This window comes from Pseudopodoces humilis, chromosome 5 (genome assembly GCF_049639895.1).
Source record: "Pseudopodoces humilis isolate 2021_Gansu_Grassland_sample_001 chromosome 5, ASM4963989v1, whole genome shotgun sequence".
Lineage (NCBI taxonomy): Eukaryota > Metazoa > Chordata > Aves > Passeriformes > Paridae > Pseudopodoces > Pseudopodoces humilis.
Genome location: NC_142204.1, coordinates 31,188,998 through 31,333,176, shown reverse-complemented (window position 1 = coordinate 31,333,176; position 144,179 = coordinate 31,188,998). Strand labels below are relative to the sequence as shown.

At 38.2% G+C, this 144,179-nt stretch overlaps 3 protein-coding genes across 12 annotated transcripts in view; all 3 read right to left on the bottom strand.

Moving 5' to 3' along the window:
* POC1B (POC1 centriolar protein B) overlaps nucleotides 1-47,232 on the bottom strand; it is a 48,266-nt gene extending 1,034 nt beyond the window's left edge. The window contains exons 1-12 of the mRNA XM_005519548.3: nucleotides 47,111-47,232; nucleotides 46,785-46,869; nucleotides 38,824-38,995; nucleotides 37,876-38,055; nucleotides 36,500-36,607; nucleotides 35,521-35,636; nucleotides 35,016-35,149; nucleotides 34,212-34,280; nucleotides 29,987-30,139; nucleotides 22,848-22,934; nucleotides 1,218-1,400; nucleotides 1-3 (exon numbers count right to left, since the gene is read on the bottom strand). The exon at nucleotides 1-3 is cut by the window's left edge and continues 1,034 nt beyond it. Coding sequence (XP_005519605.2) covers nucleotides 1-3; nucleotides 1,218-1,400; nucleotides 22,848-22,934; nucleotides 29,987-30,139; nucleotides 34,212-34,280; nucleotides 35,016-35,149; nucleotides 35,521-35,636; nucleotides 36,500-36,607; nucleotides 37,876-38,055; nucleotides 38,824-38,995; nucleotides 46,785-46,869; nucleotides 47,111-47,224 — 1,404 coding nt within the window. The 5' untranslated portion in view covers nucleotides 47,225-47,232. The remainder of the gene's footprint in view (nucleotides 4-1,217; nucleotides 1,401-22,847; nucleotides 22,935-29,986; nucleotides 30,140-34,211; nucleotides 34,281-35,015; nucleotides 35,150-35,520; nucleotides 35,637-36,499; nucleotides 36,608-37,875; nucleotides 38,056-38,823; nucleotides 38,996-46,784; nucleotides 46,870-47,110) is intronic.
* GALNT4 (polypeptide N-acetylgalactosaminyltransferase 4) lies at nucleotides 41,746-46,630 on the bottom strand. The gene has a single exon (XM_014249014.2). The coding sequence runs from the start codon at nucleotides 46,289-46,291 to the stop codon at nucleotides 44,540-44,542; it is 1,752 nt and encodes a 583-aa protein (XP_014104489.1). The 5' UTR covers nucleotides 46,292-46,630; the 3' UTR covers nucleotides 41,746-44,539.
* Nucleotides 47,233-61,676: 14,444 nt separating the features above from the next.
* ATP2B1 (ATPase plasma membrane Ca2+ transporting 1) lies at nucleotides 61,677-122,043 on the bottom strand. Of its 10 annotated transcripts, XM_014248913.2 has the most exons (23): nucleotides 121,564-121,694; nucleotides 96,006-96,417; nucleotides 91,118-91,315; nucleotides 90,047-90,301; nucleotides 89,841-89,966; nucleotides 89,320-89,463; nucleotides 86,386-86,424; nucleotides 85,877-86,038; nucleotides 84,329-84,543; nucleotides 82,875-83,117; nucleotides 80,290-80,531; nucleotides 77,393-77,630; nucleotides 76,349-76,528; nucleotides 76,173-76,260; nucleotides 75,766-75,872; nucleotides 73,718-73,909; nucleotides 73,303-73,516; nucleotides 72,944-73,155; nucleotides 70,923-71,030; nucleotides 68,885-69,067; nucleotides 68,496-68,654; nucleotides 63,990-64,303; nucleotides 61,677-62,817 (listed from the first exon to the last, which is right to left on the bottom strand). In XM_014248913.2, the coding sequence occupies exons 2-22, from the start codon at nucleotides 96,208-96,210 to the stop codon at nucleotides 63,992-63,994; spliced, it is 3,822 nt and encodes a 1,273-aa protein (XP_014104388.1). In that variant the 5' UTR covers nucleotides 96,211-96,417; nucleotides 121,564-121,694; the 3' UTR covers nucleotides 61,677-62,817; nucleotides 63,990-63,991. The 10 variants fall into 10 exon arrangements, with proteins under 10 accessions (XP_014104388.1, XP_087912040.1, XP_014104386.1 ...); XM_088055914.1 differs by lacking the exons at nucleotides 61,677-62,817; nucleotides 121,564-121,694 and adding an exon at nucleotides 121,983-122,043 and having other exon boundaries at nucleotides 62,851-64,303; XM_014248911.2 differs by lacking the exons at nucleotides 61,677-62,817; nucleotides 121,564-121,694 and adding an exon at nucleotides 121,888-122,013 and having other exon boundaries at nucleotides 62,851-64,303.
* Nucleotides 122,044-144,179: the final 22,136 nt, after the last annotated feature.

The following is a 144,179-nucleotide window of genomic DNA, read 5'->3' as shown; positions in this document are numbered from 1 at the left end:
AGTCTGCATGAAGAAGAGAATAATTTCAATTTGGTTTATATTACTCACACAGTATTACAGAAGTGTGCAACACAGTAACAGGAAAAGTAATTTGAACTCAACAGGAAAAAAATACTATAAAATGACATCTCCTTAGCTATTCCACTATTTACAAATGAATTTAAAAATTATGCCTTCGTCTTCATGGAGACTGTCTAAAGGTTTTTGTTTTCACAAAACATTTTCACTGAGAAAGGGAAATACATACGTGCGTAATGTAAAGTACTCTGAAATACTACGTGAAAGTTGCATCCATATTTCAATAGAAAAACAGCCATTACTGTGACCTCAAATTATGTATTTCAAAAACCTAAAAGAAACTTTTAAGGAATCCCCAAGAAAAGGAAGTGAGGAAAAAAAGTTATACTATTAAAAGGTATTAATTCTCTAGGAGATTATCTTCATCAGAAAAAGTAGGTTTTTGGACCCAGGTTGGCACTTTCTTTTCCATCCAGCTTACTACACAAGTAATTTTCAACTCATGACTTGATTCCATACTTCCCAAAACCTATTTCTTCCTACTTAACATGCATATTGCAAAAGAACACAGAAAAAAAAACCCTCAGTTGCTCCATTTTGAAGTGATATAATGCCAATATATTACAGACTACAAAGAAGTATCTTAAAACATAAGCTAAATCTGGATTAAAAAGATGTACTGAGCATTTGCAAACCACTGACTCAGAATCACTGAGCAGTTTCATTGGCACTAGGGCTTACTACACTGCTTGGATTCCTACCTAAGCCAACACCTCACACACTAAGTTTGGAAAGGGATTTACTGGTTATTTAATTGATTTAACATTGGCAATTTACTTTTTTCATCCCCTGCTAGTGTGTGATTGCTCCAGCTGGAATGTCTGCTAAACAACTGGCTTCTGACAAAACTACCCTAGATCTCACTACTGAAATACAGTGATTCTCTTTACCCAGACTTAAAAATACAGCACCAATCTTTATGATTATGCACCAGGAAGCTTTCATTTTAGCAAACACAATAAATGCAATCAATATTTTCTGAAAGGAAAACAGCAAAACAGTCACTTGACTATAGAGCTATTCAAAATAACCCCATAGTCTTTAATGTTCTGATTTATGAACATGACTCCAGGGTATTGCTGCCCTTTGACAGCACTGTCATTTTGCATTGCAAGTGTCACCTGTTACTGCATACTTACTAGAGTTAACATATTCAGCTGCCCCACAATGTCGTCCAAAGCACTGTCCAAGGAGGAGGAGATGCTTCTGTGCAGTCCCACACTATGCACATCTGACCTGCTCTCATTCTCTGCCTTCCTTTTTGAACTTCTTGACAAGGTAGAAGGAGAGGGACTCAGCAGTTCTTCACTGTTGTCAGTATCCTTGAATACAGAAACATAATTTGAAGATCCAGCTGCCTTTGTCTTTATTTAAGTGGAACCATACCATAAGAAAGACAGGATTTTAATTAAATTTTTAATTAAAAATCAGGCTTTTAATTAAAAAAAAAAACAACTCCACATATATGCATACACACAAGGACCCTCAGATTTGCTTTTTGTACCAGGTCCAACTCATAACACTTCAATTTGTTCTGACCTAAGAGAGAATTCCAGTTGTGATGGATGAGGCAACAAGGAAAATCTTAGCAGTCTTTAGGTACGTGTTTCAGGTACATATGATTGAAGAGCTATGTGCTGTACCCACTAGGGTTTGAATTAAAGCTTGAATAAATACAATTAATGAGGGATGTTTTCTTCAAAAATATATTTCTGGTTGACAAAGAAATTCACTTAGTAAAGTAGTTTCTAGTTATTTGTTCAGTGATGGTACTCTTTGAAAAATTGATTCCTTCAGAAAATGGGAGAAGGACAGGAAAGATCCACACAATGCAACGTTGAGAGAAATAACTTTGATGCATAAACATTGCCACAGGTTAAGTGAGAGAGGATGATCTTCCCCACCAACTTGGTTTTGTCTGTGCCTCGTGCTTCTTCATGATATTTTTGAGTCATGAAAGGTTAAATCATCACTAATTCATTAGAAAGTCCTTCACAAAAACTTTGCCTGATTAATTAATGACTTACTGAGATTTCTTTGAAAGCTTCTTATATCTTCAAACAATTTTAGTTTATCTTTAGACTAAAATAAATTGTGGTAGTTAAGTTTTACTATTTCTGATTACATTTGATATATCTACATTTACAAAATAAACCTTTTAAATTATTACAATTAAACTATTTCTCTGGAATTTATTGACAGCCCATGAAAACATCCATTAGCTATGCAAAGGGGAAATTTTAGTCTCACCTGATGTATTTTATATACACAGAATTTACAATGTGCCCAAAACATATTTATGTTGTAAGGCTAAAGAGATTTTCAAAGGAGAGAGTATTAAAATCTCTGTCAAACATTAAAAAAAATTCCCTAAGTCTCTAAAATAATCTTGTAGATGTAAATTGCTAGGCAGAATTATTGGCAGACTTTTACAAGATTACCTAGGCATGTTGATGAGTTCCTGTCAAGAATGATTTACACATAGTTGACCCTGCCTTTGAATCACGTAGGATCGGAGACTGATGGACTAAATACTGCTACTGTGATAATGTAACTATTTGAAATGTAAGTAATACTAAATCATATCAACATTATTGTGAACTTATACTGCTGCATTATCCACAATAACATTCCTGTGTCTTGAGCGCCATCCTGCACAGTCCTATGTGGTAGGAAAAGGCAGAAAGCAGAGACTGTGGTGAGGTAAGAGAGCAAAGAAGAAAGTCTTACAGCCCTCTCTGGGTTAAAAGTTCCATTTGCAGTTACATTCTGCAAGGACAGGTCTCAAGTCCCCAGGCAAGAAGCCATGAAGTGCAGAGCACGGCAGAGCATGGCATTAGTAGAGACAGGGCAGATCCCCAGGCATGGAATTCAGACCTTAACTGACAATGCTATGAAACCAGAGGAAATCCATCTCAAGGTCTGATAGTACCATGGTATTCACTGACATCACTTTCATTGATTTATGAACAAAGAAACAGATAAATTCACAGAAAGGTACTTCCAGTTTCCTTTCCACCCTCCTTGCTGGCCTTGGTGACTGACTTAAGCAAATGAACCTAGCATGTCAAATAATAAATGGCTAATGCAACTAATACTGAAGTCTATCAGTGATGCATATTGATACCAGGGTGTGGCAAAAATAAAACTGTGCTAGACATCAAACTAGAGATTTCAAACACTAAACATACAAGGCTGTTCTACAGAAAGACACAATGGTTGTAACATTTGCAATGGACTAAGAGAACTGGCATTCTCAGGTCACGTCTACTTTAACTCGTGAATCATAGAGCAATGTTTTGCTGGCCAGGCTGTTGCCTTTTAAAATGCACAAAACTGTGGAAGAAAGGGCACCCTCTCCAGCCATGCTGCTCAAGTATATCACTGGTCAACAGAAAGCTTTAGTTCAGTGGTTAGAATGCTCAGCCAGGAGCAGGTAAATTCTGTTCCTGTAAGAGGCTTTATATTTTATATACAAAAGGGAATAAAATACCTAAAAATTCCAAAGGAGAAAGGACATGAACCCAGAACTTTCCCACTCCTAACTAGATGGTTTAATTGCATTCCTCTCTACAATACCATCAATTTAATTTTCTTATCAACATGAAAAAAATTGTTCCATCAACTTCAAATGACTCCAAAGAGCTGTATAGTATAAAAAGAGTAACTTGTTAGCACAAAATGAAATAGAATACAAATGGCTTGGTTTTTGGACAAGATAGGCAGAAAATTAATTTCTCAGTTAATTTTACTTTGCTTTTGCTCGTTGCTTTAAAGTTTTAGAAGTCTTCAAAAGAAAGCATTTCAAGTATCTTGGAATATTTTGGCTCTCAGTGTCTCCCATGTACTTTTAGATGAACATGATATATAGGATTGTTGCATCTTAAGACTGTCCATATCTTCCCCTTACAAAGATTTTATGACATGAGATACTGCTAATGCAGTCCTAGAAGAACTCATATTCACTGTGTTATTTCCAGATCATGAAGATATATCTTGAGGTTCTTGGGAAACAGTATTAATGGAAGGCTTTGGTGTGTTTACTGAATTACAAGACGAATATAGTCTCAAATACTAATTAACATGGGAAAGATTAAGTTCAATTTGGCATTCAAATGTTAAAGACAAAATATTGCCATGCATTAAAGAACTCCTATCTTACACTATGAAGAATGCTCCTGTATTTAACTACAGTGGGAGAGTTCTGTTAGAATAGACTTCTCAGTGATATTTCTAGAAAAACAGGAAGATAGGGAGCCTACAGAAACCTTGCTTTTGTCTGTAAATTTTGACTCTTTGCCCAGAAGATTCCAAACCTCAACCACGATTAGCTAAATTTGACAGAGAGACAAAGAACTCACTGATTAAGTTGCAATAAATTTTAGGAAAAATTGGAGGCCTGGTAGATGGAACACACTGCAGGAAAACCTGGCAGAAACCATGCATTATATATTCTGCATGGCAGCAGTATATCCTGACCAACTACCACATGCCTTAAGAAACACAGACCGTTGATAAAGGAAGTTAAAAGCATCAGTGAAAAACACTCAGTGCAGGGACAACTTGTAAATCTTATTAAATTGTATTTTGTAGACACCTGTATGTGTTCTCTGAAAATTATAGCATCTGTTGCTGATTTTAATCAAACCTAAGGAAGAGTAGGGTTCTCAGTAGTAATTCAGTTCCTGAAAGCTCCAGGAAACCATTTGCCAGAACTTCTCACCTCAGGTTAACACAGCTCTGTGACCTCACACTCCTTAACTCTGAAGGAAATAAGGTGTAAGTAAGACCCAGGTCTTCCCAGATACCAGTAACAATAAGCTCACTGTAAATAAACTTAGTATTGTTTGTCTAATGTTCATAAAGCTACTTGTACTAATGTTATGGGAAGTACATTCATTTTCTTGCCTTTGAATGGTAAAAGCAACTAATTGGCACAAGACAGAACAGGTGTAACTGTAAACTCTGATACTCTGACTTTGCTTACAGGCATTCTGCTTTGCAAGTTCAGTGTCTCAAGGATAATCTATTAATCCTTGAGTACTCAAAATTAATAAAAAATAGATTTAACATTCAATGACATTCAAAAATTGCTGTCTGTGATTTATGATGATTTTAAATTAATTTAAATGAATGGAGCAGGAGAAGAAAACAATCTGAGGTTATAAGACATTGCTAAACTCTAGGAACATCTAGACTACTCTGAGGTTGGTGTTTCTATTTCTTTTCAAAAAAGAAACACTGCACTTCACACTGAAGATTAATTAGAAATTTCACTACAAAGTGATGACAAATTTTGCTCTTAAACCCAGCCTAAAGAGATTCTTTCAACCCAAGGAGGAAAGGTGTCAATTCAGTAAAGAGAGCAAATGCTAAGCTACTAGAAGTCTCCTTTTTCCTACAGTAAAATTGATCCTAAGTTCAATATATCAGACAAATAGGCCATGAAAGAATATTTTATATCTCAGTAAACTGCCAGCATTGCAAGTCATAGTAGTGGAAAAGTCTTCTTGTAATTTAGTGGGTTAAGCAGCAAATTGAGATTTTTCTGTTACGTATTCAAAGACTTATGAGCACAGTACAACATGAAAGCATTTATAGAAGTAAGGCAAAGATCTTGATGTTTGTCAAAACTCAAACACAGATAAGCAAATAATTGAACTTTCAAAAATCCATAAGAGCAATGAAATAAGACTACTTCAAATTTTCAACTTACATAACTTATGTTCAAAGTGGTTATTTTTATAATATTCTGGAAATTTGTAGAGATTTTTTAAACACTGTCAGAGATCAAGTACATACTTGATAGCTATAACTGTAAGATTATATGCTTTATATTTTAACCTCTCCTAATATCTAACTTTAAAATCTCCTCCAGCTCAGCAAAGGGTCCAAAACTGCTGAAATCTAACACAACACTCAAATGCCAAAACCTTGCTGTAAAGGAGTGACACTGGTCTCTTTTTGGATACCAGTCAGCTCATGTGCAACACTTTCAGCATTACATTTTATTTTAAATAAAGTTCTTTTTTAAAGAAAGTCTTTCTTCTCAGTCTGTTTCACATGAAATGCTTCAAGAATTAAATGTTGTCTTTCGTTCAAATCAGCCCCTTTCTAAATACTTGAAATGCTACCAATTCATAAACAACAATTCTATATGTCACCAGAAGTGTCATAAAAATGTCTCATAATTAAAAAAACAAAAAACAAAACGAACTATTCTGAGAGTCATCAGAGCTATAGCTTATTTTGAGAGAATAAATTTTAATAAGGCAATCAATTTTAAATTATTACTTCTGAGCAAAGCAAAGAAGAAAATTAAAATGTGTACAGTCTTTCCACTCACAGCCCACTAGTAAAAACACAAACCCACATTTGGGCAACTTCATGCAAGTTACAAATAAGGAGGAGAAGGAACAGATTTAATTAATCAATAGGAATTTATTACCATGACATTACCAGCGGATGTTCAGCAGAAAATTAAATTTAGCTTATAAAATGATGTCAGAAACAGCAAACCATAATTGTTCATCTTTGTCTTCTGTAAAGCAAAATAGCCAAAACTCTGTGGGTGGTGCATGATCAATTTGTGAAAAATCCTTACACATAACCTTATCACCTCTGCCTGCTCCCAAATGTTTTCCCATGAAACATTCACACAGAACACAGACAAAAACACTGTATTCCCAGTCTCCCTTTGCTTCATGACTGTTAAGAACAGAATCTGAGTAAAATGTATCCATATATAAGGACGCCTGAGAAGTTTTACTTATAGAAATAAAAAAAAATCCCCTCAAGGAAAAATGAAAGAAAAAAAGGAAAAATAGAAGCCTATGTCACTCAATTTGCTATCAACAGGCTTCAATCTTCTACGAGCTTCAAAGCAGGAAACTACAGACCACAGTTTCTAAAAGCATATCTTAGAGATCTGATCATTAAGATGGGCTTATAAACAAAGTGACATTGGTAAGCTTCCATATGAATCACAAAAATTGGCATGATCTGCTTTTTAAAAATAAACCTTTAAATTTTGAACACATGGTACATTTGCTACTAATAGTAAAATATTTCTGACAGTGTGATTAAAACAACTACAAATAATTAGTCATAAGTAGGGCATTAAGCTCAAACAGACTAAGAGCAAAAGCATAACAGAGTAGTGTCCCACCTTACCAGATATTGAATTCCTGTGTCTTTTGGTTATTTGAAATCATGTGAAGTTCTCAGGAGTAACAGTACGATCATTATCACTGCTTTTTTCTTCCTCTTGTGAACCTACCCTCATATAAAAATGGTTCACCATGGAAATGCTAAATTTAACCATTCAAGAGTTGTTTTCTTACTGTGTGGTTTTTTTGGGGGGTTGGGTTTTTTTGTAGGACATAATTACTCACAGATCACTTCTACTGCTTTGAAATTATTTTTTTCATTCAATGAATGATCCACATAAAACAGCTCTCTGATCTATTAGTCTAACACTGAGTACATTAAATCACAATCTGTTTTATCAGCTCCTACTGAAGAAAACTTCCCTATAGTTTCAGCTGATGACAGCACTCCTCGTTTCCTCTCCTCTTACACACACATGAATCAGCACAGCAACAACTTGCCATGGATCAACTGTGGCTTTCTGCCCCATGTTATCTGATGAGGTAGCTCTGAAATTCTTTATTTGCAAACTTCAATGAAGGTTTGCATTCAAGCAGTAAAATACAGATAAACTATGTGGCGCATCCAGAGCAAAGTTCTACTAAGCATTTCTAGCTTGAGCAGTCCGCTCTCAGAACTTATAACAGGCTTTCACACTTCAATCAAAGTCTTTCATGTAGTCTCACACATTAGAGTCTTCTCCAGCTTTTAAAAAAATGCCCAAGCTGAAATAAAAAATTTAAAGCACTTAACAGAAGTGCATCATAACCAGTCTGACATGGAAACACCTTGAAAGACCACTGAAGGTAGCACATCCTTCAGCTTAGAGCCTGATCATGAGCAGGTTACAAACTCACAGCCAATAAAACAGGCCAAACTATCAGTCTGTATTCTTTAGCAAAACAGGCATTTTCACCTACAATGGAAGAACATAACACTTTAAGTCTTGAAAATAGGAAATTCAGCCTGAAGCTGAGTTCATAGAGGCCAGAAGGCCAGAACAAAACAATGAAAACTAGTAGCTTACTTTGGTGAGGGTTTTTTATTTTATTATCTGTACAAAATTAATTGAAATCCTGATGCACTTACAGCTATGGTCTGATTAATCAGATTTATTTATTTCTATCAGGATGACAGCTATACTGAAATTAGTATTCCTGTGATGGCATGAAATAATAAACTCTCCTGTCCATAGGCATATCCCAAGATATCCTGAAAGTTCTATGCAAAGAAATTATATCACATTTTACAAGCATCCTTTCACATACATAATGAGAAACTGACTACATGGTTTTCTTGTCATCTTTTTCACAGAGTGCTACTTCTGCTTTGCAGAAACACTGTAAAACAGACTACATCCAATGCACTCAGTATTTTATGATTCCTCATATACAGAATCTAGTACAGAACAAAACTATTTTCTCTGCATTCCATCCATGTCAAGAAAGCACTGAAGAAGATAGAATAAACCTTGTTTTCTCCAAGAAATATAGTTATTTCTATTTACCTAATGAAAACATTTTAGAAGTTCACAAATATTTGAGTGCATCCAGACAGAAATAAATAATATTCCTGAAATACTTCTTTCTAAACTCTCAGATCATCAGTAATAAATTTAACTTAAAACCAGGTGGCTTCTTTCTTTCTAATTTGCTCATTGATGTTGATTTCTAACATTAATAGTAGCCTGCACAGAGTCTGCATCACTTTAAACTTCTAGAACAAACAAAGAATTTCCCTCCAGAAAACAAGCAATACTGGTGAAAAGTTAGGAATGGATAATTAAAAACCAGACAAACAAAAACCTCCACAAAACAACAACCAAACAAACAAAAAGCCCCCAACAAAACAACCAAATAAAAAACTCAAAAGCATTTCATGAACATACAAAACAAACCAGGCAGAAATCATCGAAGGTTCAATTTCCGAAGGTGAGAATCCCCTGTCAGGAAGTCAATTCTAAAACAACAGTTCAGGAAAACTATATTCAAACACTGCCACAAGTTATAAAAAACCATGCACCACAGGCACTATAATATAAAAATGTACTCTGTAAAAGAAAGGGAAAAAAGGGTAATCAATTACCTCCAATATATCTTCAGCTTCAGCAAGAAGCTTTGCAAAGCTAAGGAGAAATAACATGACACTGTGGAAGCATTTCCTACTATTTACAATTACAAAATAAAGTACCCAAGTTTAATTTGGGCAAATTACTTTGGACTGTTTGCATGCATACACAAGGGGACATCTTATAGCTGAAATTAAAAAAAAAAAGTTTCCATAATGGCCTCTTTACACCTATGTAGAGTCCTAATAATTATATTACAGACTCTGCTTGAACTTCCTATCCATTCCAGGGCAGAGAAAAGCTAAAGGAGGGCAGGAGGAATACTTGTAACAGAAACTGGAAACATAATGAAACAATTACTAGAATTAAGTAATGACAAAAAATTAACACCCCTATGCGGACAAGGCCCTCCTTTCTACCTCCACAAATAGAACATTCTGCTATTTTTGATATTACAAACATTAATGAATAAAAACAGAAGTATAAAAGCTCTAGGACTTTCTTAGAACATGGGCAAATGCCCTGTACTTCAAATAACAGGTTGTGGGGGTTCACAGAGGGCATCAAGTACATGGGAGGAAGGGGCAGGGTTACCCACAGAGTGTGAAGAAGAGTACAGCATCATCACCATGAACATATCTAATCAGAGAAATGACAGCCATTCTTCTGGCTTGCCTGCTCATGACTCCTTTCTGCCCTCTTCCCACTACCTAAAAAAACGGAAAGCCTTTAAACCAATAGTTGGCTAAAAAAGTCTAACTGAACTTAATAAAGGAAAAGTACCTGGTAACAGTGAGTTTGTTGTAGAGTCTTAAATTATATATAAAGGACAGCACTTCCTCTGTCTCATTCAAAGTCACCTAGTATATCCATATTCAACATGAATTTACAATGAAAAGAGATTGATCAACAAACCTAGAGGAATTTCTTGTTCTTGAAAGCATGTTTACTCCTGAGGAAAAAAATAAAATGAAAGAATATACTTTACCACGTGCAATTGATTTCTCCTAGATAAGGCTTTCATACTTAACCTGTTGAGACAAAACTAATCTTGAACAACTTACTGTATGTAAATGAGAAGAACACTTCTGTCTTAAACCCCACCTCTCAATAAGAATGAACAAAAAATTACTGAAGAAAATCCTGAAGTGATAGGCTCTGCCAGAACAAGAACTGAAGGCTGTGCATAATGTTCTCCTCAGCCCTGCAGAGGTGAGAAGGGCTGCAGCCGCTGGGCTCCAGCCTGCCCAGACCAGGCACCTGGTGCTCCTGAGGAGGAGGGCAGAGCTGCCTGCGCTGCAAAGCTTCCCTCCATGCACTGGAACTGGAGCAGGGCCCCTGCTGCAGGAGCACACAGGAGCTGTTTGCCAGCCCCTACATGACTTATGTGCATATCTACACACAATTTACTTTCAAAGTTACATGAAAAGCTAAAAGAAACTCCTTTCTGCCAGCACAGCTGCATCTGTATCAATGGCTGTTATCAGAATAAGTGTCTGAACTATGGTACAAATTTTCTTATTTTGCTACCCCATATCGATACAACTTGTGTCATAACAAAACGTTGTTGCACAGACTAACCTAAATTGCCTCCTTTTAGATGCTATGGGGGCAGGGTGCCCATACAAAGATTTCACAGAGAAATCTCTTCTTAGCTGCGATCTGGCAGCTTTGATTTCCTTTTAGAGCAGCAGTAACCACAGGTGGTTATACCACTTGACCAGGTGGCTATCAACAATACCAATGAGTTTGTTTACTCCATAGAAGCCAGTATCAAATATCCTTTAATATAATTTACTTACAGGAAAATATCAAAGAGTTAAAAGCATTTGAAATTAAGTTAGCAATCCAGCATAGTAGAGTCCAAAGTTAAATCCAACAGGGCCAGCACAACTGCTTGGACGCTTTGCCAAAGACACATACTGCTAACTGCAAAAGGGGAAAAAAAAAAAAAAAAAAAAAAAGTAGTCCAATATTTCATAACTTGGAACTGAAATCTTGACTACAGCCATGAAAAATATTTTTTACTATGTAATAGAAGAAATGCAGTTCCTCAGCGCTTTACCAAGGCTTTTGTTAATGAAGTGTAACGCCTATAAATGGTTCATGAAGGTTTCAGAAGGACATCAAACAGTTCAACAATAGTGTCACAAAAAACTCCCACAGTATAAAATGAAGCTTCAAAATTTTGATTGAAAAGTCAAATTTATGTGCTTTTATTAGATTTCACAAAATACCTGGAGAAAGTAGCAAAGTGTATCCTGAGCTATTTCAGTGCTCAGTATTAGTAAATATACAGAAGGTTTAGATAAGCTGTCCCATTTGTCCAGGTAAAAATAATACTCAGTACTGCTTCGTTCAGAGGTGGGATTGTAAAAAAATTGCTTTGGTAGCACCAGAACAACTTTGTACTTAAGTCAGTTGAATTTTACAATTTACTGTGATAGGAATCAAATTCAGAAACAGCAGAAACTGAGAAATATGAGAATTACATACAAATAGCCAAGAAATGTTAACTTTGGAGTGGTTGAAAAAGAATTTTAATATCTCAACGATTATTTGTACTTTAAAAACATCAGAAACAAAAGAAGCCCAGCAACAGCATACTTATTAGCTAGAGATGTTAAAGCTTTATGCATATTTTTTGTGTGTTTAATGAGATATTTTTATCTTCCATTTCAGAAGATAATAAATGTTGTAATTGTATTTCTGGCAAAATACTTTCTATTCCAACCACAGTAAAAAAGACTATTGGTTTTGAAATAACTTCAGAAGTCACATAGTGATTCTGATTTTTAATATATCCTGCAAAAATGGAGAAAATACCAGGGGAGTGGGGAAGCTGAAATTACATCAGTAATCACAAAGGATAAACAAAATAATTGTGTGGTCACAGGTCAGAGTCAGCATATGAACTGTGTCAGGAAAATGCCAAAAAATCAACTAGAAAGTTGACTTAGGACATATAGAGCAAATATTTAAGGCCTAACGTCAGTACAGTTTGAGGGGACAAAAAAGAAATGGTCTTTCAAACTGAAGACCTCTCTAATAAAATATTTAGTCAAACTGTTATTCATAAAATCATTCTTCTTTTTATATCCATAATATACATGCTACAATTTTATTAATGCATTTTAGGTTGTAATGCATCATGAACTCAATTGTCTGGCTAGTATTTCTTCAAAAACAGTTAAATCAGAAAGACATTGCAGAATTATACTGCTTTTAGTGATTCCATTGAAATCCACTCTTGTTTTAATCCCATACAAAATATACTAGCGATCTGCAAAATCAAGTTTATAGGTGACAGAAAAGGCATCCTGTAAATTATTAAAGCAGTCAGGGTCACTTGGCATTCTGACTGTGTTCAAATGCCAAAATGAACTTCATGTACACACACGAGACACCAGAGAAGAATACACTACAGAGTAATACACTACAGAAAGCAGAGGTGTTGAAAAAATCCACAATGACACATAACTGGACAAAATTATAAACCTTTATGATAAGGTTACTGAAGAATTACAGTATCTTACATACAACTAACTGGAACAGCTAAGCAAACAGTATTGTACTATTTCATTACACTAGCAAAAATTGGAAGTATGGACACTGAATTCCTTTCCCAAGAGATGTAAGGAAGGAGAAAACATCTTGGAAGAGTAACCTTTTCAGGGAGGAACATTTGATACTGGTTAATCTAAGAATAGTTTAAGATTAAAGTAATTCTTTTCAATCTCTGTTGCAAGTAGGGAGTCTTCCTTTACAATAAAAATGCTGCAGTATTTAACTCAGAGTTGCACTGCGATGCCTTCACTTCAGGATCTAACACGCACAGTGGAACTCACACCTTGGTGTACAGGAAATATCCATGCAGTTAGAAGATGCCAGAGGACAGCGTCTCTCCCCTCTCCACTTCCCTCCTTTAACCAACCCAAACTGCTACAACCAGAGTACCATATCAGGGCATAGAGAGGAAAAAAGAACAAGCCCAAACCCAACCAAACAACTTTTCAGAGCAGTAATGCCACATACCTCCACTGACGGTGTCACCCACAGAGCTACTCATTTTTTCCCCCAAATACTTTTTATTGCAAAGTACAACAGAATCCTGTGTTCCTCTTCCAGAATCACTAACCATAGATTTGTTTCTCACTTGGTCTCCTCTGGTGTCATATATTCTCAGCTTTTACTTTCCAGTGTTTCAAATTCAAGCAAAAAGGATTGAGCTGCATCCATGCAGTCTCTGTTACCTGTTTACGTTACAGCCATGCAGACTGAAGAAATCTGAATCCTCTTAGGCTGAAAAAAACCCAAAACTGAATCCAACATACGTACTGCTTGAACAAAAGGAAACCATTGCTACCACCTCCTTTCCTCCTATTTTTTTCCACTGCAAGTTAAGAAAGATGTTCAGCTGTTGCACGCATGTGTTGCACCAGTGTGTATTACAGCACAATCACATTGGATACATGGCTCCACAGACATCAGTCCATTCACTTAGGTTACAGCCAGTTCTGATCTACTCCATCTCTAAATATTTTTTTCTCATTATTTCCTTTGTGCTCATATTAGTGTTTGGACAGCTGAACAGATCAGGGAATTTACTTGGATGGAATTAACCAGATAAAAACAGTCATTAAGTTAAAATGACTGTGAAATCATCCTTTAGCGTTGTTCTACCTAATTTCTAACCCCCACACTGTTTTGGTGGAAGATACAAGCCAAGATGTTTTCCTACATCAAACACCTATCTGCTGAAGAGAATTTTTCTTCCTTAGTTGCTGAAATTTATTTGGAAAGTCTCATTTATTCAGTGTTGTTTTAAGCAACCTATGTAATTTCTGGATGTGACTCAGTGTTTCCATTATCTCATATTAAGCAAGTAACTACATCTCTTACTGAAAACTCAACGGTAATGCAGCATGGCTTCAAGGAGAGATGTGCTTTATTGGAACAACTAATATATTTGGAAAACACTCAAACAAGCTTTTAGTCAGAAAGCATCCTCTGGGTTTAGATATCCCTCTAACTGATAAATAGAATTTGCTAGCACTTGTTTAAGCACTTTAATTTAGGAAAAATGTAAGAAAATATTGAAGCAGTATTCAAGTGTTTGCTTTTATAACAAACTTGCTTTAACAATTTTGAATAACATATGGGTTTTATATATAAATAAATTTAATTTTATAGTCAAGTTTCTACTATACAGTTGCAAGCATGCTGTGCTAAACTTATACTCCAGTTGCATCTAAGAACAAAGGGTAATTCAAGGGCAGTATTTTAACGTTACAATCTTGTTTTCTGACATACTTGATCTGTAGCTCGCTTTATTATGCAACTTCAGATAAACAAAAATAAAATCTTGCAGCCTTCTCTATGAGACACACATTATGAACTAAACTAAGCATTCCCTTGCTTCACAGTCCCACAAAATGCGCAGTCTCAGAATTATTAAAGACCTGTGAATACTAAGAAGTTGAAAAATTTATTTGTACTACTGCATAAAAAAAAAGTTAAACCAGGTGCTTACAGGGTAACAGAGCCACTGAATGATAACTTCGTTAACTTCCATTAAGCTAAATGACTCACAAATGGCATTTAGATCAGTAGTAAATCATCATCTAGGTCAGCAGGAAGCTCATTACAGACTGACAATCCAAGTGACAGAAACACTTTTCTACAAGTGCTATAGTAGTAATTTCCTGTGTGAAAGGCTTGCTGCTGTTCCTGCATTCCTCGGGGGACACTTCTTCTCAGAGGATGTTACTCTTCCCCAGGAAGAGGAAGGAATCAGTTGTTATTGGATGTGTGGGCTGATAGCTGTCGGGCATTTTCTGCGTGCCGCAGAATCAGCTGTGAGAACTGTGAATACAGCTTAGGTTTCCAGTCAAAGTGGAGGAAAACACTGCTTGAGCAGACAAGGTCAGAGCATACATGTACAGTATCTCAGGAAACAGAGAGAAATAATACCTGGAACTTCCATCCCTCTAGTTCCCAGAAATCTGCTGATGTGCTGAAGGAACAATATACAGACATGGATCAACTTGAAAAGCATTCCTGAAACACAGCTGCCCTGAGTAAGACCCTACACAAAGTAAAATTTTACCACTTTTAAAAGGCCTGTTATCTTCCAAAATATTTGTGTGTGTGTGCATGTGTGCATTTTTTTCCTGTTAGGTCCCTCTCCTAGGCTTCCTGTTCTATAGGAACCCAAGCTCCCTCCATATGTATTGAGACACTGTTACAGGGTGCGTCACCAGTAGTCACTCCATGCCTATTCCAATATCAGTTCACATCCACTGACTTTTTTTTAAGTGATAGCACTAATATGTTTCCTTATTCTAATCACTTATTTCCAAATATCATTAAAAAAACAATCCACCAATTATTTGATTATAAAATTATTAGGGAGACAGAACAGTGACAGACAAATAAACAGGACAATCTCATAAAGTACATTTCCTCAGGAAAGCTGGCTAAAAATAGTATAGGAAATATTATATTCTTGCACTCTCTAGTGCCCAAATTCAGAACTCAGTCTCCAATAAAACCTGACTTTCACTCCAGCTCCAGTTCACTCAGAGAATATAATCAAGACCATTAAGGAACATCAGGACATGTATTATTACTTAATTATGTAGAGGCACAACATACTTCCTGTTCTCTCTTTGTAAACCATCAGTTCCATGCTGTGTGAAATAGTATCACCGCAAAACACAAGGGCCATTTGGATCATATTCCTCTTTTATTACATGCATTGGGTTCACCTTCAAGCATTTGATCCTTAAGCTTTATTTGATGCTAGTGGTATCAAAGCATACTGCTTTTAAGATTACATACACAAATCTTTTTAAACGTGCCTGGACATCTACAGCAGCTCAAAATTCAAGTCTGGAGATTCACTGTTAAATATGCAAAACCCTTCATTTCTTCGGCACTTGTGATACGTCATTTTGTTCATACACATCCTATCTTCTTTAGAAGGCTCTTAGCTGGGCAGCAGAAAAAGCTGTTCTCTACTGCTTCATGGCTATTCCAGATGGATTAGGGGTAGCCTTTGGGGGGAATGAGAGACAGTCCTTCCCTGAACACAGCTGAACACGTTTAGCTACAGAGTTTTGGGGAGAAGGCAGCCTATCCTCTTGCACCAGCCCCTCACACTGTACCTGCCTAGCATGCAAAGAGTAGAAAGGTCTGTCTAAATTGTACTATAAGCCAAGATTATTGCCTGTCTAAAAGCAAGACTGGACAGAGAGGGGGATTTCTTTGCAATGACACAAAAGCACAATCCTTATTTTTACTCTGCTGCACTGAACAATTCAGACTTCTTCCATTTACAGCATTTATTATGTGTTTGTATAAGACCTAGCATGAGCCATTCAGAGCCTGTTTGAGAGTTTTTTGGTATGCTCATCTATGAAAAAGGTGCAGACAGCTTTACTTCAAAACTGTGGATACACTGGATCTCTTCACACTATTTCCTAATTTAATTCTATTTGTCATTGGGAGTTCAGGCACTCAGTCAGTTAGTTGACTATTCAAATAAGCATTTACTGGTAATCAGAGGAATGGCAGTAAATGAAAAAAGTTCACAGCTATTCAGGGAGTGGCCTTTTTTATTTCTCTGTCTGGGAACAAAGAAGGCAAGGTGATGGAAGAGGCAGGGAACTGTCAATTCTTACCAAAGCCTGTTGGGATTACTCTCCAGTGCAGAGCTCAGTCTAATTGGCAACTGAGTTTTGGACATGGAACACAAGTTGGGCAGTGACTTCAGTCTTGCTTTCAAAGGGAATACTGATGGAACCTTCCTTTGGTAGAGAAAAATGTATGTATATCATGTAATGATCAGAGTTTTTGTCTGAGGATATTTAGGAAAGTTGATATCCAAGAACTACAGAAAGCTGTTTGTTGTGCTTTCAAATGATCTATAAAAAACAGCAAAGGTAAGTACTTGGCACAATGAGGTGCTATATGAGTTTTGTTCTACCAGCTGTTCCCTTCTGAATTGGACTTAGGCCCTAGAGGAGATGATCTATGTATAAAATTGCCATTACTTCCTTTATTCCTTTTACCCTCCCCTTAACCTCACTGAAGACAGTTGGCATTTATTTTCACATAAGGCTGAAGCCAGGAAAGGATGCAATTCAGAAAAAAAATTGAAGTTGCATGGTAAGGAAAATATGAAGTGTTTTAAAAATTAGTTTTTAAAATATAATTTCTATTGTCATCCTCTCCTACTGAATTCTGTAGTTATGTTAAGCCATGCAAGGAAGAGACATTGCTCCAAGATCTTTTCAAAGCTAATTTCCATGAGGAAGAATAGTTGACAAAACCTTCAAATATGCAGAAATGGAAGAATAGGTGCTAATTTTTCATTAATTTTCATTCATAACTTCTGTCTTTCCAAATACATGGGGTGTTTTTTGCCTGGGGAGATTGGTTGGGTTTTTTGGGGCTTTTTTTTTAAATCCAAAACAAAGGCAGAGAAAAGCGTATAAAAAGATACCTAAACCCTGAAACAAAAACTGAGAAAGCAATGTGTACAGAACAAATTGAGAGTACAGATACTTCTACTTTTTGCCTCAAGACACCTACTACAAATGCAGTACAGATATACTTTCTATTTTAAAACTTAGTATGCTCTTTTTGCTCCAAACAGCAACAATCCTTATCTTTCCTCACTCAGTAATTAACCCAGTCTTAACTTTGTAGAAGTTGTACTGTGAATGAACAATAAGAATGTCTTGTTTTTAGCGTTAAATGGCACTGGCAGAGAAAGAACAGCAAACATTTCCCAGCCAGGGCAGACATTCTGACTTCCAGATTACAGTACATTGCTTTGCTTCCTCCAAATCCTGTTTACATGAGCAAGGTCAGGGGATGAAACATTAGAGAGCCTCTACAGTGATTTCCTGCTTCTGTCAGTAAAAACTACAGAGGCACCATCAACTTTCCCTTGTTTCCAACAGCTTATCAGGGACCAGAGGTTACCAGCATATTGCCCTACAGAATTAAAAAGACCCAACCTCCCTCATGACTAAAACTAAAATTGGAGGATGAAACAGAAAGAAGTACTCCCAAAGAGAAACATAACTTCCAGTTTTTCCTTTTCAATAGTTCAGAAAACAAAGGCAACGTTAAGCTGCTTGACACAGAGAGAAGGGGTGGGAGAGAGGCAGTAATGCTTTCAGAGTCTTCAATGAAATAGAAAGGAGAAAAAAACACCACTCCCAGCCCCCAGATTTGACCCAAATTCAGTAAGTATTTTCAGAGTGCAAAAGGCCAGAACACACCTAATTTCTAGTAACTGCAACACATGAAGGCTCTTAACCATTGAAAAACTCAGGACAAGTTTTACAACTCATTACCCAAGTACCAGTTTGTTAGGTATACACAGCTAATTTTTACAGTGCTTTCACTAATACACAGGAGAACTGAATAAATGAATCATCAAATCCAAAGCTATTTCCTAACCATAATAATACACAGGAATTCTTAATGGTTTTAAATTGTAGTCCAAAAGAAAGCAACTCCATACTGGAGATTACACTGAAATTTTTCCATAGACACAAGGGTCACACTCCACTGAGTTTACAAAAGTTGCATCAATGTGAACCTTAGATGAGAAAAGATTTTTCACCATGTTCAAAACAACTGGCCTTGGTACTAAGCTAGAGCAGAAGCTAAAAAGATAGGGTGTTTACAATTCATGCAGTTTAATAATATAAGTGTTTTTAGCAAAATCCCTGTAAGAACATTCATATCAGCATATCTTAGCTTAACCTCTGAAGCAAAAAAAATACAACTAAATTTAAAAAAAAAAAAAACAACAAAAATCACAGAAGCAGGCAATTTAAATGTGGAAGCTGTGATGGATTGTTGGTTTTGATGAAGCAAGAAATTAAAATTCCTTGAAAAGAGGAGGAGGAGTAGGAGGAAGAGATAATACTAGTATTTTCTCAGACAGCTAGAGCTCAAAATAAATGAACTGCTAAGAAAATACCTAAACATGTATTTTAAATTCACAATAAAGAAACAGGAGTGTTATATTTTTAATTACTTGTTTTAAAATCTTCTCTAAAATCTAGGCAGATTGTTGTCAAGAATAGATGATGGTGATACTTTGCTATACCCTAATTAACTGGAGTAGTGCGTCCTCTTTTGTGCTTCCTGGTCCCAGACAGACACTGTCATCCTGGAGCAAGTCGAGTTGAGAGCAAACAAGATAACAAAGGGGCTGGAATATGTGATACCAAGAAAAGGTAGAGAACCAGGTTTGTTCTCTGGAAGAAAAGATCTTGCTGCCATCTCAGATATCTAATGGGTAGATAGAAAGAAGACAGACACACACATATATTAGAAGACCACTGTGAATTGAAGGCAACAGACATGTTGGGACATAGGATATTCTAGATACATATTATGAGAAAAAATATTTTCATCAACCGAACACTAGAGCAAGCTGCCCAGAAAGGTGGTGGAATCTCTATTTTTACACATTATTAACAAATTAACTGGACAAGGCTTATAAGAACCCGACGCAAGCTGGCTTTGCTTTAAGGGGAAGGTCAGATGATATTACTCCAGACATCCCTCTTAACCTATACTGTATCCCTTTCACTAACAAATCTTCACAGAAGGAAAAGAAAAAAACCTTTTTGCCCTGTCACAAATCATCTTAGGGGCAGTTATAATGGATTTCCCTTAAAGGAGTAGGACAACAATTCCAGCTAAAGAAAAGATTCTCAATAAGAAGAGCACTTTCTCCTATTATCTTTTCTCCTGAACTAGACTGAGACCTACAGAAGTTTTTGACCACTTACTGTCAGGAATTTTGGTAGTTATTCAACAAAACATTACAAGGTTTTGCATAGACTTCCAATCTTCCTGAAGACATTTCAGGAAGCTTTAAGAATCTCATCAGAGATTCTACAAAAGTTTCAGTGTTGTTATTCACCCCAGAGAAAGGCTGTATTTAGAGCTGCATTTTCTCCAACTGCTGTCTCAAGTATCTCTCTCCTTCAGTAGAAACATTAAAGTAAATATGCTGATTAGCTACTTCCAGTGGTCTAGGGACCTGCTAATGTTTTGCTAATAACCCTTAAGATCCTGATGTGTTAGATGTGTGATAAATGCATTGAACAAGAATGCATAAAGATATCTAAATGCAGATTGCATTTTTCCCTCTGCTCATATCAGAAGGGCCGAACTCCTTAAGGCAGAGCTTTAAAAGAGTAAGTAGCTATAGATAGGATGCGTGTAAATTAACCTGAAAATCTGATCCAAAATTTTTGTTATTTGAACAACATTCTTTCAGTAGAAGTAGTACCAAAAAGCCATGAACAGATTTAAAATGGGTCTTGAAATGTTTGCAGGGAAACAAAAATGCACAGTGATAATGTCTTTGACAACCAATAGAAAAAAGAGCAACCCATTGGGGCTGGAATCAGGAACATGTATGAGGTAGGATGATGAATTAGACTAGGACTAGAGGATGGTAACCTCAAGTTGGAAAAGGATTAAGAAAAAAAAATACAAACAATGCACAAAAGCAGCATTAATTCAGTTGAGGACAAACTGTATCAAGAGGAAATCTGCCATTGAAGGTGTGACAGAAATAAAGGCTGCATCTGCCCTTTTCTCATTGTTTCTTATGAAGAACAAAGGAAGTCTCTATTAGACAGTCTTCATACTTTAGGGAAACTGAGAAAGCTTAAGATAAAAAGGTCCAAGTCACTGAGATCCAGAACCCTCTAGAAACAAGACACAAAGAGTCTAGGTGGCTGGCCTGATTAAGAAACAGGTGATAATTCCAGAAATGACAGAAGCTGGTAATGCAGCAGACAGACACGGGACAGGAAAATGATAGTAAAGGATGAGCTGACATTAGAAAGCAGGGAGAAACAGATTGGTTGGCAAAGTTGGAGAAAGTGTTATTCACTGTGAGAGAGGAAGGATTTTAGTGGCAAAGGAAACATGCAAATGATTCTTGAATTTGTGTGAACAGTGGCAGGGTTAGGGTTAACAAGTGTTGAACAGGACAGCTGCCCTTAAGGCTACAGTCCAAGTAACAAGGTTATAGAAATGTTTCTAGATGGAAAAAGACACAGATGGGGAATGCTGAAATGCAACTGTGGTGAAAATCAATGATAACTGGTAAATTGAGATGCAGGGGAAAAAAAAAAAAAAGTAGCGATTACCAACACAGTCAAAAAGCATCAGTTCTGAAGCAACATTTTTATAATGAAGATTTGTAAAGCCAGACAGATAGCAGTCAAAAAAATGCTGTACCTCTTGGGTCAATGTATTCCTCTGAGCTCTGGGCATAAAGTTTTATAAGCTGCTTTCATATCAAAAGAATTAATGGAGACTAAGTGATTTGTAGGTATGTAATAAAGAACTACAGTGCAATCATACATTTGAACCCTGTGATGAGCAGAATCAGTAATGAACACAGAGCACTTAAAAGTGATAGGTAGTCAATAAATTATATCTACCACAATCCACTGTCTATGAAGCCTACTAAACAGATGTAAGTCTATAAAGAACCGTATTTCCACTGTGAAAACACGACATAATTGACAAGCCTTAAAATATATAACATCATCACCCCTCAAATACAAGTCATTATATGATTATTTGTTTTAAGTAAAGGTTTCTCAACAACCTGTGCATCATGATCTTCAAAGATGATCTTAAAGAATTTTATATAGTACCTTCACAACATAGCTTTCATAAAGTATTCATGGCAAAATAGAACAGCAGAAACCACACCTTTTTGTAAGTATTAACCCTTTTCTAAGTATTAACCCTTCAACCACACAAACTTTTTATAGTAACTAAAATTGCTAAAGACACAATTTGTGCCTTCACAGGAACAGATTCAGAGCTAAAAGAAAAATTCTCAGTTTAACCTAATTCTAGAACAGCATGTCTTTTAGATTTCATACCAGGAGAACATATTTCTCCTCCCACGAAACTACCGCTAAAACATTGCCTTCCTCTCCTCCCACACGCCATACCAATGTCATATGTAAAGCCAACACTAGAAGACTCTAATCCTATTCCTCTGTCATAAAATGTATTGCTTTTTTTGGTTTTTTTCCTTCTAGGAAACTATTAAATTATTTAAAAGGAGAAATAATAAAACATCACTTTTAGAATTGTATCAGTGAGACAATGATTCTTTAGGGTTACCATTATTTGCAGATAAAGACAGACTACAAAAAGTGCTTGAGAATAAGCCACAAATTTTAACAGCAATATTTAGATGTACTTATCATGGGCTTATAAATAGAATTTGCACTTAGTATAGTGGTAAAATTACAGGTATAAAATGAAAGCTTTGCTATTACACCATCTTCTGGTTAGACTTGGGAACTGTGACAGAAAGTTTAAGTTGAGAATTTAGGATACTGAGCTCTGAGCACTCGACAATTGCTAAAAAATCTATTTCATTCATATGGACAGTAAAAGCACATTTCTGTAACATGTTAGCTATACCCTATCCTTTTCCTTTTTTTCTTTTTTTTTTTTTAAAGTTACTTACAGGAGTACTGATACGTGAAGATGGTCTAATTTCGATGATAACTGTGTCAGGTGTTTGTTTATCAGGCACATCACAGATAGAGTTGACCTGTTAAAAATGAATTATGTCATTATTTCAGCACCAACACAGAAAAGGAAATAAGACTGAAATAAAAAGTGAGGACACACTTAGCAGCCCAGATCAATTGGTTCCCAATCCCCATTCAAGTTCCTCAAGTTATCCCCTACTAACTGACTGTCAATATGCTTACTTCTTCTGTACCAGCTCTGATTGCCAAAATAACTTTGAAAGCACTTCTATGGAAAACAGGTAGGAAGCAACACTGAAATCTGTGGTAAGTTAACAGATCAAACAAGTGATGTTGCTCATGAAACCACAGGAAAAACTGCTTTATACTAGGACAATGTCAGAGGCTGATTGATCAGGTACATCATCACAGTATATGCAATTTTGCTCTTAATACCTCAGTTACAACTTGCTTATTTTTGGCTATAGGAGTTAATCTATAACTTTATCAATATTTTGCTAATGTCCTTTCCTGAAAGTGCAGCATTAAGAAAGTATCAGAGAATATGAAATTTGAGAAAGCTGCTGCTTTTATCTTATGGCTCCACATCAAGATCAGAATAACCTCCCTATAAAAATCTGTGTACATATTATTCCTACCATTATATTATCTAGGTGTATCACACCCTAAGATGTCTGCCCTCTCAGCATGATGCATAGAAGTACTATTTTTATTATTTCATGAGCTGGCAAAATTTACATAAACATTAGATGACTTTCAAATCACCAAGAAGTCTGATGTAATAAAAAGAAATGAACTTTTCTATTTCCAACTTTTTCTCAGTAATCCAGAGACAGTATTAATTGTAACCACCTCACTGAAATCAGAAAAAAAAAATCCCAGAACCCTCAAAACTCACACTTGCCTAGTGACAGGATGAAGTTTAGTCGCAGAAAGTTTCTTAGCTACAAGGGTCATTTTATTTTGACTTCTCAAGAAGGTCCTACTATTTCACCTGAAGACTGTCAAAGTTCTGGCTCAGCCAGAGCTGCTCACTCAGTAACTGCTTCAGTGCTCTTTCCACAAGGAAAAATCCATGATGCCAGGGTCCGTAAATTGGTATAAAGGTCTTTAGGTCAAAGACATGTTTGTAAAGTAGCTAGAATACAATCTTATATCTGGAATTAATAGTCAGGGAAGGAGGGCAACAGCATCTTGTACTGCCTGAAGACTTTTCATTCAGTTTATTTAGATTTCCATAACTTGCAGAAATTTAGGTTAAAATTAATAGAAGCAAGATCTCCCTCAGTAACTACAAGTGGAAGATGGACAAAGTTTACCAGCAAGCAAGAAGAAACATTTCAAAACAGAGCCTGATTATTCAAAGTGATTCTTACACTTTGCAGTGCTTACGAAGCAGGGATGACAAACCTTCCTTAAGAGGAAATTTTAGTACTGTTTTTAAACATGTTCACTTCTCTGAGTAGCAGTGCTTAGCTCTTTCTTTTATTCAGTTTCAACAAGCCATTCTTCACCTATGAACTTCTCTTCTGTCTTCCGATTACAGGTGCATCAGTCAAGAATGAACAGGGACTCGGGGACAATCAACCCCAAGTCCCTGAAGAGAGGACAATGCATCTGCAGGATTCTGCAGAAGGACAGTAGACACCTCCTACCTATCAGCACTCTAATGTGGAGGAACTACTGCAGTATTATCACTAATAGCTCTTGAAACATCTTCTTTGAGAACCTATATATAACCTTTTTGTTATATATATCAGATTTTGTTATATCAGATTTTGCAGAGTGAGTTAAATTCTTGATACAAATTGGTAAATAAATACATGGTATTATTAAATAAAAAAAAAATGCTCTTTTTGTAGAAGTGTCACATCCTGGAGCTAGAATGAAAGTTCCTTGGAGTATTCTTCTGCTTATTGCTTTATCAGTGATAAGGGGAGGATGAGGAGCAGTGTAAACACTGACTGGCAGGGGAGGAACGGTCATAAGCTATACTAAAATAATTGAATAAAAAGTTATTAAGCAACTAGTCAGAAATAGCATCTAAAAGTGTCTAAAAATGTGCAAAAATATAGAGGCTGTATCTAAGTCCTTTGTACAAATATTAGTGTTTAATACTGCACTAAAAATGAATGAGGTAATGGAATGCAGCTAAATGTAAAAGTCTCAAATTACTTGACATTTCCTGACAAGGTGATGTAGTTAGCTGTAAAATAACTAATAGCTGTAAAATAATAAATAAGACCAAGGGAAGTCTTAAAGGTAAGTCTTTAAAAGTCTTAACTTTAAGAAACAAGATAGAAAAACCAGAGCACCAAAATGCAAGGTAGGGAGTACTGTCATGTATTACAGGTTTCCAAAAACACTCTTTCAAAGCCTTGCTTTAATTACCTGGTAAACTGATACATAAATATTTTCAATATCATCTTTCAATATCAGCTTCTAATATGATAATACAATTATCACATTTTGATCCATAGTACAATAAAATATAGGGAAGGTTTCCACAGAATCTTTCATAAATGAGAAAAATAAAGTTAATAAAATTAAAAAAGGAAGTTTTAAATTACTCAAAGTATTTCTTAGGAAAGTGATTTAGCTATAGCTACTTCTGAAATAATCTCTCCAAACACAGCAAGGGAAAATTAGCTTTCCATTTGGTTAAACACTGCTCTTTGTTCTAGACTGGGGCACTCACACCAAGCAAGCCATATAATCTTTTTTCTACTGCCACCTAGTGTATATTTCAACTTCCTTCATCTAAGAAAATATTTACAACTGAAATTACACTGAAAATTTTAAGATTAAATTAAATCAACAGAAGCTATTTGTGCACAAGAGAAACTCTATGCACCTTAATATGTTCGAATCTCAAAGTTGTTTTGAAAGAAACTAGTTTCTAATCTTCCATTTATTTTAAAGAAGTCTTTAGCACATGAAAGGTCAATTACATACAAACATGACAAATTCAGAAACACAATTCTCACCAAGTCAAACGCAGTTTTTTAGTATATTTCACTAAAACTGCATAACTGATTAAACATACTGTTTTCAAATAACTCCACAAGGTCCTTATGTCAAACAGAGACAACAACTGGGGTTTATCTCAGCTAAATTTAGATACTGCTAGACACCTGTATTTGAGCTGGTAATCACCTAAGATTATCTCCACAGTCAACAGGAAAAAGTAGGCGCCTTTAGAGAGCAAATAATTTACTTATACTTCCAAGTTGTCTGAAAAATTGCAATGATTATAAGCATTAATTCTCCACTTACTCGAATATTCAAGAATCACATTGATCAGTGCAGTTGGAGAACAGTTGTAAAGCTTTACAAGTCAATAACATGAAATTCAACACTGCATTAAAATTCAGGCTACTGCTGGACTGAGAAGAAGACACAACTAATGATTTTCTTGTAAAAGTTAATTATGCCTCAAAAAATAGGTAGGGAGAGAGAAAAAAATAGGGAAGGTATCTGAAATATTATTGGTTTGCTGTATAGCTTTGAAGAGTGAATAAAAAAAAAAGTTATCAGAAAAGGCAAAATACACTTGAACTTAATCTTTCTGCCACTGTCCTGAAGGCAAAACACCAGATGATACCTGGAATTCTTAGCACTCTTGTGCCAGCTGCTTTATTCAAAAGAACATTTCCAACAGGTGATGTGTGAAAACATTGCAACTGTGCTTCTGATCTCAGCTGAATAAATTCTAAGCCAGATCCATTTTTGTGTATACTATTTCCCCAGAATTGATTTCTGGAATTGCTTTGCCACACTGAGACAAGGAGGGATAGAGAAGCAATAGCTAACCAAAAGCATTTAAAAAATAAAAAAAAAAAAAAGGAAAGGTGTGAAACATTAGGAATTTTAAAAAATAGGTAAAAAAGTAAAAAATTACTTTCCTCTGGAGTTCTGCCTGTACATCTGCTGAACTTTTTGTGTTCTAACACCTTTAATTTTATCCTAAGGCAATCCTTCTTCATTCCTGTTGTAGAGGTGACTAAACTTAACCAGTTGAGCATAACTCAAGGCAATGTATTACAACACATCTCAAGTATTCAGATGACATTGTAGTGGCTTGTAGGAAGCCTTAAGAATTCACTGATACTTTTAAAAGTCCCATCTCTGAACTGCCTCCTCTGTTGGCGTGTAATTCTTGCATATGTTACCAAGTCTCTTGGAATAGTGTTAACTTCTGTTTAGTTAAGATTGATTATCTTACCCTGTTCATATAGAAATATGAAGAGAAAGGAAGAAAACAAGAAAGGAAGTAGATCTGCATATTATCTGAGGTGTAGATGAGGTAAAAGGAAAAAACTGTCATTACAACTGCTGTGCAGTAGTGGAATAGATCACACAGAGACAGGGGAATCTCCAACCCTCTTCAAGGCCCCCTAACCAGACACAGCTGAACTGATGTACCATTGATAGGAAGAACAGATGATCTCCAGAAGCTCCCTCTGATGTGCCTGTGATTCCATTCCTCCTTTCCTTTATATATGAGAACCATGATGAGCCATTGAAATACGAGGGTGGGATTGCAGTGGAACAGCCTAACATTAGAATTCTCTATTGCTTCTGGCATAGAAAGAGGTTGGCATGTGAAAAAAATAAAAAATTTTAACTGGAAAAGGACAAAAATACTTTTTTCTTTTTTCCTTCTCTAGAGTACAGCATAGTTGGTCTAGACAATATGCTTTTTCTCAGTTACAAGAGGAAATAGTTAAGAAGATGGAACACTGAAAAATTTCATGCAGTGTGCCACCTAAGAATTAGTGCACACTAACTAAAGCATGTTACTGCTGGTAGTAACCTGATACCAGTTTTGTCTGGATAAATTATGTTTTTTAATTATATATAATAAATTATATATAATATATTTTATAATATATATAATATATAAATTATATATAATTTAATTATATATAATAAATTATGTCCAGTTGGTAAGGTCTGTTCTTCCTCATCACAATAAAAATCACACAATTTTTATTGAGACAGACAGGACAAGCAATAAAAAAAAGAAAAGACATGGAAATTTGATAATGTCACCTGAACACCATCTCAATTATAATATTATTATATTAATTCTAAAAACTAGCTGCAAAAGCAATTCTAATAACTATTACTATATTATTTAATTTAAATATATAAAAATGTATTAAAGTAATGAGTTTTGTTGAAACTGTCAGACACTGTTTTGTCTCAAAGTATAACATACTTGGTGTTTACTTGAGAGAAGGATATTCTAGTGACAATATGATGTTAATGGAAAACTAGATACAGCAACTCTTGTTAAAATCCTGAAATCAGGCCAGAAAATAGAACACAAAGAGTCCAAACTTTGCTATAACAAAGCCATAGAGCTCTTTCACTACTACAGAGCAGCCCAGGAGCCTATAAGCTGCAACAAATGCTGCAGAATAAATACAGACATAAGGCTAAGTTAAATCTGTCAAAGCTAACTAACAAATAATTTCTTGACATTCAACTACTGAATTTCCTTGACTAGCTCCTTCAGTACTCATAATGAGGCTTCCTAGCCTTAGTTTAGCTTTAGCCTGAACTCATTAATGCTTATACAGAGTTTCTCAATTATACAGGACCAGGAACAAGTAAAAAAAAAAATCTGAAAAATTGGTTTAGGGTATATTTACATCTTTTCCAGGCATGTAAGCAGCAGAGACATCTGGAAATATTGACCTGAAAACAGTGTACCCTTGCAGCTATAAGCTACTGTGTTTGTTTAGTACATGTTATAACTGGGTGCAATTTGAATGGTCTTGAAGCAAAATGTTGCTCCAGCAAGACTGGTTTGAATTTGCTGGCAAATGCTGTGATTGAGTTTGTTCTGGCACTTACCAACTATACTAAAGGCTGGTACCTGTAAACTTAACTTCATTCATTTACCTTACAACAAATATGAAAGTCCAGCACGGAAGTTTGTTTATGAAACTTGTCATACATACAGTCATCCTGTTCTGACCAAAATACTAAGCATTATAAAGCTTCACATCCGACTTGACAATAGAATCAGGCACAAAAGAAATCTTAGTCATGGATTTTATCAGACTTCCCTTCCTCCAGCAAATATTTTCAATCTTTATACTACTCATTTTCATATATTCATATTGCAAACACAGCCACCCACCCAAAAAAAAGCTCAATATTCCCAAATGTTAATGTTTTAAAACTCTGAGCAGGAAACAAATGCCGCGGCAGCAGTATCTACGTTTTCTATGTAGACAACCAGGAAATGATGAATTTCTATAGTACTCTGACAGCATATTACAGCAATCAGAAAACTCCTAGATTTATCTCAGATATAGTTCAACACTAAAGGAATCTGGAGACTATCAAAAAAGAAGAAAATACAGAAGCCAGCCAGCTCTGTCAGGGACTATCACAAATAACGCATAAACAATGGCCTCATTGAAAGCATAGCACTGTTTACCTGTTGAGCATATCTTTCAGACTACTTAAACACAGGATTTTTCCTAATACTGACACAGAACATTTGACACTACACTTAGGTTCCCTAATTTCCAACACTTTTGATGGATGCCAGTGGACTGCTTGACAGTAAAGTAGTTCAAGAATGAAATATCAGGAAATCAGACTACATAGCGATGTAAAACACACTGCTAGCCTAGAAAGTCTTTTAGATAGATATCAAGATCGTCTCACAATACCTAAAAAGGCCTTGGAAAAGGGAATAGCTTGTGATCTCTTTTACTGACTTTCAGTAATAGCACCACTTTGTCCAGCTCATAATGATTTATTAGTATTCTAAAGCTCATTGGAGATTCTGATGCCTTCTGCAACACTTGCAGTGTTATTTCAGAAACCAGGTTATCACATATGTTTTGCTTGAATCAGATGTAGAATACAGACATAGAAGAAACATGGAAGTAATTTCAGCGTAAACCTGCCAGCACCAGCTTGCCTAATAACCCTAATGCAGATTCGTAAGTTACGGTTGCTTCCAAAGTATTATATGTAACAATTAAAAGCTCACTGGTACACATAAAACATATTTAACTACAAATGTCAGACAGTGATCACATAAGCCTCTTGTTCCCTATATCAGACAATTTATTACACTCACCTCAACTGACTTGAGTTTTTTACCATGTAAATGAGATGACCTTGGGTAAATATCAAGAAGATGAGGAGGATCATCAATATGTGTTCTTCTAAAATTGTGTTTGAGAACTTCTTCATAATCCAAAGTATCAAAGTTGGTTTTCCATAGTAATACCTGTAAGAAATCTTTATATCAGTAACTATTTGAAGGCTACTCAGTACTCAAAACATAACTACTCAGTAAAGTCTTTTATTGCTAGTAGATCACTGCATCAAAATGATACTGCAGTGATGCCTTCTGCCGATCTCTACCACAACATAGGCACTTCCCCAGAGTATCTTTACTTCAAACCTAAAAGATGTGGTTCATTCTATTAAAAAATAACCTCTAAAATACGTCTATAATCACAAAAAAAACTCATGTCCCACTGAACTGTCCCAAGTTACTTTTCTGCCAGACAAGGGATCATATACTGTTAAATTTCTGCCCCATATAAAGGCTTGCAGGTCTAACAAGAAAGTTTGAAGGAATAAAAGAAATGAGAGAGTTCTACAGAACTCTAAAACACCTGGTTCCAGTGTTTTAGCAACAGGAATCTCTTTCCTGAACTTCATCTAATTATGTTCTAGGTAGAAACTATATGCAAGTCACACAATGACCAAATGCAAAAGGTCATAGGATATAGAGGCAGTCCAAAGGTCTTATGTATCCAGTCTTACAAAGATTCCGAAAAACAAAATCACAACACACCATGTTGCTCTCTCATGTCACAAAAATAATATTTAAGTAATTTAATTAACTTTACGTGACCTGTGAACTACTTCTTACTTTATATTCTAAGGGAGAAAAGAAAAAAACGGTATTTTGAGACACTTAGAAGTTACCAAAAGTCCAATGCTGGTATCTACAGCTGCCAGCTACACTAAACAAAACAAAGAGGGGACTATAATCTGACTTAAGATTACTTCCCTATACAGCCAATAATATTTTTGACAGACATTAAAAGCAGTTTTCAGGTCTTAATAATTATTAAGCAACACAAATCATAAATTTGTTCACAGAAATTTCAAGTGCACTATATCAGTTTTAATATATTCCTGAATAGCTGCATTACTACAAGTTCATTTCAAGTTCCACATCTTTCATGACACCCTTGAGTCAAAGACCCTGAATATGCACTGGGAGACAGTGCACCAATAAAGGTGAACCCAGACTAACTCAGACATTAGTAACAGTGAAAGAGGGATGCACAGATCCCCTACCGCAACCCTCCTCAGAACCTGCTACTTGCAGGACTGTTAGGTAAGAGTAGGTGATTTCAGACTAGCTCCTGCTTTCTCTCCTTCTTTAGTTGTGTAGGTTCTACAACCTTCCATCATTCAGTCCAGAATAAAGTTGCTTACATTTTTTCAGTAGTTTCCCCTTATTTTTTTCAGGCTAATTTTCTGCTAGTTTAGCAATGTGAAGTGTTTCACCACTTCAATATTTACTGAGTGTAAATAACAGTAAGGGCAGGAGGCAGCTCACCTTTTATCTATCACAGGTGAGATTTTGAGCTGCTCAAGCTCTAAATATGTTTCATTTTGTTCTAAAATTAAAGGCTATGTCCCTGCAGCTTCATCATTACAGATAAAAAAAATGGTAAGAGTAAAACCAGCATGGAAACATCCACATATGCCTTGAGTACCTCAACTGCAATGCAAAATCACAAAACCAAATATGCACAACCCTAGAAAGGTGGATATTTCATAAAGTATTTCCCTCCACACCAAGGCCTTCATCAGACACAGGTTGTCTCTTCTAGAAAGTAACTGAATTGACAGCATAGGCTACTACTTTCCAAACAAACAGGTATAACCTTACTCTTTCACACAAAAGGTCTTATGTTTTCCATGGCAACAGATTAATGAAATGCTATGTGCACATACAGCCAAAAATGTGAGGAACACAAACTTTACAACACTACACTTTGAGATCTTTTTGGCTTGAGGAAATAAGCAAAGAGAAAGAAACAAAAGTATCCAGTGTTTGTTTCAAATATTTAATGTGCTTCTGAACAACCAGAAACTTGATACAAGAAGCAGAGGTACTGGTTTTCCTTCTTTGATGGAAAGGTACAGAAGCATCTGTCAAGTTATATAATTTCAAGACTATTATGTTTTCAAATATGTATGAAGGGAGCAGTCTCCCATAAACTTAGAATGTATCAGCTGCCTCTATCACATGTTGTGAACAGATAATATTTTTTGGGTACTGCATGAGGGGTAGAAGATGATACTTTTATGGCCAGCCTCTGCTCATAAGCATGACATTGCTGGTGTGGCAGCAGATTTTCTCCAACAAATACACCCTACAATTACAGTAAATCAACAATCACAGTATGTTGACAAGAAGTCCCACAACCATCCCCCTGGCACACCTGGGAGAAGGCTGTGGATGGGTCAGCAAAACAGGATGTTTGGGAAGTACATGTGTGTATAAATCAAAAGAAAATGGACACTGAAGAATAAAGTTCTTATGTTTACTAGAGAAAAAGATACACACCTTGGTAGTTACCCAACAGTGGTTAGCTCATTTTAAAACTAAGAAAAGTGAAAGTTGCAGCAAAGTAAGTACTCCTCACCCACCAAAACCCATAAAACAAAGAAAAACTTCAACAAACATAGGAAGCCAAATTTTTAAGGCAATTTAAACAGTTATTACCAGATCTGCTATGACTACTTTTTAAATTCAACATTCAACTAAGGAAGTGCTTCCTGATGAAACTGGATTTTCCCTCTCATATATTCAGCATGAACCCACTATATCAACTGCTGAAAAATACGAGACAGATTTTTACCTACTTTCTCCATGCTGTCATGCCCCATGAGTTCTACAACAGAAAATCACAGCAGGAAAAAGGCAAACATGACTGCATTGAACACACATGTCATTCAGGGGGCCCCAAATTCAAAGGAACTTCGAAACAAGACAGGCGTTCCCAGGGTGTGTTGGCATTCAGTGGGGAAGCTGTACTAGGCTTAATATTGTAGGTCCTTCATCAGAACTTCTTAGATTAATCTTCTGTCACGTTACCTAGCGAATGCAGGCACTTTTGTTCCTCTCAAGTTCAGTATAATATACCAACAGTCATAAAACTCAAAATAAAATACTCATGGAAGGTAAGATCAACAATCCAGAATCACATAGGACCTAAGCTGCATTTTGGGATTTAAAATCTTATTTACAACTTAAGCACGGAAAATAAAAGATCATACTAGTAGGTCAAGAAATAATTATCTTTTCCCCATTCTTGGGAATGGTTGGCTTTTGTAGGTTTTTTCCCTGCTTGTAAAATTAATATTGGATGATTGATAACATTTTCACTTTTCCAATAACTTCAAGTCTTGGAAGTACTTCTTACCTAACACTGTAATAAAGCAAGTTTTTTTATATCCCAAGACCATCTCTGCCACCAGCTGAAATTTATTTCAAGCTCCACAAAACAGAACATAGCCATGAATTATGGTAAACTCAAAAGATTTTAATTCCAACAGCATATCTTTTTATATCTACATTGAGCTTTTAACTTCTTGTAACAGGAAACATTGAAAAAGACAACTAATATTAAGGAATATTTCAGACTGAAAGTTTAAACCTTGTCCTACAAAAATTCTTTATTTTTGGAAAATTTATAGACCTGATAGAGATGATTCCAAGCTTCATAGTATTTGTTCTTAATTATGAGATTTATTACAGCAGGTGGAGATATTAATTATAAGACTTACTGTTTAACTTTTTTTTAAAATGCTCAAATGACTCTTCTTCCCTGTATAAAATCCAGTACTTTACTGTTTCACCAAAGTAAATTAGTAGAAATAAAACAAGAGTTTTTCTCCCCAATTCTAGCCAAGGTTTTCCCAGTAATACAACTTCATACCTACAGTTAGAGGGTAAAAACTTTAAAAGCAGTGAAAACCTAACAAAGCAGGTAAACCTTAATATTAATTGCAATACAACTACTTCGTTGACACTGAATTGCAACATTTTAAATATTTTTAGTTAAAAATCATCCCTTTCTTTTAATATGCAAAATAGAAGTGGCTAGTCTTCTCCTTGTCATAGCATCCAATGGAAAGTCTATACAACACACTAGTAGACAGAATGCATGTGAGTAATTAGTACGTTACTGTGACAAACTATATTTAACTCCCACCCACTGGAACAAACATTAAGACATTTCATTTAAGGAGGCAGTACCACAAACCTGAGTATCCACTCCACCCGAGGCAAATTTTTCACCACCTTTTGAAAAAGCCACACAAAGTACAGCTCCCTGGAAAAAAATCCAGCATACAGTAAAATTAGGGTATTACTGTAAGCATGGTATTTTAGTACAAAGAGAAAAACACCGATGCCATTACCTAATATAATAGATTTTTCAATTTTAATAAAATAAGGAACAATTTTACTGTAGTGAAATTTCTGCAAAACTTGAATGAAAAGGTAATATTGCACATTTTCGTAAGATACTACATTACAATTACAACAATCTATACTAGGAAAATAGTGGCATTATCCTTAGATTTTATACTTCAGCTTTTCAATGATACATTACTTAAGGCAATACATTTGAATGATTTATTATCAAAAAAAAGGTTTGTTTGGCATTAACAGGAAAAGGAGGAAATGTTCACCATTCTTCACAGAAGTTATCTTCTGTAAGCTTCCCCCTCCTTCGAAAACACTGTTTTTCAACAGTCAAAATGACTGAAGTCCCAAATAACATGATTTTGAAAATCAAGTGAATTATTAAGGAATTCAGAACATAAGCTTTTACTTAACATCAAGTGTGTAATATTGACAGACAAAAAACATGGTTACAGGTAAAAACTGATGCATTTCCTTAACCGCTTGTGACAAGGTGCCTTAATACAACACCTTGCTGTCCACTAAATTTTGTCTGTAAGTTGTAAGACAAAAGACACAATGGCATAAATGTTACTTGCCCTTGGTAAAGATACTGAACAACCTATTAAGATCTCCATTTAAAGAGGATTACTGTGTATACCTTGTGTCCATGAAGAGTGTAAATAAGTCTTTCTCCTAAGAGGTCCAGAATCTTAAGGGTACCGTCAGTAGAAGCAGTGATGAGGTAGTTACCAGAAGGATGGAATGATATACAATTAACCCCTGCTCTGTGAACTGATTTACAGAAGACAATATTCAAAGCCTGTAGGTATCTGCTAAGAGGATATGTACACTTTATTTCTTTGCTCTTTTCTACTTCCCAAAGAGCTACTTCATTTAAGGGAAAAACAACCAAACTACTGGGGCATAAAAGAATCTCCAAAGTATTTGTTTAGCTTAGTTCTAAAAATTAAGAGAAGCAAAGAAATAAAAACAATTCAGATTGGATTCTTAAGGTCACTAGACTACTAAAGGATACTTGCAACATGTCAATATGACTTGTTTGTCCACTTTCCTCAGTAAGGAATGAAATAACAGACTCTTAATAAATCACATTTAATTGCAAAGAGTCCCATTGTAAAGAAAATAAACTACATTGTTTTTACCTTTGAAATGCTGCAGTAGCTTGTTCATTCGAATATCCCATAGTTTCACTGAGTTACCGGAACCTGCAGAAGCTATACACGTTCCACTCGGGTTGAAATCCACAAAAGTTGCAAATCTAAATATAAAGAAAACTGATTTATAATGTGTTTCCACAAAAATATTTAGGGTGGTGTGTATATATATAAAGCCTACAATATTAACACTGAGCTGCCACAAACTTGTGTGGAACCTACACGTATGGAAAACTCAAGGCATTTCAAGCAACTGAAATAAGCATAAGAAAACAAGATGTGTGTGATGAATCATAATCTCATTTTTGCTGAAAATATGGTATAATTGATCCAAGTCAAACCTTAGAGTTTGTGCTACAGTTCAAAGTTCCTACAAGATAGTTCTTGATAAGAGTTTGTAAGCAACAAGTAAAATAATTTTGTCTAAGAACCAAGTATCTAGCTATAACAACATTTTGGACACGAAAAAGGATGAAGGCAGCCATGAAATCAGCAAAGCACATATACATGATAAATATTCCACTGACTTCTTAACTAAAACTGGATAAAAGATGTTTAAGAAAACTGCATATAAGTAAAAGCAAGTATTTTTTAAACTTAAATAAGGCAGATCACTGAAGGTAACAAAATATTGTTTTCATCAACAAGCGGAAAAGTCTTTAAGCTTTCTTCTTGTTGAAACATCCAATATCAAATAGCATTATCAAAATTGAAGGAAAACATGGAAACACTTCAAAATCCAAGAATAATCTCTGTTTGGATTATCTCTTGGTTGCTGGATAACACCTGGGTAAGTGCAGCCAGTTAACCTCTTTAGAAAAACATTGTATGAATTATTTTACTTGACATGGGTGGTAGAATTCTGATCTGTTTTAAGATTTAACATATATATATGTCAGTACCACAGAACACTAATGTCATTAAAATTACACTATTACGTTTCTCCTTTTTTTCTAGTAAAACTTACTCCTCATAATCTGAGAAGCTACTAACACAAATTTTATTTCTTGTATCCCAGATGTTAATGGATTTGTCCTCACCACAAGATGCTATTATTCTTCCATCAGGTGAAAATCTGGAACACACAAGTGTATACATTACTTAACAACTGATTTTGCCTAGATTAGAATTAGATACATAAGTAGCAAAACACCAGAACCAGGGAAGCATGTTTGAAATAAGGATGCTGAGCATTTAAATTTCAACTTGCAGTATTTCTCATGGACTAATAAAACTGAAAACTTCTTCCCCTATTCCACTCTGTGCCATTTCACAATCAACTACAATTAAAAACAGAGCCATAGACAAGAGGAAGAGAGGGGGTTGGGGGGAAGGTATCAACAACCTAGGGATGGCACTTCAGATGACAAAGAAATTATTATAGAGAACCATACACAAAAAGACAAAGAGGACACAGTAGAATCTTTTGTTCAATGTTAACCTATATTTATGTTCTCTGAGCTCTTTCTAAACTTACAAATAATGGACAAAGCATTCACAATTATTCCTAGACTAGCAGACAAGGTTTTTAAACAGGAAACTTGACTTGTCTATAACTTCCTCAAGCATTATTATTTCACTTACTGAGCAACTACACAATGATATTAAAAAACTGCTCAAGAACTTTCACATGTAATTTCCCAGAGCTTTCATTTTTATTTTCAGCAATCAGATACTTTGAAACTTTGAAGGGGTCTGCACTTCACCAGTGTTAAATTCCTTTCTCAAGAGGCTTATATCAGGCCTCTCTTAGCTACAGATTTTCCATTAATATGGAGGAAATTTTTAAAAAAAAAAAAAATCAGCAATCGTTGGTTGTCTTTGAAGAGCTGTCCTGTCTTTAAAGAGTATTAATCCTAACTTGAAGTCCAAAGGCCATTTCTTTTACCTTTTCCAATTATATAAGCTTAACTCATCTGGATTCATGACATTCTTTAATGACACTACTATTCCAAGAATAGTTGAGAAAATCCCTACAATGCATGATAAATCTAGAAACAAATGCTGGGAAATAAGTTAATACAACAAAAAACAAAACAAAACTGAAGAAAGACAGGATACTGGCTGAAAAAGAATACAGAAGACCCCATTTGTCTTTTAATGTAATAGAGTGAATACACTGATTCAGAACGTACACATATAAACACAGAGCAAGCTTTCATACTTCAGCTACAAGATTGATACAAAACTTGTGTGCATAACATTCATTTATTAAAATTCAATTATTGGTGAGAGATCATTATTTGTCATTCGCAGACTTTTCTTCTCTTACTTCTACCCTGGGATATAAAATCACCTTTGTTATAAATTCGATTTTATTAACAGAATAAAAACAACACTTACCTGGCACAGCGAACCCAACCAGTGTGTTGGAATAGGGTAAACAAAGGACGCTGATAGCAAACACTCCATATTTTTACTAATTTATCATTGGATGCTGAAACTAGGGAGCAGCCATCATGGGAGAAGCTCACACTCCGAACAGATGCTGTATGACCTCTCAGTACTGATGATTCTCCATGACTAAGGGGAGAGCAAAGAAAATGAAAGAAAACCCCAAATACTAAGTCACAAATCACAATTATATTAGATTTTAAATCCCCGTAAAACTCAATGTCAGCATATTTAGAATCTTACCCAAATGAAAAAGCAGTATACAGAGGTCAAATCTTAATGTCACCGTTACTTTTTTACTTATTTAAATATTATTAGAATAACATTTCTTAAGTTGCATCTAACATGACCAATTTTACAGAACAATGCAATTAAGCAACATTGGCCTTTTGTCTCATTAGCATTAGTATTTGAAAGAGATTTTTTTTTATACAGTACTCTATAAAACTGCTTGAAAGTTCAAGTAATGTCAGTCTAAGATCATACTGAATAACTCATAATTACTACTAGTCAAGAACAGTCTGATAAAGCAAGTTCATTAAAAATGTTTTTTTCCAAAAAATTGTTTTCTTCATCACATCTCCCCAAAATGAAGTGCAGCCATGCAATCTTTATTAAAATATAATCTTTAAGCCAGAGAAATATTATGAAGCATAGTTCTAAACACACAAAATTGTGACCTCTGAGTTGTTATTTTTCTTTTGAAACTACAAATTATTAACAGAAAATAACAAAGTAATACAGTGAAGAACCGTGTTGCTTGTTGTCCCCAATCTCCATTTCTGTCAAAGCCCAGGCATGTGGGAAGAAAAAAAAAAAAAAAACTTGAGAGAAGCCTTCAATATTCACATTACACAATAATGAAACACATATCCAGCAGTGCTCAGTAATACTCACATGCAAGGAATCCATAGCCTGATAGTGTGATCATGAGAAGCTGAAGCCAGCACCTGCCCATCTGGTGAGAACTCTACACTTGTCACTGCTTCTGCATGGCCACCAAACTTGTAGGCTCTGCACTGCGTCTCCAGCTTCCACAATATAAGAAACCTATCCACAGAGCAGGTAACTGGCAAGAAATAAAACATATTAGGAGTCTGCTCACTGTTCTTATGAAAGTCAGAGCTAACAACTATGGATTTGGATTCACCAGAGAACTTAATGGGTATTACGGGGAGGGAGGAGTTACTAGGTTTTAATGGTTACTTAGCCTGAGCAGAAGCCTGGTAGCAAGTAATGCCAACACCAAGCTTTCACAAGGATGTCACAAGACTGGGAGAAGTAAAGGATAGTTTCTAACAGGTAGCTCTCCCACATATTACGCCAACTGGCTTACAAGTATTTTGAAGACATGGAGCAAAATATTCAAAGCTGAACATCATGCACATCAGTCAGCACAAATCCCAATCTGCCTTTACCAAATCCTAAAAACAATAGACAAACTCTTCAGTAATCTCATTTTGATCTCTGAGATGGAATTTGTTTCAAGCATCAAGTGTTTAACTCCAAAAAACACAGGAACTTAAACTCAAGTCACGACTTCTAACACTTCAGATATCTACACTTGAGTGAAGATATCAATATATGATAATTCTATAATCCTGTTTAAGTACCAATTTTATAATACTAATATTTGTCTAGTTCAAAAGACAATACGAAGTTGTCAGTCTGAAAATATGAAGAACATGTTTGAGGGTGAGTTTTTTGCAGTCACTTTACAGGTGAACTATACTATCTACAATCAAAAAGGCAAACCTAACTTTTATCAGAGCTTGATCATTTTCAGGAACCAATTAGAAGCAAAGACAATAAGCAGTTGAATTAAACAGGTGCATGTGATTTTCCTACATCCCTTACCATCTTCATCTCTGCTAAATTTCAGTATATAGACATAAATAAAAACAAGATAGTCACAATCCCATCCCTCAGTTTTCAAACTCCTAACCCTAGTAGAGAAAAGAAGGGAAAGGAAGGAAAAACAGGGGCCTCCTGGAAGTTGGAAGAGAACATGAAGAAGATGGCTTTTCTCTTCCCAGTTTCTTTCAAGCACTAACATAGCACAAAGAAATTGAGTTTCCTTATTACCACATCAAGGCAAGCCTCAAACAAAATATTAGCATATTAGAAAATTATATTTTAACTATTAAATTCCCTTTATGACTTTGATACAAAGATACTATTTTTATTCCTAAAAGACTAGCTTCTGCTAAAAGATGTGAGACTATCTCTACGCCCATATCAACAGGCCTATATATGACAAAGAAATACAGGATATTTTCTTCCCACTTCAACTTTTCAAAACCCTGCTTTACAGCAGGGTCTTTCTAATTGTACTTGAAGGAATTCCTTTCTCCCTTTGATTCTGAAAAGTGTGATCTACAGTGGAGTAAAACTAAAAGGAAAAAGTGAAACATAAGCTAAATAGAATTTGAAGGCATCAGGCTGGAAATGTGAAACAGACAAGACTAATGGCTTCTAAAACAAATAGTTGATGAACTACCAAATATCTGTTGTATCTTATGAAATGCATGAAGGCTGTGCAGTATCAGCTTTCAGTTCTAAAAACTGAAGGAAATATTCTAGAACGGTGACAGCACCTTTCATTCAGAGCCTGGTTTCTTGCAACTTGCTGTCTCATAGATGGGCTATCCCAAGGTAAATGAGACACAAGCAGTGACTTGAAGTTCTCCTTTCCGTGGGACATCTGTGACCATCTTCCTTATTTTCCCTCTGGACTCCCTGCTGCCTATGCAATATTTAAATATTGGATCGGAAACAAAAAAAAAAAAAGCACAGAAGATCCAGAAGAATTTTTTTAGGCTGTGTCATAGCACAAATAGGCTTGTTGCTCCTCAGAGAATATGTGACATACCCAAAACCATGTTTAGAGGTGAAAGACAATTTGTCCTCGCTATGAACAACTGAAAAATACGACTAAAATGTAGAAAGCTGAAAACTCACACTGAGCTGACTCCAATATACAACTTGCTTCAGTTTATAACCTGAGTGCTTTTTTTTTAAACATCAGTGCTTCTGTACACACCCACGTATAGCAGATACACCACTGGATAATTTGCTTTTCTGCTGATGAGTCATTACAGAACAGAGCTCCAAAAAATAAGGTCCTGGCCTTATGCAAAGGCCAAGTTGCGAGATCTACAGCCAAGTGGTGTGTAAACAGATACCTGAGCTTCACTATATGCCACAAAAAAGATTTTATGGTATTTGCAATGAAACAAAGTTCAATTTATGAATTGTGGCTATTGATGCTATACATTGTCATATATACACACAAATATATGAACACAAGTTGCTGTAATAAAGAATTACCATCGCACTCTCACTTCCCACAATAACAAAGTGGTGACTAAGAAGGTTGTTCAAAGATCAAAAGAGACAAACTCAGACAGGTTTTAGCAGCTCAATGTACATCTCTCAAAATACTGAAGCATCTCCAATATAATTAATCACTCAGTCCAAGAATTACAGGGCAGACGGAATACAGTGCACATGATGGGTGTGTGAATATTCAAACTCTACCACTGCCAACAAACCCCCACACTTTACAGGAACCCTGCAGCCCTCAATGATACAGTACAACGTCACAATACAAACACATTTTGCAATGAATTGCAAGATTTCCTACTTGGAGAAAAGTAATTATTAATTGAACCTCTGTCAAAAAAGCCAATCTAGAATTCCAAGTGCAGCGGATAAAATATGAAGAACTTTTAGTAACTTCTGCAAGTTCAAGTTATTGGCAGTTGCATTCTGTATGCAGGTACACAAGAGGAAAAGAACTGAAAGGAGTCAGCACACTTGCCAACATTTAATTTTCTGGATTTTATTTTTTCAAAAGAAATCCCAAAGCCCTCCACATTTATTCAGTGTTAAGTTTACATTCAATTTCTTTTAAGTCACTTAGAATCAGTAGTTTAAAATATATACAAGTGTTCACCAAATCTTCAAAGTCTAACAGAATAGAAAACCATTTGAAGTTTCAGATTTTCCAGAAATCTGTACGTACTGAAAAATAGCTGGATAGGAGTATTGAAATGGTAACATGTTTTCTGTTTTTTCTTTTTCTTTCTCTAGTCCCTCTTCCTTTTATTCACATGTTTTCTTATTCCCATTGGGAAGATTTAAATTTTATTCTTTTTTGGTTGTTGTTGTTATTTTCTCCCCAGTTTGTTTCTAAATATCACCAAAAAATAGAAATGGATGTCATGAGGAAGAGGAAGGCTTCATATACATAGAGAGAATAACTTCTCAAACTCAGAGGCAGATTCACTTCTAATTATTGCTTAAATAGATAAGGAATACTTTGAAAGTCAGGTTTAACTTGAAGGTATTTCTTTATATGAAAAGCAGTTTTTGCCAAGTGCTAAAAAATTAACTGTATAAAATTTGCATAGTCTATACTCACAGCATTTTATTACTTTTATCTGAAGAAACATGCATTGCACATACCATTTATGATCTGCCACACAGGAGAATCTAGGCCTTTTTCCTGTAATTTCTATTGACTGTAACAGCAAACTTTTCACAAAAGCACATACTTTATAAAATTTATTGCCCCAGTACATAATGACTGGTTGCCTTTTAAAATTTGATAAATGGTTCATAACTTGCAGGTCCACAAAAGAATTCCTGCTGCAAAGTGGAATGCAATTTCTCAGGAATGTTTCCCTTATGTAGTAAAAAGTTCCCTTTCTTTTTTTTTTAACAAACAAACAAAAAACCAACAACAACAAAAAAACCAACTTGGGGGAAAAAGGAAGATGAAAAATGGGAAAACATCAAATTGCAAGTAACTGCCTAAAAATAAATTAAAGTCTTAAAAGAATCCATGCCACACAGTGGCAACCATTTTTAGCATGATTCAATGCTGCATTCCAAGCTCCAAATTTTCTTCTGTTCATCTTCTATCTTAACCTGTTTCCACCCAAACTGCTCAAGGTTTCCAAGTCAATAAGATTTAAGAATATGTTCTAACTTAATCTTACTTTATTTTTGGCAAAACTTCAACTACATCAGTTTTCACTAGTCCCTTTTTAACCCTTCCACCACCAACACCTGTAGCAAATGCACATCCACTACATTCCTCAAGTATCCAGATTCCTAATGCTCACTAGCTTACATTTCTACCTACCAGCCCCATGTAAAGACTTACTAAACTACTACTTACTACTGAAGAATATTTATCACTTAATTGAAAATAATCAAAGCAGCTGGAATGCACAACACATTAAGAAAAGTGTTCAACTTAAATCTTATGAAACTAAAATACAGATACTAATGAAAAATTTCTTTCAAGTACACAATATATCTGTGACATCTACCATCTATAATCACAATCAAAACAATTAGTGATATGATTCAAGAATCAGTATTCTTCAAAAACTCAGCATAACAGAAAAAAGAAAATATTCTAAATAAGTAATTCTGTGAACCACCTTACCAACAAATCTTAGTTTCATCCAAGCTGTCCTTTGTCATTTCAACTCCCTTCATGTCAGAAGCTTCTGCTTCCCAGCCTTACCCAAGGTCTCCAGTAGTATTGTTTTGACTAGAGGCAGTTAATGATGTATTATTTCAAAACTCTTTCAAGGGCTGGCCCATGCCAGCTGTTGCCAAAACACAAAAAGCAGAATAAAACAGCCCAAATGTTCCTTGATGTTACCTTCCTCTACCCTGCTGACAGATGAAATGAAAAAAAAACCAACAAAAAACAAACAACAAAAAATCCAAACATGGGTCTAGATCACATAACTTTTGTGTCCCTAGGATGTGGGGCTGAACATGGAAAACTTACACAGAGGCAATGCATACATTAAATATATAGCTAAGAAACAGCAGTAGCTAAGGCAATTTTGTGGCTCCCTTCCTTCCATTGCCTTTAAACAAAATTCTTACTTGTAGCTGTCGCTATTTTTTCTATTTGTGATATCGCCAACATGTCCTTGGTTCCACTGGTACCACACTCACCTCTAAATGCATGAGAGCTCCTGACTAAGCCCCACGGGGTAAGATTTATAATAGGTACAAGATTGCAAAGCAGTACCAAAGCCCTTCTAGGTAAATAAACTTCCTGTTCTTCTATGTAATATAGTACCCTTAATAGCATGTACCGTCAATCAATGTGCCTCCATTCAACCTACTCCAATGCTACTGTAGCATTACTTAGGGTGTTAGATACATATTTTATAATGCAAATGCAACATAGGTCAGCTAATACCACTGCAAGAACCTTAACTTTCATTCTGTAAATATTTTTTTTTTTGTTTACATGTAACATTTATCTTGCAGGATTATTGCATGATTTTAGGATGGAAAAAATCCCTCCTCAGTCCACTCAGAAAGTTTTGTTTTACCATAATCAAGACTGAGCAAATTAATAATGGATCAAAATTTTACAAAAGTGAAAAGTATTAGATGTTCTAATCCATGTTTTAGAAACCAAACCCCACTATTTACTTTTGCTTTCCATACAGTTCATCACTACAGACACATCTGAAAACATTCCAAGGTACTCAATCAAACATTGCTATCTGCTCACACGTGTAAAAAGCTTGGAGATCACAGTCCATTCGATTCACACTACCAGCAGTGATTATTTTTCAAATTTCCAAATCTGATTTTTATCTCCAGCATTACAAGTTCTCATTTGCACATCAGCGTGGCCCTCAGTCGTACGATAAGCAGTAAGGCACTTCCCCGAATGAGGATGATAAATAGTCCCATCTTCTCTGAAGTGCCAGATAATAATTTCTGGGATGGGAGATCCATCTTTTGGGCAGCTCCTCATACCTATGAAATCTTCACGCTCAGGGACTTCAGCACACAGCTCAGTTACAGAGTTAAATCTAATCTCCTGGTTTGATGTATATTCAAAAAATTGGTTGCCTCCCTGACCATGACAACCAAAGAGAGAAAGGTGAGACCCTGTAGGATTATGTTCCTGTAAGACATAGTCAAGGCACTCTGTAGGTATTCCCATGCTGCGGATAGCACCGTGCCAGCCTGGACGATCTTCTGGTACATGCAACTCAGCAAATACATTTTTTAAATACCAGTGAAAACTCTTGCATTTCAAACGCTCTCTAAGAATCTTTCTTTCAGAAATGTCTCCGTAATTTTCTTTCCTTGCTGAAGGATTTCTGTTGTAGAAGTGGTCTTTGAACTCATCCATCCACACCTCAGCAGCACGTGCTGTGTTCTGAAGGAAATTTGGTCTAGCATAGGGCGCACGCTTTGGAAACACATGGCCCACATGGGAGCACGGATGAATCTCCAACATGCCGCCACACTGCCAAACCCTAAATGATAATTCTAAGTTCTCCCCTCCCCAAACATCCATTCCTGTATCATAGGTTCCCAGGTACTCAAAATACTTCTTGCTGACAGCAAACAAGCCACCAGCCATAGTTGGGGATCTGATTGGGTCGGTTTCAGATCTGCGCCTGAGACGTTCGTGTTTAGGCACCGAGTGCCACTGGAACGTCAGCCGCCAGTCAAAGCCCCCAATCATGGGCTCTGCCGTTTGCATGTAGTATTCAAATGTTTTCCAGTCAATGGTGTCAATGACAGGACAAACAATAACAGTCTCATTCTCAGCAATCCTTTCGAGCAGTGGTTCCAGCCAGCCGGAAACACATTCACAGTGACAATCTAGGAATGTGAGAACATCACCGGTAGCAAAGGTAGCGCCAATCAAGCGTGCACGAACCAATCCTTCTCGTTTGTTGGTTCTTATCAAGCGAACTCTTTTCAGACTACTTATGTATTTTTCGAGTTCAGCCTTCAAATACACTTTATCGCTCAGGTCATCCACCAGTATAATTTCTTTCAGAAGCACTGAAGGTGTTGTTTCAAGAACACTGTGTATCGTTCGCAGCAGTGTTGACCAGGCTTCATTGTAGAAAGCAATTATAACAGATGTGGTGGGCAGTCTTCTGTAGCTGTAAGATTTAGCTTTACAACCACTCAGTCGATTATCTTCAATGTGCCGGTGGAGAGAAATTTTATCACTTAAATAAATATTTATTGCATATTTCTCAATCAGCTCTTCTTCCTGTTTCTTTTCCTCAGGACTCAGCTGTGGGCGAGAGGGTTTACCCCATTCTCCTGGAGCGTAAGGGTCAGGTGGGGGTTTGTCATACACTGGACGAGCCAAATCGACAGCTTCTTCTGTTCTGTCAGAAAAGCGCCTCTCCCATTTCCCTTTAGCGATGCTCTCGCCGGCGAGGGAGGCACCAAAGGAAGAAACCGACAGCTCGACCACAAAGTAAGCGATCATTAAGAAGCCGAGGAACACGCAGCTTTTGCGGACCCACGTCCATCTTCTCGCCAGACGGATCCTCATCTTAGGGAGTTAAAAGCAGCTCCTTAGCAGAGACGGGTCCGTGAACTCCTGCCGGGTCTCCCCGCACCCCCGGGGAGGAGGGGGCTGCAGGCACGCCCAGCCTCGGGCTCGGGCCGCCGGCAGAGTTTGCAGCCAGCCAGCCGTGCTGGGCCCGGTAGATTCCAGGGGGACGGCGGGGGAGCGGGGTGGCGGCGGAGGCACGGAGCAGCCCCCTGCCCCTCCGGCCTCGGCGCTCCCCTCACTTACTTCCTCCTCCTCCTCCTCCTCTCTCTCCGCGGGACAAACCCCTCCTCCCGCCTTGTGGTTTGCTCAAAAAGTTGTCGCTTAAGGAAGGGGCAGAGACTCCTTAGCCCGCCCGAAGGCGCGGGAGCCCGCCCCGCCTCCGCGCCCGGACCTGCGCCCGGAACCGCCCGGCGGCTCCGGGGAGGGAAAGAGGGAGGAGGGAGCGGGCTGCCCCGCCCGGAAAGCAAACGGCGCCCGGCCCCGCACTCACCCAGCCCCGTCGCGTTCGCGTTGAAGGCGACGCCCGTCACCGCCGCCGTGTGGCCGCGGAAAGGCCGGATCAGGACGGGGTCCTCCTGGGGAGAGGGTGCGCACCGTCAGGCTGCGGGCGGGGGCGGCCGCGCTCGCCCTCCCCCGCCCCTTAGGGGCCGCTAACGCCCCGCGCGCGGCGGGAGCCGCCGGTCCCGGCGTCCGGAGCGTTTCCACCGGCGGGGGCGGGGACCGGGCGGCCCTCGGCGCCGGGCGGCGCCCGCCGGCCGCGGCTCGCCTGCCCGCCGTCCTGGCTACCGCGGCCGTCGCCGGGGGCCGAGCCCTTACCAGCGGGGAGGCCATGGGCGGAGCGGGGGGGAGCGGCCCGCGAGGGCCCCGCGCTGCAGGCGCGGCCGGCCGAGCCCCGGACTCATCCGCCGCGCCAAGAGCGCGTTCCCCCATCCGCCCATGCGCGGCCGCGCTGCACGGGGCGGGGCCGCGCCGGGTGCTCTTAAAGCCGCAGCGACCCCCCCCTCACGGCCCGGCGGCGCTGGAGCGGGGCCGCTTCCCCAGGGAAAATGAAACACTCCCAGGCTCTCCGGGGGTCGCGACACGGCGGTTCAGCGGTTGTGAGGGGCTGAGCTCTCAGCGAGGGGCGCGGCTCGGCGGAGCCGCAGACATAGGTGGGATGCTCGGCTAGCGGAAGGTCTGACCCACGTTACCTCGATTTTGTGACGCAAATTTATGCAGGGCAGATGTGTTTTAAACCTCAGACTGATTTTGTATTAAACTACCTTAAGTAGTTTGGCCTCTTGTCTTCTTTTTCTTCAGTTGTTTATTTTGGTCAGACTTTCTACATTTCTAAGTTGGCACTCGCGTCTGTGTCATACGGAGTGGTCTTTTAACAGACCTTTAATACTCTAAAAAACTGCACCTACCTTAAGCAAAAAATAAGAAAATCCCAACGCTGCAACGCTGTTGTTAGTAGTGCTGTGAATGTTTGTGCAGCTTCATGGGAAGCTAGGTGAGGGAGCCAGCCTCGCTGGAAAAGTACTGCTCCCATCATAGCTGTGCGAGTAAGAGCAGGGCTGACGGCAATTAGCAAAGAGAAGGACTGTGATGTCAAAGCTGTCATTCGATATGCGAGTGCTCCTGAAGAAGTAACTCATACTGCAATTACCCTTTCTTTCTTTTTTAAATCCAGTCTGCCTTTTACTGGTTGTTCTGACACTGAACTTTTACATCTAGAGAATCCGGTCAGTAATTAGGCCAACATATAAGAATTGTCACTTATAGGACAGTTCCAAATAAACTGTGTTTAACCATGAAATGTGCATTTAAAATAATAACTTTGAAAGTGGTGAAAAAAGTAGGATTATCACAAATATGTAGGGCAGTTTACATGAAAATCGACTAGCACTCCTTATATTGAGGTTATGTAGGCTGATAATTTCCCATTTTGACTTCACAGTATGAAACCCTTTTAAAAAAATAAGTGGTGGGACCTAGCAAAAGCTACAGGTTTTCTGCCATTATTTGTTTTTGATTTGGCTTATTAGTGGGGTTTTGAGGTTTTTTTCCTTATACATAGCTCACACTCCCATCCTTTCTTTTTAATCCCATGATTTAGATCACAAAGTAAAATGTAGCATTAAAAAAAGTTGGTAATGATAAGACTTAAATGTTCTGCACTGTACCCCACTACAGGAAGTAAGTTAATAGTTAAACTTAAACTGACCTCTTCACCATTATTAAAGTCTTCCAGCCTTTCTCAACTTTTTTTTTCCAACTATCTTTTTTTCTGACAGGTTTTTTCAGCTGTGAATGATGTGTCTCATCAGGGAGACTACATTTAGATTCTATCCCTCTGGGCTAGTACCAAACTTTGTGTGATCTTAATTTATTCTGTGTCCTCTCATCTCCTGAATGAGAGAAAGTACCATCCCTGATGCTTTAATTGTGTGCTGCTCATTTTCAGTATTTCTTGTACCTTGTGTTTTCGGGTTTGGATCTGTTCTGGAAGCCCCTCAAAACCCAGTGGTCAGAAACATGTTACTTCTTTAGAAACTGAGCTGAATCACAATTCCCAGTCCTACTGAATCCTTTTCTTTTGCTTTCTTTAGAGCTGCTAGTCTTCCAGCAGCTCAGTATATTTTACTAATTTTGGTATGCTAGCAATAAACTGGAATCTCTACCTGCCCACAGAATTCCTGGACTATAAATTGCCAGGTGATAGGCATAAAGCAAAGGAAGGACTGTGATTTTGGAGAGAGGGAGGTTGGCGTCCCTCTTTCTATGAATTGATAGATGAGTGTTTCTCAAATTGTGGGGCTTACAATGTTAGTCAGTTCCTGGCTCTTCTCCTCAGCTGAGAGTGCTTTGAAGACTCCCAAATGCTCATAGGAAGCAAAGTATTCCTTTACTGCAGACGTGTAATTAGCTATAGTAACTGTAGTTATAGAGCTGGCAGGTAACAGTTTTTATGATGATTATGTTCCCTCATTAGTATGTATAGATTTTATTTTTAGAATTGTTTTAAGATTATTGTAACTCCTAATAATGCAACTATGAGTTGGCATTGTCTTTTTAAGGTTATGATATGCAAGAGCAATTTACTGTAATAAGTTGTTGTGCACTGTGATGACAATGATAAATGGTGCCTCAGGAAATATGTTCCAAGCATCATGTGTCAGCAGGCTGCTGTTTCAGCAGCTATGGAGATTTTTTTTTTTTTTTTCTGAGCACTGTGTTAAGGTAGTATATGTCTGAACAAAAATTATATCTAGAGAAGAGCACTTTAAGATGGTAATTCCAGGCTTGTGCTGACTGCATGTTCACTGCAGGAAAAGAATTAGTAAAATGATGTCTAGAATTCAAGGATACATGGATAAACGTGATAACCTTGGTGCATGTATGCTGCAATGCACACATAAATTATTATTATTATGAAATCCTAATTAGTGTATTTAATATAAAACAATACATGAGCATAAGGGGCAAATATACTAGGAATATAGTAGCCCACAAAAAATTCTTTCATGTCAGAAATGAGGTACTTTAGCTTAGTGTTAATCCTACTTTAAAATAAAGCTAAAAGCTCCAGCTGTAATTATGTGGCATCCTATTGGGAGCAACTCTGTTAGCAGCAGAGCTGTCCAGGCTGCTGAGAGGCCTCAGGAGGTCGTACTCTGTCACTAGAGGGGAGTGTGACATCTGCTTTGCCAGGGTGGTGTTGGGTATTCACCCACCGACATGTAGGAGGAGAATGTAGTCCGAGGGCACAAAGATTTAATTGCAGTCTGTCTGGCTGTTGTAGAATCGTTATACCTTATGATCTTTTCTCCTACATCAACATGGCTATGAAAATAAAATAAATATTAAACCTATAAAATAACTTGTGGAGTAGTGTTGGTTTTTTTGTTTCTGTTGAAATTTTCTTATCAAAATCCCATTAAAGTCTGTTTGTCAACAGCAGCAAGAGAATGGAAAAGAGTATCAAGTAGGTACATAACAATTTGAAATACAAAGATGATTTGGAATACATATGATGTTACTTTTAGTCTAAGAAGCATCCTGGGGTTCTGAGGGAATTGGTAGGTGTGATGGCTGAGCCATGTCTCAATCATATTTGAAAAGTCATGATAATCAGGCTTTGACTATCATTCAGTGGCTGGAGTGACACTGACTACTGTCCTGTAACAGTATCTCAGGCACTGGAGGGAAGGGATTATCACACCCAGACCCTGGGAACTGCTGACCAGCCTCACCTTTGTGCCCAAACAAGATCATGGAGCAGGTCCTGCTGGCAGTTACTTCAAAGCATATGAGAGGTGATTGTGTGAAGGTGATTAGAGACAGCCAACACAGCTTTGTCAAGAGCAAATCATGCCCAACTAATCTAGTGGCTGCCTGTGATGGAGTGGCTGTATCAGGGGACAAAGGAAAGGTAAGAGATGTCACTTGACTTCTGTAAAGCCTTTAATACTGTCCCTTCCGGTGCTTTTGCCTCTAAATTGATGTGGGTTTGGTGGATGGACTATTAAATGGCAAGGAATTGTATGACTGCAACCAAAGAGCTACCAGTGCTGAGTGGTATCCTCCCACAGGTGTGTTTTGGGGCCTATAGTATTTAATCTTAGTGACACAGAGTGCACCTTCAGGAAGTCTGTGTGTGACACCAAGCTGAGTGGTTCAATTGATAAAGGGGATGGGATGCCATCCAGAGGATCTTGACAGGCTTGAGGAGTTGGCATGTACATACATCATGAAACTTAAAATTGTCCTGCACCTGGCTTGAGGCAGTGCCCAGTATCAATATAGACTGAGGGATGAATGGATTGAAAGCAGTGGAGAAGATACTGGGAATACCCGTGGCTGAGAAGCTGGACATAACCCAGCAATGTGCACTCCCAGCCCAGAAAGTCAAATGTGTCCTGTGCTGCATCAAAAGTAACATGACCACTGGATGGAGTGGAGTGACTCTCCCCCTCTGCTCTGCTCTCAAGAGACCCCTCCTGGAGTGCTGAGTCCAACTCTAGGACACCCAGCACAAGGTGGACATGGACCTGTTGGAGCAGGTCCAGAGGAGGGCCACAAAAATGATGAGTGGTCTCTTGACACTGATAAATGTTTGAGATTTTTCCTTTTTCAATGTAGGGATTGTATTTGTATGGAAGCATAAATAAGAGAATTTATCTCTTATTACTGATGCCTGAAGGGAAACGTGTGAAAGAAAACTGCATCATTCAAGACCAGCACTTTAAAACAAATAACCATCTGGATTAGAAGCTGAGGGTGACAATTACTCTGCCAAAGAACCTAAAGTCATTAGAATTTGTATAAAAGTGTGTTCGTTATCCAAAGGTCTTTTGTTTGTTTGTTCCTTTTAATTAGATGCTTTTGTGTAAAAGATACATATCTTTATAATGACTATAGGGATTAAATCCCTTAATGTTCCTCCCTTAGTACCCAAACATCACAATAAAAACACTGAGTAATAGGCAGCAGCTGCATGTAAATCTCTTAGTGTTACCTGAAATGTCAGACTATAACTCTTGCCCTCTATAATGTATGTGCATTATTTGAAGCTCAGAAAGTTTGCAGTCCCTGATTGTTTTTAGATAATTGAACAGGTTTTACTATGAAATTTTCTGTGATAATCCTATCATGGTGTTTTATATCAGTAGCATCACTATGTGGATGAATACCCAAATTTAAAGAACATCTTCCTTTCTTTTCTCTAAGGTTTTAATGGATGGTCAAAATCAGTAAGGTTTCCTGTGTTGCCAGTAACATGAGTATGTTGGTAAATATATTTTTATTTCAAAGCACTTGCATCCAGCTTTTCTAAAAATAAGTAAAGCAGTTTTTTTCAAAATTGGTATCTAGTATGGTGTCTCTTTGCCATGCAATACCTGAAATTCTGTCATGTTGCAAAATTCAATGTATTGGAATCTAGCTACTTTATCAAATTGTTTGGTAATGTGCACTTAAAAATCAAGAGCTGTTCCTGTGTCTGAGTTCGTGAGAGCTAGAATAGTTTTGGAAGAATTTAGTACACCATAGCAAAGGTTAGTAGAAATTTATTAATGCTTCAGAAGGTGCTATATAGAATGATTGAGAGCATCTTCATTTGGTATACTTTATAACAGGATCATTCATCTGCTACAATGTGGATGTTAACTGCAAAGGTGGATGAATGAAAACTGGTGAATTGTATGGAGATGCCTAGTTTGGTAAAGTATTTCTTCAGGTATGTACTACAAGGTGACATTTCACCTAAAGGAAAACAATCTAGGGGATAGAATAAACAGAACAAGGAATCTAGAATAAGAAATCTAGCTAGAAGAATGATCTCTTGATGTCAGAGCTCACCTAAATTTTCAGGAAAAAACTTAATTGGCCAAGTGGAACTATGTTATGCATGTTTATAGGTAATTTTAACAAGTGGCCTTTAAAAAAAGTAAAAAAAACCAAATCTTATAACTCTGAATTTTAATTATACATAATTTTCAGGTGTAAGTATTCCCTGGAAGCACCCTAGTAATTTCTTAGAGTGCTGAAATAAGAATTATCAGCTAGACATTAATCCTATTTCTGATTTTTTCTATAATCCTCCATACAATTAGTTTCTTTAGAGTGCACATTTTCAACATCAGTCTTCCAATAGCAGTAAAGCTAAAATAAAGTCCTTGAAACCAATGTTTGCAACTGCCAGGTACAAAGTAAGACAAATGATAACAATTGTAATTACAAAAACAAGTCAGGAAAGCGATATGCCACAATTATTGAAAAATAAGGAACCTAATGGTTCTTGAATAACTGTAGCTACAACATCATGTTACTTTCTTCTGCTGATTGCTTTCTGAAGGGTGAGGTCTGACCACCAGAGACTGCAGGTGCTTAGCACAGGGCTGTGCTCTATGCATTTGTTTGGCTGTGTCATAATGCAAGACTCCCACACCTCCCATGCATCCTCTAAGAGGATCCTTGACTCTGTATCCCATGACTGGTCCAGAAATTACTTGAGTGCTGATTTAGAAGAGCTGCTCTCTCCTCTGCTGCTTCTTTGTGGCATCTGTCTAAGGGCAGAGCCATCAGTGTATTTTACCAGGGCTGAACCAGACTTTTGTTAGTATGTTTAAAAGAGCTAGGAGACTTTGATTCTCTTAAGTTAGCTACCTGTCCAGAGGGACAGGAGTCAGGAAGCAGTGGCAGCTGCTTCATTTCAAGATAGTTGCAGAGAAGATATGAGAGAGAGACAATGTTACAAATCATATCTGTGTTCATCACTACTTTACAGAGTAGGACAGGGACTTGTGTCTGGACAAGGAAAAATCTGCATCTGTACCTATTCAATTTTATTATTTTATTTTATTATTTTATTTCTGTTGCAGCACTGTCTGCTTGGGCAGGAGGAACTTTCCAGTATGACAGTTGGCAAACCCACAACATGACAGACTACCACAGATGCTTCCTGCTGCTACCATATAGATTTTCTCTTGAATATTACTTGTGTGGCTGATGCACACAGAAGAATGAAGGGAGTGGTAGTAATTTCAGACTGTCTTATTATTAAATACATTGTTCTGCTTTTGTATCAAGTACAAAAGCTGCCACTATAGATGAGATAGCTAGACACTCGTCTGATTCAAAAATGAGTGATGTCATTACATCTTAACAAATCATGCTTCTAAAATGGTAAAACTGTAATCAACAGGCCCTGTTCCACTGGTGAAGCATGCACATATAGCAGGTCATCTTGGGGGTAGAAAACTGCAAATACCTTACCCATTCCATGCATTCTTCTTTAAAGCTCCCTTTCCTCTCTTGCAGGAAGGCTGTATACATACATAGCTGTATGTGTGTCAGCTTGTGTCAGCCCCTTCTTGCAGTGGCTCTAGTGTTATGAAATTTTATGCTGATCTGAGCACAATGTCAGGTTCTGTTCAGAGAAGGACAACTCCTGAATGGCTGAACAAACCATGCACCATAGAGTGCAATGAAGCAGGAAGCATCTGCTTACTATCAAAAAATGAAGTCAGGAAGAATGCCCGCGATTTTCTTTTTAGAACAAGTTTGCAAAAAAACCCCTCAGGCTTCCAGTAGCATTCTGTTGTATCACAGAATGTTACCTGCTTTTATCATCTTGCACATTACTAATTGCAAGGCTGTAGCATATGGATACACTATATGCAGAATCTCCATCACAATCCAGTTGCAATTCTCCAGGCTGTTTTACAATGGCAATTAGCAATACAGCTACTATGAAGACTGCTCCTAGCTGCAGGAAGAGTCAGCAGGGCTACATAGCAGACAAGAAATGCAGCAAATTGCTGCAATTCACTTTCAAAGTTACAAGGGATACCTGGGTGCCATAACTTTTGCAGGGGCAGTAGCAGGAATTGCCCAAGAAGCACGGTCTGGTGGTTTCTGCCCATTCAGAACAAACCAGGCAGTTTTCCATCAATATCCTGTAAGGCTGCAACCTAACAAGTGTCTTCACACCACACAGTCTTTCTGATGGAGACAAAATACTAAATTCAGGCTAAAAAGATCAGAAGAAAGCATGTTGGAGATGAGAGCTCTAACTTACTCTGTGCACTCTTTCCATTTTTTTCCCCTAATTCTTACTTAGAAGTTGTTTGCTGGCTACTTTGACTCTGGTTTAAGAGAGTTCATCTTTAACTAGGTTTATATTTTGAAGAACATAGTCTGTCATTATTATAAGCAGCTGATTCTTGCGTCCATAAAACAGACACTGAATTTCCCAGATGTTGCTATGATTACATTATTGCTACAAGAGCTGCTTTCAAGATCACTCCTGCTGCAAGGAAGTTTTTCTGCCTTAGTATTCAATATGATCATGAAACTTTGTCTTCACCAAAAATATATTAACATTTGCAGATAAGCACATTTTACTGTGACACACCACTTAATTATGTTATCCATGTTTAATTTTGGTATTTAAATAAAAACTACTAAATTTAAGTTTCTTATATCAGTTTACCAAGAACAGTTGGTGTTCTAGTTTTGTTATGCTCCCTGAAACCTATCATCACTTATGTGAAATCCTAGAGTGGTCCATAGTGGTTGTCAAATTTTGGTATTCAGATTCACAGCACAAATCATCATTGAGTCTTCTCCCAGCCAAAACAAGAGGTAAAGATGACTGAAGTATTCAAGCATAAGTAGAATAGTTTGTAGTGCTCCTGACGTTAATGCCTCAAGCTGGATAAATCTGCTTTATAACACAAGCTTTTCAACTTGAATATTCATGTTTTTTGCTCTTCTTACTTCTTTCATGTTACCCTACTTTTCTTCCCCAAAAGTTTTCAAAAACCTTCTTGTTGCTCATATGTTTCCTTCCACTCTCCCCATTCAATTCCTACTTCCTTCCATCTATAGTGCCTTGGTTGTTAGTTCCTCAAGCTCTAGACTGGGCAGCAGGAGTCACAGGAGGAGCTCTGTGCTAGAGTTTTTGCTGTGCAGAGAACACCCCACACCACTTGCCTGCAGCAGCAGTTTACCCGAAATGCTTCCGGTGTGGTTGACCACGCTGTCACAGAAGCTGTTGAAATTGCACAACGGAGAGAACACCGCAAGAAGAGAGGAATGGCAACCTGGGCCAGCAGCACATGCTACAACCTCATTCTGTGAAAAATTCAGTTGCAACCCAATCACATCCCTGCAATGAGTCAGAGCAGTTTGCTTATAAAAGGTACTGTTTTGCTGGAAAGCCAACAAGGCTGACTGTAGAGGTACTTATAAGTTGAACTTGTCTATGCTCCCTGCTGGTATAGCAAAAGAGATCCCCAAAACGAGGAGATACTCCTTGACAGATGTCAAAGCTTGCAGATAGTAGACCAACCGGCATGAACAGAAAAATAATAAATCTCCTTCTTGAAATGGCTAAGCCCTTTCATTTCATAACACAAAAGCAAACTGTTGAACGGTGTAATTTTATTAGGGTGCTTAGTACATTTTTCCATGAAGTTTACACTGAGGCCTGATTTCTGAATTACAGCACAATCATCAAGACTTACAAGACTAAGACAAGGCAAGAAAGCCACAGAAGCACTTCTGTTTTATTTGGCAATATCCCAAATGTAGTCAGTTTGGAAATAGCTATCTTTGGCTTAACTGTTGGACTTGGATTGATTCCAAGTGGAACGTTCCAAATTGTGTCTATGATAGTATGCATGAGTGTGTCCCAGTATTTCAGTGTTTTTGACAATGATTGTCAAGAGATGAACCATGACTTTGGAAAATAAACGCTGAAGGGTCTATTGGTTGTGCTGATTGCCTTTGGGGACAAGAAGAAAACCAATGGAAAACTGTTTTCTCAAGTGGAATTTTATCAGCTCATACTCCTCATCCAGTGATCAGAAGCCCTGTAGCATTTCTTCATTCAAATATATAAAATGCTGATTGTGTTGATTGGTATCAAGCTGACACTTGATCATTTATTGACATTCAGACTTGGGTCATGGGTTTATGGCTCTTTTGAAAAAGGCTGAAGTCAGTGAGATTTAAAGCTATAATAACTATTCAGGTACTGACTTGCCTACAGGATTGGCTGGGCATCCCAAGCTCTTTAAAAATGACAGTTCAGAATACTTTTAACCATATTCTGTAGAGTTATCTTTTATTGAATCATTAAGACTTTTGAAATTAGACATGCTTCAATATATTGACTCTACAGATGAAAATACTAAAGATTTCTGCACCTTTAAGGTAGAGAGCCATTACACAGCATATTGGAAATCAGTGTTGTAGGTGCTCCCCCACATCCTCTAAACATGCTTGTGTTAAATGTGTTCTAGTTTCAAAAGGAATGTGTTATTTCTAAGAAAAAAAGACTATGTTTCTGTTTTGTAGAAACTCAGCTATTTTTTCAATAGTTAGAATGTCAACTTTTGGGTTGAATCATCTCACTACTATAACATTTGATCAGCCAGGCAGCCAATTTTACTATGCAGGTTATGCTTGGACTCTGAAACTTTTTCCCATTACAACATTTTTAAGATCAGAATGGCAGTTTCGTAATGTCTTTCTACATTAGCATTAAAGTTTTATAGGCAATTATGTGAGAACCAATAAAAAGAGACTCCAACTCTGATATAATACTAAGTTCTTTAAGTGTAGCAAAATATTTCTGCAACTCAAGGCAGAAGGGAGCAGTTGTATGCAACATCAGAACTGGTATTTCATTTCATTTCACCAATCCTTTGCTCAATTAGATAAAAGCCTGTAACACCACCACTCCATGAAGTAAGGCAAGGAGAAAAAGTCAGCTTCTCAATTCCATGTAAATTATAGTCTTCTATGACTAAAAACATACTTTTCAGTACTCTTTGTCTTGATCCATTAGAATAATATAAATTCCATTAGCTTTATAGGCCTGCAAGAGAACCTCCTTTTTTTAGAAATTGATCTTAAACACTTGAAACCAGAAAAAAAAAAAAAATACTAACTTTGAGAGAAAGGACTAGGTTCTTTCAAGAGTGTCCTAAGTAGAGAGCACAGCAATGAAACCACAAAAATCTTCAAATAAACTAGAGTTTAATTTTTCTTAGAATCAGTTACAATTTTTTTCTTTCTACACCTAAAAGAGGCAAATAACAGAACGAGAAATCCTCTCCTTGAAAAGAAGCTGATTTCCATGGGTCTGTGGCTTTCTAGAGATCATGTTAAATAAAATCTGTGGGCTTTCCTATGAACTACAGCCATTCAAAAAGGTTTACTAGAGCAGAATTGATACAAGCTCTGTTGTCACAGTAAACATTACAGCAGGCAAATATCAGCAAGCCTTTTGGTCAGGTCAGTTTAAGATAAGAGAAAGAAAATACTCAGCTGCTTTCTTGCTTGGCCTCAGGTTTGATCGTTCCAGCGACTGATGTCTGTTGAATTCCGTCTATGTATAAAAAGAATACCCATGAGGATTATGAATAAACCAAATAGAATTACACCTCCTGCTCAAGAATTTCAGGATCAGAGAATTACTGAGGTTGGCAAGGGCCTCTGCAGGTTATCTAATCCAAAGCCCTGCTAAAAGCAGCATCAGTGCAGCAGTTTGCTCAGGGCTGTGTCTAGCTGAGTTCTGAGGCTCTCCAAGGATGAAGACTCCCTAACCTCTCTGTGTGTTTTCTTGTGTTCAGGCAGTTTCACGTGCTGTCACTTTTGACTGGCTGGGAAAATCAGAAACTAATTTCTTAAAATGGCATCAATTTAGCTATGTTCTGCTAAAACATGATGGACTTTATAGAATCTTTATGGGCTAAGTAACCAGCCGAGCTATTCTGGTGATATTTGGCCTGCAAATTCTTTTGGATTTAAAAACTTTGTAATGTAGTTCATACTGTTGTTTTTCTAATTGAGAAAAAAGCTGTCTGTCCCTCTTTAACTCTTTTTCCAAAGCCAATTTTTTCCATAGATCTTGTTGAAAGAGCTCTCCTATGAGTTGCTCTGGGCTCTGGCACCAAAAGATGCTGCCATATAAAAAGTACTCCCAAAATTTACTGAGAGTGGGTGAGATCTTGAAGTAGAAAGCAGAAGACCAAAAGGCAAGATAGAAATATGATAAAGGAGACAAATCCACAGCTGTACATCTTGCCCCATCTATTCTTCACTGATTCCCTACAATCATCCTTGGCAGACTGGAAGGGGGAAGACAGGAAGGAGATATCAAGTTGTAATTCACGCCTATCCATTGCTAGATTTATTAGAACAGAGCCTAGTTGATTTGTCAAAAGGAAAGAAGCTAAGAATGACTCATCTCTTGGGGAAATTAAAATATGACAAAAAGCACCTTTTCCAGTTTTCTTTTTATTTAAAAACACTTATTTATATGAATGCTTTCTTAATGATTGTCCTCAATGAATTCAACTGTTGCACTGATCAGAACATTAATGGCCAATACATGGCAAGTGATTAAAGAGAAATCTTCCCATCTCTAAAGCAGTGTTGCCCAAAACAAAATCCTGTGTTCTACCAAAATATCAGTTGAAAGAATTCCCTACTTCATGCATCCTGTCTGACTCATGTGTTCTCTGACAGGTCCCATTGCATGGATCTGAATTTTGTAAATTGTTAATTTTGCAGATTCTCTCCTAAAATACATAGCACAAAACACTATGCAGTAGCTGCCAGCACAGTAGTCAAAATAAGCTATGTATTTTCCCACAAACATCTGCTAAATACAGGCTTACCTTCAGATGATCTTGCAACTACCTTAGGTCATAACTGAAGAGGTTTTGTACCTAACAGCCATCAGAGCAACCAACTTGTGGAAAACTGAGAAAATCAAGTTAAATCCTGTATTTGTAAGGCTAAAATTGTCAAAGATGAAAAACATATCTTCTGGGGTTTATTTGTAGAGTGGCTTTTTTATTGTATCTTAAATCAAAAGTTTGGGAGGCTTCTCACACAAAACATTTCAAGTGTACACCCTGATTCTCTACAAGAGATTGAAAGCTTTAAAACAGGAAAAGCCAGTACTCTGTGCCTAAGCAGTTGCCATGGAGTGAATCCAAGACTGTGCCTTTGCCAAGGAGGAAGACATAGAAAGGTTTTCTGTATGATCATACTTACAGTCTTTCAGCATAATTCAGCTTCATGCCTTGCAGAGAGGCAGCCTAGGAAAGCCGATGAAGATGTTCAGAAGATGTTAGATGCTGCTATGTTTGCAAGGACAAAAGCATCAAAGGGATCCAGAATGCATATTTCCATTTTAGTGAGCAGCTGCTGCTTCAGGTTTGGATTGACACTTGTCATTATACCAGAATGTGAGATGATGCTCCAGTATTCCAGAATGTACACTTCCACCAAAAGCTGTTAATTCCCAGAAATATTCCTGCTATTTTTCCAAGTTTAAATTCCTACTGTCTTCTATTTGGGGCAAGTCAAGGAACCCTTTTCAAGCTGAAAATTGTATGGATTTACTCTACATTAGTAGTAAAGAGTCACTATCCAATGAGCTACCTTTTACATGCTGGTTTTTTCAGTTGTCTAAGCCCATCCCATCATTTTCTTAGCAAAACCTCATCTCTGAGTACAAAGGATAAATAATACCTGTAGGAGGTTTCTGTTTCAGATACTAAGTCATATCTCCTTGCTGGATGCTGCAACCTCCTGAGGAAGGTGGTTAGGTATTTCTGTACACAGTTCAGGGGAGAAGATTGGCAGGAACAGCTATAGGCTCCTTATTCTGGCCCAGAATTTCTCATGACATGGCCCTGAATAAGCAGGCCTAATTAGTCTGGAGATAAATTGGAGCTGGACCCTTCATGCTGGCCAAGCTCATCCAACAAAGTTAAGGTACTGCAGTGAGGGCTTGAAATCTGTAAGATCAGAAGAGATGCACTGCTGGGGGAGAGGGTGCAGATGGAAAAAGCAGCAGCCCTTAAAAACCAAGTGTTTGCATTAGAAAAGTAGTGCAGACATTAAGATACTATAATTTATGTAGTGGTTACTATGATCTGGATTATTCTAGAGCTCTGCAGAGGCTAGAACTACTAGCAGTAAAAATTGAACTTATCAGGCCTTTGGAATCACTTTCCAATACTCAGTACACACAAGTTATCCTTCCATGAATATTACATTTGCTTGCTTACTTTGAAACACATTGGAAAATTTGCTGTTATTCTAAGAAAGCCTCAGTGTGTTATTTCATATTTTTGACTGCTTGTACTTGCTACAGACCCCTGCATTTTCCCACTGATTTAGCATTAAGGCATTTGTTTCCATTATTCTCTCCGGACTACTCCATGACACAGCATTTTCCTATTCCTGGTAAGGCCATTACAGAAAAAAATGAGTCCTCTTATATTATTAGCATTTCCAGCCCTCCTTCAGCACTAAGATGAGGTGTCCTAACATATACACAACAACAGTAGACATCCCACCCAGGAAACCACATTTTAAGCCACTCCAAAGAGTAGTCAGGCTAGAACCGAGTTTATGTTCAAAGTCACTATTGCTCAACCATGTACACAATATACCATGACCTTTTAAAAGATAATGAGCATAAAATTGTAGCAAGAGCTGTTTTATAGAACTGGCACGCATTCAGGTTTAAATCACTACTGTACTGACATTCAAGAATTTCAGTCCCCATACAGACTGAGATGAACAGCACTTTTATTTATTTCAGTTACAAGAAGAAAGACAAGTAAACCTTACAACCAGAAAGGCAATGAAGGCCTCATGAGCTTAGTGAAAACCATTTCATAATCTAGGCAATGTTATGATTTCTTGAGATCACAAAGAAAGCATACCCCCCTCTTAAACAACTTTTCCTTGTTTCTGTAAGGAAGTTTCCTGTAAGAACAGCACACTGATGTTAACAGAATCAAGAGGGACCAGCGATGTACAAAGCCTACATTCACCCTCCCACCCCCCCACAAAAGGCTTAAGTGTAGATTTTATTTCAAAAAAGATAACATGCAGTCATGATCACACCTAGAGAAGAGGGGAAAATTAAAGTCTGTTTTGAAATGAAGTCAAATCATTATTCATTAATGAAGCTAAACGAAGATACTTTTCCACATGGCAGTGTACTTCACAGGTAAAGAAAACTCCCTTTATTTCAAGCCAATGCTTATCTGACTTTTGTAGTAAAGAGAAAATAGCTTACATAAAAACTGACCCCCCCTACCAAGCGCTCTAGATAAGAACTATGATGTAAGAAAAGTGCTAGAAACATGTGGGAGAAATTACTATACAAAGTGTCAAGTGCAACCCCCCACCCTCGACCCCCTTACCTAGAATTCAGTGTATTTACTGAAGTACAATAGAAAAGATGGAATTCAGGAGTGGTTGACAGTGGGATACAGTGCCACAGGTTGAACAATATCCACTAAAGGACAACCCCAAGCATGCATGTACCCCACCACAAGGGAAAGATGTGCTTGAGCTTCCCAACCTGCTCATTTCTGCAGTTAGCTCTAGTATTATTTCCTTCCTCATTACCAACTTAATTCTTGCAGTCCTCCGAAGGGACCACTTTAAAAAAGTCCGTAATTCTGGATTATTTGACAAAAAAATTCACTTGCTATTTTAAAGAATACAGAGCTGGAAAAAGAAAATCTTACAACTCATGTCTTCTGTTGCTCTTTTAAGTAGTATTGGACCTATGAGGAATATGAGGAAGTGCCAGACCAAGTACTGTTTCATCATCCTTCGCTGTCTGAACAATACAGCAGAGGCAGGCCATAACTTCTTCATTCAATCTCTAGTCGATCAGTTCTGGTGCATTTCACCTGTGCTTTATGTCAGTTCTCAGTCTCCCTCACTTAAGCAGTCAGAGATACATTTATTACACGGTACTCACAGCGAGTCTCAGAATTTCAGGCAGACCTATTAATTCCCCAGGAGTATCCTTTTGGCTCAGTGAAGACTTTTGAGTACCTTAACTTACATTCATTCTGAAGGCAGCCACCATGTTTCCATTTATCCAAGGAGCTATTTGGAGTGGGGCTGTTACCATCTTGAAATTGCAGTTTAAAGGTAACTGGTAACACAAAAGAGTACTTTCTGTATTTCCACTGAAGGAGCTGAGAAAAAAAAAATCTGTAAGAAACCATTGCTGCAATTTTATTTTAACAAAAGGGCAGATTTATTCATGTTTACAAACAAGTTTCAAAAACAAAAAGGAGAACATGTATGCTACCCACTAACAACCTTTCAAAATGCCAACAGCCCTCATGCTGCATGAAGGATTCTATAGATTAGAAAAAAATCACAGTTCCACTCACAGTTCACCAAGACAGCACTAAACTAACATGATTAGACAAAAACAAAGGACTAAGATTCTGATGTATTTTGATTTAATCCATTTTGCCCGAGATAACAGAAATATTTCAAGCAAGTTCCATCACGTATTGATGTCCTGCATTAAACAATCCTACTAAGTTCTGAACAAAAGTTATTCATTAAGTTTCTCAAAATTTTTAAAAATTAAACAGTTGTTTCAAAACCATTAAGTAGTAAATGTATTTAAGAAACTAATTAGGACAGAGGCCATAACTTCATTAGAACACCACTGCTCATGTTTTTACAAAGCATTAGTGTTATCTATTTGGCTATTAGTAGTAGCAATTTATCTACAATATTTAACAAGGTAAATTGCAGGCAAAATTTAGTACAGTTTCAATAGAAACACCCTTTTCCTGAAAATACAGCAGTATTTGAAGGACTAGTTTTTTTGGTTTTTTTGTTTTGTTTTTTGTCTTCTCTGCATCATTTATAAGGAAGCTTCCCATCTATGAACAGGAACAAAAAAGTATCTACAAACCTTGTAAACAGATCTGTATCATTTATAAACATAAATAATCCAAATTATTAACAGCCAACAGCAGAAATTAAAGTATCAATTCAATGATCCAGGGCCTCCTTGCCCTTCCCAGCTTTCCCCTCAGAAAAGGATCATGATAAACTAAAGCTCTGCTAACACACTCTTCAGGACCATTCTTAGTACAACAGATGATCCACAGGTCACTTATGCTGAGTTACTGTTTATCTGTCAGAGTTCATTATTACTCCCACCCCCAGAAAAGCACCCTCCAGTCTGGCAGAAAGCTTTTTTTAAAAAAATAAATCTACATTCGTACAAGTGTTTCTTCTGTTGAAGTCCAAGACAAGAATATCATCTTGTCCATCATAATGTGTGAAGAGACCCAGTTTCAATTTCTTTACAATGCAGCTAGTGTGTTAACATTCAGCTTACAATCAGAGTGATGTTTCCAAACTATGTAGTGGGCTCCCTGGGGATGAAGAGGTAGCAGACTTGTTCTTGTCTGTTGTAAGGTGAATTCCACTGTCAACCGCATTGTTATTTCTATTGGGAGAGGGAGGGGGACTAGAGTTGCGTTTTGTTGGAGCGTCATCTTCAGCATCAGTATCATCAATAAGGGGAATATGAGGCTCGGAGTCTTCTATTCTAAACTCAGGATGCGTCATAAAATTGTGAATTGAACTTCGTGTCTCAGGTTTCTCTAGCCCCTCGTACAAGGAGCTACGAAATGCATTCACCACTCGGATCTGTAAACAAAGAAAAAACGTTGTTAAAATGCTGCAGATTTACTCATCATGGCATGGTTCTTATGAGTTTGAATCCACAAACAGCTAGACATGAGTGAACCAAATTTGTATGATGCAGTGGAACTTGCAATAAACTGTAAAAAATGAAGAGCATTTCAGTAGAGCACTGCCAGTCTACACAGTAGGAATAAAAATTGTGAAAGTACTGCAAAAAGCTGAAGGGCCCTAAAATTCAGCCATGGCACTAAAATTGTTTAATTACTTAACATGGGCTAAGCATTTTTCAGAAGTGAGGCCAACAAATATTTACTTATTCAAAAATTAAATAAATCTCAATGAGTGTTTTATTGAATATTTGTGTGAGATTGGAGGGAGGAAAGGAGGGGAGAGGCTGAAAATAAGTTAGGGGATAAAAGGGTCACTAATTCTCATGCTAGGAATTAGGATGTCAACTGACTATGAAAAAGCCAAGCAAGTGTAAGCCAATGTCACAATGAACGAACATTTACAAAGTCATGCAAAAAAAGGATACCGCTGTAACAGCTGTAAATATTCGAGTATATAGCCATTTACCACGCTAGAGAAAGCTCCTTAGTGAACAGTGCTTTGGAAACTTAAGACCAGAACCAGGAAATTGGATACTGTATTGTACAGTTTAGTAGCCAGGACAGGTTGTAACTTTGAAGAGGCTACTTAAGTAGCGCCAAGTATGAGAAAAGCAGGATGATCAGCCTTTGCACGAGTCTTCAATTTACATTGAATTCATGGACACAGTTCCTAGGCTGAGGGCTGTTTCATGTCTTTTTGTTGTCAAATATTTTTTGAATCAGAAAGCCAACAAAATTCATAAATGAACCTTTCATAGTTAAATTAGATACAAAAGAAAGTACAGCTTTGTTTTGCAAATTGCGCGTATCCAGGCTGGCTTGAATTTAAGCTTTCTGAACTAATATTTGAATGATGAAGCCAGCTGCCCACACTCTCCTTCTCCCATGCCCCATGTTTCCCCGATCAACTAGAGAAATTCAGGATTCATTCTTGAATGGATAAAACGAGTAAGGTGAGGCAGAAGTCATTGAGTCATTCATCCAGCACTTTTCCAGCACTTTTCCTGAGATAGTTTCCCCCTACTGTTGACTCCCTATTCAATTCTCAACATCCCTACCCTGAGCAAGTCTCCAACAAAGCAGTGTGAAATAGTGTTAAATAGTAAGCAGCAGAGCAACTCTGTAGTAAACAAGAACTTGCTGTTACAAACAGCAAGTAAAATTTAAAGCTTTTTTTAGAGCATCCATGATGACTTGTTTCAAGCTGAGAAATACATCATGACTATATTCCAGAGTTCCTCAACAGGAAAAAGTAAAGTGACTTCCAGGTGAAGGAATGAAGCTGGAAGGTCAAGCAGATCAAGAGCAGAGACTTTAAAACAGCTAAGATACACCAGGGAAGTTCACTGTAAACAGACATGGGCTCCCCAAAAGCAATGTGTTAAATCAAACTGGTTAAATAGAACCACTGCACATGATAAAGTCTCATGTCCCAACTGTGTTCTTTGACCTCTAGAAGTGGGGCATCCTCTCCCAAGCTCTGCTCCCTCAGACCACTTGTACAAAGAATTTTACTCCAAAGTGATCATGTCCCCATTTTTATACTACAGGTACATGCTGGGCAACTTAACCATGGAGGCAAGGGAAGAGGGCACAAGGAATAAGGGGGCGTAGGGATGGGGCACACCATCAAGGGGGAAGACATAACTACCAGTAAGGGGAGGACAGAAAAGAGTGTGAATGTGCTGGAGAAAAGATTACAACAGCAGCTAGTACTTGACTGTTCATTGCATGAAAAACTTTGAGCACATTGTCAAGGAGTTGGCGCGTTATGCTAGGTTCAAACAAGTCCAGCCAGCTGCCTAAACTGTCTTGGCACTTACCAAGAAAATAGCAGTGACAATGCCAGACTGAAAGTTTGCAATGACTTTATTTGGCATGTTGCATCCCACTGGGCCATTTATGTGGCAAAATGAAATATGAATGTCTCATGGGACTGTTTTTTCATTGCTTACTGATGAGATTTTAGAACATCAGAAGCAATGAAAAACAATTCTGGCTTAAGAGGAGAGCTGTAATTATCATAGAATATAAAGGCTTGGTTCCCATGCAGAATGCAATACACAAGTGGGCTAGACACTACAGCAAGCCCAGGACTCTCAGAGTCCAGCCACAAAAGCAGAAATCAAAATTTCAGCACTTAAAAAGGGAAAATCTAGTGTTTTGAAGGCTCTATTTTCAACCACTCAAGATAATTAAACTAGAGGGATAACTATAAATAAATCATGGAAGTGAGGTGCAAACAAGACAATTTGTTAAGTGTAATTCATACTGTCATCAGGCCTTCCTCATATTAGTACCAGAATAGCAAGGAATGCAGTTGGCACTCCAAATCCTCCTAACCAGATGGCTGCTTAAGGGTTGCAACCTTACTTCATAGGAACTATGTTCCAACAAACAGCTCCAGATAAGAGACAATAACACATCTGCTTCCCATTAATCTATATTAGTTCTCAAAAGTTGTTCTTCTGGAGAGTGTAGCAGAAGGCTGTAGTAGTGAAGATAAAAAACTAGTTCTCTGCTATGGTAGCTCTGTATCTGGTCATTTGATGCAATGAGATGCTGCAGTGCCCAGTAGATTCTGCTCAAATAGCAGCATGGAATGACATTGCTCTCTAGAGAATTCTGAATGTCTAATTAATGTTCTGGAGTGTAGTTAGGGATACAGGTTACTAATTAGCATTTTAACTAGGAGATGCAATCCTGTGCATCCTTAAGTGTTAAATCTACTTTTCATTTTGTGTTCCTGAGGCATGCAAATTTGAGAGCTGGGCTTCTCAGTACTACTGCAAGGTAGGGAAGTACCTGTCTCACCACTGGAGAACAAATACAGAGGTAAATGCTTGTGCAAGCTCACGTGTGAACTCTGACCAAGCCCAAAAATAAAAAAATAAACCTTAAAAAAAAAAAAAAATCTGAAGAGACCATTTCACTTAAGACGGCTCCTGAAATTAAGGTCTTCATCCATCTGGTAATCTGAAAGTTTAAGCAGGGAGAGGAAGGGGGAGAAGAAGCCCTCTCAGAGTTATTTTAAAAAAAACATTATTTAACCCATCTCTAAGAAGTTAGAGGAGAAAGTTAAACATGTATTAAGAGGGAAAACTCTGAACAAAGATATTGGCTATTAGTATTCAACTACAACTACTACACATCTTCTGGCTCCCAAGTTTAGGCCTATATCCAAGAGAAAATAAATCTCCAGCCTCTACAGAGAGGAAGGCTGAAACTGAAATGCTACTTAAGAGCACAATATAGAGAGGGTAGAATTGAGGTGAGACAAACTTCGCTTTCACTGATGGTTTATGAACTGCTCCCAGAAGAACCTAGAGAGGAAAAAGAACTCTTCAGATTCGAATGTAAGTTTCACCATTTAATGCTTAAAACTTTTTTCTTTTATATATTAGCTAATTCATATTTCTTCTGACTTGTATGCATTTTAGAAGCCTTGTTTCGCCACCTGAATCCTGATGTTGAAAAAGTTGTTATTCAGTAAGTATGGTCCAATGAAAGCGGAGATTCATAAAGTTCCTTACAGGCTACAAAGAAAATGCATTTAGTGCTCCATGTTCTAACTAAATTCATATCTTCAAGATATCATTTGCTTCCAAATCAGCTTGCTTACTTAAGTATTGTTTGTGCTGCAGTGCAAGAGATGTGTTTTTGTTGACCTGGGTCCATGATTATACAGTTAATTCACTTATTCAATGCAAATCACTCTAAGAGGCATATACTCGAAAATTTACAACAGTTTTCCCTTTTTATCTTAAAAATCCCTCTGTACACGAATGGATGAAGGCACAGGATATGCAGGCTCACAGCTTTCGCATTAAAGTCTTTTGTTGAAACTGTTCCACCTGTTCTCAGCCCTCTAAGAAAAAAAAGTCTTGAGGACTCCACTTTGTGGAAGAGCTCTATAAAAGCCTGAACGATGATTTTAAGTACTAAGGAGAAAATGAGAAACGTTAGGTACGTGAATTAGGAAATGTTAATTTCATGCACTTTAGGAACACACACTCACACCCCACAGTAGTAGAAGCAGTAGTAGAGGAAAACACTACATGTGTAGGGGTAGAAATATTTGTTACATCATGGTGCTGGCTGGCGATGGAGGGTTGCCGCCTTAGAGCCCCCTGAATGGTACTTCCACTCTGGAAAGCATTCACTACATCCATCTGCAAGGAATCAGAGATTGTGACAGCTTGCTCAGCAAGAGAGAGAGAGAACAAGAGAAAGGACCATCCCATCTATAACACACAAAAAAGTAAAGAAAAAAAGGCACTTTTTAAAAACAGAGCAGATATACAGGCAAGAGTTGCATTTAAAGCTGAAGAAAACAGAGGACCCTGAGGGATTACACATCCATCCATACCCCCTTTTGGCACTCTCAGTCACACCAGTTAGAACAGCCACCTTAGTCAAAAATGGAGAGATTTCCCTCTACACCCACTGCATCCTACCTTTTTCAAGACCATACCTGAGTTTGTATCCTGTTTAGGCCCCTAAACCACAAGATCTGACCACGACGCAGTTCTCTCTCAGCATGATCAATCTCCTCTACATCTTCTGCTAGTTCTTCTTCAGGAATCTCTTCCTTTTGTGTTCCATGACCGGCTTCTTTAAGGAATTTCAGTCGGCTGGTTGGAATTGTTGAAATCAACTAACAGTGGATAAAATATATAAATCAGGATTATTCTTTTTTTAACAACAAAGAAGGAGTAGTACCAGTCTTAAGGCTTAACAAATATCCTGCACACAATTAGTGAAGTTGAAAAAACTAAATTATATAGACAGGATGAGTGCATCAACATAAAACAATCACTCCAGGTGAATAGCTGCAAAGCTGTAAATATACTTACTACCTCAACCAAGATGAGAAATTAAACTTGGACTACAAACCAGCCTTGCCAGGGATAAAGAATTCCACATTAACATTACTTGACAATGCCAGGAAGGAGCAGTACTGAAGCTACAAAAGCCATTAATCCTGTAGATTGTACTTGTATCTAGAGCTTTTAGAGTTTCATCAATTTGATGAGCGTGATGTGTCACCTCAAGTGAGACCTCCATCACCTAAAGTAACCACAATTAATTCAGAAATACAGAAGAGACATTCATTCATTCATTTGTGACCTGAGAGATATCTATCCTTTTGCAAGGTGAGTGATGTTTCTGAAATGGTATGTAGCTCAAACTGTTACTTTGCTACTCCATGTAGAGCAGTTAATATACCTTAAATTAATCAAAAGCTACATGTGGTTAAGGGGAGTAATATTTTGATACATTGTATCTAGCAGATCCAGATCAATTCCAAGACTGTTTTCCTTGATCGTCACAAACCTAGAAGACAATTTCTGCAGCTGCAGAAGAAAAAAGTCTGTTCCATAAGCAAGATAAACAGCCCTTTATGCTGAAACTGCTACTATGAATGCTCCCAGCTCACACTTCAGCTCCTATTATTCTCAGAAAATTAAAGCTCTTTGACTTTAATGAGATGCTAGGACAGCATGAACTGCAGCAGTGAAGCTTTGCCCTTGCAAGCCACATTGGGTCAAAGGTATTTCAAGCCATCTCAATTCTCTTCTAGGACACTTTTAAACCTCAGAGTGACTCTATTTGATTTTTTTAAATAATTAATTTTCCAGAGAACCTTGTTAAAAAGCTTAGTCACTTTTAGAATATATATCTATGTATATGTATTTACAACGAAAATTCATTCTACCAATTTTATGGTGAAACATGAAGTGTCTTTTACTTAGTGGAAGGAAAGGAACTGTAATGGAAAACTCTTCATGTGGTATGAAAAGTTTAGACAACTATGTCATTAAATAATAGAAAACTCTGTAGCTCTAAAGTTTCACGTAAATAAGCTTGCTGTTTACAAGCACTGTTGTGCATGCAATAGTAATGACTCTGGGGGGAGGGGAAAGGAAATAAAAGTCCAAATGTAATATGGCTTAATAGGTGGGAAGACTTTTCAATTATGTCACAATTATGCAAAGGTAGATTAAAGAGAAAGTTGGTTTGAGTTTTACTGCATTTCTTGCTGCTCTTGGAGGTTTTTAAATCAAGAAAATACTGTCAAGTTTAGCAATTCTTGATTTTTCAAGAAAACCATAAAGCACCAAGTTAAAATATATTTAACATTAGCCTGTTCATTGCATCTTGTATTCTTACCACATTTTCTGGTACTCCTATCTGGCTGAAGATATAATTTCATATCTAAAAGGTAACTACAGCTTCTGCTAGTTAAAAATTGCTAAACAAACCAGCCACGGCATCTAGTTATGAAATGTAAATAATTGACCCACTCTGAGGAAGGAGTATTCAACTAAGAACTAACTTTCTAGCTATTGAACAAGTCAATTTTAATTAATATTTACTGTCAGTCTTCATATATTCATACAGTCCACTTGAAAGATCTGAATGCTAAAGACAGTGTGTTTGGGTTTTTTTCCCATTTAAAGTATACTGTTGCAAGTAGATATTTGGCATTTTTAAAAATCCTAGTTTACCTGGCCCCAAAGTAATGTGCCCATGCCCAGGAAAATGGACCACAGCCACTGTTCAACTGAGAGTTCTGAGCAACTGAAAGGCTTTCCACCAAACTGCACAATAATTATCTGTGAAGAAAAACATAATTAAACATGTATCAGTGACCTGTTAGTAGAAAATTCCCTAATGCTTTGAGATCACAACAGACAGCTCTGCAAGAGAACATGGGATTTCCCATCTTATTAAGCATATTCTTTCACTGACTCAGCAGTTTGAGCAAGCTTCCAAACATAAGCCATATTCTTCCTCTTTTCAGTACTTCAAGAACTACCCATTTATTCTTCAAATGTCACACCCATGAAGCCTTGTTGAGTCCTCAGTTTTGCTTGTAGTTTTTTCCCTTCATTTCACGATTAGAGCAAGTATTTGATGCTACAAATGTACAGTGGTTACTTTTGCTATGAACATCCATCTTGGAACTAAGTCCAAGATTCATAAACTTGTATTAATAGAATTCATAAATCCACAAGACATGAAATATCTCAGAAGTAATCCTAGAGTATATTACTGTGTATCACATCAGTGTTAAATATCAGACTTTAAATCACACATGTGACTTTAAATCTTGGGGGAAACAGGGCAGAGATCTTAAAAGCTAAAGTAAGTGAGCTCTTACTGTCTTAGCTATTACAACAAGCTGTAGGGCCCCAATGAGCAAGGTATCTCTGCATAGGAATTATATGCATGAAAGTCTGCCCTGGAGAATCAACAATTCAAAGTAGCAGGGCAGGCACGAAAAGGAGACAGTATTGACCATTAAGTAGGGCACCTGACAGCTGAAAAAGCAAAGAGTATCTTCTGTTATTAGCTCAGAATAAAACACTGAGATGGCAAATCAGGAGTTGGGAAGTGATTGGGACTGTCAAATTTATAAAGGGAACATAGCGGCAGTCAGGAGTAATTTCTAAATAACAAGATTTTCTAAATCTAATTTGTAAATATTTGGCTTTGTTGCACAACGACAGTCAATCTGCTGCATACATAACCCCAAAAATAAGAGCAGCTTTCTGAAGTGGTGTCATCTATAAAAATCTAAACGTGAGAGAGTAAGATCCCTGACTTAATGTGAAGCAGTGGAGTGTAAGTTTCCAGTGCTTGAACTGATATGACTTCCATCAACTTCATGAATTATCAAGTCTAAGGAGAAGCTTAATATGTAGGTTATATGTCCCAAATAGCTTAATCCATAATGAAAATGGGTTCTGAAATTAAGCAGTATACTGATTTGTTTGTTATTTCTTCTGACTAAATAAAGTGAAGGCAATTTAGAGGGTGAAAATATTTCTTGTAAACTATTTTCTGCAGATTCAGTTTTAAATTGGTGTTTCTCAACACCAGCATGTGAACCCAATCAACTGCAGCATTTCATTTCCTTTTTTAGCATGTACTGATTTAACTAACTAGCTTTTATGAATTCCCCTGTGTACCCCAACAGAAGGTCCCTAGACATCAGGGTTTTTTCACTTAAAACAGCACCTTTACAATATATACCAGTAGGTATTACTGATTCCTGTGTCAATAAGGTAAAAACTGACACTTAAATTTCTAATGCTTATTCATATCCTAATCTCATGAAGAAAATAAGAGAGTTGTACCTTTTCTACAATTGCTTAAATGGACTCTCATTCAGAAACACAGGTAGATATTATAAGAAAGATTTAGGGGCAAGGGGTCAATGAACAGATGACAAAAATAATTCCTTTATATTTTTCTAAGAGACTAGAACACCAAGATAAAGTTGGAGAACTAGAAAATGCAAAAGGTAGCTACAAATACAATATTCCAGCATTACCAATTACAAAGAGGTCTTACCTGGAAACTCCATCAAGCTGCACTTACAACTTACTTATTATGTGCTTGACCCTGCAGGTTTTCCACATTGCAGAAATTAGATCTCTGGCACTAGTTGATTGGCATTTCCAAGGTAAGCAAGTACATCAGCGCACTAAATTTTCCCCCCACCTTCCAAGAACCTGCTTACCTGCACAACAAACGTCCCCAGCACAATAGAACAGAAGATAGCGTTGTTAAAGATTCCTTCAAAAACATTTCTTTCACCATGAATCTTTCGGGCATTAATTTCATTAAAAAGCTGCATCATCACAAACGTATTAAATACTATAGTATAATGCTCTGAAGGAGGAGCATGCAGAGGTGCATTTCTTCCACTATCGATATCAAAAATTTTCTCACCTGTATATAAAAGGCATTTATGAACAGCTTAATTAGTGTCTTTACACATGCACTACAAAAAAATAAAAAAATAAGCAAAAAAATAGTTTTAAAAACACACCTCTCTACAACATTCAGAATAAGTTTGTAAAGCCTTAGTGTCCTTACCAGCAAACAGGAGCGTGAAGACCACTACAAGCTGGTAGAATGCATGACCCAAAATGTTCTTCATCATTGTACGAGAAATCAAAGGTTTGTTTCTACCATAAGGCTTCCGCAACAGAAGAGCTTCAGTGGGTGGTTCTGTTGCCAGGGCAAGAGAAGCTAATGTGTCCATTATGAGATTTACCCACAGCATCTGCACGGCTTTAAGTGGAGAATCCTATAAAGATAGATACATAAACCCTCCAATAGAAGTGCAGAAATTACAGCTAATATTGGCATTTATCATACAATATTGGCAGGTTCTGAGGAGCATTATGTTCTTTGGACTACTGTTTAAGTGAAAGTTTGAACTTAAGAATTAATCAATCATGACTTTTTCAACCTTTATTAGCTGAAACAATCCCCCACTGGTACGTACTTGTGTTATGCATGCTCCTGTAAAAGCAACAATTACTGCTACTACATTGACAGTAAGTTGGAACTGAAGAAATTTGGAGATGCTGTCATAGACATTTCGTCCCCACATAACTGCTTTAACAATACTGGTGAAGTTGTCGTCTGTAAGGATAATATCAGAAGCTTCTTTAGCTACGTCTGTTCCAGCAATACCCTGATAGAAAAAGAAAAACATTATGAAATATTACAGGATGCACTGACTTTTTATGACAAAAGCTATTATGTCCTTGGTCAGCATCCACTTGGATGGACCATGTCTGAAGGACTCCTTTAATGCAAGCACCTAAAGACTTATTGAAACAAGTTCTGCTCAAATTTGGGGAAATGGAAACAAAGTAATGCTCTCTTTAAACTAAAGGCCTTGATATAAATTTGAGAGTTGACAGTAAAGACACGCTAAGTTCTCCCAAAGAAATGTCTCCCAAAGAAATGTTACCAAACCCTGTTCAAGCTGAAGGCCACCAGATGGTGCAGTGCTACAGTTCAAGCTCTGTCCTAATTACTTTGTTGTATGGATTCCAGCAGCAGGCAACACATGTGCTTGCAACACAGTGGGATGATAAACATTGCCAAAAAACCTCCTGCAGAAAGGCATTAGCATTGAACAGTAGAATATGCAATGTCATCCATATGCATTGCAAAGCAACATGTCATTCTCAAATTTTAAGCACCTCTAGTCTCCTATAGTACCCCAACAGCTTATTCTGTAATGATGCCTGAAGACAACTATTTCAAAAATCTTTTTCTTTTGCCATTCAAAACCCATCAACTCAATAGCAAATTTAATGATCCTTATTCTTGATATATTATTTTGTCAAGGAAGTGAGTCACCTGCACAACTATGTGTATGCCTTAAAAGGCACCTTTAGATTTCATATGGTATATTTTAGATGCTATTAAGGTAAGAAATTGGAGAAGATATCTCCTTACACAGATGAACACAGACAGCAACTGCAACAGGAAACAATCAAAAACAGATACACAAATCTGCCCCTGACAGCAGGCAGCTACAGCAGCTATACCATACCAGAACAGAGATACTTGTTACAAGACTCTTACAGTCTAGACAACATTTCAGGAGCTGTCTAATTTTAAAGTTACATTTTTGAAAAACGCTCCTTGAGAATGATGTGAAATCTCTTTCCCATTTTTTTCTCCCAGGAGTAGAATCTGAATCTGTTTCTTTTTCTGCATGGGGTATAGGAAGAGTGTGGTCTTTATTTTTTCTTTCCTTTCAAATACTTTAAGACTACAGTGACCTGCCATGACCAAAGTTACATTTAAGGCTGAGGAGGAATCCTGTGGCAAAGGGAACCTTGAGGAATCTGTCTTACTCTGTGTCTTGAAAGAAAGCTGAAACCCACATACTTGAGGCATGAGTCTATGCAGCATAAGCAGTTAAAAGAAGGGATATTGTTTGGCAGCCACATGAAAGGGTAGCTGAGAAAGCCATGTAATCTAACGAATCATCCAGACAAGTGCTGATCCTACACTATCATAAAATGCTGTTGCTTCAGTTGTACTTCAGATATACAAGATATGTTCTTCAAAGCCGTTTTGAGCATCAACTGGCAGTCTCTTATATTATGGTCTCCCTGTTCCTACGTATCCTTGAATGGAAAACATGATTAAGCTCATTCAATACTGCATATAAGTTTTACTCAAAATCAACAAATATTATGCTATTTACAGCCTAAAGTCACTGTTTTATGGTGAAAACATTTCAGAAATCTTCAGTATTCTGTTCCAGTACTTTGCAACAAGTTTTTGTGTAAACCATTTTCAATTTGCAAGTAATTGGCAATCTTCATTTTTAAAGTTTTATTTCATGGTGAATGGCACGAGAATTTTTTCCAAATAAAAACACAGTTAAGTTGGAATGTTGACTTCATTAACATAGTTGTATACTAGGCCCATGAAACAAGGGTCTTCAATCTTAAGTGATTTGAGAAGTTATTGATAAAATACTGGGGATTTAAAAACACTGGGGATTTAAAAACAATATCCTACCATAGCAAATCCAACATCTGCCTTCTTCAAAGCTGGACCGTCATTGGTACCATCACCAGTTACTGCTACAACTTGCCTCTGGTCAAAGACAGTGCTGTCAATTATACCTAAAATAAAATGGCATACAAGTGTGACATTCTAAAAGTTCTAAATTAACAACACAGCTGAGATTCAACCTGAAAGAGAAACCCAGTTTTTGTCTTTATCAGTCATAAAACAAAAAAACAAACAAAAACAGTCACCAAAAAAAGTTCTCATTGGCTCCATTTCTCAAGCAGAAAGAAAAAAAATCAGTTGGAAGCAACTTCACAGACATTTCCCATTCTTCAGTCCTATTTTTTTTTTTTCCTAGAAGCACAGGAAAAGAAATCTAGCTTTACTTACAAGCTCAGAGAATTTTTGCCTACCTTTTACTAGAGTGTGTTTGTCAGTGGGTGAAGATCTTGCAAGAACACGAAGCTTTGGCCAAATTTTATCTATTCGCTCTTGCTCAATCTGCAGAAAGAGCATTGGTTATATTTTACACACGTAGGAGGCTTAGAATATCTGTTGATCTACTTGATTAGAGAGTCAATGTGCTTACCTCTCCTTTTTCATTGCGTATTCTCCTGTTAAAGTCTTTGCCCTCCAAACACAGGAAGTCTTCACCAGGATTCAGAATACCACATTTCAATGCAATAGCACGAGCAGTGTTAATGTTATCACCAGTGACCATGCGTACAGTTATGCCTGCACGTTGACACTTTTTTATTGCATCAGGTACCTGTAAGCAACAAAAAACCACACAGGCTCAGAGACTGTAGATTAGTTAAATAAATCTAGACATGTGAGTAAAAGGTACAGGATAAATGTTATTTTAAAATTAAGACTGTATTTATGGAACATTAAAAAAAAAGATTAAGTAGCATACCACAACTCTCTTCCTAAAAACCACACAAATTGTAATTCTGGCAAGAGGCTTTGTGCCACTGCTATGTCTGTTCCCCACCCTCCTGCAATTTTTCAAATACTGCAGTATTCAAAAATACCACAAAAATCTTCATGACATATAAGGCTATACTGAGTACTGGCATTTTATTTATGATTATGTGAAATAAACTACAGCTGATACTCCACTACTTCACCCATAACTTTTACTGTAAAGTGACAATGGTGCAGATCAGCTCCAATTTCCACGTGCATGTGGCATAAAAGCTTTCACTGTTGAAAAACCTTACACCTCAACCACAAGCTAAACTCCTTGCCCACAGATCTCAGCAATCTCACCTCTCCCTCATTCCCCATGAGAAGCTGGTAACAAGTACAATGGCTAATCTTATCCAAACCAAAAGTCCTACTGTTCCAAGTGGTAAAAAAATAACAAGTTGTTTCATTTGCTGAGATCCTGCACAATAAGTACCTTAAGTTATTAGTTTGAACAGAGCTTCAGTAACACAGTGTAAGTGACATTAAGTAGTTTTAATCTGCTTTTATAGCTCCATTAACTTTCCCTGCAAGAAATTAGATTTTCATTTATTAACTATGCTTAAGGCATACAATAGCAATTCAGTTTCTGAATCATACTCTGCATGATGAAAAACATGAAACCCGTGTATTTGAACCACGGCAGCTTAGCTGGTGACCCTACCTCAGGTCTCACAGGATCTTCAATCCCAACAACAGCAATGCATGTCAGACCAGTAACAATATCATTTTCATTGTCCCACTCTGGCTCAGGCTCTCCTGCTGGGAAGTCTCTGAATGCCAGGCAGATGGTTCTGAGACCTTCAGAAGCCATTGGCTCAATTACAGTTTTCACAATATCATCGCGGTCCCTAGGTCTAAATACCTTTGGTTCACCATTAGCACTCAGTATTTTGAAGCACCTGGAAAGAAAGGTTTAAAGAGTTATCACATTTTAAATAGAAGTTCAACCCACTCTTTGACTTATTAGTCAACTCTAATAAGGTTTTTTTTTAAGCTATGTTTTGCTAGACTCACACACAGGCACAAAAAGCCAGTAGCGATATCTCTAAGTTAATCTTCTCCAAATGCACTTTATCTCTTCAGTTGCAAAACACTTTCTGTAGAAAGTTAACTGAGCCACTCATCCCAGGATGAAAGTAATGCCCAATGAATTTCACATACAAACATCAGTTACCTCCCAGAAGTATCCATTTCTCCATTGTATGTAAACAGACTGGTGTCTGCACTGGTTAAGTGAGGAAACCCAGTTCCAAACTCAACAAAATAATCCCACTTTGTACTCAGGTACTGGTACCCTGAGTACAAAAATCTTTGCAGCCCTTCCCCCCCAGTCAAAGTGCAGAGAATTCAGAGAGCATCTGGTATGCGAAGCAATGCGAAAAATTAAAAACAAATATTGAAACTGATTAAAATGTTTGTATAGGAGACTAGATTCACTACTATGCACTCCAGCATTTCAATACATGCTCTCTTCATTGTTTCTTCATGCCAAAGATGCCACTGCTTTCACAGACACCATATATACTTTATATACTAATATTGATGCCAGGAATATAACACTACCAACGATTTTGAACAAGAAATTTAATCTTGCTCATGTGTTCTTCACAAGGTTTTGCCATAAAGTAACACCATTATGCATTAGTTTTACAAATTAGTACTAATACAGCACCAGGGGAAAATTAAATAAATATGGAATTCATCACTTTCATTTAATTAAGTTCAGACCTTGCAGAACTGCAAATATGACAAGTGTTACAGTTAAGTGTATAGTCCAAAGATTTAGGAAATTCCCTAACATTTCCACATCATACAGAAAATTAAAATGAAGCTCCCTTAGAGCTTCAAAATTCATGGCATAATTGAAATTTGAAGTCTATGTGAATTTTCTGATTTTACTTGTCTGTTCAAATGTCAGCAATCATTGAGGATATCTAGTGTTAGCTGCAATCATAAGGCTGGTGACAAATTAAAACATTCCAAAATGACTTAATACACATAAATAAGTTCTATGCAAAGACCACACTGAAACTCACTTCAAACACTTGACTTAGTGATAAGAAAAAAGAAAGTGCTCTACTTGAAAAAGTTTCTGCATTTCTTCTACACCTACTAGTGACCCATTAGTGTCTTAGAAATGTTCATGTTTAAGTTTTCAGTGTTCAAGGGTAGTTACATACGTTACAATAGAGAAGGAGCAGCACAACTGGCAAACCAGATTACAAGTACTGCATAGGAAGCAGTTTATGATGGCTAAATCTTTGTCTTATTCAGAGCATACTCTGAAATAGTTTCCTATTTGGACACTATTCCCATAGCATCCAAATGAGTCTAGGTTTTCTTACTCTTTTCCAAATGCCCTTCTTATTTATTTTCTCATTTCAGTTATTAAGTCAAGTGGACCACATGAGTCAGGGATGACTGAGTTCTAGCAACTTCTACAGTTTAGTTGTCCAATACTGGAAGTTACAAAATACTTCAGAAGGTGGAAGTGATGTAAATATAGGCATACCTATTCATTGATAAGGTTTGGCTTAAAATCTAGCTATGCAAAAAAAGTATAGATTTTAAGTTCCATATCAAGAGGAACAAGAGTCCTTTAGAGATTGACACTTTGTATTTAGCACAAAAGTTGAGGAGAAGGAAGAGTTCATATTTTTTCTTTAGTACATTAGTACTTTCCTAAATAATGATTTGAGGAGCTATTAACAAGCAAAAAAAATATAAATTTAACTGATTAATATATCACCTATGTGCTACTCAGACTAGAAACAGTTTGACATTAGAACCAAAACTAATAGCCTGGCTACCAACTGCTGTTCCTGGAGAACTTGATGCATTCATGTTTGACGTCTCTCCTCACCTAGTTAGGAGTTACCACAGCTGACTTACCACCTATAAAGGTTTGTCCCAGTGGTGCCTAATAGCCCACTAAGTCTAATCTCATTCTAATAAATCCTTTATAGGTGGGCAGATGGATAAGGAAGCAATTGCTTTGTCACATTAAAACCCCTCAAGTTGCTTGAACATTTAAGTTCAGCCTCCTGTTAAAATGATCATCTTGCACAGTCTAAGCAGTAATATTCTAAAAGTAATCATTTTTCAAAGGTACAAGCCCTTCCTGAATTTAGGTAAATCAACTAATGGGATGTTACTGGAAGGCATTTTGATCAACCACACCTAAAAGTAAAATAGTTTAACTAAAGCATGACCATGTCTTTATTTTTTGGTGGGGTTTTTTTTTGTTTGTTTGGGTTTTTTGTTTTGTTTTTTGTTTTGTTTTGGGTTTTTTTGTTACTTTGAGGGTTAGGGCTAAGGTGATTGAAGTAAAGTAACTGAAGTTCTAATGGCCCATCTTACTGTATAAATTCAAACAACTGAAGGAGACAAGCTGTGAAACTGCAGTCACAAGAGTATAGGACTGTTGCTCTTATCTGTGATTAGAGAGACAAGTATTTCACAGACTATGTCACAATGTCATTTAGCATGTCAGTCTCCCCACCTATCACAACATTTAGCCAAACTTAAGTGCTGAATCACAACAGTAGTTGTTCTTACTTTTTAAGAACTATCTCAGAGGCACCTTTACTGAATATCCGGAAACTGCCATCAGAGTTTTTTAACACAGTACTCATCGATTTTCTAACAGAGTTGAAGGTGTACACTTTGTACAAATCCTCTTCTGGTATCTCATTTCTTACATCCTGATAATCACGTTTTAAATCCAAGAGCAATCCCAGCAAGGCACATTCAGTTTTATTTCCAACATGGCGTGGTAGGCCACCTTCTTTTTCAGGAGGCTGCAAGAACAAGAACCATCAAGGACTAGGTTAACTTATAAACCACTGAAGCACAGCACATAGAAAACAAGGAAGGACAAACTTAGTTCTGGGATGGGGAGGTTTCCTTTTTTTCAGTAATTACTTTATAAATTCCTATGAGTCATGATCTGGTGTCATACTGCTGCTTTTTAAAAGTAAGTTCTGTACCTATTTAGGAGCTTTCAGTCCTTCAGAAAACACCCATTAAGTTTGTATCAATCCCAACATGACCTTTCTAAAAGACATTTTCCATTTCTTTAAATATTTATCTGCTCAATCGAATGTAGACCCTGAACAATTATTTTGGATTTTAAAAGTACAGAAGAGTTCACATAGACTGACTTTAGCAAGCTAAATGGCATTATTTCTGCTAAATTCAAGTATCCTCTACTGTAATAATTCTTCAATGACTTAGACTATGACCACATCACCTGTTAGCTTTCTTCTGAACAAACTAAGTCTTTAAGCCTCTTAAGTCTCACTACAAGTTCTGTTTTCCAGACCATGGCCTATTTAACTGGAGAGAGTTCAGAAACAAGATTCCAATCCTTTAATACCAGAAAAAGTTTCTTATTCCAGCAGTGTGGGATATGCACATACTAGTTCTATACGTAAACAATTATTTCTCTCAAAATATTTGAGCTCATATACCTATAACACTGTGGTGTTTTTTGCAGCAAATAGGGAGAAGCACTTACTCAATTTGACATATTTCAGGTGGCTAGAGCTGAACTATATTAATCATATGTCAGTGGTCCATTTTCACTGTTCAGAGCCACAAGATTTTGGTTTTGGCCATAGCTGCACTTTCAATACGTTCACTTTAATGTTTGGTTTAAGACATCTGGTTCTGGGTGCCCCACTATGTGAGATATCAACATCCAGGAGTAAGTGCATCCATGGCATACAAAGATAATACAGAGACTCAAGCACCTGACGTATGAGGATGAGCTGAAAGGGCTGGGACTGCTCAGTCAGGAGAAGACAACGCTCTGGGGGAGACACTTTGTGGTGTGCATTAAATGCCTGAATGGTAAGGACAGTCTAGCCAGACTTCCTAGTGGTGCCCAGTGAGAGGACAACAGGCAATACATAATAGTAACTGAAGCTTTTGAAACTCCATTTTAAGATAAGGAAACACCTTTTTCTCTAAGGGTGATCAAATACTTGACCAGGCTGCCCAAAGGTTGCAAATGCTCCATCCTTTGAAATTCTCAAATCCTGAGTGGGTGCCCTGAGCAGTGTGCTCTGACTGACTCTGCTCTCAAGAGTTCCCTTTCAGCCCTCTCTGGTTCTGTAAAGCAGACTAATTCTACTGCAGTGGACGTAATTCACTTAAAATTGTAGTAATAAGGGACTCATTTGGTCCCTTACAGTTTACATACAGGTACCTTTTTCTTGATATAGAAAGTGCTTTAGAAAACAGATTGTGAAACTCCTCACGTGCTGTAACTCATAGTATTTTCATCTTGTTTCAGATAAATCAGTGCTGTCAAACTTTATATGCTGCCTCAAGTACTGCTATTGTGGAAATTCTTGCAGGCATACCATTTTTATTAGCCAATAAGTAGCTTTTGAATTGAGTTTTCACCACCATTTGTGTACAAAGCATCCATAGCAGAGGCTTCTAAAGAATCTTTAAATGCTAATTCATTTACTAAATCCTACTTATCATTTTTACTGCCTAAGCAATGTAAGTTATACAAAGTGTTGGAATTACTACAGCAAGGAAGCTCTGTTTAGAGTTTTAGAAAATAATGCACACAAAATGTTAAAAAATCCACTATTTAAAATGTGTAGCAGTCCATTAGTCTTTCTTTTCAAAACATTTTGCCTTTTTCATTTCAAAACACTTCAAACAAGATTTTGGCAAATACATTACAATTCTAAAGCTTACAAACTTATACAGAAGTATCTGTAATAAAAATCCATTAAAATCCTTACCTGTAGCTACATTTTCTCATTATATTTTATTTAATGTACTACTCTTAAATATTAATTGGTTTAATATTTATTTTTTAGTTGCACTCAAATCCATCCAAGAAAAGTGGGGTAAACAGCCCCACTTATAGAAGCAGACAACTCTGAACTTGAAATTATCTTGAGATTTTATCTTTCAATTATCAGTTCTAACTGAAATAAGCTATTTTTTTCCCATTGACTTTCAAATGAACAGTTGAGCAATTTACAACAGGTGCAAAATGTACCTTACCCTGCACTGTGACACACATTTACACTGAAACTGCCTGTGGCCATCAGATAATTTGCATCTTTTGAGGAAGCTACTCAGTTATCTTGATTGGAAAGAAGAAATCCACTTACCAGTATTTTGGAAGTATAAGCACAATTAACAGAAATTCCTGTCACAAGATAAGCCATAGTTTTCTCTGGAATAGCTTCTGGTTCTGGAATTTTTTTATAATGTTTTTCATTGATGTAGGCTTGGACCACTGTCATTCTGTTCATAGTCAATGTTCCTGTTTTATCTGAGCAAATAGCTGTTGCATTGCCCATAGTTTCACATGCATCCAGATGTCTCACCAAGTTATTATCTTTCATCATTTTCTAAGGAAATAAAAGCAGTTAACAGCAATCCATGACCATTCTTCACTTCAGAAATTCTCATTTATGGGGTCCAGTCTTACACAGCACTTTCAGAAGACACTCAGTCATTAAGTCATCTGGCATATTTCAGAGGAAGAACTTGCAGCTGCCACTTTCTGTAGATTCCCCTAAGCCTATTATGTCACAGTAAACTTCATTTTGAACAAGGTACATAATAAACAGTCTTAATCTCCTGCACCTGCAGGTCACACTGACTATAGATACTATTCAGACTTTTTAGGAGCAGAGTTTATGATGATATTTAAAAATGGAGAAGAGGTAAGGTTTGAGCTTTACCAGATACAATGTTTAAAAAGTGTTTCTGCTTACAAACCAAAGTCTAATACAGCTTATTTTACCTGTCTGAAGATCAGATAATACAGATTTCAAAGGTCCTAGATTCAGATATAACCACATACTAAGTAGGAACCTAATGTTTCAACTAAAACACTGAGGATTACTTGAGTTTCATAAATTAAATATCACTTTAAATTCTTTCATTAACAGGCTTGTATAGTATTTTCAGCTCTAAGAGGAGGATGAATTTCAAGTGCTAAAATAAGGCCACTATTAGTAAGTGCTTAAGTTATGAATTTAAAACACATCCTAAGCACCCATCTTCTTTACAATTAGATTTTAGATAACTAATCAGTCTCAACATACAGATGCAGTAAGAAAATTAAGAACACAAAGAGCTTAAGTTAAAAAACATGCTGAAAAATAAGCAGAAAAAATGCTTTACGCTATTCAGTCTTAAAAAAAAAAATCAATCTGGAAGCTTTCATAGCAATTGTTTAACATATCAGCTAGGTAGAAGTTCAGATTTTCAGAAAAGTTTGTTATTTACAACCTCTAAGACGTCTGTTTATTGTAAGTAAATGCTACAATGCTACATTCTGAACCCATTCATCTTTAGCTGCTGACAAAAGGCTGGCAGTGCTCACTGTTCTTACGAGCAGGTATTCACTCAAAGATGAAGAAAATGTTCACTTGAAAGAAGAAAAAGTACTGCAGGAGAATTCATATGCAGTTCAAAAAACAAGAAAAGTTCCTTCCCAGTCTGATATATACGTATGTGTGTGTGTGATGCAGCATAACTCAGTTTGCATTTAACAGCTGATGAATATATCCACCTACCTTAAAAAAAATCTATTTGTCCTCTACCCACTTACCTTAACAGAGTAAGCCAGAGATATAGTGACTGCAAGTGGAAGACCTTCTGGTACTGCCACCACCAAGACTGTAACTCCAATAATGAAGAACTTCACAAAATACTGAATATAAATTGGGGTACATTCAGCAAGCCAAGGTCTCTTCTGAACCCAGAAGGTATCAATTACAAAATATAACACAAGGATAATGACTGTGATTGCAGACATCAACAAACCTTGTTAAAAAGAGAATAAACAGTTTTAAGAAATTATCTCAACTATATAGCAATACAGACTATGGATACATGCAAATACCTCTGCCTTTATATAAGCTACTTTAGAACTAAGGTTTCAAACAGGCAAGTCAAAACATTGAGGTAGTTCTCAGAGGTGTTCCAGCTTCCATTGCTAGTACTTCCTCATGCATTTCACCTAGAAATTCCCTTTTTTCCTCCAATTTAATTGGAAAGGATGGGGCTAATTAGTAACAGGACAGACCAATATGTAAAGTCAATTGACTAAGCAGAACAAGAAGTGAAAAAATTCAGGACGCCTTCACCAATTTTATGCTGACTGATTCAGTAGAGTGCTTCAGTGCAGTCTCAAAGCAGGAGGACAGGAAAATCCATACATGAAGTAGATGAGTATTAAGGCTGTGTGGGGAACTACAATGGGTCAAAAGGTACATAAAGGAAAACACAAGACCTCTTGGCAGATATGGAAAAATTCTTTGACAAGGACAGTACTTTACAGTAAACATATAATGGAATTGGTTAAACTCACTGAAAAATTAATATCACCATAAAGAACTGCAGTGTTACACCTGAAAGCTCATTGCTCAGTTTCAGGCTGTAACTCTCTAATGATACAAACGCTAAAGTCAGCCCTTCTTGAGCTGTGGGCTGGACTACAAGTCTTTTTGAAATTCTTTACAGCCTGAACCTTTCAACTATTCTATTTGAACCAAAATAAATCCTGAAATATTTGAATTAAACCACTACACACTAGATATTGTAGCCTAAATTTCATACTGAACTTCACTGTTGTTTCAGCCTACTTTCAACAGCAACAATCTGCCAAATATTTTGACAAGGCAGCTGAATATTAGCTGATAGAAAAGTAGGAAGTCAATAAAAATGTTATGTATCAGCAAGGCATGTGTGTTAAGTAGAAAATTCTAAGCCTCTGAAAGTACTAGAGATAGTACCATATTTTCCAGACTTCACTCAACTCACAGTTCTCTCGATATATTGCTAAATGCTGTATCTAGCCTAGAAAGATCTTTTGTAACAGCTGTCCAATATTATGAAGCTGGAATTTTCCCTCCTATAAGCTGGTACTTGAAAGCCTGAATTTATTTAAATTAAGGAAAAATAAAAGCCATCCACATGACATAGCCTGAGAGGCCGCCAGCATACTCAGGCACAACAGCATACTTACATGCATTAGAATTTTGCACTTAAGTAGCCAGCTTTGAGTGGTTCAATTATTTTATCTACTCGCAAACTATGCATGTTCCAACTTTTTCTAACATGATAACAACGTAAGGAGAGTACTGAGACATTGTACCTGCTTTGCCAATCTGAACTGCAAGCTTTGTGAGCTTGCCTTGGAGAACTGACTTTTCCTTCTTTGGCAAGTTTGCTTTCTTCTTGTCTTTTTCGTCTCCATCTCCACCATCCTCACTTTTCAGTGGTTGCATTTCCATGGCTGCACCATCCTGAGCTTTAGCTAGAAGATAAAAAAAAAAAGTTTAGTCATTGGTGAGTCTCTCAAATCAAGGATACCTAAAAAGCTTAATACCCAGTTCCACTAAATATAATAGCACTGAGCATTATCTTGTATCCAGAGAGACCATACTACACATGAATGTTTAAAGAAGTGTATTGCGTATGGGTGATGGAATAGCAGGTTCAGTGAAGCATTTTTTTTTTGGGCAGATTCACTTATGCCATCTTTACTATAAGCAGTTTGGATCTAAGGACTCAATATGCATTTTTATAGGAAAGTCCGTATTCATCAGCTATGCTCTTAGGAAATAGAGACTTGCAAGACAGAATCAGAGAACGTGCATTTACCTTTGTTACGGTTTTCAACAGCTCCATCTTGCTTTTTACCTGCCAGAGAGGGAAACAAGTTGTGTTTTAAGGTGAGTGTACAGAATTAATTATTTTATTTATGTTTTTTTATATAATAACTACATTACTCTGCTAAAACAAGAAACTGCATTTAAAAAAAGAAAAAAGTAAAACATGTAAGTCAGCTCACAGAAACAGCTTATGGCACTTTTTGGACTTTTCCCATACAAGACTGCTGCAGTGTTATTGTACCATGGTTAAATTTGCACAAATTACTGATACTGACACTTCTGTCTTGTTAGGAAAGCTTTACAAAAGACTTCCTGACACATTTTTCTAGGAAAGATATTTGTGACAATTAAGCGATTCTGGTGGCCTCTGTCTTGTTGTGTTATTCCAATGCTTGTCACCAGTACCTCTGTAAATAAACTGCAGGGTCTCACTTTGAGAATCAGTGCTTTTGTACAACACTGCAGAAGCTACTGTAGTGTAAAATATTCATAAATCCACAGCAAAGCTTAGCAGAGGTACAGCACTGGATTACTGGATCTATGCTAACCCTATTTACACAAACATGAGTATAATATGTAGGCAACATACCATATATCACTGTGAGAATAGCTCAAGTTCATAATAAAATATCACTCCTACCTGTGTTCAGAAATGGGGCTCAACGAGATCATAAAGAAGGACAGTGAAATAATGAAAGAATTTAACAAGTGAAATATTAAAAGTAGTTGAAAGACCAACACGTCACGTGTTTTTTTTGTGGGCTTAGCAAGTGACAAACCATATTTCTTTCTAAGTAGAGAAAGCAAGGATTATAATTACTGTTTGTGATAACTTGAAATGAAAGCACAAAATTGAGGAACTTAAAACAAAACCCAAACATTTTCAATATTACTAGTAGTTCACCAGTTCTTTGGCCTTAGGTTATGAAGATCAAAATTTGCAAGAGTATTCCAGTAGAAGAAAACCAAATTATCAAGCAGCCTGTCTGGCATGACATTGAATACTTCCACTACACCATTACTGTAGACATAGTCTGATTTCTATACATAAGATTCCTCCCAGCGTTCTCACAACAGCTGAACAGGAAACAGGAAAGAAAAAAAAAGAAAAAAGAAAAAAAAAACAACAAAAAAAGAGCACATGTTCACTTTCTCTGGAAGATGCCACCTCAGTTTTCTTAAGAGCTCATCATTGTTTCCTAATTTTGTATTTGTTTTCCCCTTGTTCCCTTCTTCCTCTTTCAAGAGCACAGTTCTACATTTGAGTTACTTGTAACTCCTTGTACATACATTTGCTTTCACTCTGAACCATGCCTTACACAGCCAGCTAAATATAGTCCCTTTAATCTCCTTAACATTCACAGAGAAGTTAATTTAGTTTAACCTGAGTTTTATCAAGGAGAATCTCATTAGGCACATAACTTAAGGGAAAGAGGAAGCTGTCTATCTTGGGAGACAAAAAAACCCCACAAGTGTTTGGGTCCTAGGATACACTATTTGACAAAGAGACTTCTTCTTTAGGAATAATAAACACTGGCAGAATATTAATAAAAGCTATAATCCTCTGCATCTCCCGTAGCAGCTGGTACTGTTTGTTTCTTTCTCCCTCCTCTGTGAAGGGAAGAGCACAGGATGGCAACTGTTTCACACTAATGACTGCAAGTGTCGCAGGGCAGCTTTTACTTTTCCTTATCATGCTTGAGCTTGAAACTAACTTAGAACATTCAATTTTTCTTGTAACAATTTTTCTAATTTGTAAGGAAATTTACTAGGTTTTTTTTCCAAGTTTCAAGAAGGGTCAGAATTGTAAATTATTTGTGGGTTAGGACAAGATCAAAAAAACTTCAATTCCATCCCCTGCACAGAGCACGCATTTTAGCAATTGCCTATTGAGTTTGAAGGTATCTGAGAATCTTAAACACATTTCTGTGTGAATTTTCCATCACTGTCTTGTACCCCTCTGATAAAAAATAGTATACTTTGGTTTATAATTTAATTTTTGGTTCTAGTGCCAAGAAGCCCCAGACGTAGTCTGATCCAGAAGACTTCATAATGGTTTCATGAAAAATTTTCACCATGAAGCTCAGTCCTGAACATGCCTTGTGAGCAGTACTATCAAAACATTACTGCTTAACATTTTTAAGTTTTGATTCTCAGGATAAAGGCTAAGGTTAGATAAGTGACCTCATAATAAGGAAGACAGCTCATTTCATTCTTCACAGAAGGGTTCCAAAATATGCTGTTGCAAGCCCCTCATCGTTCCAAAAACTAAGTTACAGGAAAAGTGTCATGAGGAATTTGCCTTGTGTATATCTCTGAGCATTCAAAATTTGAGCTCTAAAGAAAAGGAGTGGCAGATATGCCAAAATTCCACAGAAAATGTCTGCTCATTTTTTATCAAGGTCAGTCATACATGTTTAGGTTATCCACAGGATCAGCAGTATCAAAAACCTAAGCTTCTCCCTTTCCAGTGTTATAGAAGAGCTCCCTATAAGGGGCATTTTCTACTTCTCAAGTGCATAACTAGATGCTTATAAGGTTGAACCCATAATAACTTGTTTTCCATAAACAAGTATTTGCTATTAGACATCAATGCACCTTGAAGTTACACAAGATGAGAGTTTAACTATATATACATGGTATGTACGGCTGGTTAGGATTCGCAAACTTTCCAGACTCTGACTGATCAATGAGATCTGAAGTTTAAATAAATTCCATGTGACAAGAGTTATTTGAAGTGGTGTACTCTCAGGTCACTGGACCTAAGTTGTTTTTCCTATGAAACCTACAGAAGGCATGAGTTTTTAAAAAGGCTGTCTGGCTTTAGATTACTGGAACATGTTTTTGTCCAGTAATATTCAAAAGTTCATCACCAGCCCCACTCCCATCCCCCTGCCAAAGTATTTAAGATTAATATGCCTACTTTTCTTTTCCTTCTTTTCTTTTTCCTTCTCCTTCTCCTCTTCATCTCCTCCAGCCCCAAGTAAGGTAAAGATGATTCCAGTCTGAGAGTTCACCCCCACAGCAGTAACTACCATTCTTCCAGAACCTTCCATCACATGTGTACCTGAAAGATTGAATTGGGTTTTTCACTGAGACATGAGCAGTTATGTGGCAGAGCACACAAGTACTTTGAGGAAATAATCTTTTAAACTTGACTTTGATAAAACCGTGACCTGTGTATATGTACCACTGTGCTCCCCTAAAGCTTTAGTTGCCAAAGCAATCTGGAAAGTAAACCCATAAGCAACTACACAAAATATTTGTCAGTTTTATAGGTCTGATCACTCCAACAAAGTTTTGTACTTGATGGTCTGATTTGGGATAGTTCTAGGAGTCAACCTAGATAAAAAAACAATTTGCTAGTTTAACCTCAAAATTTTAAGTAACTAGCATACCATAGAAGCAAACTACTTTAAGCAGAAATTGTCAAATGCTACACACCTGACAGCAGCATAGGATCTCTGTCCAGAGATTTCTTAACATGATCAGATTCCCCAGTCAGCGAGCTTTCGTCAATTTTGAGATCATTTCCTTGAATGAGAACACCATCAGCCGGTAAAAGGTCACCTACGAGAGATCACTGGGTTTGTTGACTGCAGTTCCTTTTTTAAAAATAAAAGAAAGTTCAACTTTAAAAACATGTTTACCATATTTCACTTGTGCAATATCTCCAACAATTATGTCAGCTACTGGTATTTGGATGACTTGGCCACCTCTGATGACTGTGAATTTCTGCTCTTGTTCAATACGGCTCTGCAATCCCCGAAATTGTTTCTCTTTACTCCAGTCATTGAAAGCTGTTACTAATACCACACAAACTACAGATAGGAGGATTGCTGCTCCTTCAATCCAACCTGCTTCAGATTCCTCCTCTTCTTCACCAACATTTACTGATCCACATACTGCAGAAAACAGGTTTTAGATTTAAGTTCACAAAGATATTTCAACAATGAAAGTTTTGGCAAACAAAAAGCTTATAGTTGCTGAACATTTCCATGCTAACCTTCTTTGCAATTTTACCTTTATTTCCGTAAGGGTAACACACAAAGAAGCTAAAGAACCTGAAAGCTAGAGCAGCTTGAGGAAGTTAAACCACCCTGCTCACCTGAACACAAGAGAAATTGATACAGAGAAAGTTGCCTGTCCTTATTTTGTTAAATGATGACATAAGAATGCCAGACTGGTAAACAACATTCTGCTTTGTCAACATATCCCACTTTACATTCGCCTTAACAAACCAGATATCACTGCAAAAATTCAGTTAAATGAAGTCACAACCCCTTTATTTTCTGTTTAGAAATATAGTTTCATTTCTTAAATTATAAGGTTACCACTATCATATCACAAAATCAAGGAAAATTTAAGACTTGCTGACTCCCCAAAAAAAGCCCATGACTACAAATTATAAATTGCTTAAATATTTGAGGCAAAGCTAAAAAAAATCCCACTTGCACAGAGACTGGATTTCAAACAAGTCCTTGTTCCTGCTGCTTGCAATTTACCTTTGGTCAGAATAATTCCAGATCATGACCAAGGAAATCTCATGTTGCCCTTTTAAGGCATGATAGAGTTCTAGTAATGTGCTCTCAATAAGGAACAATAAGCTGCTTTTCCACTGACTTACTGTCTCCCATCAGATTTACAGTATAGGCATGTTGAACCAGGGAAGTCAGTAGTATGATAAAAGTAGATACCTACTTTTCAAAAAGTTTACTTACATGATTCATTTCCTCCTGGAGGCTGGTAAAAAGAAAGGCCCAAGGATACTACAGCTGCAATTTCTAATATAATTAATGTAACGTCCTGTAGTGCTTCCCATACTAACTGAAGAAATGTTTTTGGCTTTTTAGGAGGTATAAAGTTCTTCCCAAAAACTGCTTCTCTCCTTTCTATATCTGCTGGATTTCCACTTAAACCTATTTAACAATAAGATAAAGTTAGTGACACTTGCACACATTTCACCCTCACATCAGAACTGTCCCACTCATGGAATCAAGTCCCACTCCATATTTCAGTAACAATACCAAAAAAGCCACATCTCAAACATAACTACGTAAGTAATACCCTTAAATCAGAGTCACTATAGAAAGCCAGCTATATTTTACAATTCTCACCTTGCCAAAATAAAGCTGATGGTCTACCTGCTTAATATGTCACTTAATATGACATAGGAACAGAGTAATAATAACACACATACCTTCGTTCAAAGTAAACAAGTTTGCAAGACAAGATCATTAGTAGAGTTACTACTATTGAGACTGAGTAGCACCATAAAGCTTTAGCAAGACCACAGCCCGTGAAGGCAGCTCTGGTTCCCAGTGTAGGGATTCTGTATTCAGAGACAACATCCTAGGATCCTAAAAGTAATGTAACATTTATAATGAGATGTTTATTATACTTAAAAATGTAACTATTATAATCATTGTATTTCAATATTAATTATTTTATAAAATACTATTAAAAGTAGTTGAAGCTCTGCAGGCATCATATGGAAAGATTTATGATGCTGCATCCAGCTGGAGTGGTGGTAGTTATTTGCTCTTCTGAAGCTTCACTTTCTATCTCCTCTCACACAGAGAGAGCCCATGTTTAGCACTATGCCAGGTCTGTCATCTCAGTTTTGTACCCATCCTCTTTCTTACGTGGCATATTTGAGTCCTTCTCTGTCGCAATTCTCGTATCATCCTTAAGGGACACTAGCAGACAAGAGTGAGGGGCCTACACAAAAGGCTACAGCATGTTTCAAGAGCTTGCCAAGATCTTAAAAATAAAGAAACACCAAGTGTTTTCAGTGCAAGGTCATGCACTCAAGGTCTCCTGGCTACTCCTCTAGAAGTTTCCAGCTGACTAACCCACCATTCAGAATTAAACTACTAACTCATTTTTCCAATCAAAATTGCCACATTCAAGGCATGTTCAAAGCAAAGGTCTGGATATTTCAATCATACTGACCCCAAGGTTATGATCAGCACCAGCTTGAAGGCAACTATTTTCTTACTAGCAATTTTTTTAGTAGCTAACCCATCTGCTTAGTGATAAAGACATTGCAAACATACAAAGCAATTAAGAAGGGTAGCCACTGCAGCTGGCTTTCATAAAAAGGGGGGGGGTATTAAACACCTCTAACAGACATTTCTTAGAATCATCACATATTTCAGGACACTTTGAAAAGGCTACTGAACTGCAAAACTCAATTTTAAATGCTAACAACTTAACTGAAAAGCAAACTATGTGCAGATCTTTTCAAAAGTGAAATGAATTAAACATACTCTGAGTATATGATGAATTACATTTATTCTAACAGTCTTCGATTCACCTTGAACTCGTGACTTTGAAGGTTTAATACAAAGAAGCAATTGTACTCATTAGCCATAACCTTACACTTCTTGCAGTTCAAGCTTTAAGGTGCTTACTTTCACTCTCAACACAAAGAGCACTGCAAGTCTATTTTCAAAATCAAGCTATACATTACAGAATCTACAGAAACTCAGGACAGCGTGGTCATTCCAAAAGGCTGGGCCATATTGCTATTTTGCAAAAGATACTACTTCTCTATTCCTTTGACATGGCAGAGTCTGGAAACTTATTTATGTGATGTTAGCAACATCACTCTCTTCCTCCTTTCGCAGGGTACCACAGTGCAGAACATCAGAAGTGTACAGCAAAGTTCTTTGAAGATTGAAAAGTGTTTCCAAATGAAGCCTCATATATAAAGTCAAGCTACTAGCAGAACCATTTAGTGAAGATTAGTAAAAAAGCCTAGCACAGTCAAAAACCATTTGTATTTTTAGTGTACACTATAATACACCATGCACTATTACTGAACTTGCTTCATTTACCACACAGCTGGCAATTTCACAGTTCACAATCTACGGTCCTGAGATCAAAACTACTGCCATTACATTCTTCTGAATAATACCCAAGGGACTATTAATGCTTCATATCCAAATTTTATTAGAAATACCTGTATCTGTCCAGAATATGACAGACTTTTGCTACTAAACGTATGTCAAACATTAATTCTGCACATTTGTATACTTGCAAGCAGTAAAGTCTGCTCAGTGTGGTTCTTTTAAGTAATACTGGTAAAGCTCTGTTCCCATTTCTCATTTAAATCAGCTAAGTTTGATTGAAATATTCCCTGAAAACAGACGTTGCCTTACATTGTCAACAACTTCACAGCAAGAAATGGAATAAGCTGAACTCATCCACTGTGTACCATGTCAGAACCACCTGTACTTTTCCTGTGAAGCCACTAGTAATTACATAGTGGTAAGAGTGTCATGTCATAAAGAAAGCATCTGTGACAGTAAAAACTGTCACAGGGCCTGGCAGATATACACACAAGGTTTTAGAGAGCTACTATTAGCCTAACACATAACAGTTTTCTGTAAGATCTGCCCTTTTTTCTATTAGTCTCCCTTTCTATACTTACAATTTGAATTTGACAAAAGTGGAGACCTTTACAAGAGCTCTCTGGTACTACCTTCCAAAAGTTTATAGCAGGTTATCTGACAGAGAGGTTGATTCTCTTAAAATTTCGTGTTGTGGTTTAGAGTCAAAATGACACCTCTGTTGGACACTGTTCTAACTCAATTAACCTCTTCTGAGCCTGTTAACATGCTCAACTGTTGAGTCTTTGGTGTGTTTATGAGCTTCTCTAGAGCACTTGAAAAAGGATGGTGCCCTTTATTAAGTCAATGACTGTATGTAACCGATTGCAGTGTACATGTAAATGTCAAATCCTTTTGAAAGTGAAAGGCCTTGATCACACAGCCCTCAGTACAGCACAACCAATCTGAAGAAAGGGCATCCAGCCCTTGAGTTTTAGTACGCTGACACTCATTGCACCCGTGCGTTAACCTGCATGTTTGTTACATTTAGAGACAAAGTGAATCCTGCAGTATATGAGCTATTTGGTGCCTAGTGCCCCATGGCTATGTAAAATCATATGCCCACCTAGCTTGCGGTAATAATGGGCCTTTAGCCTCGCAGATCACTGTACAACAGAATATAACTCTTGGTTCAACTCCCAGTTGTAGAATACGACATCCCTTTTCACTGAGACGGGAAACTGCCTTTCAATGCTATGCAGCAGGTCAACAGGGTAACGAGAGCCTATTGCTCCTGAGAGGTGTTACACTGCTTATACACTACAGTGCTTCACACACATGCACTGTACTTTACAACTGCCAAGGAACAGAAGTTTGTACTCCTCATGTTTTACAAACTTCTTCATCCTGAAATTGGTCTACTCCCATCCACTGGTAGTTCAGCCGTGTCAGCTGGCTGCTTTCAGTTTGGTAAGAGGAACCCAGTTCATGTACTGATAATTTCAGGAGTCTGCAAGCCAGGAGTCTGGCTTCAAAAGCAGATCAAGCTAAAACATGCTAAATGCAGATGTACCCAGAGGTACCTTACGGCATTAGTAGGCTGTTCTTGGTCCAAGAAGACAAATCTTTCCATAGCATTTCTGAAGAACAGAAAGCAACAGCTTCCCAGGATTAAGACAGCAGGTACTTTACTGCCACCAACATGACACCACATTGGTTAAAATCTATGTGAGTCCTTAAATGCAGAGACACTACAATTTGCCAAAATCTTGATTTTGGTAATTCTCAATTGCTCTCAACAGCAGGACTTTGCAATAAATTTCAGTTAATGTTTTTACATATTTTTTATTTAAGTACAGTTTACTGCAAGGACTACTGCATGTAGATATATCCACAAATATCCTTAATAGTTTTCATTTACATTGGAAGAAAGCAGTAAGAAAAGGCCAAGTCTTAAGAAGAACTTCTGGAAGGTTCTCAAGAAGGAGACCCAATAAATTTATTTTCTTATTTCTTTACATTTCTGCAGTCTATCCTGGAGTAATAACTCTAAATAGCAAAAGCATCATGTAGCCACACTTTACAGAATGCCACTAAGTCCATCATGGTAAAGACTCCATAATTGATGCTTATTTCTAGGGAATAAGATCGTGTAATCACTTTGCAAACCTTGCACTACGATTACAGGTTAATGCTTCAAGTTATAGTGACAGTTATTTTGCATAGATCAAATAAAATCTACAGAAATACTGCAGATTTAGAAACTAGATCCTGCTACTAAGAATTCAACATAGCACAAACAGAAAACATGTAATCATTTTTAAAAATTGCTGCATTAGCAAATCCAAGAACTAGGTAGCCGCACAGAAGCATTAATAAGCCCTGCATTAGATTATTAAAACCTTGAGCTCTACAACAGCATGATCTGAATTGTGAACTATAGGTCATATGAACTGTTCAGAAAACTGATGCTTTCACAGTGAGTTGAACACTGCTATGTTACACTGCTGTTTGATATGTGGATGTTTACATCAGTGAACTTTGTTCCAACTTCATTAATACAACATCTCACATGCAGTTAGACCAACTGAAAAAAAAAATCTTGCTTACTTATTACCATGGAATACTTCTGTCTTAAAGGAACTAGAAACAGTATTTTGTAATGGTAACTAAAATGCTTTTACAAACTTTGTTCTATAAAAAAAAAAAACAGTTTACTGACTAAGGCTTTTCCTGAATGGAGTTTCCTCAATAAGTTTTAAAATTTACTTACCTTCATTTGGTGAAGTTTTCAACTTTGTACAGATGCCATGTACATCACCATAGCATTCCTGTATTTTATGCAGTGCATCTGCAGCTCGAAGTTCCATAAGAGAACGGAGCTCTGCAAGAGTAACTCCAAAATCTCCATGATTAGCTTCTTTTACAGCATTTTTTACGCTGCTATATGCAACCGAGTTGTTTGCCATGTCACCCATGATGCATGCAGTCTTTAGCGCAGACAGTTTCCAGTAAGGAACGAAATTTCAACTTAAAATATTTCCAAAAGGAAAATAAATCCTTTGGGTATGAAGACAGTCAGGAGAGCAGACACATCACCCAAGAAAGAGAGCCCGTCTGGAGAGATATCTTTGAGGTTGTCCCATGGCGCGTTCTGTTCTCCAAAGCCAAAAAGCATGTACAGTCTAGGGAGAGAATAAACACACATTCAGTTACAGAACAGCTATACTGAAATGCATTGTAAAACAACCCTTACTCTTTTACTGAGGTTACAGAACAAATTTCTCTTTAATTTCCTATAACATTTTTAGTTTGCGTTCCGTGGGCAAGAGTGACAAGGAAGAAAATGGATGTTTCCCATCCCAAAACAGCCTTGCATTATTGGATTCCTTAAGTCATTAACTTTGTAACAACTGTTGCCTTTAACACTGGCATTTTCCTTCATATGTCCATATGGTTCATCATCAAGCAGCAACCTTTAAAAATACCTAAAATTAAATCTGTTTCCAGGGAAATGGGGCTTGTGGCATCCACAAGTGATGTCACATGGGGAAAGAACATGCTCAGGTTAAAAATCTCCACTTTCCAATGACACTCTCACCTCAGAGTTTGGGAAGAGCAAGCTATTTTGTGTTCCCATTAATTCATTTGTGCAAACCTCAAGAAAAACAACTTCAACACTGAGCTAGCCCATGCATGAAGTACTTTTGTATTCTAAGTAGGATTATATCTTCAGGCAGACCTGGATAAATTCAGGCAGCTCTTAATAAATTTTTTATATCCATACAGTTTTAGCTCTGCTCCAGCCCACTTCATCACAACTCAAGCCTCACACAGTATCTCCATTTAACTCTTTGAAGACAGGGAAAAATTGCACAATAGCACCTTTCCAGAGGAGGGATGAGGAGACTGAGAGCAGTTCTTCCATCTGATAATCAATGCATCGTAGCAGAGAAATTATCATCTAGCCACAGGACTCTGAACTTGCACAGGCATTCTATACATAATCCCTGCTCAGCTGACACATCTTGCATGTACACATGTAGCTACACAACAGTGCAGCGCACACACAAACTCCTCATGCCTGTGTGAAGATTTGTCATATGCCAAAACCAGACATCTGATCATGTAAGTCAGCATAATTGGCATAATGGAGTGCAATGAGCATGTGTAAGGATATATTCCCCCACAGGACATGGCTCCTAAGTTCAGATGAACAATAACTTGGACACTTCCAGGTCAATGAGACCCTCAGGTGTCATATGCCTAGCAAAGGCAAAAATACAAAGGCAAAGCATCAGCAAACAAAACATTTCTAGCTATTTCCCTGCCAGGTTAGTGGACTGTTTGGCTGAAGTGCCAAGTCTATGTTGAAGTAAAGGTATAAGCACCCAATTACCAGAAATTTAAGGTCTTGGTTCCAGGAAAGACTCAGATTTCTGCTCTGGTAATAATCAGTTGCAGCTATACTAAATCTACCATTTAAAGCAGCATACCACAATACTTCATTTGCTCTGAGAACAACCACTGATACTGCAAGCCCCTGAACTGATGTCACCTGACCACAAGTGGCAGGCCCATCTCTGGCAGAGCTACAACTTCTACAACTGCAACTGCTCTTCTCTTCCTGTCACAGGAGATTCTGAGAAAACCACTGTCCTTGGCTGTTTTCCAGAGAGTCACAAAAAGCAGAAAGCAATCAATATTCACATTCATAAAACTTCCAACATTCCAACATCAGAAAAGTTCTTAATTTAAAAATTAATTTCAGATCTTCATTGTTTTCTCTGTTATTTGCAAGAAAATGTTGCAACAGTTGAAGAGTTCATGATGATGCTGTTAGCCTGCATACTAGGTTGCAGGTTTAATTAGGACTCTAATGAGTTCTGTTACAGTATCCTGCCAGTGAAGAATTTCATGCAAACCACGTATGAAAGTTTTCTTTAAAGACATGCCACATTCTTATCTAATGCCCAAAAGCTGGATGTTGTTGTCCAGCTGGGAGCCTAGGAGGATTTATCAGCTGGCATCTGATCATAAGCTATGACAGTGTAACAAGAAGCAGATCAGGCAAATGAGTTTGTATAGCTATGGAGAAGATGCTGCAGCTGCTAATTAGGCAAAAATAGACCAAGCAGAAGGCCCCACAACCAATTGCATCAAACTTGATTCAATTTTAATTAAGAAAAGCTCTGTTCAAGCCTCTAGCAGGAGCCCAGTACTTGATGCCCAAATACACCCAAATCCAGGAGAAAAGGATATGAAAAGCTACATGTCTAGTCACTGTTCACTTGTCATCAAAAAGTTTTAAGACTTTCTCTCTCCATATATACGCATAGAGTTGGCAAAATGTGCTTCCATATGCAATTAAACCTAAGAGTAATAACTCTGCTTAGTCATAATTCAGTGTGCTCTGCACTCCTGCTCTAGCCTCTCTATGCATCTATATCAATTCTTACTAATAAATAATAATCCAGATTTGTCATTAATAAGTTTAAACTGAAGGGAGTCCTCATGTGCTCTAAGTGCCATCTAACATACCAATGGGCCCTTAGGGTTCACAGGCAAATTCAATAAGTATGCATTAACTACAAAAACAGTACAGTTCTACAGATCAGCTCTAGTAGTGATACAAATTATTTGGTACATCCATGTTAGTAAAGTATGTGGAAAATTGAAAAGAACAGTGTGAAGACTTCAAATTCTGAATACTGAGCAAGTGCAAGATGAAGATCATAAAAATTTATGAAAAAAGCTTATAAATATTATCAATTTTTGCACAAAATCAGACCAGGATCTGCTTCAGTAGTCATTTTTACCAGACATGTCAACAGAGAGCACAACATACCTGTCATACAGGTACAGGATGGACTTGCTACTCACCTCAAACTTCCAATCTGTTAATATCTCAAGTTTTAAATTCAAGAAACGGTTATCAAACTAAAACTCATTTGTATACCACTGCTGAAGTTCCAGCCTATTTAAAGTTTCATTCAGTTGAAGTTTTGTCTTAGTATCCAGCTTAAACAAGCTGCATACAAAAAATAAAGATGTCTATCTTTTATTAGACACATCAACTTTTGCATAATCCTTTATCTGACACTTTGTTTATCTCTTTATATGACTGAGACAAGGAATAACTTTAAAATCTATTCTCTGTCACACTCAAGTGACTAAAAAGCTTGAACTGCAGAGGCACATTTCAGTAGCAGCACATGCTCTCATAGGTAGTATTATTCAGATACTTATATAAATCCCTCTGAGAAGACCTTGCTGCTCTTTGGCTGTAGCAACTTTACTGACACATCATATCATTGTAGCTGCTTATGAGAAGCAACTTCCTCACCCAAATCAAATTACTATTTATTGCTAAGGGACTGTGTTTTGCTACCAAAGACACTAATTCAAACCCATAACCCATTAAACAAAGGTTAGACAACTTTACCAGTGTTGGAAGTTCAACAACATCACAAGTTTCTGTAGCTGGACTGGAGAAAGGAAAAGCTCTAAACAGGAGTCTACACGTAGAGATGCTTGCCAAAGTACAGAGACTATAGATTACTTGTCTGTTTAGGGCTACCAGAACAGCCTGTGCTGACCAAATTAGAAGCTGCAACATGTTTTGTGAAGTGTTTTTGTGGTGGTGGCACAATTACTATTGCCCGGATGCATTGGACCTAGCATACCATAGACCCCTATCCAAGCCATTCCTATGATTGTATTTACATTTAATACTTGCTTCACTAAGCTACAAGGAAATACAGTTTTCCTAATCAATGTTAAAACACTTAAGCACACTTACACCTCAAGAGTCAAAGCTTCAGCAATTATAAATCTTGTGTTTTTCAATTTAATTTATACATCTGCTTGAACAGTATGCATTGAGATATTGAGCATTAGCTGGTAGCATTTGACCTTCAGCAACACACTAAAACTGGGTCCTGTAATATAGGAAAGGGCTTGCAAAGTGATTATCTCAGGAAAGCCTTTGTTTAATCTAATTAGTTCAATGAATGCCAGACAGATCTGCATACCAAGAAGCTGTTGTGATAAAAACTGTCCCCATATGTTTCAGCTGTCATGCCTTTTAACCTGTTCACAGCTTCGAAGATACTGAAAAAACATAATATGCTTTTGCATACTTTGGGTGTGACCCACAGCTTCAAGCCATCACACAACACTGCAGGGGTGGGGGGAAGAAAGAAGGGAAGATGTCTGCAATATTAGTTATAATGGAATATTATTACAATGAAAAGTAACTGTGACTGAGAAAGTAACCCGGAAATCACACTGAAATTGACTGAGGTCTTGTGCTCTGAAGGGTCAAACTTTTTACTGTAAGAGACAGATCCTCCCACCTACTTGACAGTAGCTCCCTGGCTGTTTCACAAGGAATATGAATGAATGCTAATGAAGCAAAACGTTAGTACAGAACAGTATGCATTTACAAGTCACTACTCTGGTAAGTTAAAATGTGCCTACCTGAACGAATAGGAGTTAAATAATTTCAGTGCTATGCTGTTGTTTTAGATCAACCATCCCAGCCTGGTTTATGAAGAGACAAGTACAAGTAGACTGAAGGACTAAGAGGCAAAGGGCACAAACAAAGTTTTTAGCATATCATCTTCAGCCTTAAATATGCCCCAACAGTGCTGTAATGACAAGTTTCGGTTGTTACAGCTTATGTGCTATAAATGGTGAATTTATCATAGGTCATGACTTTTGCTTAGTTTTCAAAGAGAAATCTGATTTAATTCTGAAGCTTAATCTCCTGGGAGGCAGATGTACTTACCTATCTGAAATAAAAACTGTCCTAGATACTGCATTTGATCTAAACACTGGTATTGTCCCTGCTCATTGCAGGGAGGTTGGACAAGATAACATTTAAAGATCCTTTCAAACACAAATTATTCTGTGATTTATGGCACTTAATCTAAGGCATTTCTGCTGCCTACTGTGATTGACACTTGCAGAAACTGTTTCATCCTTTGGTGGTTTCCTTCTTTTAATACCTCAAAATTTATTTCTTATTGAAATGATAGCAAACAAATTAGGACTTCAGTAGTCTGAAGTCAGTTTGGTAGTAGTATAAATTAGCAGTGTTCACACACAGGTTCTGCATCATTTTCCTGCTATTTTGGCAGCAGCAAGGAAAAATTGTACAAGTCTTGAAGGTGAGTTATTATGGCACAAAGGACGTAAGCTTCTCTTACAAAGCAGCTTGGTCCACAGCCTCTGCCAGGATCCCAGCAAGCAAGCAGACATTTTGTTATGCCATCAGCCATCTGCACAGGCCTGAATTGCCCTGCCTTGTCCAAGCATGGCCTCTCCCCACCCACAAAAAAACTCAGCTCCAGCTGAAGTGACACCTGCATTAAGAAACAAGATTAGAAAGTGCTGTATAGAATAGTCTGAGTAGGAAACTATTTTATCAAGTGTTTAAACTAATCATTAGGTAACCAAACAGAAGTAACAAATGAGATATTACTGATCCAAAAATACGCTGATACAACAAGAAGGGCTACGACCACAAGAAAAACCTATGACCACTTTCAAGGAACATCAGACTTTGAGACATACTGGAAAATCCCAGAGCACAAAACCACTGTGATCATCATTACAGGAAACGTCAAGTGTTCCAGGTGTTTGAAATACCTTTCATAGTCACCTATTTCATATTGCATTGCTGGCTTGTCCACAAGATGACAAACACTTAAGACAAAACTGAGCAAAAATGTCAGGTTTTCAAACACTTAAAACACTTTTCTGCAGTCCACAGCTCTGAACAACACTCAGGCAGCTTCTCTCTTCTCCACCCACAGGCCCTGAAGCTTCCTTCTCTGTACTTCCTTTTTCTAGACCCATCTACATTCTGCTTTCTGATGACACCACAAACTAAAAGCTACATTCAAGAGGACTATTTGTGATACAAGGTTACTCAAGTTTAAGACTATAATCCCAGTGAAAAAAAAAGTTCTAACTTCTAGAAGACTCTGTCCCATCCAGAATCATTTTGAGTGTGTTCTAGTATCTAAAATACATTTACTGTGTGTGTGTCAGCTTCCTCATCTAACTTGAGGTGAGTGAAGGCAGCTGATGGCTGGAGGCAAACCTGCTGGTGTTTGAAATGCAAGAAAAAAATGCTTGCCCAAAGTTCATCAATATTTTCCTTTCCTTCAGATCCACTGAGACCTAAATAAGATGAGTGAGGATTTCAAGTCTCTTAATCCTGCACAGTTTAGGATAATTATTCTGTAAACGAAGTTCTTTTAACAGATCTGTCATATTAATAACTAAACATACAAGCCTAAAAGTGAGTTTAAAAAAAAAAAAAGTAGTAAAGTCATCCATTAACAAGTATGCACATTACTAGGTTCATGAACAACTTGGCACACTTTTCTAATCAACATTTGTCAAAATGATATGGACAAAAATGACAAGACAAAGCTGAACTTTTTCAAAAAAAGATAGGGTGGCAGCATGGCAACCAGCTCACTAAAATGATGAATCTTAAGACTACAACAGAGTTTACTGGCATTCCCAAAGTGCAAAATGTGCTCTGGTCACAAATCCTGACAGGTGTGTGTTAAATGAGGCATATGACATCACTGTATGCAACTAAGTTTCAAGTAAAGGTAAAGTGAGATGGCTCCAAATTTCATCCAACAGAGATGGAATTGGATTCCTGGATTTCAGTTACTTGCTGTGTTTAAAGCTCAGTGCAATGCATCCAGCTGGTCAGTTCTGACCAGCAGCTGACTTCATCAGTTATTCCTACAGGTATATGACTTGTCTTGAGAAATCTTTTCACTTTTTTTTTTTTTCCACAGAATTTATGTTTACCATTTCATCCTGTTTTGAGCACTCCCCATTTTTTTCTTTCAGAAAGCATTCTTTTATGCTAATATCCATTTATGCAGAGCAGTAGGCTGTGACCATGCTTCATGACATCAAAGAGATACAAAAAGCTCTTTACATTTATGAGCCTTTAGGCAAAAGGCTAAAGTCCATTCTTACCTGATTTTTTTGTATTCAGAAAACCTCAAAAGGAATTTAAAATTAGTCTTAAAACTACTAGGAAATATTTATGCCTATGAGATTAAGCCTAATTACTTCCATAAAGTCGCTCTGTATGTAACAAATTCCTTTCTATTAGAGCAGTAAAATTAACTTAGGTAAAGTTTTAAGGCTTTTCTTGCTACTTTGGACTAGCTTACTGCTCCATATAAACAGTACCACAAAATAGTCTATACTGTAAATAAGTAATATACAAGTTTTCATATTAATGTGGTAAAAGATCCATTTATGATCCTCAAAATCACCATCCCAACCAAGCAAGGGTCTGGTATGTACAAAAAATAAAACAAAAACCTCAGGTCTTGTCACCCAATGACACGCAATGAGCCCACACTATGGCACTAATTAGATAGATGTTTTGTGTTTCTTTGTGAACCAAGTTTAAGAAACTTCCCTCCAAGTCTGTAACAAGACAGTTTGAGAACTTTCATCTTCAGATTTTTCACAGGCCTTCTGGAAATACCAGATCACTGTACACCCTTATCCTCAAACACCCTCAAAAAGCCTTATTTCTTCAGAAACCTGCATTTTGAAAGCTATGCTAGCTTCCCCTGAATGTCATTAATTCCTGCCTGCCAGAAATACACCAAATAAACTGGCTAAAAGGGTCATTCTGAGAAAATCCCTTTCAAAAACTGCAATTATGTATGCCATCTTCTCTTCCTAAGGAGACAGGTTTTTTTTAATTCAAATATCATAACTAGTCCACATTTGAGCAGCACTTTGAGAAATACTTCACAACTTTGCTGTTCCTGCTATTTATGGCAAGAGGTTCAGGGGTCTTTTTTGTTTGTGGAGTTGTTCTGTTTTGGGTTTGGTTTTGGTTTTGGTTTTTTTTTTTTTGCTTGTTTTGGTGGGGGTTTTTTATGGGTTTGTGGTTTTGTTTTGTTTTTTGTTTGGTAAAGGTTTTTTACCTCCATATTTGAATTTGAGAATCCAGTGTACGGTTTTGCAGAAGCACAAGAGTGAAATCTCTCTCAAAATTCTTTATTATGATTATACTTGTCATCCCTTTAGCACTTTTCAATAAGTTTTGAGAGCTTAGCTCACTAATTCATTCTAGTGGGCCTCCTCTTTCTGGTACGGTCTAAGAAGCATGTTCAGTAGGCTTCACCTCATAGTATTATCTGACATATTTTATGATTTAGTAAGACTACATAGTCTTTCCTCATGATAATACTTTTCCATCTCTCTGAAGTCTGACCCACTTAAAGGCTAAGTTGTCATGCTTTCTGCACTGTCACACACTTCTAGCTACTCCAAACTTTCTAATTTATGCAGGGCTGGTTGCTGGTCTGGGATTGTTTTACCCACATTGAAGCATTACTGCAATGCAGGTATTGGCACCTGTCTGTAGAATGACTGTAAATTAACTGCTCTGTGATCAGTACATACATGACAATCCTATGTCCACCATCCAATATAAGACAACAAATACCTCCCTCAGCAGTTTGTTTCTTTAACATAGACAGGGAACATATAAGCAGTGTTAGTAGACAGAAAGCACAAAGCTGAGATTCCCATCACAGCATTTGTAACTCTAACAAAGCAGCAAGTCTGTCACATCCTCAGGTGACCAAAGGTATGGCTGTGCTACAGTGACGTGGTGTAAACACTCCCACTCACAGAGGTCTTGAAGCAGCTCTCATTATTTGACACTAACAACACTGCAACTTACACCTGCCCCCCTTATCCTTTCGCTGTGGGAAAAGCCATCACCTCTGCAAACTGCTTTAATGGAGCTGCATCCTTGAGTGTGGGAGGTCAGCTGTTTGCAGCAGTCACACAGGCAGCCCCGGGCCCAGAAGGCACACTTCTTGTGTGCTTTTCTACTCTTCTTTATAGCACCTCAGCCAATGAGAGAAGATATTTCATTTTGGGTCCTGCTCTAAGTCCATCTCTTGTGGGATATACAGTACTCCAAACAGTTTTGCCACTCCTTCCTTTACCAATGTTTTTTTCTTTTTTTTCACTGCTCTTGCTTTCTCCATATATTTCTATGATCTTTAAAAATAAACAATTTATTTCCTAGCCATCAAATCTGCCCCCCTCCAGGATCCAATAAGCAAGAGATCACCATGCCATGTTCCCAAGCCTCCACCTTCCCACTAGCTGTGATGGTAGCCATCCACTTCATGGTTCCACATCTGTGAGTAGGCTACCTGTAGTCATGTGGTGCAGAAAGCTGTCATCCAAAAAGGATCTCCCCCACCTCAGTGAAAAAATTAAATAGCAGCATTTTTACTGTCTGAACAAGTTTTCCCACAAGACACCTGGAGGCGCTCATTTATTTGTATAAGCCATACATGCAATGTGGATATGCCAGCTTAAGGGACAAGGTACACATTCAGCCAGTGCTAGAAGCATCTTTATCTTGGAACTATATGGCTGCCACCTTTAAGATAACATTAAATCTCCCTTCAATTAAAGGTTCCTCTTCCTTCTGTTATTTCAAGTTGTAGTGGGTTGAGCAAACCCAAAACACAAGTCAAGCAACGTGCCACTAAACAAATAGCACTACCCGTCACTTTTCAGTGAAGGGCAGACACTGTTTGTTTAGACTGAACAGCAAATTCACCTGACTGTCAGACAATGGCTCAAGCAGATTTAGTAAATTTAGTTGATTTCTCGGTTTTGATAAGCTATATAAAACTGCTATACAAAATGGCTATGTGTAATTAATAATCGCAGCTTCATTTCTGAAGTCCTCAGTTGTGAAGAACTTTATTGTGCATAACTCTTTAGGTTTCTGAGATTACAAAGACATCAGTGCTTGATGAATTCATTAGAAAAAAGCAACTCAGGAAAAATGCAAATAAAACCATGTTCCATAATAATATTTATAAGTCCTATGCCACACAGCAAAGGAAGTCCCTTCTCCAGTTTCCTATAAACCAAAGGCCTTAAGTCTTCGCTAGCATCAGTGGATCCTAGTACACTTTGCAGACAGCTCTGCTTCCAGTCTAATCAGCAATCATTCAAATTATGAGGTGAGCTAAGTGTCTAATTTAGTTCTGGCACAAGTCCCCTAGGCAGGGAAAGGACATGCCTTGAAGAACTCCATTGCAACCAGCTGAACCGACTCAGTGCTGAGGATCAGCTATTAGATTCCCTTCACTCCCCTGCCCTATCAAAGCACAAGGCAGCAGAACTAAAGTGGTAAACCAGCAGGCACTCAGATGCCTGAAGCACAACTACCTTTGGCATGCACAGTGAGGTGTCAGTCTTCTGATAAGGTAGCTCTGAATCCTCAGCAGCAATTGCTAGTTTAACAAGCTTCATATTTGTCCTTCTGAAAGGCGGTGTCTGGATTGAGAGCCTAATGCACTAAATGCTCATAGTTCAGCTACAGCTGACCCTCAGGGCCAAGAGCCCACCCACCCACGAAGACTGCAGGTCATCATCCAGACTCAGCTAAGTCAGATCTGTTTTGTTCCTTCTACACAAAGCTACTTCCCACAACTGTGTGTTTTACAGTGTCACATTGTAATTGTGTAACAGTTTATGTAAAAGTTATGTAAAACAGTTCCTGTGTAACAGTAATGTAAAAATTTCGCATTTTGTTTCTAGTGATAGAGTATCTCTGATAATCATACAGTATCTCTGAAGAAAGGGAATTGGGAAAGGTGGTATCAGCGTCTTCACTCAAGTGACAAACTTGAATTTTGTGCATGTGCATCACTGCTGATGGCACAAGCTCTTTAAATAACCAAGATTTGTATGTTCAGCTCATGGGTTCCAACAGACTTCCTTAAAGGACCAGTGCCACTGCACGTCTGACTGTGTCACACTTCAGCTCAGCATGAGATTCCTTCACTGTACAGCTGAGTAGGAGGTCACAGACCAACCCTTGTTAAGTCAGAAACCAACTATATTTTTAATCTAAACCGTGCAACTCAGATTTCTCTTATGCAGTATGCAGGTAAAGCAGAGTAAGAAAGACAAGAGCTTCCTCTAGCCTGAGGCTAGTAATACTCAGTGAAATGCCTGTTTCCTCAGTGGAGGGAAGTGACTGAGAAGATCAAGTCTCATGAAACAAACAAAAAATGATGCAGCACCATGAAGCAAAATTTAACACAAATTGCCCAAACTCCCACAGTTAGGAACTCAGTCTTTCTGAAGGTAATTTTGGGAGATTCCTTCACTGTTCCTATTGCTCCACTTTCCTAAGCAAACTCCTGTATCCCTGTTTTCCTCAAAGGACGCCAGCAGCTGGTTTCTCAGCACTTTCAATAGATCCTTAAACTTGAAGGACACATGGCATTTGGAGAAGAGAGAGCAGACTAGGAAGCAGCTGTGCAGGAGTCTTCTCCAAAAACCTGCTTTGCAGTCCCATTAAGGATGATTTATTTTAATTAGTTTGTCAAGGGTAATATAGAAAGAAGCCATCTGAAAACCTCTATGATTAAGCATTATTTTCGTAGCCTTAAAAAAAAACAAAATACAAAAGCAAACAAACAAAAAAACCCTACCTGATGTAGACAAGACTTAAAAAAAAACTGGTGCAAGTATGAAATCTGCTAGCAACAAGTAGCAGACTTGTAATTCACACTTTCAGGTAAGGAAAACACTGGTAAGGAAGATGAAGTGAAACTTAATGAAAAGTCCTACACAGTAAAAACCAACCATACACCTCATTTCCAAGTTGTTATGAATTTGCATCATTTAAGTTACACACAAATTCAAATCATGACAAGCAGACTTGACAGCTAAGTTCTACCATGGTCTGTAACCTATTAACTTCTTAGTTTAATTTTACTTCCATTATTTTACAACATTTTTTTTTCCATTTCCTCCTTTTCTCAAGGAAAGGGATGCTTTAAGAGACAAAAATTTATACCAATGGACTCCCAAATCTCCTTGATGTTTATTCAGACATAGCAGCACAGCTTATAAACAATGTTCCCAGTTCACCTTCAGGAAAAAAACATGCATTATATACTGAACATATATGTAGTTTTGCATGTTGTACTCAGACTTGTTACCAGTAGCTAGCAATTTTCTCTAGATTACCAATAGCTAAATTGTTACTTAGTGTGTCATACCTCTGCTACAGGAGCCAGATTTTTGCACATGTACCCATTGCCTATGAAATCTGCTCTAACCAATCCAGCATGAAATCAGGGTAGAGGCTGGTTTGTTTGGGGTTTTGTTTTGTTTTGGGTTTTTTTTTGTTGGTTTGGTTTTTTTTTGGGGGGGTGGGGGGGTGAAATAACTAGTTTTGTTGGTATTTGAGCAGTTATATAATAAAGGAAGTCAGCAATGTGATCAAAGAGTATACAGTCAGAACCCAGAATCAAACTAAGTGGAAAAGAACAAACAATTTTAGGCAGTTACACAGCTGTCTGTCAAAGTCACAATCTAGTTTGACGTGTGATGCTTCAGACACATAATTAAGCTAAACAGCTTTCAAGACAGCTTTCTTCCTTAAAACTGAAAAAGTAGGTAGTTACTAAAACATTACCTTGTTGTTGAGCAATTATTATTAAAATAAGCCATCAGCTGTCACAAAGTATTTTACACAGAGAAAATATTTTCAAGTATTTAAACAATTGCATCATGGCAAAATTGCCAACAGGAAGCCTAAACCAAGCTATTTTATTATTTTAAGATATTTGAAGATCAGGATTCTCTGACTCCTTAATTTGGAGATTTCTGAAACGTACTATTAGACGTCCCTAAAAAGTGGATGCATTTTCCTGTGCATGGAAAATCCTCCACTGTTCTTTTTTGACAAGACCAGGGCTGAAGGCAGACATTGGTAAGTTAAACTTAATGGCCTATGTCATGGAGATCCACAAGTTTTGGTTTACTTGTCAGCTTACATGATTATTAAAATGGAACTTTGGACAAAAAAAAAAATATTGAGCAAGGCAGTAAAACTCTGAATTCTGATCATAAGCCAAGTCACAGGAATAAACTTCAAGAACTTAATCCACAGTACCGGGGGAAAGCAGAGCATATTTGGTAGGGGGAATGCACTTGCTGTGAGAAGACAACTTGTTCTAACCTCTGTGTGAAGTCCTGGGCAACTGTCTAGTTTTTTACAGCCAAACAGTCCCTTCTCAGTACAGCAACGCCTGAAGACATCTACAGACAGACACAGGTATACCCAAGGAGAAATTCAACAGGAGGAACTACAGTGGCTGCACTGAATTCTTAATTGAGCTTGCACAGTAGTTTTACTGTTCTGGAATATTTGACAGTTATGAATTATACAAGTGTCTGGACAAAAGACTGTTTTCCAGGAAATGCATCTTGCAGGGTTCAAAAATCCAGAAAATCTCCTCAGAGTTTACAACCAGGAGCCAGACTCCACGTCACAGGGCTCAAAGGTTCTTGTTCAGAGATGTTTTGCACTAGCAAATGGTAAAAATAAAAAGGCAGTTAAATTTATTATTCCACTTATCTGGTTACCGACCAGTATATTAGGGTGAGTTACCCTTTTGTTTCTCTGAAATCATTAAACTGTCACTGAATTCCACAAACTAAAGATAACAAGAGCAGTAGTATAATAGAATAATAATACCAGAAAACAAGATAACAGAGCAAACTACATTGGCATGTAAAGATGTCTATTGATTTCCAAGTGCAATTGTTTTGATTATGTTCATAGTACCTATATATACACCAAGACTTCGTTCAAGTCCAAACTTCTTTCGTTCTGGCTGAGAATTTTTATATTGAATGTCTTTTCACACAGAAAGAAACAAGTAGTCTCAGAATAAGCAAATAAAGGTATATGGCACTCTATGGAAGTAGAGAAGTTTTCCTTCCCCATATGAGCCTTCTTATCATAGCTCTTTCACGTACATATACAATGCCTATAAAAGTGGATCTTGGATGTATAACTAGATGTACAAGTATTTTAATGGATAGCCCCATCCAATTGTTGATACACAAAAACAGATCAGACTACAATTACAAAGGTATATACAACACCAGTGTTTACCATTATAGCAGGAGATAGCATCTGAGACACCTGATTAGCTTTCAGCAGCTATTTGTTGACCCATTTTTCATGAAAATCCCTCTTCTATTAATTAAACTCGTCTTAACTCAGAATTACACACAGGCATATTTGTAAGAGGTGCTACTCAGCTATTTAAGCTCATGAAAGCTACTTTTGCAGAGCCAGCAGAGGGAGTACAGACATCATTTTACTTATCAGCTGTGAAAAAGATACCTTGTAAGAAAGCACTAAAAGAGCTGTGCCTGCAAATCTAATGCACTTGGTTTAAAGCATGCCAAGAACTTCCTCAGTCTTTCATAGACGTGTATGTCAATGGGCAGTAGAGTTGGTGTTTTGTTTCTGATCCTCAACCAGCTGTCAAATCTTAAAAGTCAAATAAGTCAAATTTTCACATCAAAAAGTCAAAAAGTCCCTCCTGACAAATGGGAGGAGCAACTCTAACAAGTAACATAAGGTCTGATGCTTCATGTGCATAAAAAAAGGGAAACAAACAAACAAACAAAAACTCAACAACTAAAACCATCATATAGCTGCAATTCAAGTTTTTATTCCTATGGATTCTGCTGTTTCTGAGAAACCCTTTTGGTTGTCCATTTCTTAGGAAACAACTTCACCTGGAAGACGAGCTGAAAAACTCTAAGTTCAAGACAACCTCCAGCAAAGGAGCCAGGAAGGCACATAGCAGTGCTGGACTAGAAGGTAACAAACAGTAAACCTTTCTGCTGATATTCACAGAGGTGCACACCTCCTGGCAAATCTGGTTTTACACAGCCTCTGAGGCAAGAGCTCTGCTGCTTTATTTAGCATTTCCATTGATCAGCCTGCTTTGGAGTTGACAATTATGACTGAACGGTGTTGACACAGTGGCGGCTGTGGAAACAGTTTTGGAAAGAGAAACAGGCTTTGAGCAGACAGATTGATAGCTTGTTGCCATCTCATGGAGGTGAACCCAAAACTCAAGCCCAACAGGAGACAACTTGCCTTCCTGGCAAAACCTCCACAAACAGACACATTTTTCAGTCTACAAAATTGACTGGATTTTATTTCCTTGAATAAAGTCCGCACTCTTAACTTGTTAGTATGAGGCTAGGCTCATATAAAATTCTTTCCAATCTTAAGCATTTATCAAATAATTTTTTGGGTGGCTATTTCTAAGTGTCACTATTTAGCAGTCTGTATACTGTCATGCAAATGCAATAAATGCCTTTGTCTCAAAGTTTTCTCTTGAAGAACAGCAAAACACTCCTCCTCCCAAAGAAAAGATAAATTTCCATCATCTTAAACCTCGCATGAACTTTAAAAAGCTTTGACAGCTTAAATCATTAGATTTTGATTACTACCTACCGAAGAAAAATGTGCCTGTAGCTACATAATTTAGCCTTCACTTGTTTCAGGTTTTAAAAATAGAAGAACAACCCTTCAGCAAATTAGATGGCTGTTTCTTCTCCCCATCTACAAGAAAGTGGTGTTCACTTCTCAGCTTCATTCTCATGTGGCAGATTCACGAAATTAGTAAGTCAGAGTGGGCTGAACTGGTTCCCATCTTAGAGAGCTTACATGATATTTTACAGATGACTAAAAAGTTTTACCCCTATGATGCAACAAAGCCACCTCACAGTTTTGGTGTTGAAATTCAGAGTTCCCACAGGTTTCTCCATTTGTGTGCTGTGCCTGGGCGGCTCCCAGGGCTCCAGCTAGGCTTCTCAATAAATTCTATGCAGAGCAACCACAGTGAGGAAAGCCACGCTTCTTCCATCACAAGCATGGTGATGATCAGCTATCAGGATGCATACCAACCACTCTGATCCATCCCAAGTTACACTCTGATCATTCTCCAAGTTATTGCAGTCTCTTGTGACAACACTGAAGTTCCTGCAGGTACACAAAAAGCTCATACAGACAGTAAAAATGTTTTTTATTCAGGCAGAATGGTAATCTAACCAGACTCACCACAGAGATAATCCAATGCCAGTGCCAACTCAAAACACGGCACAGAACTACGCTGAACCTGCTAGAGTGAAGCAAATATGAAACCATACTCGCAGGAAATACACTACAAAATCATCCAGCAACTGGAGCCTTGCTAAGCTCCCAGCTAACTAACTACGTTTATAACACTTTACATTTGAGAGTCTGACATTAGGCTTCTAATCAGCAAGTTAAGGCACATGATCCATTTATATAAAGTAGGGTGTGGGAGAAAGGGCTGAAAAGCCCCTTGAAACATGAGCATCCTCCCTCTTGGTGAAGTTTCTACAGCAAATTCCACGGAATTTTATACTTTAGAATTACTACAGCTGCCTTTAAGGATCTACAGAGGCTTCTTATCTCAGTTTTTAACCTGAAACCCTTCAATTTAGTACACAGCCGAACAACTACTGACTTTAGCATTAATCACGCCAGATGATTTAGTACTTCAACAATTCGTAATACACAGCATGCAGCAGATGCAAGAGCTTTTTTAAAAAGTCAGTGTTGAAATCGTATTCTTCCCCATCACCTGTTTTTCACCACCTGAAAGGTCTGTCTCACACCTGTGCGCATTTCATGGGTTAAAAATTTACATTCCTTCCATCATATGCAAGATTCACCTGACCAAATGGGAGCACCTACCTCTAAGGTAGCCACTTCAGGTGTTTTTTGTAAATGGGCAATGGATAAATTAAATATATATATATCTAAATATTAAATTTAGCCACCTAGGGCATGATCTAAAATAGTCACACGAATCTCAGATGCGTTTGTGTCGCTTCAGCAACAGAGGCGGCCCAGAGTGACTAGTTTCAGTTTTTTAAGATGCTTATGTAAGTGGCCAGGATTGCTCTGCCAAAGTTAAGCACAGTCTGCTGGGCTGAACTCGCATATCAAGCAGCTGCACTACCATGTCAGAGCAAGAGGAAGGATGTGGCTTCACAGTTAGTTTAGGAATACCCAAGCCTGTGCTACTGCCAGAAGTACAGCCCTGTGCCAACACCACCGCTCACCTGACCTCAAGGTCAGGGGACAGCCCTAGATGAGAACGGGTGACATGGAAGACAGCAGCAGCACCAGCGGTTCCTCCTGAAGGTCACACAGTGACAGGGACTGCCCCTTCCAGCCAGCACGGGCCTCACCAGCTCAAGTCAATCATGGAAGCTCTTCTCCACACCCTCATCAAGCTCATCCTGGGAAAAAGACAAGCCTAGTTGCACCTGCCCTGCAAGGCCCCACTACAGACCATCTCCATAACCCTCTTTAGCCTTCCCCTTCCCAGGCTGAGCAAAGCCACCTCACTCTATTTCTTCCCACACACCGTAGGACAGCCTCTCATCCAGTGTTGGGAGAGGTGCAAAACAAGGCACCATTTTTGGATGTGGCCTCACAAGCACAACTAAAGGCAAAACCCACTGGTCACACTCTTGTACTGCAGGGTGGCCAAGACCTTTCCCGCAGGCATCCTCCTCCCCACGGCAGGGTACAGGTGCCAGCCAGCCTCAGCTCTCCTGCTCACCCCCACTCCTGGAATCTAGGACATGCAGTAGCCCTACAACCACATCACCATTTTCAGCTACTGCCAACTGTGACAGTGAAGAGGAAAGCCTGTCAGAAGTGTTTTTACTTGGTCAGCTCAGTAATGCTCAGGAGGGGCCTTTGGCAGCTCCCCATCAGGAGTTTGAAATCGACCTGTTTTACAATGGCTGCCTCAAAGTAATGTGCATTAACTTTATCCAGTTCAAAGCATTTTGCCCAGGTTTATATATACAACCTTATTCTCCATATTAATTTCTGTAGCCTTAGATTTGACTATCAATAGAAGGCAAATATAAAGCTTTGAGCCTATGCAAATTCAGTGTTGCAGTTTTGGAATAAGAGATTCATCTATCAAGAGTGTTAAAACTATCCCCCCAGAAAATATGAAGTACTCCGCTCAAGCATACATCCCTTGTATTTTTCCATCTGGTAAATCAATTTCCTGTGTTAGAAGGTAGCACATCACAGTTTTAGGGTATCGGACTTCTCACAAGGCAACTTTTCTAAACCATTTTGCTAATATGGTTTGAGGAGCTGCTGTCCAGCTCCCGGCAACACCAGGAGCAACAAGAAAAAAAGAAAGCCATATACAAATTACTCACTCACAAGCAAGACATGTACCACTTCTTTATATGCTGGTATCTAATTTTGGATGTGCGTGTTTGTACCAAAGTGCTTTTGAAAGGTTCTTATAACCTGGTATGCAATGCAGAGTGCGTGACTCTATACGAAGGATAACTCCACTTTAAGTGCCTCCACTACCAGTAAACAGCACACATACACACAAATCCAGAAAAAGAGACCCTGCTTTTCTTAAATCCCAGAGAATTTATTCCCTTTTTTCCCAAATCTCTTTCAACTCGCTTTAGAAATACAGCTCTAGTTTAAGAAAAGATCCTATTATCAAAATGCATCTGAAAGCAGACTCTGTGAAGATGGCAAGATGTTTCACTATGCAAACCAAGCTCATTGCAGAATAAGAAAAATCACTGTCAATGTTAACTACATGGATTTCAGAGCAGAAGTAGATGAACACAAACTGAAATTATTTGTGTTCTTAATAAAGCAGAAGTAAAGCAGTTGTTCTAGCAGTGGTAAAGTACCTTCCCTACTCTCTCCAGCTGTCAGTCTCAACTATGCATATTTGAAAGCCATCTGGCACAGACCCTGACAGCCAGTTTAAATCATTTCATGTTTCATACAACCTCAGCTAAGTGAGGCTGGTAGACACTGCTCTAATTTAAGTATTGATTTGCACTATGCTCCATAGGCTTCATGAGGTTCTGCATCAGCTTCATTCCCAAGTGAAGAAAAATTGGCAGCTCCAAGCAATGTAAAGCAATTTGAAGTGCAATATCAACACTGATAGCAGCAGTACCTAGATGGAAGTGAAAAAACTCCTGTTCAATATGCATATTAAGATCCTGATCTACTAGATCTAACTAACCAGAAGATATTAAAAAATACTGCCCTTTCTGAAACAGTTTAAGGGCTAAGCATACCTGTCCCCTTTTCTACCCATTTATTGTTACTATCTACTCAGTCTTCTCTATGTAAAAACACCAGAAAGCAAGTCTGGATGCTCAACACAACAAGCACAATTTTCTTTTCCTCCACTGGAGTATTAGAAACCACCTAGACATATAGTTCTTGTGTTTTAACACAAACATACTTTTATGGAACACCATTAGTTGAAAACTGGCACTCAAACTACTCTCCCCTCTACTGTCAAAGCAATAACTTCAAGTTCTCCCATGTGAAAAGGTTAATACTCTCCAGGGAATGGTTTCATGTGACTGCTGCACAAGGAGGAACATTCCCAACTACCAATCCAAAAGATTCATGTTGCTTTCCTCATGTGAGCCTCACTTCTCACCTTGAAGAGACCAGTTTGTGCACAAACCATCTAGTGGTGCACTAAGTAGACTCAAAGTGGTAGACATGGCACAAAGGAGGGGGAAATTATTTCAGTTAGCCTAAGATGGAAATTAAAGTAGCCATGAGGTCACCTCAGCCAGCCCATGAAACTTTGCACTCACAGTGACAAACCAAATAAGCAATTACAAATGATGCTCTCTCTGTCCTCAGTATCTTGGATTATGCTGATCAACCAGTAGCTTCAGAGGGACATCATAAAAGGCTGATAAAACTTCGGAATATTGAAAAATCTTCAAACGTATTAACAGAAGTGACTAACCAATCTTTTGATGGGGACTTGAAAGACTCCTGTCTCTTGAAACACCTACCATACAAAACCAAATGTTTCCCAAGCTTTTGGAGAGTCACAGTGACCACCTTGAACTTTTTAGGACCCTCTTCAAATATTCTTTTAAAAAAGTGTGCTGTGGCTACAAGACTTCTTTATTGCTAGTGGCCTAAGCACAAAAAAAATTATGCAATTTCTACATAAGGGTACATCTGTAACACTGCAGTGAAGAGTACTTGATTTTTCCTTCACTGGTGTATTAATGTAAAGATGATTAAGTTCATCTTTAATACAAAATCTTAAAATTAATATAAAAGTTTTAATGAAGACATAAACAGAAAAAGAGCATGCCACTATAACCCTTGGGGCATATCCCAGAAGTGAGATAGTTGCTTAAAGCTGAGTGGGCTGAATCATCTTTCCTGCCTTGAGTTGGGGTTTGTTGCTATCAACTATGCAGAGCATGGTACATCCTGGGCCTCCTCTGCCCAGACACTGTACACCAAGGGGTGAGAAACCAATAGTGTTGTTTTCCCTGCTGCTACCTTATCTTTCTGTGAATATAAGGGCACAAGTAAGGGTAGCAGATTACAAGTGATAGGCTCCCAGAAGTGTGTTTTAAGAACATGGTGTTTCCTGTGGTCACTGGGAATTAAGGCAACATCCAGCTCATACACAATACCAAAAAAATGAGACATGTAAACCACTGAAGTCCACTGTAAATAGGAGGCCATGCAGAAACTTACCTAACTGTTCTACAAAGCAGCATCAGATTATAAGCAGCAAGAAGCCAGGGCTACCCCTAGTGCTAAGACTGGTCATGCTGTAAGTGGCAGAACCAAAGTTTATCAAATGTTATCCTCAAAGTGCATCTGTGCACTCTTTAACTGCACAGTACAGTTGCAAACACCAGTAAGGAGGAATATATTCTCTTTCTCAGTCCATTCCCCTTCAAAGGCAAAGATGTTATTTGTCTACTTTGCAATAGCAATTACATATTATCTCTTACTGGACAAAAAAGTAAGTTATATTTATTTTCAGAGCTATTTCTGATTTCTTCTTTAAATGCCTCCTACATTTTTGTTAGATTTCTTCTCCCACAATACCTCTGAAAAACCAATGGAGAAAGCCTCGTACCTACTTTGCAATTCACCAAAATTAAACTAATAACACCTCCTGCTGTCATCTGTCAGTTAGAGTAAGATTTATAAGTGGCAGCAGAAATAATTTTCATAACGTTTACTGGAATATCAATAGCTTGAACAGACAGATCCTTCAAAGATACTGCTCAAATCAAATGGAATCTGTCATGGAAACTAGAAATTCATTTTAATTAACTGTATTTGAAAGCCTGATAATTTAAAAATAAAAGACAAAATGGACAATACCATGTGTTTGTGCAGAAATTACATTCTGTGTGAGAAGGTGCAACTATTACAAGATGGGTTAGTCTAATATTTTGCCTGTTGATTTCACTGTACGTGTCACCTCCTGGAAATCCTCCTTCTATACTGCTCGTTATCATTGCTTACATCTTCTGTGTAAAACTGCTGAACATATTTTTATTTTTTACATGTGCTAACAGATGTTTGGAGGGCTTCATGAACAAAAAATTACTCTTTTATCACTCTGTTCAATTAATGAACATGTTCTTTTCAGCTAATTGAAACCTAAGTTAGGAGAACACCAACATTAGGTATGGAAAAGTGAAGGAGTCCAATCTTTATAAAGGCACGTTATTCTGAATTAAATTGTAAATCTTAATGCTTGTGAGAAATACCCATCCTCTACATAAGGCATCAGAGGTTCACTTCTTTTTCAAACCAGCAACAGTATCACCTCATCTCTCCTGCCTCCCTTGTTCTTCGATCTGTTAAACTTTGCAAGATGAAATAAAAATGTCTTCAGAGAAAATTTAACAGGTTTGAATAAAAAAAGCAAAAAAAAACCCTGCCTGAGACCATTGCACACACTCTAGAAGCCAGTAGGCAGAGCTAATCCTAGCTTTTTAGACACAGTTCTGTAACTCCTAGATTTTATCTAGTTTTTAATTAAAATACTCTATAGAGAAAGATCCTTATCTCTTGAACTGCAACTTTTAACAAGTCTTATTATTATTATTTCTTATTTTAAGACAAGTAGAGAATACTAGAGAATACAAATTTAATACTATTACTGCAATTGTATTGATCCTTTTGTAATAAAGTAAGCATGCATTTCTATAACAGAGATCTCTTATAAATTCCAGCAGTCTTCCTTATTTCTTAAAAGATATTTACTTTTAAATGTCCAGGACTAATCATAGCTGCTCATTATACTGCATTAAATTTTGCTGACTGAAACCTGACTTCACCTTTAAATCAGATGCAAATTATTTTTTGCACTAGTATTATTTTCTCTCTAAAAATGGAAGAGAACATATATAAAAATAAAGAGTTCAAACACTGAAAGGCATTACTGAGGTCACATTTCAGTGGTAAAGAATGCCATTAATATTTAGTCTACCTTAATGGAAGAAATTCGAGTTAGAAGATACTTTAGGTTATCTTGTCCACCCTCATGTCAAGGGAGAGTTGCTTGCTATGGCATGTTATTGATTGTTTTGCCAGATCCATTTTGAACTTGTCACTTAACAGTAAATTCCCAGCTCTAAAATCTTAAATGCTGGTGAAGTTAATTCTTCCAAAGCATCTGTTTTTGAGGTGGCATTAGCAGATCCAGCCTATGTTTCCTCCTTCTTTGTATCATCTCATGATAACCTCCCATTTATCACATTATTCTTTCCAAATCAACTCAAACAGTTAAAAACAAAAATAACAGTAGTAATTCCTGGACCTTTGTGCCTTTGCTACAGGACACTTTTAAGCCTCTCAATTTTCTTTGAAGCCTTCTACAACACAGTTTAGAGATTCTAAATTTTAACAGCTGACAGAAGCTCTCTATATCGTGGTCCACAAAATAATGACTTTCTAAACGAGAATCTACCTTTAGAGTACAGTGGATTTTAATTTGCAGGATTACCCCCAGATTATTAAATGGAAATGTATTAAACGAATGGGGATCCTTTCCTTGCACCGTTATCTATCTGTACATAAGGCAACTTTCTGTCAGAAACTGATACACAGTTTATTCAATGCTAGTGTGACAGAAGTCTTGTTTTCTGCTTTAAATTCCCAAAAACATTTGCTTAACATGCAAAAGTAGCAGTACGTGTGCTGACAAATAGTACATCCAAAATTCCCTTTAAAATTAGTTTTGACTTGTATCATTTCAAGGATCCACATGGCTTTCCATGTGTTTTTCTTTGAGTGCATAAAAGGAATAATGTTGCAATTTAGCACTGACATAGGAACATTGATTGGGAAAACCTTCAAGTATCTGTACGCAACACAGGATTCACGTTTCCTTCAGCTAACTCAGCCTAGTTACCATAATCATCAGTAGGAGCAGCAGTAAACCGAACCACACAACGATGCTCTTCCAGACCAAAAATTTCACATTGAAGTGCGTGAGTTTTTTTCCTCACTGAATTCAATGACCACTTTTTCCACTGACACCAAGAGTTTCCATTCATTATGCCATAAGTATTAAAGTCCTAGTACACTGGAAGCTATTCCTGCCAGAAGAGCCAATAGTTTAAAGATACACAAGTTTACTTCTATTGGAATTCACAATTTGTGATGCTTGGAAGAAATCCTTGAAAACGCCAACAACAAACAGCTGAAAAGAAATGGCCCTGGCTATAGCTACAGCTTCCACCTTCTGAACACACAGTATCATGAACCAAGGAATTGGCAAGGTGTCTAACTAACACCTGTCCAAGCACTTAAACACATTATTTTAACCCAAATTAATTAGGACCAAGGTATATTTTAAAGATGCAACAGCTTTTCTACAGGCGGTGGTTTTCCAAGGGCACACTCACTTCATTCCCCAGGAAGTCAAGATTGCCAGCCACTAATGATGGAAGATATTTCACAAGTACAGTGGGCTTGGAAATTGACTTCTAAGGGACATGATTTGAATAGTCACATAGCCAGTCACCTCTCAAGCACTGTGAGGAGATACCTGCAAACATTCTCTGAATGATGGTTTCACACACAGCATAAGGTACTCTCACCAGCTCCTTCTGAAAAGACCTTGAGACCTTCACCAACTGAAGTAACAAAATTACGAACGCCATATATAACAGGTATTTAAGGATTTCCGTAATGTAGATCATAAAATTACAAGAAAAAAAGCCCCGGAAATTTTGTTACTGTTAGTGTGTCTCGTCACCAGCCGCTACAGTTTAAAGAGTCAACCGTAAAAAAGATTTTTGTGGAATATGGATCATGCACTGCACTAAATAAACGCCTATTACAGCTGAACTAATACACTGCCCCTCAGGCTGCGAACCCTGAGACAGACTCAACCACAGCCCTCCTTTCCTAAACGCTTCCCCCAGCTCAGGCTGAGCCCCTTCCTGCCCCTGGTGAGCACCACTCGCACGGGCGCTCTGACGGAAACGCTCCCGGGGACCACAGACCGCTTCTCATGAGATCTTCCTCTCGAAATCGTATGTCCTTCCGATTTCAGCCTTTATGGACTGACCGAGGGGCTCGGCAGGAAGCCAGGGCAGACGGCGGAGCGAACACCCACCCCACTCCGCCCCACTGCGAGCGCTGCCTCCCGCGCTCGGCAGCGGCCAGCCATCCCCGGCGGAGGCTCCAACCCGCTCCCAAACTCACGTGGTGCGACAGCCAAAGGTTACACGCACCGCCGGGACGAGGATGACACCGCCGTTAGAGGCGCTTCCCACCGCGGAGCGGCCCCGCGGGGACGGGCTCACCCGCGGTGAAACGCCCGCGAGGGCTTCCCTCTGCCGGCACCCGAAGCGGTGCCGCATCCCTTCCTCGTCCGCGCCGCTCGATGAGCAGCCCTGCCAGGCATCGATAAATCAAACCAGCCCGTCTACTCCGACGGAAAGCTGCGTACGACTCAGCCGCGGCCAAAAACACCGCCCTGGGGGCGCGGCGGGCGGGCGAGGGAGGTAGGGAGGCGGCGGGGGAGGCTGCGCGGGTGCCGGGCTCCCAGCCCCCGCGGGGCGGCGAAGTGCCCGTGATGTCGGTGTCGTGCTGCCGCAGCGGGCTAATCCCGGCTACTTAACCCGGCGGGCGGCGGGGGCTGAGCACCACCTTAATCCACGGCGTGTGCGCGCCCGCCCGCCGGGAGCTTGCAGGGCCGTGGCGTGCCGGCCGTGTCCGGCTGCGGGGTCCCCGACGGTGTGACGGTGCGCTCCCGCGGCGGCTCAGCCCCGCATCTGCTGCCCTCAAGGTCACGCCGTGCCCCGGCTGCACGGTGTCGGCCAGGTGCACGCTCCGGTTACCTGCGAGGAGAGCCGGCGACAGCCCGGGACCGCGGCACCCAGCCCCTCCAGCCGCGCCGCCCCCCCGAGCGAGCCCGGCCACGGCTCGCAGCCCCGCGGCGGGAGCGGAGCAACGCTGCACCTGCCGCCACGCTGTCGCCCGCCCCGGTCGGCCGGCCGGGAGGAGAGCCGCCCCCAGCCGCCGCCGCCGCGCTTACCTCTGCGCCGTGGGGCCGACACAGCCGCCAGCCGGGGGCCAGGACGAGGCGCCCGTGAACCTGACGCCGCCCGCTCGTTCGCTCGCCGAGCGCACAAGGTCCCCGCGCTCCCCGCCCTGCCCACGACCGGCCGGCCCCGCCGCGCCGCCCCCGCCCTGCGGCCGCGCGAGGAGGGCGGGAGAGGGGGCGGGGGGGTGAAGCGGCGACCGAATTGGGGAGGGAAGGAGGGAGGGGGCACCGGCGCGGGGAGAGCCGGGGGAGGAGAAGGAGGGAGGGAGGGAGGGAGGGGGGCGCGGACGGCCCGCCCCGCCCCCGTCGCCTCACCGGCAGGAATCAGCGATTCGCCCTCCTCGCGGGCGCTCCCACCGTCGCCGCCGCCGCTTCCCAGGGCCCGCCCGCCTCCTTCCCCCCGCACGCACCGGGCAGCCCCAAGCGCGCCGCCGAGCCCCTGCGCCGCAGAGGAGCCGCTACAGGGGGCGGGGGCCCCCCGGCAGGGCAGGGGGGGGCGGGGCGGAGCGCAGCGATCCGCCCGCCTCCCGCCTCCGCCCGCCCCCCGCGCCCACTCCCTTGCCCGCGCCCCCCGCCCCCTCCTCTCTCGGCGCCGCGGCCGCCGGGCCCCGCCGCCTCTCTCGCCGCCTGCGGAGTGCGAGCCACGTGACGGGGCCCCTGGCTCGGCCGAGGAAGGGGGGGTCTCGACGTGCGGAGTCCTCAATGGGGGAGGTGGAGGCGGAGCCCCGGTAGGCACGGCGCCCTCGGAGGCGGAGCCCCGCGCCGCTGCCCGCCCGCCGCCGCTGCCGCCACTGGCGGGCGGGAGGCTGACGCGCTTGTTTCCATGACGTCGGCGGGCGGGGCCGCGGCGTTTGATGGAGCCCGGCGGGCTTCGGGGGTCGGTGACTTTGCCACGAGCGGCTCCGGCGGGGCGGGGCGCGGGCGGGGCGAGGCGGGGTGTCGCGTCGCGTCCCTTCGCCCGTGGGTCGGGCGCCGCCGCCAGCGGGGCCGCGGGCCGCCTCGAAGGGGCGGGGATCCCCCGGCGGCGGGAGAGGCCGCGGCCCCACGAGGGAGGGGCGGCCACCGTCCGGACCGGGGCGCGTCGATTGGCCCCGGTGGGCGGGGGCCGTGCGTGGTGCCGGTGCCGTCGGGGAAGGCGCCCTGAGGGACCGCCGGGCACCCGGGGCGCGGTCCTCGCCCGCCCCAGGGGGCTCGGGGGCGCCGTGCAGAGAGCCGTGCCAGCCGGGGCCGGGGCGGTGTCGCCGCACGGCCTCCCCCTCTGCGGAGCAGCCTGTGGGAGCCGCGTTGGCGGCTGCTGAGCCGCGGGCGCGGGGAGCACGGCGGAGCCTGGGCGAGGCTCCGTTGTGTTTGCCGGGGTGCGCTGCGGCAGGAGGTCCCTGTTGCGTGGGGCCGCTGGCGGGTCCGGAGCGGCAGGAACCAGCGTGTCGTCCGCTGCCGACGGTGGGGTCCAGCCTCCCGTCAGGCGTGCCCGCCTCTCGGGGAACCCTAGCAGCTCCCTCAGGAAAACGGGGAAGGTGTAGGGGACGCAGGTGTTCAGCGCTTCCCAGTCTCCAGCCGAAGGCTCTTCGATTGGAGAAAGAAAAACAAATGGGGTTATCAACGTTTGAGCCCGAGTGAGTTGTTCAGGGAGACGTTGGAAGTGAATAGCAGGACTGGGAATTAAACTGGAAATGAAAACCCTGACTTCAGTTCTCTTCCAATGCAGTAGATCTCCCACTGCCCCCTCCCCCCTATGAAAAATACCCATCCATAAACTATGACATTTTATAACCGATTTGTGTGGGGTATTGAGCTGTGTTTTGACATCCTCCACACTCCTCTGTTGGACATCTCGCTCGAGTGACTGGCCAGCTGCATCCCAAGCTGTCAGGTTCTTTGAGCCTGCCATAAATACCCTGCTTCACCTTCGTTATCATTCAAATCCCAGTGCTGCAAAGGAAATGAATGGAGAAGCTTATGCAGCTCTATAGTCGCAGACCCGAGATGATGCAGAGCCTAGAGGGTTAAAGCAACAGAATGAAGTCAGCACAAAGCAGCCCACAAGGACTGGCAAATAAATAAATCATCCTAACTACGCTATTATTATGGCTTGCCTGAGGTTCATTGTCTCTTTCTTTTTTACCTGGATGTCTGTTACATTTTTCTCCTTGTTCAAGAGAAGCAATCAAAGAGATGTGAGCAGTAAATGGCTCCTGCCCATTTTGAATGTCGCTAAAAATACTACCTTACCTCTCCATATCTAGAGGTCAATTGGAAAATCAAAATTATGAGGTAAGCGATCCTACAGACTGTTCTGTTGGGGAGATTTCTTGCATTTCTTCCCAGAAGGAGAATATAAAACTATCTGAACATACATAAAACAAATTCTCTTGCATTCTGTTTGCAGTTCAGCATCCTTCTCTGCACTTATGGCTGTAGCTCAGTGAGGCTTCCTTCCCTAGGCACTTGGAAATTACATTTCTCAATACAGCTTTATAAGACTGGCAGATGTGTTCTGCACAGTTCTGTCATATCTCCTAGCTCTCGGGCAGATAAAATTAGCTTTGGTACAGCTAAGAAGGAGATGATGTGTTTAAAGCACTGCAGTTTGGGTGCATGTCTGTACCTGCTTCCATTTGTCTTGAGGGAAGGTAGGTAGGTTGTGCTTCAGTTCTTTTTCTGTGAAATAGGAATAATGTCCTATTTTCTTCACAGAAAAGAAGCAAAGGTGGGAGGGGTACATATCATCATTATCTTTTACGGTAGAATTCTCTAAGTGGATACATTTCTCAAGGCACACAATAGTCACTTAAAGTTCCTCTTGCACTGATATACAGGCATAGCATAAAAACATGCAACACATTGACTGAAAATATGGAGAAATTTCTTATATTGCCACAAAATCTTCTCTGTGAGGATTAAAAATTTTCCAAATTAATCCTCAGTATCCAACATGCTTCATGATTTTTTAATTTTTTTTCTTTTGTGAGAAAGAGGTGCTCATGCTGTTTCTGAAGATTAGGACATATAACTGACTAACAGAAAACATTCCCTGTAATGTTGATCACCAATGGTATAAAGCAAGCAATACCAAGATGCAGAAAGGAATGTTTTTGGGTATCTTTCATTTAACTTTTAGGGAAACTGTGCCGTTCCAGGAAAATTCAGAGTAGTTTGCAGACCATTTGGAAAGGCCAGATTTGACAAGTCAGTGCCAGTACTTTGGCTCATGAAGAGCTGGACATTACGACATGCTATTGACACAAGTATCACACATTTTAATACACAGAGAAAATGTGTCACAGCAAATTTAAGTGGATTGCCTGTATCTAATCTACTTACTACTTTTAACATACGAGTAAGAATTAGAGTATTTGGATCATTATAATATTTGGTCAAAAATTGTTAAAGTGACCGAGATCTGAGTGCCCACCTCACCATCCTGTATCAACAAGGGGACTTTTGGCAAAATCTCGTGATGGGCTTGATCTGAGAGGAGATAAAACAGGCTTTTCATAGTTTGTGTATAGATCTTAACTTTCTTGAAACTGTTTTATTGACTGTTCTGCTGATGCTGATCCTGTTCAAATTCAGTCAGTTTATTAAATTGGATGGAAGTGGAGAGCACAGACAAAGATGAGAAGTTAGGGGAATATTTGTATATGAGCAATGAGACATGAGTGTCTAAATCTTCCACGGGTTTTGCAGAACCAAATTTTTCTGTACTAGGTACACATGTCCCAGTTGTCTTTCTCTGTTCAGTACTACTGTTTGACCAATCTCTTCAGTCCACCATGGAGAAGATTCCTGTTTTCCATGCTCCTGGCGAATGCCCTGAGCTTGTTCCTGACAGGCCCCGCAGGCTGCAACTCGTGATTGTTCCAGGATCCTGCACTCTAACAGATCAATCTGTTGCCTCAAACACTAAATAGCCACCTAGATAGGCAAACAATAGACCGCTCACTCATCTGCTAGATGGCACAATGACCAAATTGCTCTATCATTCACCCATGCAGCCTAGCAATGACCTTGTGTAACAGAACAGTACCACCATTTCATCCTGAAATCCTCCACCCCACCCTTACGAAAGAAGCCTATCTGTAAACATTTGCATTTTTATCAGCTCAAAATTCTTTCTCTTAACTGTTGGGAACTCAGGATTTGTGCATAATGTGCTTCCCCTCGAGAATGCATATGATCATTTCAAATAGTTTATTTTATTTTCTCTATTCAATTTCCCTCTCAAAAATTTTGGATAATTTTGTTTTCAGTTTTTTTCTTTTGCACTTAGTTCTATGTTTTACTGTGATACTGCAGGATCAGAGGGTGAAAGATTAAAAGAATAAACAAAGAAATGTGAGGAGTAACAGTTATTGCACAAATCAGTTTTCATGTGTATGAAATATAGCAGAAAAAGATACACTGGACTTAAAATATTAACTGTTTCTTATTTATGTGTTCTTTTCAAGCACCTTTGCAGCTCAGCAACATTACAGTCCCAAAGCAAATGAAAGTGTGGAAAGGTATTTCCCGAACACAGGCACGACGTCTATATGCAAATTAAAACAAACAAACTAACTAACTAACAAAAAACCAAGCATAAATCCTGGAACTGATGGAGAATTCCACCAGTTAAAGGAATTCGAGCAGGCATGAGAGAGAAGGGAAAAATAGAGCAGGGTGGGATAGCAGTAATTTACACAATTATAAAGAGCAGGAGAAACAAACAAACAAACAAACAAAAAAACCCCAAAACATTGGTGAAGTGTTTCATGATAAAACATAAATCGTTAGAATGAAGCATGGATGATGATCACATAGTATGACCATGGCTGCCTCTTAGAAAGTGAGAAACCACTGGTGAATAGATGTATGCTATCACTCACTAAATAGCTACTAAGAATGCATCCAGTGCATTTGTACTTTCACACAGTGAATGTGTATTTTCCCAGTTTGGAGTCGATACTTTCTCCCCCATGGCAAATTCATTCTTGAAGTCCTAAAGGATGGCCAAAATTTCAAGCAAGGCTATCCTGGAAGCAGTTTTGGCCAGTCGACCAGAAGAGTTTGTAAAAAATAAGCTACTGTTTCAATTTCCCAGGAACTGCTTTTAGACATCAGTTCACAGTGCCTGTCCTTGGTATGGACACACATTGATCCTGCAGATCACCTATCACCAGAAGACTCAAAATGTTAGGAGAGTCCATTATACTTACCAAACTACAAAAGTCCCTTTGGGGGTCAGTGGTATGTACAGTTCTGGATTGAAATAAAAATGTTTGTCCATTAGGTTGATGATGCTGTGGGTGCTTTTAGATACTATGCTTTTTAGGGCTTCTCACTCATCTGATGAAGTTGTGGCCTTATCTTTTGAGAGCCTCCTTTCAGCTGATGTTGTTTTGTGAGGCTTCATTGATTTCACTCCTTTTTGTGATCTATTCCAGTTCATGCTGACTGAATATCTTGTTTGTAAATTGTAATGTTGTGTTCCTCTCCTCTGTGACCAAGTGACAAGGGACTTATTTATTTTTCCTCCTCCACCCAAGATAAGAAGCAAAAGGAGTAACCAAGCTATCTCTCTCTGATCAACATCACTGACCAGTCTGAGTCACACTCTTGACTCACCAAAATTTGTCTTATGAAGAATAAATGTAACTCCTGCTTGATCTCATCAGTGCTGGGTAATTTTCTTAAGGAAAAGAATAAATTGCCTCTTAGCAATGCTAGTTCAAAGTCCTTTGGATAAGAAAATAGATAATTCAGTTAAGTTTTAGGTTCCTTCAGCAAACATTAGCACTTCTTCCCCTTGGCAATTGTTCTAGATGAGTTTGAAGAATTTAAGAGTCATTAGAGGTAACAGTTCCCATTCTGCATTTATTTCAAGAAGGAGAAACAGAAAAGATGCACTGCTTTATTTCTGCTACCCTAGTCAATAATTAATCATTCAAATGATAAGTGATTACCAGAATATAGCCAAATAAATTATTTGTTTACTTTGTTGATCACATACAGCTCTAAATCATCTTGTCTAGTTTCAAGATACTAAGGAAATTAGCCCACCTACCTAAAATTGCTTTTGAAGAATATTACTAATGACCTACTTCATATGCATTTTTTAATAGTTTAAACCTCTGGGCTCAGCCTAGCAAGACTTATTCAGGAAGAATCTTTTTCAGATTACAAATATAAATCTGAAGATTATCAAGGTCAAAATTTGGCTCTCTATGAAAAGGTGTGGATATGAAATATCTAGTATCAAAGCTTCAAAACAAATCACTCTCCACAGTAGTGTAAATTACAGCAAAAGTATTTTTTTAAAAGTGTTTATATTTGTGTATATATAAAACCAGTGTTTAAATGAAAGACTATGGGCAGTCAGAAGAAGAAAGTCTTGCCTTGAGTTTTGTTTCTATTGTCAGGTAATAGAATCATATATATTAAGGTAAGTGGAAACAAACTTTTAAAAATCATTCAAAATGTTGCTTGTCAGTTCATAAAAATGAGAAAATTTGACTAAGTTCTTGTAACACAAACTACATTTCTATTATGTACTAGTATAAAAGATCAGTGGGATTTTCCTCTAAGTTCTCTTTTTTCAATAGGATAACAGCAGCCTTGTCTTGAGCTAGAGGAGCTTGTTATGGCTACATCTAGTAACAGCACTGCTGTAGGTTATCTTCAGGCTACAACATGTTAGGCAGCAGTAAAAGCAGTTTGTTTTACAAGAGAAGTGGATTAAAAGATAGAAAAATGTTTTGTACGTGACAGCAGTCCAAACATTGTCAATTTTGTTATCTTCAGTTCTGACTGGATTCAGTGAGAGCTGCACATGCTAGTAATTGCTAAAGCTGATGTCTATTTTAGTAAAAATACCTTGGATTACTAAAAGGTATTTCAAAATAAATACATGTAAAAGGCTTTTAGATCTATTCAATATTAGATCTAAAATAAAACTTAATTTTGCTTATTTATTGTGTTTCACTCAGCTTGATGTTAAAAACAACCAGGCCATTTCACTGTTCAACCACTTCTCAGTGCCTTTCGTGTTCAAGTCCCCAAGCCCTGGCAGTGCCTTTTTATGAAGCCATACACTAGAATGGTCCACCAAGACAGCAGAAAGGGCCCACAGCTGCTCTGTGAAATTAGTTGGGAGTAATTGTGTGAGATGTCCTTGACAGAATATGTAGTGGCCTTTCAAAGTGCTGCATGGCCAGCTGGCTCTGGGAAGAAAATGACTGTGGTTCTGCTAACAGACATGGTTCATGGAGTTTCTTAAGAATAAGGTTTGAGTTGCAGGGTTGAAGTGCCAGAACTATCACAACCTGTTTTGAAAATGTCAAAAGCTTTGATCTTTGTAATCACTATATGTTTATCTGCCTCCCACCTTTATGTGGTTCTGTTGAAGTTTGTGATGCTCTGTCAAAGTACAGGGAAATGTGAGCACTTGGAAAAGGGTCAAGAATCCCCCTCAAAGGTAGTGTTGGTATGTATAAATAAGTATAAAAATATACATATACATATAGAGATCTTGCTTTAGAAGGAAACTCTAATCTAAAAAGATGTCCAAATTCTGTCAGTATTATAAAATCCCCCTTGCTACCCAAGCCAAAATTATTCCTTTCATTATTTCTGTTTCTTTCCCCAAGCATATCCCTATGCATTTTAATTTTGCTGTGAAGACAAGCAAAAATATCCATTTTAGAAAAAAAGTTAGGAGATCTGATGGTTCTAGATGGGAACCATACAAAAAGTTGTTGTGTTTGTTTGCTTATTTATTTGATTTAAAAAAGGAACCAGAACTCTTATGGTAAACCATGGGAGTTAACCACAAGAAATGAAATCAGCAGGAATTAATTAAGACCTCTGTAGCCAGAAAAAAAGATAGTGTTGTACAGATAAGGTTTGTTTGGCTTTTTTCCCTTTTCCTCTGATCTGTTCCTCTTTTCTAAATTAGATAAAAAAACTCCATGAAACATTAAATTGGCAGGAAAGTAAAGCTAAGATAAAGAACCTCTCTTAAACCCATAATGCCAGGAAATTCAGAGATGTTGCTATAACAATACTCTTACCCCATACTGCAGTATTTTTAGACTGTGGAGTTTCTCATTGTTAACTGAGATAGGTAAAAATCATGTAATTTTTTGCCTCCCCTCAAAAATTTTTGTTTTGAGGTTGAGAAGTAGAGTGGTTTTTAATAGTTTACTACAACATGTCTGTTTTCCCCTGCACTGTGTTCTGCACATTGGGATATATTCATATAATATTTTTGGGTTTATGGTTGACAAACGTAAATACAATTATGTGAGAAAAATCAATGACTATAATATATATCTCATACTTGTATTAGATGGGGCTTTTTTTCAGCCATTCTGTTGCAAGCTCCAAGCAGAACAGGTATATAGATTAACTTGAACTTGTACACGCCTTTGCAGGTTTAGGACATAAACTGCCTAAAGGAACTCACGAAATTATATTACTTGCGTTGTGTCAAGGAGTTTCTGTATCTCTCTCACTACAGACATTGTCTTCCATGTGCAATATTTAAAAGAAATTTTCAGAACTGCAGCCTGTCCTTTGAAACTTTAAAGAGGTGCATTTATATGCCATCCTTATGAGAAAAAGGAATGTTTGTTGAGGTTTTTCACTTAATATATTTCAACTTTGTTGCAGGCCTGAAATACATCAAAGAAGCATGTGATCTGAAGCCTCATAGTGTGTGTCATTTTCATCAAGATTATAAGGACCAGCAAGTGTTTTTAAAAATAGAAACCACCAGGCAGGTCCAACTTATTTCGTTGTTCAGCTTCTCCACTTTTTACCTATGACCCCTTGGATGGAAAGGATGAAAAACTTTCCTACTCTTTCACAAAGTGGTAGGAAGGAGGGAGAAGGAAGAAAATTAAATAACAAAGTCCTGGTTCCACACTCCCTTACTCAGCTAGCACTCTGTATATGTTGACCTATGGGAGTATAGAGATTTAAAAAGACATTTATTAATTTTAAAGAGTATGGAAACATTAGAAGGATAATGGATCTCAAGCAGCTCCTGAGTCATTGTATCTTAGATATTCATTAATGGACTGGTGCAATCCAGCCATCTCTTTTTTTTCAGGGCTGTCTTTAGAGGAACTTTATCAGTCTACAGGAATTGAAAGCTAGCTGAGCAAAAACTACAAATAATTAATCGTATAAAATACATTCACATGTGTTCCAATTACTTTAGTTTGTATTTTGAACCATCAGTGGAATAAGAGGTGTGATACATCCAAATATATCTAATTTATATATTAAAAATAATTTATTAGTGTTTAAGACAAATATTTAATTTGTATACCATAATCTGTATGGTATGGTATGTTTCCACTTGGCTTTAGTGACACAGGTTTTGGGGTATTATGATGATGATGATAATGACGATGATGATGATGATGATGATGATAACTATTTGTTTTTAAACATGAACCATGAGGTTTCTGTATACTGGTTATGTAATGCTTCCTCTTTCCTGATAGTGACTATCTGTTCTCTACTTTTGACTTGCTTTTCTATTGTTGTATCTAAATTGTGTACATGTAACTGATGACTGGAGGATCTGTTTAATTAATACAATAATTAAAGAATAGTTGCAGTATTTGCTGTATATTAAATGTCTTTGGAGAAATAATTTTTAGTATTTGGTGCTTTTATTTTATTATTCTACAGTGTTCTTATACTATCATATCCATTATTCATAAATCTGATTGCAAGGAAAAAAATAAAAATATTCTCAGGTGTCCCTGATGAAGGAGGAGCTTTATGTTGTCAAAATCAAATGCATGAGGGAGTAAAAGGTGATATTTATGAAAATCGTGGAAGACATATCAAACTTCCATGAGAATGCAGATGAGCTTAAATAATGTTTGTATACATTGATAAGAAAATATGTTAATATGTTTACTTTTTAGTGTGGTTAAAAAGGCAAGAGCCTTCTAATGGATTGTCACTGCAAGAGCTTTTAAAAAAGTTAATTCTCCAAATGCTAGATAGTACCAGTTTAGGTGGTAAATAAATAAAGCAATATTCACCAGGATGAACATGGCAGAGTCAAGCTTACAGTCCAAATAAATGCTGGGGGAAGAATATTCACATTTTATTATTGTCTCCTCTGATATTTGCTGTTCTTCATAGTTAATATTTATCCTAACAATGAGTTTAACATTGCCTTGACAAAGACAAGATGTAATGAAAGAAAATGTGCATCAACTATTAATATCAGTTCTTTCTCTAATTTATAAAATTCAAATGTCCTTAATAAAGTTTACAATTCTTACTTTTAAAGATAAAATCTAATCTGCAAAGAGATATTCATTACTTTTGTTACACTTTAAGTTTCATATTCAATTTAATTTTACAAGTTAATAACAGTGTTGTATTTTTATTAATATAGTTTGATATAATTGCTTCTCCTCATTTAATGATAGTATAACTTTGCAATTAAACAATTTGCTTTACTCACAAAAGGTTTCTGTGATATGTTTTTTTTTTTCATTAGTCCACTGAACTGCTGCCAATTTCTTGGTGAAGCTATTCGCTTTTTCATCACACTCTCTCATTCTTTTATTTAACACCCGCTTAAGTGTTCTCCTGAACTTTGGATGTTTGATGACAAGTTTGCAAGGTTCAAAACATTTGATTTGTTGGGCATTGCCCTTTGGAAATGGAAAACATGTAAGAAAAAATAATGTCTCTGAAGACTTGAATCAAATGTAGGTTGTCTCTCATAGCTAGTACAAACACATGAGGGCTATGCCTCTGTAGGATAATGATGAGATGCTTTATAGGACAATAATTCAAGTTTCTATTTTTGATGGTGGATTGTTGTCTTCCTCTAATTTTACCTTTCTTATAAAATAAGTTATGTGGTCTTTTACTGCTCACTTTTGTAACCTCTCTCTACTAACTTACATAGTCATTCAAGTGTCCTGTAGTGTAATGTCTACTCATCAAATCTGTAAAAAACTTGTGTAATGGTTTGGGGTGCTGTGTCACATCAGCATTACAGCCTATCTGACAGACACCACTGCATATTTCTGAGGTTTCTCAGAGACACTGTCTCCTTGTATATTGTCAGAGCTGCTGTATCCATGAAAAACCTTTTTCTACCCTAGCAGCTTGAAAATCTTTAGAGTATTCCCCTTAGGAGAGGGGACTTGGGCAGTGTGATGACAACATCTATCAGCTTCTTCCCAGGAAAAAACAAACCCCACAGTGTAGGTAACATTACACTGAAGAACTTTCAGGGAAATCTTTACTAAAAATTATCTGCCAGATTGCCTGTGCTATGGGGAAACAAATGCTAGGGGAAGAATAAGGCAAGAACTGACAAAGCATAAGGACCTAAATCTTGAAAATGTAAATTCTGTGTCTACCACAGCTATATGAGGATAGCAAACCGCATTCTGTTTCGCCCTTACCTCTCCTGAAAACATCCTCTGCTAAAGCTGAGAAGGAAAACTTGCCTATATATTTATCTGACCATAACCTTAGGTTATTTATAAATGCATTGCTATTTTACTTGTACCTGTCCATATTTGTAGTTCTTCAGCAGTCAACAAGCAGCAGCTAGAACACATATGCATCAACAGTTTACTTACTCCAATGTGAAATGTTTGTTAATGGCTAGGATGGGTTCTTAACTTAGTTCTGCCTTTTGCACAGTTTTTACATCAAATACTGCATATTACATCCAAATTTTGATAATGTAAGGCACTACTTTAGGCAAATTGCCTCTAAGGGTAAGGCAGAAACATTTTTTATTTTCTAGGGCAATTAATTAGGCATCTACAATGTCACTCCCACACTTAAATTAATCTCCGTATGTTCACTTATCATGGGGGAAAGAAAAGAAAGAAGAAACTGAAATGAAAACTCATAGTCAAAATTCTGAAATGTATTTCTCAGATGCTTAAATTTCTGCTAGCTTGCTAGGAATTCAAAACCTTTTTATTACACTCTTATCTAATCAGCACATATCATAATTTCTACACAAACAATGGCTCTGTCATTTTTCATCATATATTTAAAATAGAGGGGGGGGGGAAAAAAAAGAAGTGTCACTGATGAGATTTTAGTTCTTTTATTCCATGCAGTTTAGGATAATTACTATTTACCTGTGAAATACTACTTTTGATTTAAACAGTACTTCACAAGTTACTTGTCTTGTGATATATTGTCTTTGGTTCATTTAACTTCTTGTTGCAATTCCTTGTTAATATGGAAAACAAAATTCATACTTGCTTGGTAATTTTTTCTGAATAGACAAAGTTCTAATAGGTGTTGTTGGAGACCCTTTTAGACTTTTTAAATTAAGTATGTTGCGCAGTGGGTGGACTCAGGAGAAAAAAGGAACTCGGAAAGAACATCTGAAGTACTGAAACACTTTAACACAGGAAATGTAAAGAACTTGCAACTACTGAAATGTACCAACATTAATCTGTATTTATGTATCTTTGGCCTGATACATTTGTTTTCTTCCATGCAACATTCCAATGTTTTGAGGCACTGAAAGTGTTCCCAGCCACATTTCCCACCTTTGCCTGCCGTGGTTCGGTTGCACAGGTGATCAGTAGGTACGAGGGGACAGGATTCACAGCTGCATGGGGTCAGCTGGGATGAGTTACTTTTCTCCAGGGCAGCTCCCCTGGTGCTGTGGTGTGTGTTGGTGCTGGAAAGGTGTTGATAACACACAGGTGTTTGGCAACTCCTGAGCGGTGCTGGCACAGCACCAAGGCTGTCTGTGCAGCACTGTCCCCTCACCAGCACACTGAGGGTGGCCCAGCTCTTGGGAGGGGACACATCCAGGACAGCTGACCCAAGCTGAAGAAAGGGATATTCCACACTTTATGGCATCTGCCCAGAAACGAAAGCTAAGGGAAAGGGATGGAGGCATCTGTTATGGGGTTTGGTCCTTTGGAGGAGTCACTTACCCATATGAGGCCCCACTACCCATGAAATGGCTGGACATCTGCTGGTGGGAAGCAGAGAAGACATTTTCTTCTCTCTCCCTTCTCTTCATGGCCTTTACTTTTTCTTTATCAACCCTGAGATTAGTTGTTTAGGGCATGGTGCTAATAATATTAAGGCTGTTGATTTGATCCCTATGTAGACCACTTCAGTTTGACTCAATTATCCTTTTTGGACCCTTTAAACTCAGAATATTCTGTGATACACTGTATTTTTCTGACCTGTGAGGTGTTTGTTTGTTTGGGTTTTTTTGTTTGTTTTTTGGTTTTTTTTTAATCCTCACCCTGCCTTGCTGAGGAAAGGGAGTGATAGAGTGACTTGGTGGGCACCTGTCATCCAGCTGGGGTCAACTCACCACAGCCATACAGGCACAAATCTTACCCAGCCAGCAAGTCACAGACTCTGCCCTCCTTCTAGGCTGGTGCACACGAATGTTTAGGATGCTTACTGTACAGGTGTGGCTGTGATAAGGAGTTTTCTTCTCCCAGCCTTTGGAAAGGAGCATGACAAACAAATCCTAACCATCTACAGAGGTAGTTGAACCATGCTGCTACTATCATTCTTTGCTCTACAGCACTTCAGTGCACAGCAGGTACTTGAAACCCCTAGTTTCAAGTACCCCATATGAACCCTATATGAACTTGTTGATCTGGATTTTATAGTTTCAGTAAACAGAACCACATTAAGGAGGAAAGAGTCCATGGCTTTATGTAAAGTTCTGCTTGATATGCCTTACCTGTGACAGGAAAGTCCTGTGTCTTTCCCATCTCTCAGGTCTCATTTTTAATTTCTGCATTTCCTTAGGTCCTGTGACCTTATTTCTCATTTGGTTTAATGTTTTCTTCAAGCTACTATTCTTTCTTGCATTTTTATTTCCAACCGGGTCATTCATCAGGCATGGCAATAGGACCATTAGGACAGAGAAGACTGTTTAGTTGTAGCCATATCTGTGCTTTTTTTTTTTTCTTTTCATTTGTGGAGATTGTGTGAAGAAAGATGTTGGAATTTAGTCAGTCTAAAAGCAGCCCTTCCTCCTTCCCTTCCTCCTTCCCTTTTTCCTTCTCCTTTTCTCTTTCTCTCCTTCTCCTTCTCCTTCTCCTTCTCCTTCTCCTTCTCCTTCTCCTTCTCCTTGTCTTTCTCCTTCTCCTTCTCCTTCTCCTTCTCCTTCTCCTTCTCCTTCTCCTTCTCCTTCTCCTTCTCCTTCTCCTTCTCCTTCTCCTTCTCCTTCTCCTTCTCCTTCTCCTTCTCCTTCTCCTTCTCCTTCTCCTTGTCTTTCTCCTTGTCTTTCTCCCTTTTGTCCCACCCTTCCTCCCTTCCTCTCTTTTTTTTTCTTCTCCCCTGTCTGTAGAACCACTAAGGAATTCAGTAAGATTTCTGAATTGATTGTAACTATATAACTACACATTAATAGAATTGTTCTTCTGTGTAAGGGCAAATAAAAGAGATATTGAGTGAGAAGATTTCCATGGAAACAATATTTCAGTAGCAATGAAAAATATTTCTCACCCCAATGTGCTAAAAATAACTACACAAATAACTTCATAAAATTGGACTTTCTTATTGGTAGCATGGCAGGAAAAACCATAACACTTTTCATCTGGAGGATAATATGTCTCATTCTGAGTTCTGGATAGATAGGATAACTTTAGTTATATAGGATAACTTTGCATTTCCCAACCTGCTTTTTAAAGCCTATTCTGATGTTAGTTATTCCTATTCATCTAGACAGAGGGATTACAAAGCAAAGTGGGCTACAGCATGCTCTTGGTTGCTTGCCACTTCCCAAATTCTGCTTTGTCGTTCTTTCACAGCCATCTTAAGATCAATTTCCCTGGAAAAGAGTGAGCAGCTTGTACCTGCACATTCTTTGCTATTGCAAAGAAGCTATGTCTTCTTTTACCTTACTTACAATTTTTAGGGAAAGGTTGATTGACAGTTCCTCTACAAGGTACAATAGAGAAGTTAAATTGGATAAGCAGTCCTTTGTGAGAACTCTCATTGTACCATATATTCTGCTTCTTCTATCATTAGGCTTATGAAATTCCCTTTGGGATCTCAGTTTTATGTTCCTGTCTCCAATAGTCATGTACATCCTTGGGTTTTGGTTTCTTTTTCTTCTGCATTTGATTTTCAAGTACAAATATCAAAGCATATATCTGTGATGATTTGTGTCACTAATACTGCAAGGTGTACACAACTGGTTTGCAGACTACAGCTCTGTTTTGTCTGTAAGGGTTCTATGGTTGTACTTGTTCTCCAATGGTGCTTCATTATTTCAGTTAAGAAATTAAGTAGAATTACACGTATAGTTGGTTTGTTTAGCTAACTGAAACATTGTAGTCATAGAGGAAGGAGTTAGTTTCTATGGAATAAAGTAGAACTGTAAAGAGTACTTGGTCAACAGTAATTGTGCAGCAGGGCTTTGTGGTCAGTTGATGCATCTTGTCTGACAAACAGACTGGAAGGCTTAGAACAGCAGGAGCTAAAGTAAATACAAACACCTTTTCATATTTTGTCATCCTATTTAAGCAGAATTTTTCTGCAAGAGTAGTTTGAAGGAAGAGGAAATGTTCCTGTCTTGTTGCTGACTTCTGGGCCTTCAGGGCTTTTGGGACGTATGGGCTTAGAAGTCCTACATGTAGACCTGCTGCTTATATAGCAATCTCTGAATAAGTTTGTTTTCTCCTTTGAGCAGGTGAAATTGTGAGATTCTAAAGGTCATGCAGAAGGGTAATTGCTTATTATTATTTTTTGAGATATGTGTTATTAAGCTTATGGTGGTAGTTGGAACTGGATCTTATGTAGATATACCTGGGTTTTGGCTCTTAGAGGACATGTTAGATAGTTGGTCTATGCTCTTAACTGGAAAAGTAGCACTTAGATTCCACCCAGATGGTGACGGTCTCAAAATTGGAGTCACTAACTGCATCTCCTCATTTACATGAGAATGTCCACATCTGGGCACTTTATAGGGTGCTATAGTGGAGAACAATCCAGATTAAACTCTTGTGGTATTTTCTCTGCCAATGACCTGCTCCTCTGTGGCTATCTGTGAGCCACTCCCAAGAAGAAGTATGTTACCAGCTCAAGAAATGGCCTGCAGAAAATCAGGGAAACTATCACAATTCAAATATGTAAATATTTAGGCAGGAAAAAAGCCTTTAGGAAGTCAGGGTTAATAGACCAAGACTACACAGTTTTCTCCAGTCATATCCAAAGAAATGGATATACAAATTTAATGTTCTTTTTAGCATGAAGTTATGGGAAAAAATAGTTTGAGATGTAAGATGTGCATACAATAATGAAATAATAACATTGTCATATTGATAAAAAAATTATTATACAGATCAATGTATTTTTCTTCAATGTTTTGTCCACCAGTGTAGTAACACTTACTTACTTTTGGATCAGTGCAACTGAAAGTTGAATATCTGTGACGTATTTGTGTACTAGTGGGAAAGAAAAGACCTAAAATTTGTATCCTGAAGAAGAAATTGAGACAGAACTCTGAAATGAAAGTTTGACTGAAATAGCAGATTGGAGGGGGAGTACATACTCTTATTTACAACTTTCAGACAGGATGAAGTGATCACAAGAGCTGAGATCATTGAAAAAGGTCAATAAAGAGGTGAAAAGAAAATTAAACCAGTTTTAAATGGAATTTTTAGGTTAGGTAAGGACAGCCTGAAACCTTGTTAGCCATACTGCACAGGGTTTTGCAGCTGACAAATAGATAGGGTCAGGACCCATCCATCTTGACAGTATGACATGCTTTTAGTCTACTGGTGGCCTTTTCTGGAAAAGTCAATTCTTTTTTAAAAATAGATTAATAAAAGGTTGGTTTGATGTAAATATGTTCTAATTAGGTATATCTGCATTGATTAAATGACTTTAATTTCTTTGTTCTTTGAAGATTTGTGGCAATCTCATTGGTGATCATGCTTAAAAACACTTGCTTTGAGTAGACCATCCCTGCACAATGGATAAAAAAAAAATACCACTAACTGCAGCATTTGCAGTCAGAACTCCTTTTAAATGTATTTTAGAATGTCAGATTGAACATACCCTCCTGCCTGTGATCCAAAGCAGTCACCCATGTGAAAGGTTTTCAGCCTCCATTTGTTTGTGCTCTTGGCTCCACTGGAAGTGTAGGTTTTGCACACTTGATTTAAGCTGACTGTCAATAAGCAGTTTGCTGCTGTTAAAGATGCTGGTAACAGCTTAAGCAGAATATGTAGACCATAACTTGGCAACCTTCAATTTAAGAAAGTGTTACATGACAGTTACCTTATATGACCTATTAAATAGTATGTAGCATGACAGACTTGAAATGGGCTTGTAGTAATGAGCATCTTATGCAATAATTATCTTAACTAGATCCCTTTCTTTGTGTTACCTGAACCTAGATCCAATAAAGCATATATTTATGTGTGCCTTCACTGATAGCTCATTTGACTCCCCTGGTGACCTTCAGCCAAGATCTCATAGGCATTTACATTGCATAAACATAAGGTTTACTCTAGCAGAGTTGAGCTTCATTCTGTAAGATGTGAATGTGGTCCCCAGGGGCTAACCTTGTTCCTGTGGAGTTTGGAAAGTGGGTCAATGCTGAAGTGCTATTTATGGGCAGCAAATGTAGGTAGTTAATTCTAAAATATTCTCAGAATTCAAATTCTCAAATTCAAACCTTCCATTGCCCATCACCTGTGTTGTCTGTTCTTACCAGAAAAGTTCTGAAAGCGAGCACAGGTCTGACCTGAGTATGCTCAGAGATACTGACAAACTCACAGGACTGAAAGGGTCACTGGGATGCATAAATTAGAAACTGGCTCCCCAACCATCTAATCCACTGCATGTATTCAGAGAACGCTACTGAGGAAAGCCTACTCTAAACCCCAACTGTGATGATGAAAGGGTTTCCTTTAACTGCTAACCTCATGGTTAAACCTCTCACCTGTTAGACAGGGCACACTACTCTGGTTTCCTTTTTTAGGAGATTTCAGCCTTCTACTTCCTGTAGAAATGGTGAAATATCAGCCACTAAGGTAATTTGGTACTGGGCTCCTGTAGCCTCTTCCGATGAAAAAGGAAAGGTCATTCTGTGGAAACAGTGTTCACCTAGCTGAGGCCACATCCAGGGTGCCAGCAGCACTGCTGGGTGCCTGAACATATGTGACTCTCCTCCTAGGCTGATAAGGAGGGCCCCTTCTATTTGGGCTGCTTCAGTTTTTCAGCTCAACCATTCTTCTCACAAAGGGTATGAGACTTTCCTTGTTCTGTTTCCCAGAAGTGGCTTTCTTCTGTCCTTGTAATGACAAGAGGATTTGAAATTTTTTTAAAGTATTATGGAATATGATTATTATTTGGGATAGGTTGTTTTTTTTCCTTGTGTTTATGTAAATAAGTGATCAGTGTTTCATTTGAAGTCAAAATAAAACTGAGAAGACAGTCCAATCTAAATGAAAGGATTGTAAGCACTATGAACTCTCCTCCAATGTGGTAGCAGATGTTGCTTGAGAGAGGTGGGTCAAACATTGCTAGAGATCTAGCTCTCCTCAGCACAGGGAAATGCTGCAAACAGGTCCCAGTGCTGCTAACAATTGTTTTGGTCCTCAGGTGATGGCAGCATTTAGAGCCTTGGGGTAAACAAAGCTGTCAGCATTTTCAGCACTGTTATCTATTAGAGCAGACCTAATCAACACTGCTTAAAATGCTGAAGGCCATTTATGCTTTGTGCTATAGCTCCTGGCTTTTCTGAGCAGACAAATCAGTCAATACTTTAGGTTTTGATATGGTATACAGCTTTTGCAGCTTACAGAGTGTAGTAACACATTTAACTACTCCTTAAGAGCTGGGGTGATGGTGAGAACCATAGGAAGTTTGGAAGGAATGCAAGAGGTGAAGAAAACCTGATCATAATCTTTATCCAGGAAGGAAGCTACTATTTGAGAATTGCCATCAGTTGTCATCAATGATGTAACACAAATCTTCTGTTACAGCAGAATAAAAATGATTATATATATATTTTTTCAATCAAAAGTTAGTAAATGAACTGTTCTTCCTTACTTTAAGGTAGACAATGAACCAGACTGTATACATATAGTCCAGTGGATATCAGTTGTATCAGAACACACTTGCACAGTTTTAAAGTATAGATGACTCTATGAAAATTTTCATTTTTCGCTCCCTGTGTCAAAGTCTTAGCTTCTGTGACATAAATCGTATTTTGATCTGTAAATCCTCACATATGGTGCTTTGCACTGTAAACCACAGGGTTTCAATTTCAATATGCATTGTATTGTAAAGTAGAAAAAAATCTTTTTAAGAATCAGAGATAAATAAAAATGTGTTATAAAGCACAACTGGAAAACTGCATGGTGCCTTCTATTGTGCCTTACATGGCAAAAAAATATATTTTAACATAGGATAAGGACACAAAGCTTTGTGGAGGCCCTTGGCTATTTTGATAATACCTTGACTGTCTGATTTGCTATGTTTGCTTTTGTTTAGTCTTACTTTTATTGAATATTTATTAATTTTTAATATTAATATATTAATCAATTTTATTTTAAGCTTTAGTTTACTTTATGTTATTTGAATATCCTTCATACTATATTTTGTCATAGCATTATCAGAGTGTAAACTTTAAAGTCTTGATTGGAATTTTTTCTAGCTGGTAAAGTGAGATTCTTGGGGAAATTCTCATTTCACTTCAACTGGCATTTCTCTTTCAAGTTTAGGATAACATTCCTAAAAATGGAGATTTAGTCTACACAGAAATTATTTGCCACTGACCTTTTGTATTGCTACTCTGCCAAGTTCAAAATACTGCAGAGCTGCCTTTTTTTTCCTTAAGTTTAATTTGTTGCTAAGTTCCCACCACCGTATATGGTATCATTGTTTCACTTATTCTTTGTATTTTTGTTTTCTGACTAGATTTAGTGCAATGATTGAAAACAGAAAAGTTCTAAGCATGCTTCGTGGGGTAGTAAGCAGTATTTAATTTCTGGCAACATATTGTAGGTATTATCTCAGCTGTGTTGCAAAAATGCTTAATATGGGTAGGAGGGAGGAAGATGAGAAAGAAGCAATTTTGCTTTCCCTTATATGGTTGTAGAAGACAGACAACATTGTGGAAGGAGCAAAAAAACATCTCTTTTATAGTCTGTGCAAAGATTTTTGTTAGACCACAGGGTAGATGCTGTCAATTTGCTCATCCTGAAATAGATGCTGGAAAACAATGGAGAGGTGGGAAAAAAGTCACTAGCTGGTCTGATGAATGAATATTGTACCTGCAAAAATATGCACCAGTGGACTTCCTCTTGTCCTTTACTGACATAGCAACTTATCTCAGGGAGATGCTGTGGGTAGCAGAATGCTTCCACAAAAAGCCTTGAGCACTCAGAAGGTTAAGTAATTGGTTTCTTCCATGCTTTGCAAAAAATAAATTAAAAAACCCAACCAAACAACAACAACAACAAAAAAAAAACCCCAAAACAAAACCAAAAAACTAAACATGGTTCCAAATATGGAGATCTTCCAGAGGTAAGCTTTGGACAGTACAGATGACGGAAAAAGTTCAGGAAGAGGTAGGTGTGAACAAAAACTTGGTAGTGTAGCAAAATTGCAGTGAGATATTGAGTTTTAGATACCACCTGAAAGCAAAGAAAGATGCTTGGCTGACAATGAGTGAGGTAGGAAACGACATTAAAGAAAGTAAAAGTTGAAAGAGCCAGAAAAATAAAAGAAAAGGAGAAGGAAACCAAAGCTGTAGGGACACAAAGGGTCACTTGAAATTTTACAGTCCTATGACACTTATTATTTATTCCACTTATTGTTTTTTACCTTGTCAGAACGTCTATCTGTTATCTAAAAGTTATCTAACTTTTCAGTGTCTTTCTCCACTTTTATTTCCTTTTGGAATGAGTAAGGTACAAAACATTAATTTCAATATATTTGTGTTTAAAGCTGCTAGGCAGTACCAATTCTAGTCCCTCTTTTCCCTATTCCTATAGTGGAAGAGGAGTTAAAAGCAATTTTTTTTCTGTTTGTTCATGAAGCCAAAATGAGCAAGGTTGAGATCTGAGACTTGTGACTCATAACCTGAATAGCAACTACTTTTTAGCTGGGAAAAAAAAAATACATTGATCTGAGACTTGGCTTGGCAGGTTTTACATTTTCATTAAATATTAATACTCAAACATCATCTTTGTTTACACTGCATGCTGCTAACTCTAGGTTTTAAACAAGGTGGATTTTTGCAGATAGTGTTGAAGTCAGAAGTTCATAGCAACTTATTTGTATGTGATAGGAGTTTGTCAGTGTCTTTTGAAAAATATGGATACATTCTGGTGCTGTTAATGATGCTTAAAAGCTGTGGGGTTTTTCGATAGCAGATTTCTGACCCCAGTCACCTTACAGATGTTTCTAATTAAATCATAATCTAATAAATAATCTGCATAAACATCATGCTATGTGTAGTCAATGCATAGGGTGCAAACACTAAGGACATCAACATTTGAAATGGATCTAATTTGCAGTCTTGTTCTAGTTGTTTGTATTGTGTTTGCTTTATGTGAAACATATTCTGGTGATTTAAATGAAAATAAAGTTGCTTGTGTGTATAGTTTTTAAGTTTGATTTTCCTATTTTCAATAAATTAATTAATTTACTTTTGTATTTGTATCAGGGTCTAGGGAAGGGCAGAAAGAAGGCTGAGAGGAAACAATTTTAAGGTGTTTAGAGGTACCATTTTTAGCTATTGTGAAGACAAGCAAGGACATGCTTGTGTATTTAGGTTCTCGAATCAGGGTCAGATCCTGCCTTGAGGCTGTTACACCAAGTAAGCTATTGCTGCCCCATGCATGGATGTGCAGGAACTGCAGAACTGAAGTCACTTGTAACATGACTGCAAGCAGACTTCACTTGGGATGCAGTGGAAAGGGGAAGAGCTACCTCCATTTTACTTCCACATGTTTCTTCTATTAAAATCATGAGAGAGAGAAAATCAAATTGGCACTTTTTCACTTCTCAGTGATACCCTGTGAGTTCATGGGAATGTAAAGTTCAGGATATCTATGTAGTCAGTGATTTGAGAGGCACTGCATGCCTCATGGTGATAAAGTTTGCATGTAGCTAAATTAGTGTAGATTCATGTGGTTCTGACTGCCACAGAGGTGAGAGCATGGAGCTGTATCATGAATACCTGCTTCAAGGGTATGTGACACCAAAAGCATGTTAGAAGGTATAGGCATATATAACTCCATTTTATATCTTCCCATAGCCACCCATTTGGAGCTCTTCTTGCTCCCACTGTGTGCATACAATAATTTTGCCTTACCCTGTTGTTATCTGCAGCACTAGGGACACTCATGTCATATCATATATAACCACTTCTTATATACAGAAAATCCTGGCAGATGTTATCTGCTTACTGAAAGGAAGCTGGTTGAATTTGCTGCAGTTTGAAGTTCCTGAGTAACACCCAGATTATACAACTGAGAAACACCCAGATTATACAACCACAGCCTCCTACCACCCTCCTTTCAGAAGGCATTCGAATTGCTCCAGCCATCATCCACTCTCTGGGCTCTACTGGACTGGATCCACTACTTTTCCAAAAAGAG

Excerpts from the sequence above, each read along its gene's own strand:
- GALNT4 (XM_014249014.2), bottom strand. The coding sequence starts at position 46,291 with ATGAGGATCCGTCTGGCGAGAAGATGGACGTGGGTCCGCAAAAGCTGC.
- ATP2B1 (XM_088055914.1), bottom strand. The coding sequence starts at position 96,210 with ATGGGTGACATGGCAAACAACTCGGTTGCATATAGCAGCGTAAAAAAT. Across the intron at positions 75,873-76,172 it reads CAAACACACTCTAGTAAAAG|GTATAATTGACAGCACTGTC; the intron begins GTAGGCAAAAAT and ends ATTTTATTTTAG. Across the intron at positions 73,517-73,717 it reads CAGGAGCATGCATAACACAA|GATTCTCCACTTAAAGCCGT; the intron begins GTACGTACCAGT and ends CTATCTTTATAG.